Source organism: Mya arenaria, chromosome 11 (genome assembly GCF_026914265.1).
Source record: "Mya arenaria isolate MELC-2E11 chromosome 11, ASM2691426v1".
Lineage (NCBI taxonomy): Eukaryota > Metazoa > Mollusca > Bivalvia > Myida > Myidae > Mya > Mya arenaria.
Window position 1 is genome coordinate 2,086,135 of NC_069132.1, and position 105,604 is coordinate 2,191,738.

Below are 105,604 nucleotides of genomic sequence, written 5' to 3' on the forward strand. Positions count from 1 at the left end.
TGGCTTGTATTTTAACAACTAAGTACAAATATTAACCATGAGAAGACGACGTGTTGCACACAAGACCAATGTCTATAGGTCAAAGATCAACGTCACACTCCATGGTTATTGGTCAAAAATCCTTGAACTTTGGCTTTTCTGGGCAATATCTTAGCCATGCATAGGGAGATTTCAAGATCACAAGTTTTTACCTTTGAAGACAGTGTCATTTGCAAAAACCATGTCTGTATGTCAAATTTGTATTTTGGATTATACAGGCTGTAACAAGGCCATGCATTGGAGATTTCAATAATACAAAGCACAAGTGTTCAACTTGAAAGACATCACATACAAGTCGCAGGTCTGTCTGTAGGTCAGTCACACTCATGAGAAGATGGTGTGTTGAGTGTCATACTTATGTCTAGGTCAAAGGTCACACTCTAGGTACATTTGGTCAAAATCCCTTGTATTTAAGCTTGTCTGGCCTGTTACTTACCAATGCATTGGAATTTTCATAACAACTTGGCCCTCATTTTCAACACAACAAGACCGTGTTTCGCCTGCATGACCCATGGCTTGTTTGAAATCACTATAATGCAGTGATCAATTTTCCAACAGTTCCATTCAGAACTGTCTATGATTGTGACATTGACAGTCTTGTCTAATTTGAATGTTAGTATATAAACTTGCACCATATCAGTGTTAACCACATAGTGCAGGTTCTAGTGATATACATTCAACGTAGCTAGATTGTAGAGCATGCTCCAACAATATATCTTCAAGGCCACTCGGGTCACTTCATTCAATAATAGTTGTCTCCTTCATTTATCGGGAGACATATTGTTTTGCCTTGTCCGTCCGTCACACTTTGTTTCTGCTCAATAATTATGGAACGCTTGGACCCAGGAACTCCATACTTGGCATACAGGTTGGTCATGACCCCTATTGATTTTGAGATCAGAATGACAAAGATCAAGGTCGCAGAGACCTTCAGGTGAAAAATGATATGTTGCCAGTGACCTTAAAGCTGAAAAAATGGTTTACGTTCAATAACTATGGAATGCTTGCACCAAAGAACCTCAAGATGGTCATGATTAGTAAATGACCCCTATTGATTATGAGATCACTGATCTCATGCAGTAGATGTTCACTATTGAAGGCCAAACTTCAAGGTCACTGTTGGTTTATCTCTGGTCCAAAGTTCACATTTCATGACCATCATTGATTATTTCTCAGCAATGACCACACAATGGGGGAGACACGCGCTTTTACATTAAAGCATCTCTGATACCGGGTCACCTAAGGAACATTTCTTGGAAATGACATATCATAGTCATTTGTTCAACTATCACCAATTTCACCAAATATGGTCAGAATGTGTATGGGCATAAAACCTTGAATGAGTTGGACAACTAGTTAAATCGCTAACAAAAAATAGAGCCCAATAAAAGTTTTACTCAGGTGAGCGGTATAGGTATATAGTGTACAGAGATTACCAGTAGTTTGTTTCCATGAAATCTTTAACAGCTTGGTGGATTTTTATGAAATTTTGTAGGAATGACAAGTATCAAGCCTTTTTGGCATTAGCATCATCTTCTCCGCATTTTTTTCATAGAGTTATGACTCCCAAGTTCTTGTCTTCACGTAATCGCCAGAACATGATCGCATGGATTTCTTTTTGCACACTGACTGAACATTATAAGATGTGCAACATATAAACAGTTTTCCTTTCAAATTGAAGTTAAATCCCTAGTTAAGTAGAAATATTGATCATTGACAGTAGGTGACGAGGTCAATATGTCAAAATATGTGATGGGCTCCCAACAGTCTGCACAGTCATACAATTTGTGGAATTCTACTTTGTTCTAAAGAAGGGGACTTTGGCTGCATCAGCTTAATCTAGTGCAGACAATAACTACAGTAGTTAATACTGTTTCCAAATAAATGTTTCACAAATCAGATTCACATTTCAACGTTCACCAATGACAATATTATTTTAAACCACACGAGCTAGAGCCTCAAGTTTAACAAATTAAACATGGTACAAGTTACCCCTGAATATCTTGAATTATAGCTAGAGCGTTGTTTGTCACTGGATACTCACACACCCATATAAGCCTGACATTGATGCTCCCGAGACGTACCATTGCCCACACACAATCATGCATTTGGGCGAAGTTAATGCTTCAATTAAATGCTTCATAACCTTGAAACTCTTAATCTTTTTACTAACAGAAATAAGGTATTGTCTTATCATGAATATTGGGAGAGTTTGTGGGCCTTATAATCAGGTCAGGCTCAATCACGTGATAAATATATTTGTTTTATAAAATGCGACCAAAATTGACAATCCTTTTCAATAATTTTTGGAGCAATATCATCCACACGAGATGATCAACTGTGCAGTACTACTATGAACTTGCCCCCTTATAATTTGGAATACAATGTTTCTGGGGTTGTATTAATTATTAGTAAAGCATCTTAGTTAATACTTTTTACTTGGGTAGTGTAAATTTCGTAATTTTTGACAACTATTTTGAATACCTTCATCTTTTTCAGATGTATTCATATACATATATTGTTTAGACCATTTTTTTCACTTATTTTTATAATTGGGATGAACAAGCATGGTGAGTTTTCTTAAAATTCAACTTACGAAAAGGGAATTTTCCATCAAGTTGAAAATTGTAACCAAGATTCTTAATGCATACTGCCCCTAATCACTGTGTACGTAATAATGGAGTCGCTCCTGTAACACAATAGTTTGCCCATTTATTTTTCATCTTTCTTCCGACAGAGGCACATGGAGTTAAGCGTGCAAGTGTTGTTAATATATTTCTAGAGAAAGATGAACTGAATATATCTTCATGTTTTGCCCCACTGCCCAGATACCATTTTATATGTGCTGTTGTCCTTAAAATGTTTTAATCCTACAGGTAGCTTCTTCAGAGGGCAAATCAATTCCTGCTTGGCCCAGGTTTACAACCAATTAGAAAAACTCCTAATGACAGGCAGATGTGCATGTGATTTCAATTGGAAAACCCTCCTTATGATTTCCCAATGGTAAAAAACGTTGAAGATATTTCTGCTTATTATTTCAACAAATCATTAAAATAGTTGACTCAACATGTGGCTATGCAACTCAACCAGGTATTCAATTTGGGCAATCCAAGTTACCATGAAAAATCAGACAGACAAGGGCAGCTCTATATATCTTGAGCTTTATCAGCAAATAGAATACCATTGAATACAAATAGGAACAATTCTGTTGAAGGTTGTTGAATAAAATATTCAAGTGTTATTTACGAAAATGTAAAACAAAATGTATTGTTTTAATGGCTTTGTTCAGGGGACAGGCAAGCTACTCCTGGTGAACACTTGTGCAAGGTTAAAGCCAGGCCAAGACAAATATAAGGAATTTGATTGACAACCTTAAAAGTGTGACCTACTTAATTTGGTCTTGCACATTACACACCGGCTTTTCTTGGTCAACATTTGCGGCCAGAAATTTTATTATCCCAAAATCCATGACCAAGCTAGACCTGACAAGTAAAAAACAAACTATTAACCTGGAGCTTGTACAACACACCAGCATCTTTGTGGAAATTCATTTTAAAATCCTCCAATTCTTGGAGACAAACCATAATACAACAAATCTTGACCAATGACCTTAACCTGTTATCCACTGATATGGGTCTTGAACCAGTCACGTTAGATACTTGTAGCAAAACATTTAAACCAAGCTTTCACTTGAGCTATCACTGAAGGTGATTATACCCCAGAACGCCGCCCCGATATGAAATTGCAGTCAACTATTTGGAAAGCCAACCTATAAATGACAACTTTATTTTATGGACTATCGTCAGTTATTCATTTTTTGATCATGCTTTTAAAGGTTAGAAAAAAGGGTTTAAACAATATCAGTGATGCTAATACTAAGATGTTAATACTGATATATTTGATGTTCTAAAGCACAGAATATACGATTGCCTATGACCATCTATAAATGAGTTAAGTTACTTTTTTTTATACCAGTAGTTTAAAAGCATGAAGAGGGATGGTTTATATAAACATATTTAGAAAGGAAAACACAAAATGTTATAGATGGGGTTATTTTTGTTTTGTACAATTTCGGATTGTTATCGTTAAAATTAGAAAATAACGCTTTTATAATTGTTGTGCATTGCACAAGTTTACATGGCAATCAATAAATGTTATATAATTTCCAGTTATGCTGAGGGACAAAATTTTGATTGAAGAGAAACAAACAAAAGAGCACTAAAAATGTATGTGAAATATAAACAAACCTCTTTTGCCTGAACTTTTATGTATTCATCAACTTGGTTCTTCCATGAACTTTATTTAAACTGTTATCACTGATGGCCTTTTTTATGAAGTAACAAAGGGCAATCACTCTGATTAGCTAAAATGTAGTTGTGGTTCCTGTACACTGCACTTCCTCTCATTATGATTTATCATTGTATGAAGTTTTATGAAATTCCATCTAGTAGTTTTCAAGTTATTGTCCGGACAAAAGTTTGACAAAAAAAAAACACAGAAAAAGGCAAAAACTCTGTAATTTGGTAAAATAGTGTAATGATTTATGTACACTGCACTCCTTCACATTGTGCTGTACCATTGTATAAAGTTTTATTACATTCCATCCAGTAGTTTTCAAGTTATGCTCCGGACAAGAAAAAAGTAACAAAGGGCAATAACTCTGTAATTGGCTTAAATAGAATTGTGGTTCCTGTACACTGCACTTCCTCTCATTATGATCTATCACTGTATGAAGTTTTATTAAATTCCATCCAATAGTTTTCAAGTTATGCTCCGGATAAGAAAAAGTAACAAAGGGCAGTAAATCTGTAATTAGCTGAAATAGAATTGCAGTTCCTGTACACTGCGTCCTCTCATTATGATCTATCACTGTATGAAGCTTTATTAAATTCCATCCAATAGTTTTCAAGTTCTGCTCGGGACAAGAAAAAAGTACTAAAGGCCATAACTCTGTAATTAGCTAAAATAGAGTTATGGTTCTTGTGCACTGCACCTCCTCTTATTGTGCTTTACCATTGTATGAAGTTTCAATAAATTCCATCTAGTAGTTTGCAAGTTAATGTCTGGAAAAAAAAATTGACAGCAAAAAAATAAAGGGCAATAACTCAGTAATTAGCTAAAGTAGAGTTATGGTTCTTGAACACTGCACTCCCTCTCATTGTGCTTTACCATTGTATGAAGTTCCAATGAATTCCATCCAGTACTATTCAAGTTATACTCCGGACAAAAAAAAAGTAACAAAGGGCAATAACTCTGTAATAAGCAAGAATCGAGTTATGGTTATTGTACACTGCACTTCCTCTCATTATGCTCTGCCATTGTATGAAGTTTAATCCAATTCCATCCAGTAGTTTTTAAGTTATGCTCCAGACAAGGTAAATTGCAACGGACCGACCACAGGGTGACTTCAATATACCCCCTTCAAACTTCGTTTGTCGGGGGTATAAAAATCCTTTATTCATGGCCAAGTTACAGCCAGGACAAGCCATATTGCACTTTAATCCTCTGACCTAGACCTCGAACGCAATATAATCATCTTGGGTAATCCCCCTATGTATGCCAAGTTACAGCCCAGACCAAATTTCAGTAGGCAGTCTTCCTGGTGAACATTTGTGCCAAGCTATTTCAAAATCCCCCCATGCATGTCCAAGTTGCAGGTAGGACACGCATTGCAGACGCCTTCCTGCCCTTCAATGACATACTCAGACCTCTTAATAACCTGTTTTAAGGAAGAAAATATTAAAACAACATTAAATAACATTGTTTTATCAGTGTTGATCAGCAGCCGATTGCATAAAACTGGATCATAATTTGGTGAAGTCCATGTTGGCAAAGAATGTAATTGATGCGTATATATTTATCCAACAATTACTCTTTAACAAATGAAATCATTTGAATGTATAAAATGGCCAATAGATAAACTGTGGAAAACAAAACCAAGTTTCTACAAGTGGTCACTGCTCTCTCTACAATACCAGTAAATATGTTTGGTCTGATAATGATCAACCTGGGCAAGTTTCAATCCTAAGGCAAGCCTGTCTACAAAATAGACTTGATGATTATATCAACACAAAGGGATCTCATGAATACCAGTCAAAACTAGAACTCCGCGAGTCGGATGTATCGCCTGACGAATTATTTACTGTCGACATTATAGCTGTTAGATTGGCATTTTATTCATTTATAGACAATGATGTTGCCATTTAACTTTAAAGTGTAGGTGGCATTTGAACCCTCAATCAGATATACCTACGGAATAAGTTTCAGGTTGAAACCTATAGTTTACGAGATATGCCACGGACAAAACCTAAGCAAGAAAATTAACAAAGGGCAATAACTCTAAAAATATGGCAGCAAGAGTAACGGTTCTTGTGCACTGCACTTGCCCTCTATGAGATCTATCTAGCTATGAAGTTTCAAGTTGATACCTCTTGTATTCTTTAAGATATGCCCCGGACAAAACTTTAAGCATGAAAATTAACAAAGGGCAATAACTTTAAAACTAAGAAAGCAAGAGTTACTGTTATTGTGCACTGCACTTGCCCTCAATGAGATCTATCTAGCTATGAAGTTTCAAGTTGATACCTCTTATATTCTTCAAGATATGCCCCGGACAAAACTTTAAGCATGAAAATTAACAAAGGGCAATAACTTTAAAACTAAGAAAGCAAGAGTTACTGTTATTGTGCACTGCACTTGCCCTCAATGAGATATATCTAGCTATGAAGTTTCAAGTTGATACCTCTTATATTCTTCAAGATATGCCCCGGACAAATCTTTAAGCATGAAAATTAACAAAGGGCAATAACTTTAAAACTAAGAAAGCAAGAGTTACTGTTATTGTGCACTTCACTTGCCCTCAATGAGATCTGTCTAGCTATGAAGTTTCAAGTTGATACCTCTTATATTCTTCAAGATATGCCCCGGACAAAACTTTAAGCATGAAAATTAACAAAGGGCAATAATTTTAAAACTAAGAAAGCAAGAGTAACAGTTCTTGTGCACTGCACTTGCCCTCAATTAGATCTATGTACATATGAAGTTTCAAGTTGATACCACTAATAGTTTAGGAGATATACCCCGGACAAGCGAAAATGGGACGCGGACGCCGCCGCCGACAAAAGTAACCCCTATATGTCGTCTTTTCAGGCGACACAAAAACCAGCAAAGAAAACCAAAACAATGCAGATCGGGGTTTTTTCTTTTTATTTCTGGCACCAATCACAATCATCAAAGCACACTTAGATGTTCGTTTAAGTTACCCATTAATAACTTATACATAACATTACACAGTGTTCATTATCCAAAATGTATGAAATCACTTGTAGACCTTTCCCTGGTTAAATTTCAGTCCTTTTAAGTCTTCAAAGTCTCCCTCCCATGCGAAGTGCTCTTGTACCATAGTCTTTGTCTTTGGATCATCAGCGTTCAGCTTGGTCCAGGTGTAGGACTCGAAGTCTATCTGCCAGTCAGGAGACAGCTGCAATACAGAGCTCTTGATTAAACACAAGGTAAGGAAAATTTATAAACAAGATAATAAAATCTGTTTTTATTACCAAACTTAAAAGGTACAGACCACCGGTCAGTGTTGCCTTTTATTGCAATTTTAAAGTCAACAGGCACTTAGGTGTGCATTATGCCACATTAACTGCCAGCAAGTCATCCAAGCACATTCAAATGAAGATTAATATCGCTAAATTGTCAGCTTATGATGTCAAAATAGAAAACTAGAGCAGTTCTCTGTTATGTAACCACCAAAAGCTATTTATTCTTCCTCTAGTTCTTACATGAAGGTCTACAGACAGACAAACATGCCTTTGCAAGAGGTTTATTCATCTTCACTCAAGTTAGATTTCATTTATTTTCTCATTTTTCTCTGCTCAATGATGTTTTAACATCAATTTGGCATGGTCTTAGCTAAAGGCGTCACCAATTGTAATACCTATATGGCCTTTTCAGGTGAGAAAAATCCTGGCCTTGTGATATAATTCTGTGCAATACATACATACATTTGGTTCTCAGTCACAAAACCAAGCAGCCAAGATGTTTATAAATCTCTAAATGTTGTAGTGCTTAAAATGCTCAATATCTCAAAGGCAAAAACCTAGTTACTAGGTGTAAACCAATATAATATTGCACAAGATTTCAAACCACTTTAAAAGCAACTATTAGCTGCATGTTATGCTTTCAAACCATGGAACCAGACTTACCTCAAATGCAAGGTCATGTCCTCTCCAGAACCACACTCCACTGATCTGGTTCTTGTCGTCCTCACCAAGAATGCACATGCTTCCAAAGGAAAACTTGCGCATCTTCTCAATTCGCTGAATGAAACCTGCAAAAAAAATGTTTCTATTAAAGTCAGACGGAGGGTAGTTAATCTAATGTATAAGGAGTGTTGCCTTTATCTAACTTCCAACAGCTGAAGAAACCCCCAATGGCAGGAAATTTAGCCAAAAAACCAGAACAGCAATTTTTTTTATTTAAAAACACTGAATCTAACACGGAATCTTACTTATACGTAGGGATGCAAAACGAATGGCAAAACTGATATTCCAATACTCTGTTATTCTTTCCAACGAATATTCATTTACCAAAATACATCTTTAAGAAGTTGTAGTCAACTATTATTATTATTCACTAAAGTAATAGCCGAGGAATTTTAACCCTACTTTGTCGTAGCCAGTACACGCACAGAGGACCCTGATTTTCAATAAATGAGCCTCTGAAATTCCAAATTTTTAGAAAGAAAAAAAAGGAAAACATTATGAACAAACAAAAAAAATCGCGCCAATGGAAGGTCTTTCCGTAGGACGAGTAGCCTTGTTTTGGGATTTACTTCTGCTTAATATAAATATGGAAAAGCCATTATTTGCGATCACATTGGTGTGAAGGCTGATTCCTTAAATCCTTAACTTGCAGACATAGCGAAAATGATTGAAATTTTGATGTCACCTGTCTATTAGCCAAATATTGGAAACATTACAATGGACTTTCTATAGTACCGGTAACCTGACGTTTTGTCGCTAGATGTCATATGACTCGTGTTTAGTGTTTTGTCATCACATTCACACTGTATACACAACAACAGAGTTGTGGGCAAAATTAGTATCATTCTATTTATTCAACAACAAAAATCAAATATTCGAATACCTATTTTGACATTCGAATACCAAACGTTTGATCGAATATTCGTTTGCATCTATACTTATAAGATATAAGTAAGGCACAACAACCACAAGCTTTTGATGAAACGAGAGAATGTCTCACCTCCCACGAGATTACAGGTCATGAAGATCTTCTTCAGTTCTTCGGGGTATTTGTATACACAGTGCCAGATGGACATGTTCTCCTTGTCAAATTTCTCCCAGAAGTATGGCAGGGCCACTGTCAAGGTGTCATTGTTGGAGTAGCTACGCTTGAATGCATCAAAGTCAAAAGACCTGAAAATGAGTTCAATTATGTTTTCACCAGAGTATAACAAATGGTAATGCAAATACTAAATATCATAGATAGGTAACATCGCTAAAAAAATAGGGTTGGTATTAAGAACGAAAATAAGTCAAACATAACAAAATGAAACATAAAATGGATCTATACAGACCCATTTTACAGTACAAATTTTAAACAGATCGTTCTCATTTGGAAAATGTTTTATTTTCAGATTAGTTCCGTGTTACCATTTGTATGCATTGTGAGAAGAATCAGGAATTAGGCCTAAAAAAAATAATTGTTTGGTTAGGGTTACACCCTTTTTAAAAATAGGAAGGGTAGGTAGGCTTTTTTTTTTTAATAGGCTTTATATAAGTGTCATTTTCATCATTGGATAATGGTGTTAAAGTTATCTTCTGTATAAGCATTTAAGGTTTTCAACTACAAAGTGAAAAGCAATTAAAATAAATACATATTTTTATTTTTTATTTTTTTTTCAAACTGACTATAAAAATGGTAGGGTCGGCGCCTATTCTGTAGGTAGGGTCGGGTTACCCGAACCAAATGTATATTTTTTTAGGCCTTAGAGCCATCAGTGGTGTAATATGAAAACATGCAGTTGACAATTATGCAACAATGACAGGAATTACTGAAAAACATGTTCTTTTCTTTCATTGAAAAAGTTCCCAATTGTATGCAAGTGATTTAACTTGCATCAAAATATTTCTTAAGTGGACTGTTAATATTAACCATTTTTTGTCAACAGTATTTACGCTAATGATTACGCAAGATGTTTCAGCCATCATTCTCTAAACAATGACATTGAGACATGTGAAAACGGTGATTGGAGTAAAGACATCAACAGGAGTGCTAACACAGCCATTTGTGCTCTTAAAAAATAATCTTAATTATAACTCTCTCACATTCTTTATCTTCTCTGTCTACTATTTACTAAGGCAAATGTGGAATTTACAATTTTATACAAAATCAAGCATTTTTTTCCCCAATCAAAAATGCCCAGGACTGTTTCCCAAAAGGGTGGAAAAACACACACACACTGAAACATATTTCTTTGATGACTTCATCTCATTACACATATTAAAAAAACCTGAACAGTATGTCTTTTATTCCTTTTATGGGTCTATACTGTATACATGCACGTTCAGCCTTACGTTTTCGGTGAATTGATCCATGGGTCTTTTTCATCCCTCCTTGGTGCATCATCTTCATCCTCTTCAACCTCCTTCTGTTCACATACATGTAGGCAAGTTTTTACATTTATAGTTTCAGTATTTTACTTGGGGCTTTCTTTTTATAAAAATTCGGAGTTTGAGTGTGTGATAGAATTGACATAACAATAAATTGAAGCGGAAATTTAATCATTTATGCCATTTCTTTGTTTGCCACAAAAAAGCCTCTTACTTTAATAAAAATCCGCCAAATGCAACCAATTTTCGACCTTTGACCATTTTGTCAATAATAGCAAGATTTGTTAAAGAACATCATGCATCTATAAACATATTATATGACGAACTCAAAACAAAAGAATTGTTTGATGGTCTTTAAGCCTTTAATTATTTTAAAGCAGAAGTTTGCACATGCTTGACTCAATGAGAGCAGACGGGTGCTTCAAGAAAAGGACAGGTACCCTTCCATAAATCTTAAGCTGAAAACCCTATTCACCTTCTTTTTCTCCTGCTTTGGCTGTTCTTTCTTCGGCTTTGGCTGTTCTTTCTTTGCCTCCTTTTTCTTGTCACCACCGTGCAGTTCTGAATACTTCTTTCCTATTATAACATGAACATATCACATTGATTTAAAAAGAAACTCACACAAAACACACTGTTCGACAAGTAAACTCCTGAAACTCCACTTCATCAAAAGATCATAATATATATGTATACATTTAGAGATTTTAATAGCTTTTACTCCACTACACAAGAGCTTTAAAGGGCACAATATAGGTTACACTTGATTGATGCCCAAAAATTGCTTAATTTTAATGCATCGTTATTTATATCAACTCACTGGACTTAAATGATAAACAAGAGCTGTCACAGTATGTGACGAATGCCCCCGAATGTGACATTGACCTATGAACAGGGTCAGTACATAAAAGTTGATCTTGCCTTAATGCGTCAAATACATATGGCAAGTTATTTTAAATTGCCTCTGAACATAAAAAAATACCACCCATATTTGACAACCTACACTCTTATGACCTTTTATTCAGCATTCCATGGTGAATAAACACTAAGTGTATCTTTCACCTTAGAGGTAGGGACATGGGTTTTGCATGCGACACATCGTCTTGGTATATCGAACACATGTGGCAAGTTATTTTAAAATCTGTCCATACAAGAGAAAGTTACAGCCCGGACATGACAACCTATACTCTATGTCCTTATATGCAGCATTCCATTGTAAATAAACACTAAGTGTGACCTTGAACTTAGAGGTAGGGACACGGGTCTTGCACGCGACACATCGTCTTGGTATGTGGAACAAATGTGACAAGTTATTTTAAAATCTGTCCATACAAGGGAAAGTAACAGCCCGGACACCTGTTATTGAGTACCATTGTATTAAGTCTCAATGCAATATCTCAAGTAGTTGCTGAGATATTAACCTATGTGTGCTTACACGCAAAACCTTAACCAGAATTTTTAAGTCGAATAATAAAGGGCAATTATTTGCATTTAATGCAAACTAGAGTTATCTAACTTGGTTAATTAAGTAGGTTGGATGGTTGAGTACCATTGTATCAAGTCTCAATGCAATACCTCAAGTAGTTGCTGAGATATAAAGCTATGTGTGCTTGCACGTAAAACCTTAACCAGAATTTCTAAGTCAAATAATAAAAGGCAATTATTTGCATTAAATGCAAACAAGAGTTACCTAACTTGGCTAATTAAGTAGGTCGGATGGTTGAGTACCATTGTATCAAGTCTCAATGCAATACCTCAAGTAGTTGCTGAGATATTAACCTAAGTGTGCTTGCACGCAAAACCTTAACCAGAATTTCTAAGTCGAATAATAAAGGCCTATTATTTGCAATAAATTCAAACTAGAGTTATCTAACTTGGTTAATTAAGTAGGTTGGATGGTTGAGTACCATTGTATCAAGTCTCAATGCAATACCTCAAGTAGTTGCTGAGATATTCACCTACGGTACATGTGCTTGCATGCAAAAACTTAACCAAGGTGTGATGCCAACGCCGACGCTTGGGTGAGTAGTATAGCTCTCCATATTCTTCGAATAGTCAAGCTAAAAATATAACCGTAAATGACTGGTTATAACACACACTTTTTTCCGTCAGAGTTGGATGTAAAAAAATGCCTGCATCTTAAAACCAGTAACAAGCTTTTAAACTTTTTTGCTGAGGACGATTTTAGACCGAGCATTTGTTTAGATTTATGTAGAAGAAATGTTACTCGCGTCATATCAATCGAGTTTATACGGGTTAAAACAGCAGTTGAAGATCGGGATACGGTATATCGTAAGACGTTTTAATTTAAAAAAAATTATTGTATGATTAAAATTATTAAATATGGTTTTAAAAATAACCATTGCCATTTTCACCGTTTTTTTTCCCCGTCACTGTCAACAAACATGGTGGTCGAATGCGGCAGACGATTTTGACATTTTTTCTTTGCGTCCTATAACCCAAAACATAGATTAAAAGTTTTTTCCTCTGTTTTTTCACGGATTTTTTTTGCCTGCGTCTTATAACTAGTGATGGGCAATCGGTTGAATTTTACCATCGATAATCGGTTACAATCGGAGACCATCAACCGATTAGACATCGGCTATAATCGGATATTATAGAGCAGTGGTTGCTAGTGATATACTTGAAGGTAATGGGTATCACTTCGTCTATGTAAGCTGAATTGAATATATAAACCAAACAATAGAACTTACATATTCATTTTTCAGGAAACTAACAAACATAAAACATATTTTTTTTTATATTTTTAAGTTAAAAAGAAAAAAACATTAAACTGAAATGTATACATCAGAAATTTCAAAGTCACCAGTACGAATCTACCAGTAAATGTTTGTTTAGAAATATTGTCTGGTCAATGAGATATGGGTTCATTCTACATCTCTTCTTGCTCATCACCTGTGATCTAGTTACTGTATACCTATTTTGCGTAAGCCTTTTTGCATTTTTAGGCAACAATACGCCTTGCTTATGTCAAAGTTTTCTTTGGTTGGAGGTCCTGGTTTGATTTTTCTAAATGCAAAAAAGAGCCAGACTTTAGATTTTGCTTTCCCACCCGGATAATTGTACAGCATATCGTCATTGTCGTCTGCCATTCTTACGAATTGTACCCAAAGAAAAATGAGCGGAAATGTCGGCAAGATAAAAAAAAAATCGTAAATGAATACTGAGTAGCCTCCCTTGATAAATTTGTATGATGTTCCGCGATAATCGATTATGATAATTTACAATCGATTATCGCCGATTTTGAAGCTTTCCGATCAATTTTCGATTATAATCGATCATCGGCCCATCACTACTTATAACCCCTATCGTCTTATAACCAGTCATTTACGGTAGGGATATTTTGGCAGTGTTTTAACTGATATTTGTGGCCATGTAGCTATGGATAACAATGAATTAAATTAAACTAGAAATGTGTCCATAGGACACGGATGCCCCCACTTCGATTTTTTGTCACAGAAAATAAGCCATAATGATTATTCAGGATAATCTCAAGTCTTTTTTTGCAAATAAAGGGCCGTAACTCCTAAATGACAAAAGCGATTTCCATGGCTATCGAACTTGATCAAGATATTATGGTCACAATCATGTATGTAAAGTTTGGTGAGGATTGGACACATACTTTTCAAGAATTAGATTGGAAACATATATTTTTGAAGTATTTTTGGCAAAAAAGGGCCGTAACTCCTAAATGACTAAAGCGATTTCCATGACTATCGAACTTGATCAAGATATTATGGTCACAAACATGTGTTTAAAGTTTGGTGAGGATTGGACAAACAGTTTTCAAGAATTAGATCGGAAACAATCTTCGGGACGTACGTACGTACAGACAAGGGCAACCCTATATGCCGCCACTTTGTGGGGGCATAAAAATAATAATAATCTTTTAATCAACCTGTTTAATGCTTTTTAAAACCCAATTTAGGGCTACAACAATGTATCAAAAACAGGTTAAGTACACCATAGTAGAAATAGAATGAAATTCATTAACTGGAGGTACCTTAACCATATTGCAATAGTATAAAATGAATACTAGACAGATTTTACCGTCAAACAGAGCCATCTTTTCACAGAGTTTGAAATCTCCGATGACCTTCTTAAACTGAGGCTGGTTGATGAGTGTTGTGAACCATCTGTTGACATTTGCGTATGTACCTCGGAAGCTAGGGTCCAACACCTGAAACACAGCACATACAAGAAGTCATGTCAGTGATGTCAAGGTCAAAGAAACCATAATGACTTAGGTTATAAACTAACTCTTTCCTTCTGAGAAAGAAGGTATGTTTTAGACTTTTGACAATATCTTTGTTGTTTAAAGTAATCAGACATGTTAAGCTTTTCGTGCAAATGACACCGACTGCTATGTGACAGCACTGCCATCCACATCCATTTAAAACTTGGATAATAATTGAACAATCTTCCATTTGAGGTTGTAATTATATAAAATTTCTTTTATATGTCTAGCAATATTAAATATACATTTTGGTAAAATGTGGACGTAAAACTTGAGGGTCACATGGTTCTGTTATTCTCAGAAAACACCTTGAGGACAAGCAGAATCGAAAGTTTATGATACAACTGCTGGGCATCGTAATAAAGAACAAACCAGAAATCTGTCCTACTAAATGTATCAATGCACATTACTCTACCTCCAGTTGTTACAGGTTAGCCTATTGATAAGGCCAACCTGCCTTTGCTAGAGGAAGGCCTCAAGCCCTGAAACAGCTACCGCAAGGATGGGATTGACCTGGCAGCTGAAGGGCTGAAACCATTTTGGTGTTGAGTTTGTGGGGCGCATTAGAGCCAATTGGGGTCAAAGCGGGTGGAGCACCATACCGCAGAAGCAAAACTGGATTTAAGAAGCCCATTTGAGGGCTCTCTTGACTTCAAATTTGAAGGAAACTGGAGTGTCAACACTAACAACAAAAAAGAAACAACCAAAAGCAACCAGATAAAAAAATTTAATCAGAAAACAACACTAAACTCCTGTCCATGGAGCCATATGTGCCATTTATTATTGGTAATGAACATCAACCTTTTTCAAGATAACAACTCAAACACTTTCTATCAATATATCAAAACATACAAAATTTATGGAAGCGCACATCAAATTCACTCAGTATAAAATAATTATATTTTCGATGACTGACTTACATATTGGTATGCGAGGAGGAGGTCACAGGCGACAGTGATGTCAGCCTGGCTGACTCGTTCACCGACAAGGAAGGTGCGGGGGGCCAGGTAGGAGTTCAAAACGCACAGAGCCTTCTGGATCTGTTCCTTTGCCTTCTCTGTGTCCTGAAACCATTCAATATTTATCATCATTGTAGTAAAATTTATGATGACAACAACTCCGTTACTGATCTTGATCAACGAAAGATATGAAAAAATTCAGGCCTTGACAAACCTTTTTAGAAACTAACTTTTTCTAAAGACTTGGAAGTTGTTCTGTATACTGTGTATTAATTTGTGGAAACCAGACCAAAGTCTCTTTTGGCAGAATCGAGTTTTGGACCATTGATATACAGTTAAATACTTATCATTCCAAACACTTTTCAATTCCAAACAAAAAACTTTCAACAGTGATTTTTTTTTTCAAAAACAAGGTTTTCCAACCTATGGCTAAATGAGTTAATTTCTTCCAACTTTCTTGTGATGCGACAAAATGATTATCAAACAGGTATCAAGTGACATGCCCATTTCAGAGCTAATTTCTTCAACATAAAGTGCAAATGCCAAGTACAAAGTTATGCCAAATGTTGGGAATGATACACTTGCTAACCACAAAACATGGCACCAGTTGGATTATTCCCATTACTCTTCCTTCACCTCTTACACAGCTGGAAACAGATCCACAACCATGCCTTATAATGAAGGTTAAAAGATCATTTTAATCTGATGCACTAAGATACTGATGCTTCATTAAAAAATCACAATCATTGCTCACTAGAGCATTATTTTTACTGTTTGTTGTATTGCGTAATACCAAGGATAGGCTTCACGATAGTTTTTTCTTTTAAAGACTTGCCCATTCAGGTAGACAACATGGAATTTCAACTTGCCTAAATCTATTTTGACCATTTTTGTTAATAAAAGCTAATTTTTTGTCAAATTTGATTCTCAAAATGAGATGACCAATGGAATAAATGCCTTCTTCCATTTCCAGGCATTAGACTTCTGCAATTTTCGGGTAGGAAGGTCTGGCCCTTTATACCTTCCTTACAACTGTCATTATACCTTACAAACATCACGATTCAACAATATGCCTTTATTGTTTTTACCAGTATCAAAAATAAAGGTTACAAGTTATTTATAAAACACAATATAATTGACTGGTTATGCTTGTAGAAACAAAACATGTTGTTTACACAAGAAATCTGACATCAGTTCTAAACCAGTCAATATTGCATACAACTTCATTATGTTTGTTTACCATTTCACCAATAAGCTATTGATCAGAAAATGTATTTTCAATATACATTTCCAATCTTGTTCATTTTTTCGACCAGTATTTTTAATTGCCCAATCAGGCAGACAGGTTATAATTCTTATTTGTCTAGCAGTATTTTTAATTTCTTCAACATACAGTGCATATGATTATCAAACAGGTATCAAGTGACATGCCCATTTCAGAGTTAATTTCTTCAACATCAGTGCAAATGCCAAGTACAAAGTTATGCCAAATGTTGGGAATGATACACTTGCTAACCACAAAACATGGCACCAGTTGGATTATTCCCATTACTCTTCCTTCACCTCTTACACAGCTGGGAACAGATCCACAACCATGCCTTATAATGAAGGTTAAAAGATCATTCTAATCAGATGCATGTCGTTACAGATGCTTCATTCAAAAACCACAAGCAACGCTCTCTTTTCTTACCTGTTTGTTGTACTGTGTAATACCAAGGCACGGAAACACCCATGTGCATGACGCTGGAATTATCTCATTGTCGCCAAAGTTGATCCACTGTTGGACTAACGCGGCATCAGTCCTTGATTTTCCTTGAAGCTGCTCATTGCCAACTAAAACAAAATAATGTGTTGACATTAATCAGATATTTAAATTGATAAAAACATGCAGTCATCAAAATATAAGTTTATAGTTCATAGTGATCATATTGGTTTATTGAAGACAAATTTCAATAGGCGGTCTAAGCTGATGTGAATCGTTTTGAGTTTATCAAAAGCAAGAACTTCAACTCAAATGGCCATGAGTACTTGCCTCTGATTGGGCTAAAACAAATGAAACCTACACAACTTGCAGGCTGTACATCTAAAATTGCCAAATCTGTCCTAATTAACCAAAGGCCGAACTTAATAGCTTGTTTGGCTGTATGTAATATATCTCAATCTGCAATCCAAATGATTTTTTAGCCCTTCCAGCAGTCAAAATAAAATAACCGCCAGGAATTTCATAAGGCATGACGGAAGGGGAGGGTTTTGGAGGGGTGTCCCCTCCCTACATCGATTTTTTTATATTTTCATATCCAAAATGGTGCAATTTCCTGCATTTTTAACAAGTTTACAGTTATGTTCCTATGATTTAGAATTACCAAATCAAGTCCGATTAACATTAAAAATATTTGTGAAAAGGTTTAATGGTTTCTCTTCATTAATTATTGGTATTTCTCAAGTATTCCGACAAAACAATATCGACGATATCAACTGACTCATGTTTCGTTTAGTGCGGGTATTATTTATATTGACACCATTGACGTCACAGCAAAATGTGTCAAGCAAGCTGCATGCTGGAACACAAAAGAGCCCGGAGCAAAGCGACTGCTCATGGGTGTATTCGTATTTAAAGCTGCAACAGCTAATATATTAAAGTCCGGTCGGCTAAATAATAACTTAAAGGGAATGTAATGTGTATTTTCAGATTTATTCATCTTTTTTCTAAATAAATTAAAAGAACAATAAAATAATTAAAGTTTAATAATAAGCAACACAAAATATAACTTTACACTAAACTAAAGACGGGAACGTGACTTAAATACATACGACATAGCATAACCCTTGTTTATAATAACACAGATATCTTTACACGGTTCTCAATTACAATTTAATAATTTAATAATTGGTTAACAAACGCACTCGGGATTAAGAAACAAAATAAAACAACACATGATTTATGTTACCGAAATCAATTAACACTTATTGTTTACTTTGCGTTCATAGATGATTATAGGGATGAAGGTCGCAATAACGACAGTGGTGTTTTTCACACATTCCCATTTTGATAAAGAATAGGAGGAGTTTGGTTAATTGCACTGTTGAACCTCACCGACACACCTTCATGCCGTCGTCGATCCTGAATGACCGATACAAATGCCGTAATAGTCCCGACACGCCTTCTGGCTGTCAGTCAACTGTGTATTGTCAAAACTGATGATTGTTTTGATAAGGATTGTCGCTACGCGGATTAAAGCATGTCGGCATAATTAACGTGTGTCGGTAATTAGCCTTGCCAGCGGAAGGCACGTCGGGCTGACAAGCCATAAAGGGCTGGCGGAAACCCTGACCGCTTTACATTTTGAAAGTTCAGCGGAATAATATTTTCGAAGACTGCTCCCCATATGTCAATTGAATTCAATCTGAATTATGTGTTTAGAATATATAAAAACAACCGCAAACGTACCCACCCCTCAAAATGTGTTGGGCAAAGCCAAAGAAATTCTTCTATAATTGTGGCCCAAAAAAATGTTTTTCAAAGAGAAAGGTTTAAAATTTAACAAAACTTTTTTGGTAACTAAAACTTGACATGTTCAAATTGATGGTGATATAGCTATGATGACTCCATCTTCCATAAAAAGTTGGTACACCAATATAACTTCTATTCCATGGGCTGGGGGAAAGGGAATCAGAATATTGGATAGCTGGTATTAATCTCCACCTTAACTTGTTCGCTCTTCAATTTCCTTGAAAATTGTTGTTGTTGATCGACAATGTTTTGTTCAATTTTACCTTTTTTTCATTAAAAAAAATATCCCAATCTGGCTAATAATATAGACTGATTTACAGAGCTACAGATAACTTTTTTACTTAAATTATACTTTACACCCTTATGCAATCTTGTAAAGTGTATGGTAAACCCATGGGCCATTCATTAAAGTGAAATGGCGATTTGTAAAAGTGTACTGGTACATTATATTACAAAATTGAATGACTTATTTTATTTAATGAACTTTTATAGTACATAATTATATAAGAACTTACACAAAATTGAAATGGTCCTGATTAATTTAAACATCTTTATTACTTTCTTGGCTTATAGCCTTCTGCAAGTCTATTAGGATAGTAAATCGATTTAAACAAACCGATACAACATTTAGTCAAAACAGCTAGCTAGAATGGTATAAAATGCTCAGAAAAACGTTAAACTATTTATTATTTTTAATCTTAACGGTACGAACAACTGTTTGTTTTTATGTCATAATGGCCAAGTTTTAAAGTGTATTTACGCCCATTACGACCCTTATCTGTAGCTCTGGATTTAGCAGTGTACAATCTGCCAAGAAAATCTTATTAAATGAAAAATATTGGAAACGTTATTATACTATGAAGTATTAAAATATAACAAACCATATTGAGCAATTGCGTTTGACTCAAAGATGCAGTCTCCATTGCTTGATTGAAATGCTGGAACCTGTTGGATTGGTAAAAAAACACATTGTATACATTTGGAATTTTCCAAATTAACTTTTCACAAATATACGTGATCAGTTAGTATTTATCTGTATTACATCGGGCCAGGGGAGTTTCTTAAGCTGAGAGCAACGCACAATCCCACATAGCCCTCCTTTGAATCAAAACAGAGGCGGTCTCTGAGGTAACATTCCGTTGCATATAATTGAAACTACTCATAAGAAAGCTTAGAAGTTTTCAGATATGAACAGGAAAACTTGATCCAAACTAGTAGTAACTGTCTTCTTAAGCCTAAACTAGGAGTCTAGAGGATTCCTTACAAAATCTACAGTAGGAGTCTTGAACTCTTTTGTTTTCAAACCGGGCAATGACAACGAATCTTTATTCAACACGCCCCAGCTTAATCTTTCTACTCTTTTAAGTTCTTGTAGCCAACTAGCTACTTAGCACTATTTTGAAATCGAAAGTGTAAAATGAATGATGTTACTAAATGATGCAAGTTTGAGAAATGTCAATACTAATATCATGTTTGAACTGTCAAAAGTATAACCAAGAATGTTTGAATTATTTTACCTTTCCCATAGGGAATTTCTTTAGAAATGCAGCATCCTTGTTTGTTTCTCCAAGCTTGAAGCTGGTGTCAACTGTCACTTTAGCACCACTGTATTCAGAAGCAATTAGAGCCTTGAAGGCTCTAAAATTGCCTGGGTATGTGTACAGCGTCTGCAAATTCATTAAATAGAAGCCTCGTCATAAAAAAGATTGTATACATTATTAAATAACTTGAAACAAAACAAAGATTATTGTTTACAGACAAGGATATTGACCGATGTATTATAATATCCACGTATACTCACTCCAGTCGCCATTGTACCGGCTCAAAAAGGAAGTTCACTTTACTTCCTCACATGCGCAATATAAACAATTTTGACAGAAGAACCCGGATGTTTCTGCAGTAACTGGAGTAATTTCAGCATCTAATTTTCGTGTCAAAAATGGTAATTTCGATGTCTCTTCGTGTTTTTAATGACTTACTTCAAATATTAATTGAAATTTATTTCCGACTAACACAAAATATTTCCAAAACATTACTCACTTGAGATAAATATAGACTAACGCGTATTTGTTTTCATTTTTATATGCTGTAAACAAGTGGATGGGGAAATAATTTACTACAAATTGTGGAATTTATTATGACAGTTGTTAAACTCTGCTTCGAATTTAAAATTATTGCTGCTCTTGGCATGCTGTCAATTGATCAGTTAAAGTCTAATTGCTACCAACATTTTTTTATAATTAGAAACTTTTCAATTGTCAACATTATCAGCTTGATGCTAACTCATTTGATGAGTGAGTGATTTTTTAAACTGATTCATCAGTCTTAGAATTTTTGCCATGGATATTTAAGACACACTGATATTGGTTTTACTTATTAAGATATTTTATTAAAAGTCAGCAGATTGAAAGAAACTGTTAAACTTCAATTTTCACTGATTAAGTTCATTAACAGTTCCCCATTCTTGACATGAATATTTGATCATGACCAGTGTCACTCTCACAGTGACATTAATTTACTTATGATATACTTTCAATGAAAGTCAGTGGAATGAAAGAAATTGTTCAACAGTAGGACTAGAATTGTGCCTGAAATAATTTATAAAAAATGGAATTATTTTGTTGAAAGTACCATCATAGCGAAATCAGCATTGTGATTAATAAAATGTTAAAATAAATAATTATTTTATTAATATAAGTTTATTTCTTAATGATACCAAGCACTAAGACAATGGCATGATGATGATACTATATTTATATCCGATAAATAATTAAATCTACATGGTGTTTAGTTTAACACCGAATTAAAAATGAAAAAAATTGTTTTGCAGCTAAATTCTATGACATGTCACAGTAATGAATTGTCTGTCTGTCTGTCTTTCTGAAGTCATTTTTAAATAAAACTTATGTCAGAAAATAGCTCAATGAGCTTATGTTTTTTGTTAACACATACCCAACTTTAGAAGTAGTAGCATGTTTGTTACTTAAGGATTTTAGATGGTACAACCAAAACTTATTGAGAAACTTGCACATCTACCAGATTTTACTGTGTATCGGAAGCTAGCATAGAAAGGTTGCAGGCAAAAAATACATGCAAAATCCAGATAAAAAACATTAAAATCTTAAACCATAGATAGGACGCAGTAAAAAAGTTTCAAAATTGGTAGCCACCATATTTGTTTTGACAAATTTTATTGAATTGTAAAAATGGTAAAGGATATTAGACAGTACAGCACGCGTACATAAATGATAAAATAACAATAGCACAAGTGGTATAAAGCACATTTATAGTTATTTGCACTAAATATTGCATAAATAATAAACAACAAGTTCATTCTTTCATCCCAATGTCGCTCTCCTCCAAGCCCCCAAATATTTGTTGTTGTGGCGAAGTATAAAAGCAAAAGCAGTTTATTGTACATAGATGTTCTCAACATCTCAAACCTACAGCCAAGTATTACAAACACCTTCACAGCAGTTTGTACTATTGGCATGTTACTATACAGGGTTTCACCAGGCCTTAATGACTTGTCGAGCCCGAGGTGCCTTCCTGTGGCAAGACTAATTACCGACACATGTTAATTACACTGACATGCCTCAATGGCAGTAGCGAAGAGCCTTATCAAAATAGTATTAATAAAAATAATATTGACAATAAACAGCTAAGGCTTTCGTAATAGTTGACCGATAGCAAGAAGGCGTGTCGGCTGTTTAATCGTGTGCATAGCTGCTTTTGTAATGGTTGGCTGATTGCCAAAAGGCGTGCCGGGAATATTTTGCTTGACGCAGCATCCAATTGTGTTTTCGGCTCTCCTCAACTCCTCCTATAATTTTCAATCAATTATATTATTGGCCATCAATTTCAAATTAAACAATGATGTGTTACTGGATGAGGGCACTCCATTTGTGATTTAGCACGAAAATTACACTATGCACACAGCGTTGCATCGTTCTACAAAATTTCGTCAAGTTGAAATTTGTAGAATAGAAGCAAATCTAAACTATTTCACAGTATTTCATGTAGAAGCAGAAAATAGCATAGTCATTTACAGACTGAGAAATATTTACGAATGTCAAAAAAGTTATTTAGAAATTATCGTCATTTTCTTGTTTGTTCACATTGGATTTGACCCGTGGTGACCCATGTAAGATCCCCATTAAAGTCACATGATTCCTCAATCTGACATTGCAATTGAGTATCAGAAATCAACACTGCCAATTTATATTGAAGATTCAACTGAAAGTTTACATGATAAACAAATCATTCCGTCTAAGAATTTCAACATGTCTAAACACAGACTCTTCATGCGTCCTATGAGTTTGGTGATCTCATCATTTTTCAAGCAAATACATGCGCGGATGCAGGTGACGTCAGCTGGTGTTTAAATGAAGCTTGCAATATTGTCGCTGTAATTTATTTGAATATGGAGATCTTATTTCCTATTTGGTAGTCTCCTATCTGAATGCATTCATGAGTGGTGACCCATGTGAGAACCCCCGCTTCTTCGAAGGGGGGGGGGCATAACTTGTTATAAATGGAATTTGGTTGTTATCAAGCTGAATCACTGCTGTTTTTAACAAGCTTAACAATTCCAGTTCAGATTTATCATCAGACTCCATGTTTGAATTGTTTCAGACAGACTTGAGTGTCTGGCGACTTAAGTAGGTGTTTGTGCATTATACTTTTTATGTTCTATTTTCAGGGAAATGAAAATTCTCTTCCGATGGAATTATGTTCCAATTGTAAGTAATTTGTTTCTTTTACCCAAGGGTTCTAAAGGTTGAGATTAATCCTGAAATCAGTATAAGTTAAACTGTTTGATCTACTGTAAAGTTGTAAAGATTATTTTTTGCACTGACATGTGCATCAAAAACAGTAGAAAGTACCTTGAATTAATGAAAAATATTTTGGAAACAATTTTAAAAGTGGTCTAAGCCGCTTGGACCTGCGTTTGGCATCACTTCCTCATAATCCAAAAGCCCCCTAGCTATTGACAATAATCAGCTGTTTGAACCCACATTTGCCGGATTACGAATAAATAATTCTTCTTTTTTAAGTTTCTTTGCATATACAAAAACTCAAAGTTCTCCATTACCAAGCTCCAATAAACTGTATCATTGGCATTATTAGATGCTTACTGCTTTGGCATAGGTCTCTGCTGGACTACTGACTTACAAATGTAAAGTGTCCAATGTTCAGAAATAATGTCAAAGAGAAAACAGAAAAAGATTCCAGCAATTGACAAGAACACTTATACATGTATTTCCAAAATAGCACTTAATTGTTACTGTCGTCCTTGACATGAACTAGGAGTAGGACAGACAGCCATCATTAAAGATATAGGAGTCTAGGACACCTTTCAGTGTTCAACCCAGTAAGGGGCCCTTGACAGTTTTAAAAATGTTCCTAGTAAACTTTTCATGTCAGAATGGTATCGTTAGTAACATATACTCATATAAGTTAGAAAATTTATTGGTTTGGCTTCTAGGAAAGGGAGTTGGCACCATATTTTTTATTAATGCATATCTGTTTCTGTTTGTAGTTGATGCCGACGAAATAAAGCGATTAGGAAAAAGGTTTCGGAAATTAGATCTGGACAATTCTGGAGCATTGAGTGTTGAAGAGTTTATGTCTCTGCCAGAGTTACAACAAAATCCACTAGTGCAAAGAGTAATAGATATATTTGATACTGATGGAAATGGTGAAGTGGATTTTAAAGGTGAGCTTGTGTTTCTTTGTAATGTATATATTTCAGAGTTTACGAATTAAATCATTTTGGCCATTTAAAGGGGCTAGACACCTGATGATACTATAGTGTATTATCAGCCTCATACTATTTCGTATGGACAAATTCTAGGCTTTTCTTGTGGAAATAATGTATTTGCGGATTTGGAACAATCTGGTGACTAGCCCCTTTAATAAGTAGACTATATATAAGACTATAAGTAGACAATATGGAAGTAATCTACTTTTTTTCAGAAAAGTTCAACTCATCCTGTGGGAAAATGTAAAGGGATTTTATATTTCCACAAAAACAATTTATTTACATTTAACCTTATGGAAATATTCCAAAAGGCACAATGCTAATGAGTTTAATAACGAAAACAATTAAGGTATTGTCATAGCGCAGTTGTCTTTGTCGCCGGCATCGTCTTCAACCATGTCTCAAAAGCTGTTCAAGATTTTGCCAGAGACAATACATACATTTATAGCTATGTCCATAACTCTTGTTTGTATTATTTAAAAAAAATATCCCCCTTATTTGGTTCTAAAAAACAACAACAGGAGCTGAACATTGATGGCACTTTCTTTTATTTTTTTAAAGAATAGGCATGATTATTTATCATGATAATCTGGAAGGAAATTTTAATATTTAATGTAGTGTACAGTCACCAAAATGAACATCTAGACTGATTTTCACCATTCCATACTGATACTTTGTATTAAACTATGCCATCAATTTGGCAATAGCTTGAGGTGGAAAGCAATGTTAAAATGTAAGTGAGATTTCCATTGGTATACAATGACACATTGGCTTGACAATTTTTATGTATCATGCATATACTCACCATTATTGTGTAGCAAGTGCCATCAGTCAGACAAATATCTTGTTTTTTTCCTCCAGATACCCTGAATGACAGATGTTGATGAATGTTTGAAGGCTTGTTCATATGTCATATTGTTAATGTTATATCATATAATTAATTGTAATTTAAATGAAGATGTATTTTATTTTTGCACATTTATTTTATTGATCTTAATTTATATCTAACAGGCAAAAATGATACATGATGACATATTTACTTCCTGTATAAACTTTTTTTGATATGGCATTTATGTCAATATAAACATACATGTACTGTACTATACTTTTGGCACAGGCTAACAACTAGATAAACAACTTGGTGAAATTTATAAAAGCAAAATCATTTTATTTTCTATGTTAATCTTGTCCTAAGATGCTCTTCAAACTGTTTAATCGGGCATTGAGTTCTGGTTTGTGTCATGTCTTGAGTCCTAGTTTGTGTCTTGCCTTGAGTCCTGGTTTGTGTCATGCCTGGAGTCTCGGTTTGTGTCATGCATTGAGTCCCGGTTTGTGTCATGCCTTGAGTCCCGGTTTGTGTCATGCATTGAGTCCTAGTTTGTGTCATGCCTTGAGTCTCTGTTTGTGTCATGCCTTGAGTCCTAGTTTGTGTCATGCCTTGAGTGTTAGTTTGTGTCTTGCCTTGAGTCCCGGTTTGTGTCATGCATTGAGTCCTGGTTTGTGTCATGCATTGAGTCCTGGTTTGTGTAAGGCATCGAGTTCCCGGTTTGTGTCATGCATTGAGTCCCGGTTTGTGTCATGCCTTGAGTCCCGGTTTGTGTCATGCATTGAGTCCTAGTTTGTGTCATGCCTTGAGTCCTGGTTTGTGTCATGCCTGGAGTCTCGGTTTGTGTCATGCATCGAGTTCCCGGTTTGTGTAAGGCATCGAGTTCCCGGTTTGTGTCATGCATTGAGTCCTAGTTTGTGTCATGTCTTGAGTCCTGGTTTGTGTCATGCCTTTAGTCCTAGTTTCTGTCTTGCCTTGAGTCTCGGTTTGTGTCATGCCTGGGGTCTCGGTTTGTGTCATGCATTGAGTCCCAGTTTGTGTCATGCCTTGAGTCCTGATTTATGTCATGCCTTGAGTCCTAGTTTGTGTCTTGCCTTGAATCCTGGTTTGTGTCATGCCTGGAGTCTCGGTTTGTGTCATGCCTTGAGTCCTAGTTTGTGTCATGCCTTGAGTCCTAGTTTGTGTCATGCCTTGAGTCCTGGTTTGTTTCATGCCTGGAGTCCCGGTTTGTGTCATGCATTGAGTCCTGGTTTGTGTCATGCATTGAGTCCTAGTTTGTGTCATGCATTGAGTTCCAGTTTGTGTCATGCCTTGAGTCCTGGTTTGTGTCATGCATTGAGTTCCAGTTTGTGTCATGCCTTGAGTCCTGGTTTGTGTCATGCCTTGAGTCCTGGTTTGTGTCATGCCTTGAGTCCTGGTTTGTGTCATGCCTTGAGTCCTAGTTTGTGTCATGCCTTGAGTACTAGTTTGTGTCATGCCTTGAGTCCTGGTTTGTGTCATGCCTTGAGTCCTGGTTTGTGTCATGCCTTGAGTCCTGGTTTGTGTCAGGCATGAGTCCTGGTTTGTGTCAGGCATTGAGTCCCGGTTTGTGTCAGGCATTGAGTCCTGGTTTGTGTCATGCCTTGAGTCCTGGTTTGTGTCATGCCTTGAGTCCCGGTTTGTGTCATGCATTGAGTCCTGGTTTGTGTCATGCCTTGAGTCCCGGTTTGTCTCATGCCTTGCGTCCTGGTTTGTGTCATGCCTTGAGTCCCGGTTTATGTCAGGCATTGAGTCCTGGTTTGTGTCAGGCATTGAATTTACATCATTGTTAATATTATATCATATCATTAATTGTATTTAACTCAAAAATGTATTTTATTTTTGCATATTTATTAAACACCTACTTCTCAACAATTCTGCATGACATCTGTGTGAAAATTAAAACATTAAGAAATGCATCCTTCAGTCTGATAAATGTGTGTTTATTTTTCAAATTTTCACAGATGAGATAAATATTTTCACAAATCTATTTTACATGTTATATGTCAGTAAGTTAAGGTAGTGCACATATCTTTGGTTGGTTTATAACAATTTTGCCTTCATAATCTCAGGAACATTCCCAAGTTAACTGTCCACCTTTTAACCATAATTTCTTTGGTAGCAATCATTCTTCATCAATATTTAATTACTTTATTGTCAAGATTGCAAACAGCTTTCATGTTGTGGGAGTAAATTGCTTGTGTGCCCTATCTATTATTCATATTTAATGCTCAGCTGAAAGGCAGTTCTCTGTTGCCTTCTGAAAATTTGCTTTAGGGACTTGCATTGCACACACCATTAATCAAACTTTTCTGGGGAAAAAAATGAAATGCATACCATATTTGTTCAGCACAAGCCCTGTACTGTTAAAATGCTTTTTGTGGTTGCTCAAATTCTGTTAGTTTGTTTAAACAGTCGGACGTGCTTAATTTTTAAGGCTTAACACTTTAATATTAAACTTTTAGCTCGTTCATTCAAAGTCTGATTTTCGAAGACTGTTTTTGTGTAAACTAAGTTTTGTGGGCTTTGACATTGTGCTTTTTATATAATATTTGTCAGTGGTTTGTCATTCAATATATTTGAGACCTGCTAATCATGTGGTCTAACCTACAGTTTGTTGCAGCAAATAAGATGCTTGTAGCAGTTAGATGGTGAGTGAAACTGTCAGGAAAAGTGATAAACTTTCTAGGTTATGTCAATGGGGAGTTTGAGAAAATCAATTTTATCCCTGCAGTAAAAGATCATAATGGTTTTTGCCATATGCATCATAAAACCAGGATGCCAGGCCTAATAATTAGCTGCATCTGGTGAATTGTTTTTATCATGTATGGGTGCATTACATAAGATATGACATTACTGCTAGGTAAGCATGAATGCATCTATTTCTCACTCTCAAATAGTGAAAATGAATACTTAACATGCCTCCCAACAATTCTCCTTAAATATTTTCTTTTGTATCCAAACTAACCAGGGATAAGAAACATGTCCTTGTTAAAGCTTAGTTTTACTCTCTTTTTTATCTGTCACAGATTTTCATGAAGCATGAAACTAGCACGGCCAGCTGCGCACAACTGTATTTTATGAAAAGAATATTCTGCTTGAGATAAACTTTATCTAATCAGTTGCATTGCAAACTATTTCTAAGGATACAGTCTTCGCTGTTTAGCTTATTGCATTGTGATTAGAATATTTTTTTGAAGACTTTAAGGTATGGTACATGTACTGAATACGGTTTAAATTGTATTCTTGGAACATGTTATATAACTGTATGATTAAAATAATTTTTCAAGTATGTTACAGTGTTCGAGATCTAAGACTTCTCTATCAGAAGTTTTCTCATGTCAGGAATGTGACAAATTCTAGAAGCCGCTTTTATGGGCATTGCATCTATTGTGTGGCAATGTAAATCACTCTATATTGATTGTGAAACAATTGAGACACATACTGAACTGCACCAGTTAGTTTATGGGCCTGGTAATTCAATTGTCATCACAAGTCAGATCAATACAATGCCATCATATTCTCCATTGGAATCTGATCCTGAAAAATTAATAACACGTAATATTGAGAAGGACAAAGCAATTGTGAGCCGGCTAGATTTTTTCTTGCTGTAATTACCATGTGATTGTGCAGAGCAATATGTTTATTAAGGTAATACTGGTTTGGATTGCAAGTTGATGGCATGATGTTGATGTTTCACTTGGTCAACAACTGTTTAAACCGCTTCAGTCAAGTCTTTCACTTTAAATGTTACAATGAATAGTTAATTATTCTGTTGTACTAAACATTGTCTGTACCTTCACCCTCACATTGTGAAAATGCTTTGCCAGGATGATGAAACTTACATTGTCTCTTAGTTTGGCTGTTTGTTGAGCAATCAATAGAGCAATAGGTGAAGTTGAAAATGTAAAAATGTTTACTGTGACTGAAGCCAGGAGCAGGTGTTGTCATCATGTTATATATATATTTTTACCATTCTTGTACAGCTGAATGCATAAATGTTTTCTTTCAGATATGAACAAGATTAGAACCCTGATTTCTTGTACTAATGTTGGTTCTGCAGAATAGCGGAAGTTGGCACAAACAATAGGAATAAAAATAAACAAACATGTGAAGCATAATAAAAGTCAAAGAACTCCAAAAGCATACATGTAGATGAATGAGAAAGAGACGATTGTGAAACATTTGTGTATTTCAGAATTCATAGAAGGCGTGTCTCAGTTTAGTGTGAGAGGTGACAAAGAGAGTAAACTGCGGTGTAAGTATCCCCAAACTTCTGAACCATGTTTGCTACTTCCTATAACCGTTGTTCAGTCATGATGCCTTCTTTTTTGCAGAGTTCATAGACGGTGTTTCGCAATTTAGTGTTAAGTGTAACAAAGAGTCAAAACTTAGGTGTAAGTATGACCCACAGAGCGTGCGCTACAGAGTTTGTTTCAAATTTTGTCAGTAGTCACTTGATACTTGGCATAGAGCAGTGTTATGGGGAACATTAAAATAATTCACACAGTGGGCATAACTTTTTTCATGCAAATTGTTAGTCATACAAGTCAAAAACGTTGTTTGTTTTAAATTAACTTTTTCTGAAATGATTTGCAAAATATAATAATACCGGTAAACTTATTATACAGATAAAAACATTTACATGGTGTTTAAGGATTGGGGTTGGGGTTGGAGGTGTTGTGGGAGGGGGGTTAGGTGGCAGTTAGAGCTGTGTTCCGGATGTCCTGCCAAGTGCCATAATAAGACAAATGCTGAAACAAGATGATGTATCTTTTTTTTACTCAGGACTAGCCTTACAGTGTAGCATGCATTTGATTTATACATTCTGTATGAATTGCTCCTCTATCAAATCAACTTTTACTTTCAAGATGAAAGGCCAAAATGGATGTACATTTGTTGGTGTACAGTGATTGATCTTTTAACATTTCATGTTCAAATTAGCTTACAAAGTAGGATAATATACATGCTTTTATGCGTGATACCAGAACTCTATATTTTATTAGTTTAATTACTAAGTCGATATTTGTTCATAAAAGTTGAAGTATTTGTAAATGACTTTGACTGCTTTCCTTCAGATAAATTTTTACAGCTCTTCAGTTTGCCATCTAGTGACATTGTTAATATGACTATATCTTATTTATTACTGGTAATTTACCTTTTTTTAGTAATTACTTTTTGCAATTTAAATAGAGATGCAATTCATACATTGGAGCACATTATATCATTTTGAACATTTTATCTAAACATTGTAGATTTACTTATCTTTCATGACACATAATCTTTATTTCATTCTAATACAAAAAAAAACAACATGTTATCTACTGACAAACATGTGTAATAGGACTCAATGTATGTTGTAAAAACTTTACAAACATGCTGTCACTGTTCATTTTTCATGTTGTCATTTTGTGACATTTTTTCGAGTGTCGGAAGTGACTGTGATACACACGGTCTATGTTGAACTTTGTCCTTCGTCCAATCACCTTAACTACCTACATGTAGCTTCCAATAACATACTTTTGAGACTTGTCTACCCTGTAGCTCCTAACTGTGCTAGCAAAAAATTGACCAGGGTCAGTATTCATAAAACATCATTTCTTAGCATAGTCGATTTCCTAAGATTGTTATAGTCAAATTTCAAGTAGAAGAGTTTGTTAACATAAAAGTATTTATTCTACAGTATACTGCAGTAGTACATACAATTAATGAAAATAAAGTATTTAAGATATTATTAAATCCTTATATCATATGACTTTAGATGATTTATGAATACTGGCTTAGGGCTGCTGCTTGAAATTTCCCTACTCTCTAATAATAAACCTCCTGTTTCTTCTATCAGATTTAATAATTAAATCTCCTGTTGCTACTGTAAGATTTTCAGCATCTTTATTTATTTATAGCTCTTTCAAATATATAAATGCACACATTTAAAATAATAATAATATTAAAATGTGCATGAATTATGTGAAGAGCTTAAGCATTTCAGGTAATTGATATCAGTCACTAAAGCTAAGGTTCATATATGTTTCTTCCATTTTCATTTTTAAAAAAACAACAACAAATAATAATACATTAAAAAATTGGCACTGAAACTCATGTCATAATTCTTGTTATTGGAACAATCTGGTAGTGTGCAGCTAGACAAGCAACTAGATCATAACTGTGGAGTCATTTGTCATAGATAGGGAAAACAACATCTTAGTGCAGACAGAATAACAAGAATGCTTGCAAATTTTCTCTCCTCCCATCATTCTGTAAATAACAATTCTGTGTTTGAGTCATTTTATTTCTTGCATCTTGCTAACAGAGAGAAGTGTATGTTTATCAGATTTGCATGATAGAATAAATACTGTATGATGGGTGCTGACATGTCCCCCAACTCTGCTAGGTCTGATAACATGATGGAATAAATACTGTATGATGGGTGCTGACATGTCCCCCAACTCTGCTAGGCTTGATAACATGAGTGTTCTACCAGAGCTAACAAATCTTGTAAACTTTCTACATTCTACCATCTTAATCTTTTATGGCACAATTTTGCCTGGAAAAAGAAATCTGTCTTAATTTTTTTGTCTGATTTCATTATCTCATCTATTTTTGGTAGAACAAAGTGGAGGTATTGACATGGCTTTGGCTTTCATGTTCATCGGCCATAAGCTGCAGAATCTTTAATTTTGACCATAACTTAAAGGTGTTCAAGATATATCAATGAAACTTGGTACAAATGCTGCCAGAATTTTTTGTTCAAATGAATGTAATGCAACTGGCAAATAACAATAAAAAAAAGTTGGTGTTTGCTCCAAGCCTACCTTCTCTCATATAGTTACCACTAGTTTTATTATTATTAGAAAATGGTAAGCGACAATAATTTTATTGTGCTGTACATTTTGCAATTTGTTTTCTGAATAGTGTTCATTGGGTTACAGATTCAATTTTGGTCATTTAAACACCCAAACATTATAACTTCTGTTCAAAACAATGTACAGCGTTCCAGGCAACATGCATGTGAATGAAAAATAAATATAAAAAAAACCACCATTTTTATGATGTATTATTCTTAGAGACCAAGACAAATGTCACAGTTATAAATCTACCATTCTATTTTTTTTGCTGTCTTTTTTTTGCTGTCTTTATATTGACTGCAAAGTTCTGTAAAGTGTGTGCTATGTTTTCCCATGTGTAGCCTTTCTCTCTGTTCTGAATTAACTCTTTAATGTTAATCTTTAAAAGCCTGTGTTTTCACTTTGTTAATTTAGAATAATATATTTCATTCGGTAGTTGTGTGCTGTCACGATTTTGTTAAGAGATTTTTTTTAGTCTTTTTAACTTTTCATTATCTATTGTATGCTTTCAATACCAAATAACAGACTAACAGTAACACAACTAATTAAAATAAGATTAGCTCGATACCATTGTTCTTGGTTAATGTTTTAATAACAATTGTGAAACACTAGAACTGGATCATTATATGTAGTACCAACATTCTCAAAGATTAATCCTTTTATATTTTATGTCAAGTGGCAGACTTCAGTCTTTTCTTATTTCTGATCATCACTTTGTAATATAAGAGCGTAGGATTTTCAATAAAGCAGAGAAAATATTGGCTGACTGATATGAAGCAATCTTACGTCAAGAGTGTTTCCCAGGGGGTGGGGAATGTGAGAACTAGCGCCAGCCTCATTGATTTCTGAGGTTTACCAGCCTTGTTTGGACAGTCGGAGACAAACTGAGGGAGAATCAATGCTTCCAGTACTCCCTGGGGGACCTGCCATTGTTTTATTGCTGGAGTTTGGGATGTTGCAAAACCAATTAATTTCTGAACACTCGACAACTCTTCGGCCTGCAAATCTTTCATATAATATTAAAGGTGCACACTACTGGTTGACACATTTAAAAAAAAAAAATTGATGCATTTTTGTGTTTAATTAATTTGACTTAAATGATCAAAGCTTAAACATGCATTTGATTTAGGTATAGTTGAAAATATTTTAGCGATGTTTTGGCAATTTAACTGAGGAATTAGGGCTGCTTTTTTGTGTTTATCAGTAACGTCAGTCAGTTCATGAGTTAAAAGAGAAAAATAAATAAAAATATTTTGTATCAACCTATATAGTGCACCTTTAAGGGAATATCAATAGTTAAAGCTTGTTTGAACTCTCTACGATTTTTATTAGAAAACTGAAATTCTGCTGAATGCTATTCTCTACTATTCTATTATCCAGCAGTATGCTTCAAGACAAAGGCTTCTTGATAAAAATGCCCTCAAAATGAAATCAATAAAGAGAAGTTTAACATGTATTGTTAAGGAAATCAGGGGAACATACATTTACTGTTCTGTTTTCTCTTGTTTTAATGTTTTGTTTTTAAATTTCTCAACCTTTCAGTTGCATTTAAAATCTACGACATGGACAAGGATGGTTACATATCTAACGGGGAACTGTACCAGGTGTTAAAAATGATGGTGGGCAATAACCTCAAGGATCATCAACTCCAACAGATTGTCGACAAGACCATCATACATGCAGATGCCGATGGAGATGGAAAAATCTCGTTTGAAGAATTCTGCTCTGTAAGTTAGATGAGTATTTATCAAATGTTTATATCAAGATGCACCTTGTTGAAGTTGAGAAAATGTTATTATAGTTTGAATAAGATGCAACAAAATGATATTTTGAAACTGTAATTGTTGAAAAAGATTAGCCATATCAATAAAATCAACTAAACTTTCCTCAAGAAACATGTTTAACTCAACTATTCAAAGAATAAGGAGGATTACATAACTTCCATATTAAAAATCTTTTGGCAACTTAAGAATTTAACTCCGATCTCATATAGAAAAACAGTTGTTACTAAATTTCTTTAGTCAGAGTTGATATATTGCAATCAGACTTGGTATATAGGATGAGTTTATGGAGACCTTTCACAGAATTGTGTTGGGGGCCTGTAGGGTCAAGGTCAAGGTCACTGTTACTAAAACAGATAACTGTTTGGTATTGAATAACTTTAGTTAGGGTTGATATATCGTGACCAAACTTGGTATGCATAAAAAGTTTATGGAGGACTTCGATGGGATTACATTTGTGCCCCTAGGATCCAGGTCAAGGTCACTGTTACTAGAAATAGAAAAAACGAGAAACTGAATCTCATAACTAAGTTCTTCTGTCAATCATTGAAAACCTGGTTTCATCGCATTGTGGCTTGTTTACTTTTTCAGTTGACATTTTTTAATTGCTTTTGACAGGCACATATTACATCATTATTGTATTCCTTTCTAAGACAATATGGTGTATCGTCGAGCGTGCCGTCCTACAACAGCTATTTTTAAAATAGCCATAACTGACTTTTAAGTTGAGCATCAATTTTTTAAAATGTTGATGTTTCACACACTTTTGCTTCTAGGGTTTTCAATATCTCAACTGATGATATATACATGTATATGTCTGTATCTCTAGCTATGCATTTATTGTACAGTAAACAAAATTTTTGTTAAATACAATGCTATTGTTTATTTCAGGTGGTAGGCAGTATGGACGTCCATAAAAAGATGGTGGTAGATGTATAGTGGCATTAGGTTCTAACAAATTCCATGTGACAGTCGATTAACATTTATTTTAAATCTATTTCTTGATGCCGTTTTGTTTCCATGACAACTCTCCACAGCTTTAATTAGATTTTTTATGACCTCAATCATCATGACATCAATGACATCACTTCCTGTTGAGATGGTATGACATGATGAGGCTACATGTGATAGCAAATACTTAATGAAAGCTGTTCCTCGTTATTTTAGGGTAAAACTTTGTTCAGTTTACTAGTCTATGAATGCTTCTGTAGGTTGGTATCTGTGAGGGTAGGTCAAGCTGGTTTTATGGATTAACAAACACCATAACAAATTGCATGTATATAATTATCAAGACATTGTTTATACATTTTCAGACTGTACCACTAGGATTACATTTATAGATGTTTTTTATGTTTTTATTTGTATGATTTAAATTTGCTAGTTTATTGCTTTTGACCTCAAAGAAAACAAGTAGAAATTAAAAGATATTGTTATTTCAAGTTTAGTGATATTGAGAATATGTAAGATTTTTGCCTATTTTTTCGTCAGTCCTGTTTTACTTAAATCGATTTAGATAATATTCATACCTCCCTGAAAAAGAATTAATTTTAATAAAAATTGATTGAGAATTTTTCAGGCCTAGTTCATCAGCAGGTCAATTAAAGGTCATACCTTAAATGCTACTCATCAATTATTAGTTATTGTTATGGACACAAATTGTATATTTTCTTATATTTGGTATTAGATTAGCTGCAATACTTGTATGCTACCATGAACATTGTCATTTCAGAAGATACATAAATTATATAATGCTCAATGCACTTCTGTAATCATCTTGGTATATATGAGAATGGAAATGTTGTCTCTAAACTGGCATCAAAACTCGTAAATGATGGGAGAAAAAAATGCAATTATTAATGAGTGTTTAAGAAACTATTTGGCTGACTTTTTCAAAAATTTTGTTTAAGAAATACTTTTTTTCATACTTTTTCATGGTAAAAATCTTAACACGAAAGCTTTTTCCTTTAAGAGATCGTTTTCATTGTAAATGATCATACAATCGTGCATTAAAGTTAGTTTTTTTATCATTTATTTTTGTAAGTTTAAGAAAATCCAGTCACTTTTGATGATTCCATAATCATTTGCATGAAATCAATCAACCAATTTATACAGTTAATTCTAATGAAGCATGTCAGATGTTACAAATCTGTGTAGAGAATTGATTAACTAATCTCAATGATCCTTTCTATCGAATTAAGTTTATACAGAAGATATCAAATAATTGTACGTTCTTTGAAAATTGAATTGTGCTATTGTTAACAATAACCTACTCAACATGTTAGACGTTATTTTGTGCTTATACGTGAAATAATGTGTTGCTTATAACTTTGTGACTCTTAAATGTCAACTTTTCATTTATGTTTCATTCTCCATTACAAAGTTTATAACTGGAATGTTTACCGTTTATCCCATATGTTCATTGTTTATTATTTTACAGAGTTATGTCTATAAGGCTGAAAAAGGCATAGAAATCTGTGTTCTTCGTGTAAACTTGTATGGCTTTTTTGTACTCACACCTTATGCTGTTTTTAACTTCATCTGTTCGGATTTCAAGTGCCCATTCATTGTTTCCTATGTAGTTGTAATTCTTAATATTCAACACAAACCTACACAAGAATCGATCAAACAAAATCTGCAAACAAAAACTCATTGTGATCCAGATTACGACATATAGTACTAAGTAGTGGCACTCTATTAAACTCTGTATAAAGCAGACTTGATGTAGAAGAGGTAAATGCAATCTTGTTGAGAAATTCAAGGCTTCAGCGTCACACCTGCCTGTACTAATACTCTCAGCTGTAGTTTTCCCTGTGCCCGTGTCCCTATGTGAGGAGTAAGTAATATTTGTAGATCGGGTCATATTTTAGACTCAAAACTTATTAAGAAATTTCAAACCTAATATAGCAATTACAAACTGTATCTATATTTCCAGGGAAGATAGAAAGTATGGTATGTTATTGTAAATACAGTGTTTGAAAATCTACCTCAATAGTGCACACAAATTGTACAATAGAATGAAAAAAAATACAACAAATCTGAAGAAATACTGTCATAATTAGTTTATTTGAAGTCAAGTTCATCAAAATGCAACTTGAGCTCCTGCTGTTAGTATTTGAAGTAAAAGAACTATGTTATGTTGATCCCTGCCTCTGGTTATAAGCATTTCTACTGTAAGTTATTCAAGGCTTTGTTGACCCTTAAGTTAAACAAGTAAATGTTCTGTTGTTTTTTTGTAAGCTGCAGCATTTCTAGCAGTACTATGTAGTGTTGATTAATATTTGCTGGATTGTAATACAAATTATACAATTAATCAGACAACTCTTTTTTCCAAGGTTTTTTAAGGCAATATAAATTCTAAATCATTTTTAAATTATCATGTAAAAGCTTAGACTTAAGACCTGTTTTTTACATTAATTTTATTATATAGATTAGATGTTTTCATATATCAATGTTTATTCATTCCATCGTAGGTTTTCTATATTTGAACAATATTAATGTTGTTTTGATGTCGCTTCTTATTGTATTCTTAAACAACAATACTGTACCCTGCTGTTCTTTAACTACTTTTAGAACAATACTGTACCCTGCTGTTCTTTAACTACTTTTACAACAATACTGTACCCTGCCGTTCTTTAACTACTTTTACAACAATACTGTACCCTGCTGTTCTTTAACTTCTTTTACAACAATACTGTACCCTGCCGTTCTTTAACTACTTTCACAACAATACTGTACCCTGCCGTTCTTTATCTACTTTTACAACAATACTGTGCCCTGCTGTTCTTGAACTACTTTAACAACAATACTGTGCCCTGCTGTTCTTGAACTACTTTAACAACAATGCTTTACCCTGGCGTTCTTGAACTACTTTAACAATGCTGTACCCTGCCGTTCTTGAACAACTTTAACATTAATGCTTTACCCTGCCGTTCTTGAACAACTTTAACAACCATGCTTTACCCTGCCGCTCTTGAACTACTTTAACAACAATACTGTACCCTGCCATTCTTGAATTAAGCAGCTATTTGAACAAATATATATTGCTTCTTAACTGAACATTTTTTTGTTGTTTTGTTTTTTATCCAGTGCACATAGAACAAGATGTTTTTGAAGATCTGATGCCAACTGTAGGTACATGTGATTGTATATAACTGTCTTTGTCAAATGGTTGCCTGTTGACATGTCAAAGATATATTATGTTAGATCAGCTACATTTTGGTTTTACTCTTTAATTTGATTAAGTGAAACATGCATCTGAATTCATGTCAAAAGGATACCTTTGAATTCATCAATCCTCCTGAAATGTTAGGATTTTAATTCCCATTGTTCTCCTGATAAAGATCTGACCGAATGTACCTTTCAAGGTGAAACATCATACTTATCTGTAGTGCAAGTGGTGTAATATCTACCAGTTATTTCTGTGTTGACTTGCATTATGTTTTTTGTGCTGATTTCCTTTCATCAATAACAAACACTTCTGTTACGGCAGTTTTTCTCCAAATGTGTCTAATAAGAAATCTAACGCAAGCCAAGATGCAAGTTCTGCTGTTAGCATTGTTTCGATTTGTTATGTTTTCATGTTTATGTTGAACAAATATGTATATAGTGTCTCTGTGTATTTTGACATTATGTAATTTATTCTCATACTTCACTGTTAAGGGTTTTCGTAAAGTTTTGTGAATATAGATATAAAAAATCTTCTATTGATATTGTAATACTTACACTTTTGAAATTGTAAATTATGTCCAAATATCTTCTTTTTGTTTTTTCCCAATATAATAAAATCTTTTATAAAAATCTTTTTGGTGAATTTATTATCCCTGAATTGTCTCCCTTTTATGTTCGATTTTAAGCTTGACTTTTCGAAGAATAAGGAGAACTGTACTACTCACCCTGGCGTCAGCATCGACGTCACACCTTGGTTAAGGTTTTGCATGTTAGCACACATAGGATAATATCTCAGGAACCACTTGATGTATGCATTGAGACTTTATACAATGGTATTCAACCACCCAACCTACTTGAATAACCAAATTAGATAACTGTATTTTGCGAATAATTGCCCTTTCTTATTAGACTCCGAAATTCTGGTTAAAATTTTGCATATAACCACATTTATGTTAAAATCTCAGCACATCACGTATTGCTTTGAAATCTAATCTATTAAACTTTTCAATCCTTACACTGAAAAGCGGCGGAATAGTCGAGCTTGCTGTCTCTGTGACAGCTCTTGTTTTGTTTTATTGTTTACTTTAATTAGGTTCTGAAATTAACTGATCTGTAAGATGTCATCCATTATTAGCTCACCTGAGCACGAAGTGCTCAAGGTGAACTATTGTGATTGCCCTGTGTCCGTCATCGTCCGTCGTCAACAATTTGACTGTTAACACTTTAGAGGTCACAATTTGGGCACAATCTTAATGAAACTTGGTCAGAATGTTACCCTCAATAAAATCTTGGATGAGTTCGATATTGGGTCATCTGGGGTTAAAAACTAGGTCACCAGGTCAAATTAAAGGAAAAGCTTGTTAACACTATAGAGGTCACATTTATGACTGTATCTTCAGGAAACTTGGTCAGAATGTTAATATTAATAATCTTTAGGTCAAGTTCGAATCTGGGTCATGTGCGGTCAAAAACTAGGTCACCATGTCAAATTGAAGGAAAAGCTTGTTAACACCCTAGAGGTCACATTTATGACTGTATCTTCATGAAAGTTGGTCAGAATGTTTATATTAATAATCTTTAAGTTAAAATATGGGTCATGTACGGTCAAAAACTAGGTCACCCTGTCAAATCATAGGAAAAGCTTGTTAGCACTCGAGAAGTCGCATTTATGACTGTATGTTCATGAAACTAAGACAGAATGTAAATATTGATGAGCTCTAGGCCAAGTTCGAATCTTGGTCATGTGTGGTCAAAAACTAGGTCACCAGGTCAAATTTAAGGAAAAGCTTGTTACCAATCTAGAGGTCACATTTATAAATGTTTCTTCATGAAAGTTGGTCAGAATGTTTATATTAATAATCTCTAAGTCAAGTTTAAATCTGGGTCATGTGCGGTCAAAAACTAGGTCATTAGGTCAAATCATAGGAAAAGCTTGTTATCACTCTAGATGTCACATTTATGACTGTATGTTCATGAAACTAAGTCAGAACGTTTATATTGATAAGCTCTAGGCCAAGTTCGAATCTGGGTCATTTCGGTCAAAAACTAGGTCACCATGTCAAATTTAAGGAAAAGCTTGTTAACACCCGAGAGGTCACATTTATAACTGTATCTTCATGAAACTTAGAATGTTTATATTGATTAGCTCTAGGTCAAGTTCGAATTTTGGTCATGTGCGGTCAAAAACTAGGTCACCAGGTCAAATAATAGGCATGTTAACACTCTAGAGGCCACATATATGACCATATGTTTATGGAACTTTACAATTTTCATGTTTATACTCCAACCATAACAAGAATAGAAAATAAAAATGTACAAACAAAGACAAGTACGCATCCTTTCTAAGGTAGCAGACCACCAGGCTGACATTTTAAATTCTCTAAAACTGTAATACCCTCAACTATAATATTTAACATGTAGCATTGAAAACTAGTCATAAATTTGTTTTAATTAAGTCCCCTCTCATTGCACTTTCCATTGCCCTGAAAAACACTTATTCCCTCCCCCTGTCACAATTGCCCTAGCCCTGAACTCTTATTTCACACTTGAATTGGATCAGGTGAGCGATACAGGGCCGTCAGGGCCCTCTTGTTTTTCAGTTGAATTTGGCCTGGACTGTTATTTGTCCTGCTTGGAGAAATTTTTGAAATTAACATAATTAAATCTTCATTTTGTCGGTACAAAAGGCATTGCCATATGTGAAATACTCTGGTCTCCATATGAAAGGTTACACAAGATCTGTATCTGTGTGCAGCTTGGAGGTATCTCAAAATCATCGTAAAAAAGTATAATATTGTGTCTGCGTGGGTAGGTACCATGCATCTTAAGAAGGAGTTGAATGAGCCCTCATGCACATGTTTGTCCTGAGCAGTCAAAGGCTGTAAACATTTCTCTTTATTTAAACCAGAGCAGCCAGTTGTTCTATCATTAAACACCATGTAGCACTTTCAGCATGCTAACAATTCACCTTGGACTTGACAGGGGGATACATTACCATTTCTAGCACAAAATCAGCAACTGGTAAATAATGATTTCTTTTATTAAAACAATACACACATGATTGGCAGTAAGTATAATGGTGCAATATTATAAACATGATTAAACACTTGACTCAAACACTGAGACAAAAAAATAATTGGCCTTGTATTGGTAATCACAGTAAATTAGGTATGTGCATCCATTCATGATTGGTACAGCAAAACAACAAATATTCAAGTAGCTTGGTCAAACTTTTTGTATTGGTCCTCAAACACTTGGTATTGGTCCTCAACCATTTCATGAGAAGAACAAGAGCTGTCACAGTATGTGACGAATGCCCCCGAATGTGACATTGACCTACGAACAAGGTCAGTACATGAAAAGTTGATCTTGCCTTTACGTGTCAAATACATATGGCAAGTTATTTTAAATTGCCTCTGAACATAAAAAAATACCACCCATACTTGACAACCTACACTGTTATGTCCTTATATTCAGAATTCCCTTGTGAATAAACACTGTATCTTTCACCTTAGAGGAAGGTACATGGGTCTTGCACAAGACACGTCGTCTTCGTATGTGGAACACATGTAGCAAGTGATTTTAAAATCTGTCCATACAAGAGAAAGTTACAGCCCGGACACGACAACCTATACTCTATGTCCTTATATGCAGCACTCCATTGTGAATAAACACTAAGTGTGACCTTGACCTTTGAGGTAGGGACACAGGTCTTGCACGCGACACGTCGTCTTGGTATGTGGAACACATGTGGCAAGTTATTTTAAAATCTGTCCATACAAGGGAAAGTTAAAGCCCGGACACGACAACCTATACTCTATGTCCTTATCTGCAGCACTCCATTGTGAATAAACACTAAGTGTGACCTTGACTTTAGACGTAGGGACACGGGTCTTGCACGCGACACGTCGTCTTGGTATGTGGAACACATGTGGCAAGTTATTTCAAAATCTGTCCATACAAGGGAAAGTTACAGCCCGGACACGACAACCTATACTCTATGTCCTTATATGCAGCACTCCATTGTGAATGAACACTAAGTGTGACCTTGACCTTTGAGGTAGGGACACGGGTCTTGCACGTGACACGTCGTCTTGGTATGTGGAACACATGTGGCAAGTTATTTTAAAATCTGTCCATACAAGAGAAAGTTACAGCCCGGACACGACAACCTATACTCTATGTCCTTATATGCAGCACTCCATTGTGAATAAACACTAAGTGTGACCTTGACCTTTGAGGTAGGGACACGGGTCTTGCACGCGACACGTCGTCTTGGTATGTGGAACACATGTGGCAAGTTATTTCAAAATCTGTCCATACAAGGGAAAGTCAAAGCCCGGACACGACAACCTATACTCTATGTCCTTATATGCAGCACTCCATTGTGAATAAACACTAAGTGTGACCTTGATCTTAGAGGAAGGGACATGGGTCTTGCACAAGACACGTCGTCTTCGTATGTGGAACACATGTAGCAAGTGATTTTAAAATTTGTCGATACAAGAGAAAGTTACAGCCCGGACACGACAACCTATACTCTATATCCTTATATGCAGCACTCCATTGTGAATAAACACTAAGTGTGACCTTGACCTTTGAGGTAGGGACACGAGTCTTGCACGCCACACGTCGTCTTGGTATGTGGAACACATGTGGCAAGTTATTTTAAAATCTGTCCATACAAGGTAAAGTTACAAAGCCGGCCGGCCGGACGGACGGACGGACGGACGGACGGTGTGATTTTAATATGCCCACCTTCAGGGGCATAAAAAGAATAATGTTACTTCCATAAAAACATATGCATTTGGGGCATACAAAAAAAACCCACAAATATTTTACAAAAATTAAGAATAAATGCATGGCATAGTAGTCAACAGTTATAATAATATGTTGAAAATATTTTTTTGCTTATTAAAAATACCCGACATTATACAATGATTATTCTAATTATTCCGATAAGAATGTCATTGATGGCTGCTAAATCTGAACTTTTATTCTATTTTCAAACTTTTGTTGATCCCAAAATAATCATGTACAAAATAAGTTGGTTAACTGCGCTGAAAAAATTTAATAGCACGTCTGATATAGCAATCAATAATTGGCCCAATCATATCAAAGTCATACATGTGTAAATAATTAGGATTTGTGGTGACATACATTATAACACTTGGTACATTTAACAAATTATAGTTAACAATTACATCAATTAATTTAAATTGGATTTCTGATTTAAGTCTGAATTTCACTATAACCTCTTTAAAAGAGTTCTGCATATAATTGAAATGGTATGATCAAAAGTATCTTAAAAAGGCAAACAATTCCATACATGTCATATCACACAGCCCTCTATTCCCCCGTGGGAGGTAAATATGCCCCAAAATATAATAAAAATTGTGTGTGAAGACTAGATTGCTTTGAATTTACTCAATACTGTGTTTAAATTTTAGTTAATTGATAGTCAAAATTTCCCCTGGTTTTCGTATCAAGCCCCCCCCCCCCCCCCCCCCCACACACACACACTGATTAAAAAATATAAAAACTCTGAGCACCATTTTAAATAGATAGAATACAAATAAACATATTCTGAACAGTAATGTATAATACTTGGCCAAAAAATTATACAAATACCGGTAGCATTAATTTTCTTTGACATTTAAACCAGTATTAAATTAAAAACAGATTTTGAGCAACTTCAATCATATATGATAATTCAAAACATTACTGGTAATGAATACATCATAGCAATTATTAACACAGATAGACATGACAAAAAAAGAATTATTTCTAAATAATAAAATAGATACCTGTGCCAGTGATCAGTCCATGTTAATCTAACTTTAAATTGTCATTGAAATAACTGAAATGATTACAATTATGCTTATTTCCTCTCCAGATGTTATCACAACTGAGCACCTATATTTGATAGAGGAGACCAGCAGAAGAGATGTTATCCCCCCCACCTCCGGTCTGGAAAACCTCTGTACACACGAGTACTGGTGCCAGGCAGATATCAAACTCCTCTTCTGACCAGCATGATACTGGTCGGTTTTCCTCCAATGGAATTTTACTTGCCTCTTCTACTCTTGCAGTTGTTGAAAATGATTCATCCATCAGCAGTTTGGCCTTTTCCATATCAATATAATTGGAGCCACAGACGTGCCTGTTTGCAGTGAGCGAAGCTTTCGCTGCGGCCGCCATTGTGTTTTTCCAGTCCGATCCTTTCTGGGTTAGAATGGCCTGGTAGGCTAGAGTGTGTAAATGCAGTCTTGTCAGTTTCCGTTTTCCATCTTTTTCTTCGGTGTTCTTTAGAAGATTAAAAACTACCCTCATCTGATCAAGAACGCTAGCGATTCTTGGCTTTGAATCAGAGACTAAGGCTATTTTACCACTGGTTAAAATGCTGACCAAATTAGGAAGTTCCTGTTCATTCATGCCAAGGGAATCAGAATAATAGACAACATTGTCAACAATTTCCCTCATCAGGGTTTCATCACTGAAAGAAGCCAATTCAAAGTGGGTTTTTGTGGAACGGTCCGTTTTGACAAGCATTTCACGTAACTTCTCGATTCTCTCTTTCCTAACACCTGGAATAACAATGAAATGAGTGAATCAAATACACTTTGAATCGTATGAATTACAAATAAAAATCATCGCTTAATGAACAAGAGATGTTTGTCAAACATAATGCCCCCACGGAGTGCCATGTTGTCAAGATTATTTGGACAATTGAATGAAATATGCATGGACCTCCATGTCAAGTTTGAGGGCCATGGGTGCAGGCAGTGTCAAGTTATCACACAGACAACCTCCTGCATTAAAGGTCACTGTGACCTTGACCTTTCACCCGATGATACCTTAAATTAAAAGGGGTCATCTACAGGTCAGGTCCAAAACCCTAGTCAAGTTTGAGGGCCATGTGTGCAGGCATTGTCGAGTTATCACTCAAACAACATTTTCGCATTCAAGGTCACTGACATTGACCTTTGACCCGATGACTCCTAAAATCAATAGGGGTCATCTACTGGTCAGGCCCAGACTTCATGTCAAGTTTGATGACCATAAGTCCATAAATTGTGGCTTCAAGGTCACTGTGACCTGATGACCCCCAAAATAAATAGGGGTCATCTACTGGTCCGGCCCAACCTCCAAGTCAAGTTTGAGGGCCATGGGTGCAAGCATTGTCGAATTATCACTCGGACAACCTTTTATCATTCAAGATCAATGTGACCTTGACCTTTAGCCCGATGACCCCCAAAATCAATAGGGGTCATCTACTGGTCGGGCCGAACCTTCAAGTGAGGGCCATGGGTTCAGGCATTGTCGAGTTATCAATCAGACAAGTATTTATCATTCAAGGTCAATGTGACCTTGATCTTTGGTCTGATGACCCCCAAAATCAATAGGGGGTCATCTACTGGTCAGACCCAACCTCCAAGTCAAGATTGAGGGACATAGGTGCAGGAATTGTCAAATTACCAATCGGACCTTTTATCATTCAAGGTCACTGTGACCTTGACCTTTGACCCAATGACCCCTAAAATCAATAGGGGTCATCTACTGGTCAGGCCCAGCCTCCATGTCAAGTTTGATGACCATAGCTCTAGGCATTGTTGATTAATCACTCGGACAAGCTTTAAAATCCTTTCACCATTTTAAGACCTTTGACCCGATGGCCCCTAGAATCAATAGGGGTCATCTACTGGTCAGGCCCTATCTTCATGTGAAGTTTGATGACCATACGTCCAGGAATTGTTGAGTTATCACTCGGACAAGCTTTGGTCTACCGACGGACCGACCGATTGACCGACATGTGCAAAGCAATATACCCCTCTTCTTTGAAGGGGGGCATAAAAAGTAACAGTTTTAAAGTGTTTTAAGTAACACACTTCTTTTTCTTAAATTGGACCTTTAAAACAGATTTTCTTATCCCAGAATAAACCAATACTGGAAAGGGAATTCCTTACCTTGTTTGAAGGGGAAGTTGTCCATCATCTGCAGACCACCCACCACCAGCACTGAGGGGTCGAAGGCCGGCAACACGGCCTCCAGGTCCTCGAGAGTATCCAAGAAGGGGTTGCTCTTGTCACTATGGATTATGAACCTGAAAGTATTGCGCCGCAAAATGTAATATTATGTATATTAAGGTTTGATGGTTTCCAAAAAATGTACCGTAATATATCATTTCTTTCTTTCCATTTTATTGTTACCAGAAGCTGGATGATTAAAGATTCAAATTTGATGTAATAAAAACCCAAACTTGCTCATCTTAAGAATATTATATTAAACTAATGTTAGTGGGGTTTTTTAACTATAAAGGCATTAATACTTTTTGCTGCAACCTCTTCATCAATTTAAAAATAATAAAATAAGATCCACCATCCTACCTGTTTGCCCTTGAGGCAGTGTAGTTTCCCCATCGACTACCAGCTGCATACTCAAACAGAATGTGGAGCTCATCTTCCTGCAGAGGCTTTCCAAGCACTGGAAATATTTTTTTGTATTTAACTTAAACGGCTTCCATTAAGAATTTGGAGCTGAAAGTATGAACTTCTATACCATCTGATAGACAGTTATTCACTGAAATGTGGAAGTCTAAGTCTCTTGAATACAAAATGTTCTACAATTTGTTCAACTATTTTTCAACTATTGTGTTAAAAATGAAATAATTTGCTAGCCAACTATAACATGCCAACTTAACAGATTTATGTTATAATAATTCATCTTACTGCAAGACTGATTGAAAATGTGACCATAAAAATAATATTGAAACCAGGTTTTGCTATTTTGAATTTCCAAGCCTTTGAAGTTTTCTCCAAAATTATAGACCAAGGATTGAAATAAAAGCCCATTTCTAGGGATTAATATACCGGTACTTCCAAACATCACTTCACCGAAGCCATGTGTAAGCCAGATGAAAATTTCATCACCAAATCCACAAACCAATAAAAATTATATCCCAAGGAAAAGATTGGCAAACTAGGCATTTTATTTTGTCATGTAAGTGTATACATTTAATGGTTAAAAAATAAACTATAATAGCGTGATAGTGATTTCTAAACAAAAGACATGTTATTGTTTATGTTAAGTTCACTTGATTTTAATTGCAGTGCACTTAGTGATGGTAATTAAGTATTTGTCTAATTTTTTTTCTGACAGCCATTTCCTTATACCATATATATTATACTGTGTATAAGACACACTTATTTACCCCAAAATTTGTAAAAATAATTGTCTGCGTCATATACCATTAGGTTTTGAAATGTTCAATCTCATTTTACCCCTTTCTATGTGAATGTAAAATTATCAAGGTACTAATACTAACCTTTTATGGTATCTGGCATAAGTTTCAAAGCTTCTTGAGTGAACCTTGCAGCCAGGAGGATTTCTGCCCCCTCCATCGCCAATCTGGTAGCCATGGCCGGAGCATTTCCACCTAAGGCTGTCCTTGCCCCTGGTACAGACCTCGCAACTTTTGCAATCTCAGAAAAGAGGGTTGCATTTTCAACATATCGCCTGAAGATGACAAGGAAATAATATATTTCTAACATGTCACACATATATTTCAACAGCTTTGCAGACCTTTTTCTTGGCACGCACAATTGCACCAATAATGCAAAAAAACGCTTGGGAATGAAAATTCTAGGAGCTACAAATAAATGCTACTTCTGCATGACTTTCCCATTCAGAATGGGTCTTATCAACAGGTTGCTTAGAAAAACACTTGCAAGTCACTGTTCAAGTGTTGGGCTAGATTAGATGGGGTGTTTACTTACAAAAATACCGTAGAGGTCCTGAGTTTATTCCACAATCTGTATATATACTTACTGTAATGGTGTCAGAGACCTTAGCTGAAGGTACCTCAGTCACCAGGTGGTAATGGAACCTTTTCTTGCTACTGTGTACACACACTATTTATTGCATAATATTATCTTGTATGTACATTTATTCAATACTTACTCCCCGGCAGCACCTTGCTTGAAGAAATAGGTGAATATCTTGGTAAAATCAGTCTCAGAGAGAATGTCAGTCACGTGTTCTGGATCAGATGGGACTGTGTAGTTAAGACCTTGAAGTAGGTCCTGTGCATCAACAAATATATCTTCACACCCACCAAATCCTAAAGCAATACGGGTGTTTCTATCCACACCAACTTTTCTCTCGGCCCTCAAAAGTCCATGCAAAACTTGGTGTATTTTTTCCTTCTGAAGGGTGTCAGATTTTTTCTTGTAAATGAATGCACATAACAGAATAATTGTCGACAAAATAACAATACTTTTTGTATTTAAAGACAACATCTTGTCAGTTAATAAAACTATTTCATTAAATAGAACGTGTTTTGTTTTGTTTACGTCCTCACATCAGGATCAACAAAGCGCTTTCATCCTTAAGACAAAACGTCCCAAATAGCAAAATTTACATTCGCCGAACACCGTCAATGTGTACACACCGGTCTCAAAAATAGTCAGTAAGACCGGTGTGTACACAATGCGAACACCGTACCATACGCACGGGTGCCGAGTCAAAAAAGCCATTGGGTACAAGAAAAGACCGGTCCAAAAGGAGCATGCATACAATGAAATAAATCGTATCAATAAAACTTTTAAAAGGTTGTTTTATTGCATTTGTACTAAGATCAATACAACCTTGTCGATGGATTGATAAACATATCTTAATTAGTTTATATATTTTCAGAGACAGTAAATAAAGTGTAAACTTCAACTATATTACTTTTGCTATTTTTAACGAGTACGAAAATTTTAAATGTATTTTGACAATATTTTCTTCTTATAGATTCTTTCAAGCGCTCTTTATGTCCTCGATGGTGGGCAAATTAGAATCGCACCGTCCGTCCGTATTTTTGGATAAATTGTCCCACATGTTCGAAACATTAATGCAAGACCCACGGCCCTACCGTAAATTCTAAGGTCACACTTCAATTAATATGGTATTCTGCAAATATACACATAGATGGAGCATCTGTTTCATGGCTGTAACTTTGTCATGCACAGCAGTGGGGATTTTACAATAACATTGACACACGTGTTCGATACATAAAGGCGATGTGTTGCATGCAAGACCCACGACCCTACTTCAACGATTAAGGTCAAAATCGGAGTTTAATTATTATGGAATGCTGCATATTTGCACATATATATAGTATAAGTAGTCGTGTCTGGGCACTTTTTCATGCACGGACATATTTCAAAACTACTTTGCACATGTGTTCAGAACATAAAGAAAACGTGTCGGATGCAAGATGCACGTCCCAACCTCTTAATAAAAATACTGCATCACACCTCTACTCTTAATTGACGTTAACCATCAAGGGGGTCGGCATAAGCTCGTACATGTAGTTTATAATAGCCCTTACTTATATATGCATATTTTGGCAAAATCCATTAAACTAGATTGCACTTTCGGGGCATTTGTTGCTTAGTATGACAGCTCTTGTTTTATGAAATGTACATTTATGTTTATCACCCGGTACAATAAAGTACACATTTTCAAACTGGGCCCAGTTTTGGATACTGGACCTTTCCTGTACTATGACTTCTTGATTCTGAATGCCCGATAACCACATAATATTTAGTAATCATCTGAAAGGGTTTGATACGTAGAAAACGAATATGTAAATTTAATACTGGTGAAAAATACAAACAAAGCCGGCCATTTTCGTTCCTGCATGACCAGCAAATCTGACTAAAGTATTCGATCTTGCTGCGTATTGAGGATATAATTTTTTATTTTATGTGCTTTTCAATAAATGCATGGTGCAAACCGCGTTTTTACATTGACAAAAACAAACAAACAGTATCTTATTATGAAATAGATGTTCATAATTATGAAGATGTGCTTTCACCTAAAGCTTAACCCAATAATTTGAACTGGCGGTATGATCCAATCCCTGATGATGGGAAGAAGGAGTTCCTGCATGTAGATCTATGCTGACTGTGGTCGTATTTTGTACATCATATGCTCCGTTATTATGTGCTTATAGTTCTGTTGTTGGTGTGGCAAAGTGCTTCTGTCGATTATGATGATAAATCATGAACAGCATCGAAACACTTGATAGGCATATGCGCGCCTAAAGTGAACCACAGGATCTTGGTGATTCAACATGGAGGTGTCAATCAGTGAATGTGCTGTGTACAAATCTAGCTGCTAAATTGCCGCTGAACTTGCTCATGTCTGTGCGTTCAGATCACCTTTACGGTCCCACACAAGCGAGGTGCATAACGAAAAGGGCAGGACCATGGATGAGTATATGGCGCTTATGATTGACTTTGTACATTCTTTCAAATTGCGGCGGATGAATCCTAGGGTTATGTCGGCAACGACAGTATTGTTATAATGCTTTCCAACTAAATATTTATTCCCTATTGCTGTATGAATATCTTAGATTATTTTAATACATTATATAATTATATTAAATAGTGAAAAAACCAAAACGACGTTGCTTGGAAGCTTTGATTAAAATTTGCAAATAATTGTAACAATAATTTTACATTAACAAACATTTTAGCTCGTCTGTTTTTCAAAAATGTTTTTAGATATTGCATGACAGAAGCCTTGTTAAACGGGAAATGGACACATACTTTTCCATGGATACAATATTTTTGTACGAAGCAATCAAGCATACTTTTCATAAATTAAAAATGTTTTTGTATCCACAATGACATTACTTAACAGTATACCTATCATTTTTCCGATGCGATTCCATATAGTACCTTTTACACTTAGCCGTTTTGACTTTTTTCTTATATAAAATCTAAGCTTTTCTCGACACAGAGCTGAAACGGAAGTAGTGGAGTTTGCGGGTAACTTAATTTTTCTGAACGGTAAGCTTATTGTGGTTATGCTAATATCATTAACAACGACAACAGATGCGTTAACGTTTTCTCATTTAAGTATATAAGAATATGAAACGGACGAAAGAACTGTCCAAATCTACATTGTAAACCCGGGGGGGGGGGGTTGTTTTCATGTCGCTGTCATATTTTTTTCTGGCACATACACTGTTTGGTCTTCATTTACTCCGGCTACCAGCTGACTGTGAACCTTACCTTGATATAGTTCATTTGTACCTGATGTGCGCTGAACAAAACAGGGAATAAAATGGTCCATCGGTTGATGCACGGGTAAACAGTAGTCTAAAATAATAGACGTGTTATACGGGATTATTCCAATCCCTAACGTCTAAACGGGAATGTGCAAAAAACGGGGGTGTTTTAAAAATATTGAAATTGTTTTAAGTGAAGTATTTTATGGTTGAAATTGATCATAAAGAGTTATATTCATATTTTACCATGTAAGTGAAATGTTATTTTGCACTAAACAAGCATTTAGTGCATTAAAACAAGTAGTTTACCTTTCCAATAAAACGAAAGCTGACTGACACAGACAACAATTATGCGAAGGGGAACATCTCGATACAATCGTAATAGCTCGGCCTCCTCCGACAAAGCTTCGAGATAGACCTCGTTATACAATCGTAACAACTCGCCATGGCCGAAATGTTCCGAGCGATTTAAAACTGTGCCCTAAAGCCTTGCAGGTGCCCTTCATGTATATATCGTTATGTTTTGACAGAATGAAATGAAAAAAAGCCGTCAAACTCATAATTATAAGTTGGATATTTATTTTTTTGTGTACGGAACTAATATAAAATAACATTATCTGGTAATATTTCTTGTTTTTATGATATTTTATACGCGCTATATGCTTTAACCCGGAATCCTGATCGGAACAACCACCCACTTTTGAGACTAAACAATTTGTACGTGAAGGATTTGCCATATCAAAAATCTAAAAAAAATCCGTCAACGTACAATTATTTGGACTACCATGTAAGTGAAATGTTATTTTGCACTAAACAAGTATTTAATGCATTAAAACAAGTTGTTTACCTTTCCAATAAGACGAAAGTTGACTGACACAGATAACAATTATGTGGAGGGGAACAACTCGATACAATCGTAATAACTCGGCCTCCTCCGACAAAGCTTCGAGATAGACCTCGTTATACAATCGTAACAACTCGGCCATGGCCGAAATGTTCCGAGCGATCTAAAACTGTGCCCTGAAGCATTGCAGGTGCCCTTCATGTATATATCGTTATGTTTTGACAGAATGAAATGAAGAAAAGCCGCCAAACTCATAATTATAAGTTGGATAAAAAAAATTGTGTACGGAACTAATATAAAATAACATTTTCTGGTAATATTTCTTGTTTTTATGATATTTTATAGTTGATTGTTGTTGAAAATAATTTGTTTTAAATATGTTTTTATAAATAAAGACTCACTATTTACAATGTTAGTAACTGATTTATTATTACAACAATCATGACATCACAAGTTCCATTGATGCTCCTTCACGTATTGCATTTAATGCATCTGAAAGAACCTTGAAGTCATCTTCACATGAGGTAGAAATGATGTAATTACACGGTAGCACAACCCCACCCCCTTCTTCATGTTGAGCTGGCCAGGGTGGGTAGCTAGGTACAGGTGCACCTGTGACCTCTGAGGACACTTTGCCACCTCTGTCTATGAAGTTTCTGAAGTAGGGTGTCAACGATCTGGGAGCATGACCAACTGGCAAACCAGCCACATCCTCTAGCTTTAAATGTCTTTTGTCATCAGTTGTCATTCCCAGTTCATCCTTTGAAAAGAAATCCAACTCAGGAACCCACACTAAGCAGGCACATACATCCTTAATATTTGTGTACTCCGGTTGAACATTAAGGAGACAAGATGGTGTAGTCATTGGAGGTCTTATTTCAAAGGCATGATATCCCTTGATGACTGAGTGCTTCAAAGTCATTTGATACAAAGTGTAACACCATCATGTTGCTTGGAAGAAAGTTCACCTATATCATCTTGCTTTTGAAAAGAAATAAAAAAAAATCGAAAACAGCTAGGTTGCATGTAATAAATTCGTGTACCTGTAATATACCAGGATGAAAAATTCCATTGACAAGAAAAAATAAATCTTGTTCCGTTCCGTTCCATAGAATATCATTATTCTATGGGATATTTATACTTTGCGGAACGAAACGGAACAACTGTTTGCAGTCCCGAAGATTTTAATATCCATTTAGAAGTGGGTTTTCAGATGGTTCAGTTCGAAAAAGCCCTTGATCGACTGTTCGCTAGGCAGTTTCAATATATCATTATTATTATTTAATATATTTACATATTAGTAAAAAAATGCTGTGCCCCGTGTGGTGCCTCAATGTTTGTTCCGTTCCGTTTCGTTCCGTTCCGCAAAGTATAAATAGCCCTTGAGAAGCCTTTGTCCAACCAACACCAAATTTTATTAGAATGTGTATTGGCGTAATATTTTGGACAAGTTGGATTACCAGTCATATTGCTCGAATCATTCAAGAGTTATTGCCCTTAGATCATAGAAATCACCTAAATTTGGTCTTGTTCGATCAATAACTTTTGAAGCTTTTGTCTGATCAACACCAAATTTAGACTTATGTTAAAGGGCCGAATATCTCTGTCAGATTTAATAACAAGCCACATCATCTGAGTCACCCAAGAGTTATAACCAATTATCACCAAACTTGGTGTCCTAAAAATAGGACAGGTATATTTTGCCACAGTTAGCAATCTTGTTGTTGAATGTTTTCTGTGTATAGGACGCTAGCATAGATAGGACACGGCAGATATCGCGAAAACCGTCGGTCCAACGGACCTGACTGGTAAATTTTTACTTGACCGACTAAATTTGTAATGGTCAATCTGACCGACATTTTTTACAGCCAGATGTAAAAACTAATGAAAATTTAATCTTTATCAATTATCAAACACCAGTTAAAAGTTAGAATAATTTATTTTGTTTAACAGACAATCACGTTTTTATCAATGACATTGTCAAATAACCATTTGTTAACAAATCCGATGTCGTTTTCCGGTAGTATAGATGTCGGAATGCATACCACATTAAGTCAAACACCATGCAGCATTTGCCTCCCTTTACAATACATTACCAAATAATGTTTACTCCTGTGTATATATCGCCCAATGTTTTGAAACACTTTAATGATAAACTTTTTTCATGAACATTGGAATGTTTTAAATGATGGTTCCAAATGTTCCAAAAAATAATCTTATCCTTTGGAACATGTTATTCGATTACATAACCGGTATCAGTACGGTCCGAAAAATACAAATGCCAACAAATCAACCATTCAGAATTTTCATTACGATTAAGTGCGAGTGTCAAAAAATGGCTTTTATAAGTTTTTATATGAACTGTCTAGTTGATAGCAGAAGAAATTAAGCTGGTTTAATAATATTTTGTCAAACTGTTATTTGTGTTCAAGTTTAACTTGTTAATATTTTAATATGTTTTTATTTGTTGTAAATGTAAAATTAGCAGCAAAGGCTTTGAAAAAGCAAGTTTTCAAACAAAAATTGTCGGACCGGCAAATTTTCTTTCGAATGACCGAGACTTTTTCTGAACTTAGGCAATGTCTGACACAGGCAAAGAAATATGTGAAAAATCACTCTCCGTCAAGTGAATTGTAAAAGCAACAGCTCTTTATTGTACATAAATGTTCTCAACATGTTAACACATTGGAGCTAGGTATTACAAACATGTGGTATAATGCATAAGACAGAGGAAGTTTTTCACACCCTCACTAAAGGACAGTGAACAATTGTGCTAGTTCACAAGACACAGGTTTTTTTATTAGTTTTATACAAAATCACACTACGTAAAATCACCTGGGCCAAATATCTTGTGATTCAACACCAAATATTATTTTGAACTTTGATATTAATACAATCTAAAAAAGAATCAACAGTTATATAAGTCTGCATTAATAATTCTCAAAATTAGCTAAACAGTTTGTAAACCAGCAATCTCTTTATCTAAGTTTTAGAGTCAAGCTTTTTAATGCAGGTAGTGATGTGAGTTTAGGTCATCCTGGAGTCTGAAGAAATGATCACGGCCTGTGACACCCAGGACTTTGTTCCATTTGGCCGAGAATATGTCCACCAGCATCCTGGGAAATTCCAGATACAGGTATATACACATGTATATGTCAGACTTTCAATTTAGTTGAACATGATTGTCTGTAGTTTTGTCATGATTTTGGCGTCTTTGTTATCATTGTAGGTGTACAGCAGTGATAATACGCATTCCTGTATTATGATTTCATTTTTTCGGACAAATTTAATTTTCTTTAATGATTAACGATTTGCTTAATTTATATAAAGGTACGAAGACATGATATTGTTTGGATAACTTTTAACTTATTTTGTTCATAAAATATACATTTTGCAAATATTTCAAATCATACATGTAACTAATCTACACTCCGACTACAGTTATTTATTCAAAACAGTTTTATTCGCAAATATCGGTAGTAAATATTAAATAAAAGTTAATTGATTATATTGAACATCCTGTTGTTATGTTTCTGCTAGGTCCAGAATGTTGCACACAGTGAGCCTGGGCTGCCTCTGCTGAAGTCTTTCAGGGACATCTCCATACAGGATAATGGAAAGGCATGAACAATTTTCCTGAGGAGAGGGGCAGTTCGGGGGGAGGAGGACGGGATATATCTATCTGCCGTGACAAACATGAAGCACTTGGAAGCAACCAATATAAACACTATTGCTTTCATAATTTTGATAAAATAATCTGTAAACTTTGTTCGATGAATTCATTTACTCACTGTCAAAAATGATTATTTTAAAATATTCTGCATTTTAAAGTCTACTTAGATATTCTCACAATTCAGAAGGAGCAGTGGACATTCAATGCGTCAAGAGGTGGTGAGAGCAGTAAAGGCTGTGATGAGGAGTTATACGTGAACGGGCACACAGTGGTCTGGAGCCGCGGGGGACAAGATGGCTGCCGGACTGTGGTCAAGACTTTCACCATGGACACACCTGTCATACAGGTTAGTACAGGCCTGTGTTGTCATTTTAATAGTGCATTGGTTATGTTGGTAGAAGTTCTAGTATGTTTTAGTTTGTCTGTTTGAAAGAAGATGAGAACACTTGTTTTGCCCTGGTGTCATTAGAGGTAGCTTAATTGGCTATTATTATATAAAACAGACAATAAAGATAATTGCATGAAATTTGTTAAACATTTTACCACAAACAAAAGGTAAAAGAGCAGCAGAGCCCATAGCTATGAGTTTGAGAATTGCGAATAATTCATAATTTTATGTTCCTTTACCAACTGAGAAAATGGAGGAATTTTGGCATCTGATTACAATGCTCTTGCTTCTTTCTAAGATATTGTAAAGGTTTTTAAGCAAATTTGAATCAATGTGCTATTGAATGATTTTAGAACAAAAAAAACACATCATTTTTTACAGGCACTCTGGTGTAGATTTGTAGTTCCAGAAAGTTCCATTTCAGATGAGATCTATACAACTCTTGACACTAAAGGTAAGCATACTTTGCACAGGTCAGTAGGGTTTGTTGATTGGATGGACCATGTCTTGTTAGCACAAGAACTGGAGAATAGTTTGACATAGGACTCTGACACGGCAGTGGTAGGTTGCCCTTCATCATTAGACAGCCACTATTGTTTTGGGGGTCAATAGTCATAGTCACAGCTCACAGTATTATGGAAACTCAAGGTTATGGTGACTTTAATTTTTAAAAAACTAAAAAACTGGTTTTTGCATATTTTATGCAAGACACATGATCCTTCAGAATTATTTGACATTCTACTATTTGACATCTCTTGTTATATTCTTTTTTATGCCCCCGAAGGTAGGCATAAAAATCGCAACGTCCGTCCTTCCGTCCGTCCGTGTGTCCGGCTCAATAACTCAGGTCCGGGCTGTAACTTTCACTTGTATGGACAGATTTTAAAATAACTTGCCACATGTGTTCCACATACCAAGACGACGTGTCGCGTGCAAGACCCGTGCCCCTACCTCAAAGGTCAAGGTCACACTTGGGTCTTTATTCACAATGGAGTGCTGCATATAGGACATAGAGTATAGGTTGTCGTGTCCGGGCTGTAACTTTCCCTTGTATGGACAGATTTTAAAATAACTTGCCACATGTGTTCCACATACCAAGATGACATGTCGCGTGCAAGACCTGTGTCCCTACCTCTAAGGTCAAGGTCACACTTAGGTGTTTATTCACAACGGAGTGCTGCATATAAGGACATAGAGTATAAGTTATCATGTCCGGGCTGTAACTTTCCCTTGTATGGACAGATTTTAAAATAACTTGCCACATGTGTTCCACATACCAAGACGATGTATCGCATGACAGACCCGTGTCCCTATCTCTAAGGTCAGGGTCACACTTGGGTGTTTATTCACAATGGAATGCTGCATATATAAGGACATAACAGTGTCGGTTGTCAAGTATGGGTGGTATTTTTTATGTTTAGAGGCAATTTAAAATAACTTGCCATATGTATTTGACATGTAAAGGCAAGATCAACTTTTCATGTACTGACCTTGTTCATAGGTCAATGTCACAATCGGGGGCATTCGTCACATACTGTGACAGCTCTTGTTTGTTGCTATAATTTGAGTAGTATTTACTACTTATTTATAAAAAAGAAATGAGATATATTAAACCCCAATGAACAAAGTTTTGGTGGCTTGGTATATAGGAATGAACTTCTCAGTCGGCCAGCTGGTTGGTCACTCATGAAAGAGTTCATGAAATGAATAATGATTATTACACATGTATATTTAATACATATAATGCAAGTGAAGTTTAACTTTGGTTACAAACCATTAATTTTTGACGGAGTTGACCCTTTTTAGTTTATAATTTGCCATAAAATATGGTGTGTGTACAATAAATTCTGAAAGGGTTGAAGGATTTAAAGAATATTTGGTACACATTTTAAACATCACAAATTACAGGTCTTGTTCAAAATTAGTTAAATTTTTGGCAGAGTTATGGTCCGTTTTTAACTAACAATTTGCCTAAAATACTGTGTCCTGACGATAACTTATGAAATGTTAACACCATAAAAGACAAGTCAATCTTGACCTTGTTTTCAAAATACCAATTTTTGAGGGAGTTACTGCCCCTTTTCATCTTCACATTTGCCAAAAAATATTGTGTCTGATCAATAACTTGTTTACAAATTTTGCTTTACATGTTTAATACCATAAGATTCTGTTTGTTGATTTTGCTAAGTTATGTCCCTGTTTCAATTTGCTAAAAAAGGTATTCAGACGATAACTTATGACAGGATTGGCTCAATTTTTTTAATTTGAAGCAATTTTCAGCTGAAAGAATTGGACAGTTCTTGAAAACATTTTAACAATAAGAAACTTTATCAGCATATTTAAAAAGGTAATTATTCACTTTAAGCTTGACAGTCTGTTAGAAAGTTTTGAGCAACTGTACCTGTGCAAATTGCTGTTAATGTATCTTAATGCCCTGTTTGTATCCCCCTGAGAACATTCAGCCTAATGATAGTGTGAAGGTCACTTTTAATGGAGAAAGGAGTGACTACCATCACCCCTCTAGTTTTGTATGTTACTGCCCTGTTTGTTTCCCCTCAGGGAAGGTTCAACCTGGCGTGTGTGTGGTGGAGTCTGGCTGTGTTAGCTGCTTCATGGAAGGAGGCAGTGACTACCTCGCTGCACTGCCTTTCCAGGTATGAAGGGGTGCTTTGATATTGTCAACACCTGTCAAGTCTTTAAACTGGAGGATGGTTACATGTTGGACTAGGATTTTGCCATCCTCTCATCCTAAACATACATAACAAGAAACACATCAATGGGATCAACAATGTGCAGCAAGACATCACATCATTTTATTAAAAATAAACCGAAGGATACTGAGTTAACTAAGTGTATTTACAGTGCTATTAAATATGTGTTAAATAAACTTTGCTATGTTACGAATGCATGCTTGTGCAGTCATTTTGTTTTACATACATTCTGTTGTGTTTGTAGAAAATATAATAACAAATTATTTGTCATTAATTAAACAATAATTCAACATACCGTACATGTATACTGAAACATGGTTACTTGTAGCCAACATAGCAATCTTCACAACTAAATATCTAGCGTCACCAATAATTCGCGAAAGTTGTCATTTTCTAATGATTGTAAATGAGTAAGATCTGAATTATTGTTCAACCAAACTTTTAATCTGGGTCCAGACGACTTCGGATTAACAGAGTTAAAATGTATTCATTTTGAAGAGATATTCTATTGCTTCTCGCTGCCATTGCCTTTTCTTGAATATTCGAGAGGTTGTACGGTGTTCTGTACATTACAGGTTGCCCATGTGTGGGGAATTAAGAATGGCCTGCTGTTTGAACGAACTGTCTCACCCTCTGAGTTCAACACCTCAAAGACGTAGGACATTTCATATTTGCACTGTCCCAAACGTGTTGAATATTATCTTGAGTCTCTTATAACGGAACAAACCTATGCTCACTATTTGTGTTATGGTGTATTTGCAGTTTAATCTGGCTGAGTTAAATATGATATTTGCACCTGTTGCACTTTAAAATGTTTCAGAATTGTAGATTTTATGCCCCCGAAGGTGGGCATATCAAAATCGCACCGTCTGTCCGTCGGTCCGTCCGTCCGTGTGTCCGGCTCAATAACTCGTGTCCGGGCTGTAACTTTCCCTTGTATGGACAGATTTAAAAATAACTTGCCACATGTGTTTGGCATACCAAGACGACGTGTTGCGTGCAAAACCCGTGTCCCTACCTCGTAGGTCAAGGTCACACTTAGTGTTTATTCACAATGAAATGCTGCATATAAGGACATAGAGTATAGGTTGTTGTGTCGGGGCTGTAATTTCCCTTGTATGGACAGATTTTAAAATAACTTGCCACATGTGTTCCACATACCAAGACGACGTGTCCCGTGCAAGAACCGTGTCCCTACCTCTTAGGTCAAGGTCACACTTTGGTGTTTATTAACAATGAAATGCTGCATATAATGACATAGAGTATAGATTGTCGTGTCTGGGCTGTAACTTTCCCTTGTATGGACAGATTTTAAAATAACTTGCCACATGTGTTCCACATACCAAGATGACATGTCGCGTGCAAGACCCGTGTCCCTATTTCTTAGGTCAAGGTCACTTTTAGTGTTTATTCACAATGGAATGCTGCATATAAGGACATGGAGTATAGGTTGTCGTGTCCGGGATGTAACTTTCCCTTGTATGGACAGATTATAAAATAACTTGCCACATGTGTTTGACATACCAAGACGACGTGTCGGTGCAAGACCCGTGTCCCTACCTCTTAGGTCAAGGTCACCCTTAGTGTTTATTCACAATGGAATGCTGCATATAAGGACATAGAGTATAGGTTGTCTTGTCCGGGCTGTAATTTTCCCTTGTATGGACAGAATTTAAAATAACTTGCCACATGTGTTTGACATACCAAGACGACGTGTCACGTGCAAGACCCATGTCCCTACCTCTAAGGTAAAAGATACACTGAGTGTTTATTCACAATGGAATGCTGAATATAAGGACATAAGAATGTAGGTTGTCAAATATGGGTGGTATTTTTTCAAGTTCAGAGGCAATTTAAAATAACTTGCCATATGTATTTGTTTGATCTTTAACTTTTCATGTACTGACCTTGTTCATAGGTCAATGTCACATTCGGGGGCATTCGTCACAGCTCTTGTTTTCTTAATCCTTGGGGCTGGTCAGGGCAGTTCCAAAATTCCAATTTTGTCTAGATATGACCAAAAAAGCTTAAAAAAGAGAAAGAATGTTTAATAGTAGTGATAAGTCTGTTTATTACCTCAACATCTCTTTCATTTAAAAACAGTTTGGGGTTTGAAGGTGTAATATCCTTATGAATGAACCATGCTCATTACTGTAGTCTGCTATTTATATCTATATTGCATGCTGGGATAACACGGTACTTCCGTGATATTAGATCTTCAATATGGCTGTCGAAATAAACGTAGTTTCAATCAATGTGATTCTTATAATATCTAGCCCTTAGACATAACAGAAGGTACTGAATAGCCTGGATATCGTGGCAAAACAGTATTATAAAATGCAATCTGTGATAGTATAAATGTATAAACCTACAGAACAGAACTGAAGATACATTATTTAAGCTCATAGGTTTTTTAGTACCATATAAGCAAATCAATACCAAAACATCTAACAAGTGTGTATATGATGTGTTGGAGTTGTCCCGTAACAAATATATTTTTCAGAGAAAAAGTTTCAAAAACAGCTGTAATATATCTTGTTGAAATTGAATCACTCGCATCTTAATAACAACAGGTTTAAAGCTGCACTCTCACAGATTGAACATTTTGACAACTTTTTTATTTTTAAATGATGTCTTATACAGTCCTCTTTAACCGTTAGTAACAGTTTAAGCCATAAAACATTAATTTTCGAACAGAAATATTAAAATTTAAGATCTGATTTTTTTGTCAGCAATCTTATATAATTGGTTTGTAGATATTTACGCCAAAAATTGCTCTTTCCAAGATAAAAAACAAAACAGTTGTAAAATGGTATAGCTGTGAGTGTGCAGCTTTAAATGTGTCCTAAAATATATTTGCAGTGATGCTCCCAATCAGACGACAGTGTTCAGTATGCTTCACCCCCTAGATGAAGTGGCACCTGTCATCATCAAAACTGGAGGTAGGTCATGTAGAAATGGCAGCAAAAATACAGATGAAGCTCTGATGTAGATGAAAACATAAAAATAGTGATGATGATGATGATGATGATGATGATGATGATGATGATGATGATGATGATGATGATGATGATGATAAAGACGATGATGGGGGTCAACAGTGATGGAAATCATTGCACTGATGTATTGCTAATTGTTATAAAATGCTCTGCCCTGAATGGCAATCCAAACCATATAATTGAAAGGAAATTGGCCTTTAGTTAAAGCAAAAACAAATTGCACATAGCCAACAAATATCCTTTTGTGTGTTAAAATAGGGGATAAAAATATATAATTATGACCTTCAAATAGATATAAGGCTATATAGGAGTTGAATATGTCATTAACACTATCTTGTGCTGCATATATCAAAAAAATTATTGCGCCTTCTGCCCTACGCTCGTGAAACTTCATAGGAATGTTGGTCAGAAGCATGGGATATTATGCACCTGTCATTTCTTTCACCTTTCACTTGATATTTTCACAACTGACATTCAACCATTCCTTTGTCGGGATCTGTAAAAGCTGAACCTTTAGTTTATTAAAATAATTTCATAAACTGTCATAGCCTGATCGGTAAAAATGTTTGCTGTAGAATAACACTAAAGGAATACAAATATCACCTACACCACTGTGTAATTGATGTTTTAAGGGACTGTGGGTGTGACCAAGACATCATACCTCACAGATAACACCCGGCATATTGTGTTCACAAGTGAGGACCCATCACTCATATTCACCTACGACACCATGACGGGAGTACACTCTGCCTGGAAAGTCCGCAAAGCAAGGCAGGAGGTGAAATAGTATTAAATTTATTATAAAGATATATCATTCATAGTTGGTCATGCATGTTATTATACTAGTCACCCATCATTTCATACATGTCCAGTTGATTTAATCATTCTTCAGGTTGATGTATATTTATTTGTTACTATACTTACAAATGTACATGCAGATTGATTAAACAATATTTGGTAATAAAAAGCAAGGCTCTTTTTTCCTTAATTGGTTTTAAATAGTATTTAATATCAGATTTTGCCTTAAAGCAATTAATTTATGGATACTTTGCTTACAAACTCTAAACATACCCATCAGGAGTGTGAAGCTGTGTCCAACACCTGGGACCATAACAACAGCCACATGTTCACCCCCGGTCAGAACTTCAACCAGTCGAGCAGCAACCTGTCCCGTCTCTATGGCAGCATGTCTGGGGTGGCCTCACCCATGGTGTCCCCGATGAGGAACTACTCCGGACGCATAAACACGCCTCACCTCATGTCTCATTCACAGAGCCCACTGACCATCAGCCAGCCAGGCATTGACAGGTTAGAGCTGGGGAATAATTTTTAAAGCTAGTTTTACAAAAGAAAATTGTAGTAACAAGATTAAATATTCTCAATTTTTTTTATCTGACATGGGTACAGGTACTTATAATTTTTCATTCTCCATCAAGTCAGTTTAATGATACATTATTTTACACTTTTGTGATGACTTCAACAATTAACAAGCTGATACTTAAGTTCATGTGTACTTTTAACATAAATCTTATCGCATGATTTTGTGACAGGAGATCCCAGAGCCCTGCCAACTTTGGAGACACTTCTTTGCACCGCCTTCACACACCCTCACCCCAGGTCATTTCTCAGAGGTCAGCGGGGTCATTTTACCGCTCCCCTGCCAATATGTCCATCCTCAATGAGGGAACCACAACAGAGTGGATGGAGCCAATCACACCAGAGATCTGTCTGGAACATATCTGGACTGAAAATGCTCCTGCCATACGTGATGGATCACTAGGAAAGTCTTCAAAGGCATTTTTCACGAGAGATCTATGTGGCCAGCAGTATATTTGCTACTTGATTTCTTATCGTCAGCAGTTACGATGTGTAAAGTTTGATGACAGCAATGATTTAAGAACATTTGTGTTTGGAACTGTGAACATTATACCTTGCAAGGATGCTGTGCCAGTGGAGAGTAAAGACTTACTGATAATACTAGACACAAGTGGGGTACTGTTTGTTTACAGTGGAATAACAAAAATAAACAGATTGCATGTACCTGTCTTGCCACTTGGGAACATCTCAATAAGCATGTTACGCCAGAATACTCCCCTACATAGCCCTGTCAGAGGCGGTGTGTTCACTTCTAGTCGACCCCCTAGTGCCATGGAAACTCGATTTGATGAGGACTTCCAGCTAAACCAGATCTCCCCAGTCCCTACAGAACTGGAAGAAGAATCCTCACACTTTGAGGAGTTTCCTTTAGGCTGTGGTTTTATTCACTCTCTCAGGGACAATATTCAGGATAGGTTCACCATTGAGCTGACTAACGGCCACATGTTTCGATGCACCATACCAGATATGAACAGCTCTTCTGGTGTCAGCCTCTGTATTCGAGGCCTTAAACACATGCTGCCCAGAGACCTCGCCATACAGATGATGGGTCGCTGGTACACGGCCAGGAACTCCCCTGGGGCTGTGGGGACACAGAGTGAGTGGGACATGTTTAGAAAGTGTCTACTGGGCATGATGGGATATGACACTGGAAAACTGGCTATTATAAGCAAGGTATAACATGTATATTTCTGCATCAATGATTAAATTTAAAATTAAATATAACTAAACAATTTATATACATAGTGCATGAACACCATTGGCTCCAAGTCCATTGTTGGAAGAGATAGATTGTTTCTTCAAAATAATAATACATGAAAAAACAAGCATGCATTTCTGAATGCCTTTTCATGCTAACATTGACATCTGCTATGTAACTTACTTTACTTAACTAAACTTTGATATTCAATTTCATTAAAATTATTTACATACATGAATACATATAAACAAATGAATTGAAATGTTTCAGGGTGATATAGACTCAGAATCACTATCCCCAGTGTCTGCCAAGCGGGCACGCACCTCCGACCACGGCACAGATGAGGTATGTGTTTTAGTGTAATTTTGTTTAGAAATATACATGAATACTGAAATCAATCAAATTGCGATGCAAGAAAGCTAAAGAAACGTCCCAGATTAAACTATGGTAAGTTTATTGCCTTATATATTAAAAAGGGATGCAAACAAATGGCAACCTTGATATTCGAATATAAGTACTAATATTATTTGCTAAACTAATAGCCGGGGTAATTTTATCCCGTAATTTGTTGTAGCCAGTACGCACGGCGGACCCTGATTTTTCCCAAATGAGTTTTAGAAAATCTCCATTTTCAGGAAGAAAAACCAATTCATTATAAACAACAAACAACAATATCGAATAATTTCAATTCCGCTGCCTTTTTATTTGTAAACGATGTGAAATTAGATGGATTCCTAGTCAAATAGAGTTTTGCGCCACTGGAGAGTCTTTCCGTAGAACGTGCAACCTCGTTCCGTGGTTGATCTCTAAATTGACTAAATATGAAAAACCCAAACCAACTCGGGAACTAGTAAAATAATAAAAGGAAAATATATGTGGATATGAGTCATATAGTGTACAACAATAGAGGAAATATATCCTAAAACGCTTTCTTCACATTTACATTTTAAAGCACGAACATTGTATTGAAGCATGGAAAACAGTTTAAAGCACATATATGTTACAACAGAATTGTAGCGCATGGCATTCAAATCAATACCGCGATTTGAGCTACGTTGCATAGCTTAATTTGCAGCCAAGACAACACACTGGTGCACACTGGTGTTAAAGCCGATTCCTAGCCAGATATTGTGAAAGTAGGGGGACTTTTTATAGTACCCGACGATAAGTCCCTAAATGACATATGACACGTGTTTATTGTCATTACATTCACACCTCTAGCATAAGGGGCAAATCGTTACAAAAACAAGACAAACAAACTTCATAAACAACAACAGTGTTGAAGGCAAAAGTTTTTTTATTCTCTTTATTGAACTTTTTTTTCGAATAATCGAATACCGATTTTGACATTTGAATACCAAACGTTTGATCAAATATTCGAATATTCATTTGCATCCCTAATATTAAACTATAAAACAGTGTATGATTGAAACGTTGACAAGATATTATGCACATGAATGTTATGTTGTCTTTAGTCTTAAGCCTATATAATATTGAATTCAATAACAACATTAGAATTACAACCCTCATTGCTGTACAGGACTGGGAGTATGTGCTTGGATCAGAGCACCACAATATGGTCTCCAGCTCTCTGGTCAGCTGTCTGGGGCTGTCAGAGTGCCAGCCTGTACCTAATGCCAGTCCCCCACCCCAGCAGACGACAATCAACACAGCAGCCATACTGTTCACGTACATCCCAGCATGCTTCACTGCCCTCCATCTTGTATATGAAGTGAGTGTTAGAGAGTTCATGATACCTACAATTTTGATAATTATATTTTTTATCATTGTTTTGTATGCGGCATTTATTGAAAGAATATAGGTACATTAAAAATATGCAATTTAGTATTGTGTTTTGGTGTAGACAAATTAGTAAATCAAGGGCTCAACTTGCCTTTTGCTGTCCTTTATTAAGTACTTAATCCTCTCGGCCTAAACCTACACCTCTCACAAAAAGCTTTTGTATAATATATGGTAGACTTTGTTTAAGAATTAAGATTATGAACATTTTCCACCTAAGGAAATGAAGTTGAACACCCTTTTGCTGGAAGACCTGGGGCACCTGTCAGTGTTGCTATGGCAACTGGCGAGTGACCTACACTGTCACCTATACACAGATTACTACCTTAGGGACTTCCCCAAACTTACACTACAGCCCGAACACCCCAGCCAGGTTAAGGAAGGTAGGACAACGGCATTATGTTCATTTTATGTGCATTACTTTTAAATTAAAAGTGGTTCCACCTGCATCATTCTGTACCATTGATTTTTAATTTTTGGGTAAAGTTTTTATTTTAAAATAGTTTTCTATGTAGGAGAGAAAATGTTATGTTGGCCAGATCGGGTTGTAAATGAACATGTATTTGTTACCTTGAGGATACCTGTTGATTGAATGTTCAACATAGCAACATTATTCTATTTCTCTCTGGTAACAGAGCACCTGCAGAAGCTTCAGTACCCTTCTGTGTTCAGCAGCGAGGTTCCATCCGTGTTCTGCTGGATACTCAAGTCTATGGAGGGGCAGGCCCCACCCCCTGTCCTCTACATACCCAATGTCTGTGTCAATCTGCAGAATGTTGTCTCGGTAAGTTAGATAGATAGTACAAGTATCCAGGAATCACACTTGAATCAGAAACATCTGATAAAAAAACGAACAAATTTTAGAAAAAGTGTGAGTACAATCTAGTCTGCTGAATGTTAAATAATTGAATTGTTGAAAACTTTGAGGATCCCTTTGCCAGTTAAGGGACTGCCTAATGAGAAAAGTACAATCTCTTTATTCTGTCTGTCAAATTAATGATTTAGATTTATAGTTGCAAATGCAAAGTTGGAATAACGCCTCTATAATTGCATTTTTTCTAAAAACAGTATTCCGCAATTATGCTAGTTGTACCATTTAAAAATGAAATGTTATTTTTTTTGTTAAATGTTGCACTGATATTTATTAAACAATGTAAATGTAATTTTGTTGACATGTTTTCAGTTGTATGCTCTCCTACTGAACAAGCATATGGGGACAGAACAGGCCATAAAGAAATGTCTACGTAAAGTGCCATCTTCAGGTGAGTCAAGGTCACATTGGAATAAGGAAATTCATCTTCTATTTTATGGAAAAAGTTATTACCAGTAGTATTATTCTTCTTTAAAAAACTTTTTATTGTTTATAACCGGAAACATGTTGTTGTTTTTATAGAAAATAGAGGTATTCTTTTAAAAAGGCTTAAATAAATGTTTACTAAATAAGTTTTCTTTGTGTAGTTTTAGCTGAAGGTAAGCTATGTATCCCCTCATTATTCTTTGGCTTTGCACCCTCTTGCCATCCATAGGAGGCAGCCATTCTCATTTGTCTATTTTCATTCCCTCAAACCACTACTTTTCTTCAGTTTAAGCTTGTTTTGATGTTATGGGTGTCATTGTTATCGCAAATTTTGTGCAAAATCTTTAATGTTGGCCACAATTTGAAATCTGTTAAATCTTTCATATAAGATGAACATATACACATGTTCACTTTTACGCATTATTCACATGTGAAGCAAGTCGCATACCTCTGGCGAAAGTAATTGTCATATTATATTCCTTGATAGTCTTGAAATATAGAAGAGAGTTGGTCTCAGCTTGAAGTGCTCATGTCTTATGTAGTTCATGTAACAATTATGTAGCATGACATTCAAGTGTTTCAGGCTTTGAATGGGTAGTTTGGAAAGCATGCACAGTTTATAGTCCTGAACTGGGGATGGCCATTCTCATTCTCATTCAGCTGTTGTCATTCTTCATTTCCCCAGATATATTATAAGCTTGATTATCTCATTATTGTATCATGTTGTAGCATTATGGATATATGGGAAAACAATTCTTAACTATTAGAGTGTATAACAGAGAGATGGCAAATGCAAGTACCTTTATATACAGAATAATATGGAATTTGTACCATGAATAATGTATGTGGTATTTGTAATTTTTGCATGCTAATTGTTTCAGCATCAGTTTAAGTGTCCTTGTGCACGAATTTCCAATATGTAGTGACTGATTTCATTGATATGTCATTTACAAAAAAGTGGAGCAAAACATAAAACCATAATAATACAACAGACCTAAATTATGTCTGATTATACCACAAAAAAGCCAAAGTTAATTTTTCAATGTTCAGCTCTTTTCTTTACTGTGTATCTTATTGAAAAACATTCAAGAGCTCATTTTCAACACCCTACCTGTCTGTGGCTTGGTACTATAAAGTACACGTAGAAGCCTTCGTTCTTCTGGTCTATTTACATTTTGCTACATGCACATACATGGCCACTATGCTTCCTAGAACACCCAAGTGTAGAAGCATTATAATCGCAAAACCTTATTAATAATGGTAAATATCTTAATCTATCATGGCTTTGGATGCTCACTTACAAATGGAGAAGCTTCATAAAAATACAATTATATTTATATATTTTGTGTTGTTGATATCATGAATAAAAACATGTTTCTTTATTTACAACACGCTTGTATTTAAAACAAGTTGTTGTGTAAAAAAACATTGTGCATTGATTGTGCATTGTTTGTTAGTTAAACTAAGAGCTATACTGTATTACATTTCAAATGTCCGAGCTTTTTCAGTCTAAATGCGTGAATTAAGGCCTAGATTAGTAATTTTGGAAAATTTAGCCAATTTACGTCAAAAATGGACTTTTTTAGCCCTTAAAGTCATACATTGGGAATCTTTAGCTCATAAATGTCATACATTGGAAATTCAATATTAAATTATAATATAATAGATAATTTAACAGACAAATGTAAAAACAGAAATGTAGAAACAAACGCAACTGAAACATTGACACTATGATTTTTTTTATAGTTTTATTTCTTAGGTTTCTGATTTTCCTTTTCCAGTATCTGCCATATCCATGCCTTTCTTCACTTGATTTTTGGGAAACAGAAGTATGAAAATAAGTAAAAAGAATTCTTCAATCTAATTAGAAAGTAACTGAATTTTTGCCTTTGATAAAGAAGGTGAAATAGCCCTGTACATTCATCAAAATTTACATGTTTATTTACACATCCTATAACTTCATGGAGTTAATATAATTCTAATGCCTATTTCTAGGTCATCGAGCACCGACATGTGACATCTCCATGTCTCAGAGCTTCCATCGCTCCAGCCCCACCCAGAACTACCTGGAAAGACTCGTCCTTTATATGACACAGATCGGTAAGTTCTCTGTATGACCCAGATTAAACAGTCCTCTATACGACACAGATCAGTACGTTTTCTGTATGACTCCGATTTGTTAGTCCTGTATAAGACACAGATCGGTAAGTTCTCTGTATGACTCAGATTTGTCAGTCCTCTACATGACACAGTTTTTAGCTCGACTATTCAAAGAATAAGGAGAGCTATACTACTCACCCAAGCGTCAGCGTCACACCTTGGTTAAGGTTTTGTGTGCAAGCACACATAGGTTAATATCTCAGCAACTACTTAAGGTATTGCATTGAGACTTGATACAATGGTACTCAACCATCCAAACTACTTAATTAACCAAGTTAGATAACTCTAGTTTGCATTAAATACAACTGATTGGCTTTTATCATTTGACTTAGAAATTCTGGTTAAGGTTTTGCATGTAACCACATCTAAGTCAATATCTCAGCAAATATATCATGTATTGCATTAAAACTTTACACACAGGCTCCCAACCATTTTACCTTCTTATTTAATCAAGTAAGATAAATCTATCTTTCATATTATATAATTTTTGCCCCTTTATTATGTGACTTAGAAATTCTGGATAAGGTCTTGCACGGTAGCACACATAGGATTATATCTCAGCAACTACTTGATGTATTGCATTGAGACTTTATACAATGGTATTCAACCACCCAACCTAATTGAATAACCAAGTTAGATAACTGTATTTTGCAATTAATGGCCCTTTATTATTAGACTTAAAATTTCTGGTTAAAACTTTGCATGTAACCACATTATGTTAATATCTCAGCACATCATGTATTGCATTGAAATCAAATCTAACAGTGATCCATGCATGTTTCGCCAAAACTTTTCAATCCTTACACTGAAAACCGGCGGAATAGTCGAGCGCACTGTCTTTGTGACAGCTCTTGTTTTCAAGTCGGCTGAAAAAAGTTCTGTAGATATTCAACATTTTTTTTCATGCAAAAAAGAGATTACTATTTGCCTTGATGCATTACTAGTATTGATATATATTTTTTTTTTTAAAAAGACCATTTATAACCCTTCATATTCATATGCTAGTGTGGTGGGTCTCTCATCTCATCTCATTTTTTTCCTAGGTTTGACAGAGAAGGAGCTTATGTACCTGCCAGTAGGGATATCCCTTCCCCTGAGGGAGGCTGTGTTCCGATGTCGATGCAACCCTCCCTCTGATTGGCCAGAGGAGGCATACACTCTCATTGGTAATGTATGAGATTAACTTCAAGGAATAGTTAATATTAATTGTTGCAAGTATGGTAAACTTTTCTCATGGATGTGCAACTTCAGTAGAATCTTGCCTCATCAGTATATATCATATATTATATAATGCGTGATGTTGTGGATGATATGAACTCTCTAATTCTCAGGACGAGAAGACATTAGCAAGCTGCTGTCCCTGCATACTCGTGAGCAAGTGGCCCCACCCCCAGGAATCTTCAAACGAAAGCCCCACCCTCCAGTCAACCCACAGGTACCAGGGACCAAGGAGGAAGATGATGGGATGGAACACCTCGATGATGAGGTCTGTTTAATAATAAAAATAATTATTTTCACTTCTGTTTTCCCTCTTGGCTTATTCATGGTAATACAGAAGTTAAATTTTCCCATTTCAGTTTATAGTACTTTAGCTATAAGCTGGTGTGTTTTGGTCATGGTTTTTGCCATAGCCTTGGTGTCATGGTTACTGTTGTCATGAAACATAATTAACATTGGCCATGATATGAAAAGCATTAAAGCAATTGAAAGGAAACATGGTACACAGGTTGTTAATGACACTACACACACTTGAAGCAAAGCCAAGAGTTGGTTTGGATCATTGCTAACGTATGCCCCTTGTTCAGCTGGAAAAAAACAAAACAGACTAGCATTTGGGATCATTCAGCAGCCGTCTTGTTTCTTTATTGGTACTTGTATCTCTGTTAGATTGGTTGGTATGGAAGAAAAATAAAATTCCCATCTTTATTAGTTATGTAGAAAAAAAGAGGCATTGTATTTTCATTCGTTTATCTTTTCACGGTTGGCGGTCCAAACCCTAAACAGTACACAAATCCATACACCTGTTTAAATGCGCATTTGTTTAAGGTGATCAATAATTTTATGATCTAGATGAATTCAGACACTAGTGCTAGCAACATCGTCCAAATTTCGTCTTGTTTTGTTGAGTGTTTTGTGTGCGCATCTTTGAGACTTCTCAGTTATGTTAACCTTCATTTAAGTAAATTCACTTAACATTTTGGAAAGGCATGTTTTGAAAAATATAAACAAAATATATTTTGGTAGCTAAGGGGTAAATGAAGCATAATAATAAATCATAAATTTATGTACATGTATTTTTAGAAGTTGGTTGACTTTTGGAGGTTTTCAACCATCAAGTTATTGTCAGATGTTTTTTTTCCACTTTTAATAAGTCCAAATTAAAAACACTACATCCTTTTCGTCAAAATTAAGCAAAACGTTTTTAGAATGGTGTATTATTTTAGAAAACAACAACACCATTTAGTGTTCATAATTGTGCCCTCCATAGCATAAATTGAAGGGCGATTTACTCTCCATAAAATTAACGATTTTCGACTTAATATAAAATGAAATTAAAATGAATTGTGAACCAAGCAAATGTTGACACTTTGACAAAGATGCTCCATACGAACATTTATTCAATTATAACAAAAACTCTCTGAGATAGTTGAGTTCGGATTTGGGCTTTCAAGAAGCCACTTTTAAAAAAGAACCTTTTTCTTGCATTACTATATATTTTCATTTTTCTTTAGGTTTAACTTTAATGTGCTAGTTTGGCAAAGATATCATTCTTAAGAGTTAAGTAGGTTTTAAATCCATATTTAAGTTTACAACACATGTTATCCCTTTTCCATTGTCTAGTACCTAAGACTGCGGTACAGCGAGGACCTGCGGGTCCAGGAGGCACGGCGTCTCATGCAGTCGTCCCGGCCAGTCGTAATTGCCCTCACCCAGAAACCGGAGATTAGTGACCATGACTTCATCGAGGAGCAAGAGCGACATCTATACTCTATCTGTACACGCACCATGGCCCTACCGACCGGCAGGTAAGCATTGGAGGGGATGCAGGGGTGGGGGGGGGGGGGTATTTGTGAGAAAAGTTGCATTGCATTATCACTTATAGATTTCTGGCATACCCTGATGATACATCTGATGTAAAATAATTTGCTTTTTCATCATTAACTGATTTACATAATTATGATCTCTCCTTGTATAAGATTATTTTTATGAATTCTTAGTAAATTAGATTAATGTTTCACAGTGTGCCTTGATCAAAGACACTTGCACTGAGCTTGTGGTTTTGTGTTCCGGGGGAAATCGGAGTACCAGGAGGAAACCCACTTGTCGGCTTGGTGACCAACTCACATGCGCCCAGGACGGAAATTGAGCCCATGTCGCTTAAATGAGAAACATGTGCGATAACCGCTGCACTAACTGAACAACCTAGTCACTTAAGAAGGCGCTTTGTGAAATAAGCAAGCTTCAGCAGATGACAGTTACACCAATGTGCTTTGTTTTTTTCTTAGTAAGCCAGTAATCATTGAACATTATCTTAAACATATTTTTGTGTTTAGGGGCATGTTCACCCTGAGGACGTACTACCCGGTCCCCACGGAGACCCTGCCGATCCCCAAACTTTGCCTCACTGGAAAGGCACCACCCAGGTGAGCAGCACTGATGGCTTTTTATTTTTAATCGAGACATTAATAAGGTTGTAAGTGTTGAATTTTTAAGAGTTATTTCTGAAACAGAAGTACCTAGGGGCAGTTAAATCAGGCTAGTCGATCGCTTTTATTACTTCATAATACTGAATTGACAAGTACTGTCTCTAAGGTTTTTGTTTTACAAAAAATTATGTTGTTAAATCTAAAATTATCAGATGCAAAGTAAAAAAAATCAACACAGTAATCACAATAATTAAAACATTTGTATACTCTCTTTTTCAAGAAACACAACAGTGGACCTGTCCCATATAGATGTGGTAGCGAACATGACGTCCTGGCCACTCTTCCACAATGGGGTTGCGGCTGGGCTCAGGATTGCTGACTTCTCTCAGCTTGACTCGTCATGGATCATGTTTAACCGGCCCCAGACCAACGATCTGACTAATGAGTATGCAGGGTTCCTGATGGCCCTGGGGCTGAACAAACACCTTGTTAAAATGCATATCCTGAATAAACACGACTACCTGAGCAAGGTATGAGTTCAGGGAATACAAATGCATGATAAAGTTTGGTATCATATGGTAGATTCTCCTAGAATCGTAAATAAAATGGGTGAAGATCCTAAAGAGCTATTACCAAAAGAAACTTACTCCAACCAATTTCACTGAACAGAAGTTTGAGAATTTAACTCATATTCACTGTATGTTTCTGTGATGATTTGTTTTCAAACTTTTTAATCAAACCATTTTTGCAGGGCCATGAAATGACAACCATTGGATTGCTACTAGGAATATCTGCTGCTATGTAAGTGATTTCTTTCTCCTAGATTTTTAGCTTGACTGGTTGATGTTTCAAAAATAATAGATATAGTGATACCGGTGGCTTTCTATGTGACCAACAACAGCCGCATTAAAAAACTTAACCCTAGGCTATAGCTAAGCTTATTAATCATAATTGTGTGTTTTGTAGCATCAGCAGAATATAAATGCATTTAAAGGAAAACTGGGGTGTAAATATTATGGAATGACTATTTCAGGAGAAGTTCCATGGACCTGGCAACATACAAGATCCTGAGTATTCACCTGCCTGCAATGTTGCCCCCAACGTCCACCGAACTGAATGTGGCCCATAATGTCCAGGTGGCAGCTATATTGGGCGTTGGCCTCCTATTTCAGGGCACAGGTCACCGGCACACTGCTGATATATTACTTGCAGAGATAGGTGAGTATCGGATATTATTATCCCTAAAGTCCCAAGTCCTAAAGTCCTGAAACTTGATAGGGTGGTTGATATTACCTGTAGATTCCTATTGTAAACTCCTTTTTTAGGTCAAGGTCACCAGATTGAACACAGTCTTAGTCATCTTTCCAAACACACATTTTATGACATTTTCATGGGGGGATATAGATTTGCCCTTGTCCATCCATGCATCCTTTTGTTCGTAAGTGTTATGCAAAACTCAAAACACCAAAACTTTTTCACCCACAGTTAAAAATCTTGATGGAATGTTTTTAGCTCCACTGGCCGAAGGCCATGGAGCTTATGTCGTCACAGATTGTCCGTCGTGAGTGCGTGCGTGCGTGCGTGCGTAAACTTTTACTTTAAACGACATCTCCTCTAAAACTGATAAGCGGATTTTGACAAAACTTCACAGGAATGTTCCTTTGGTGGTCCTTTACCAAAATTGCTCAAATGGTTCCGGTCCATTGCACAATATGGCCGCCAGAGCTAAAAATAGCAAAATCTTTAAACGACATCTCCTCTGAAACGGTTCGGCAGATTTTGATGAAACTTGACAGAAATGTTCCTTGGATGGTCCTTTATCAAATTTGCTTCAATGGTTTCGGTCCACTGCACAAGATGGCCCCCAGAGGTAAAAATAGAAAAACCTTTAAACGACTTCTCCTCAGAAACCGATGATCGTATTGCAATGAAACTTGACAGAAATGTTACTTGGGTAGTCCTTAACCAAAATAGCCCAAACAGTTCTGGTCTGCTGCACAACATGGGCACCAGAGCTATTAAAGTAAAAAAATTTTTTAAATAACTTCTCCTCAAAAATTGATGATTGTATTTCTATGAAACTTGACGAAAATGTTCGTTAGGTGGTCTTTGCTTGAACCTTTTGGCCAGTGGAGCACAGGCACTGATGTGCCTCTTGTTTAGGTAATGAAGTTTTGCACCTGGGGGTTCGTTTTGGCCTTTAAATTAGCATAAATTGGCATTCCTTGATTTGTTTTGCTCAAAACTCCAAAACTATATTACCTAGAGTCATGAAACATAGGGGAATGGAGTGATGAAGTTATACACCAGGGTTTCGTTTCCCGCTGCCCATAGTAAAGCCAGTGTTATGGCCCTCGAAATAGCAAAACAATGGCATTTGAGGATTTCTTGACTTGTGTTGCTCAAAACCCCAAAACTATATATAACAGTCATGAAACCTTAGAAGAATGTTAATGGTGTGATGAAGTATTGCACCTGACGTTTCTTTTCTGCTGCACATAATTATTATATAAAGAGTAATGGCTTTTGAGTAAGCAAAGGCAAAAACTTGTGTCGCATGTTACTTAAAAATTATTAGTCATATACTCATGAGATCTCTCAGGAAGCTATTTGATGTTGTTAAATTATAGAATTAAAAAATTTGATGCGCATTTTATTTTATGGAGTATGGAAAAATAATGGCCCTTGCTTTTGTGACAAACTTGGCATATGGGGGCATCCATGTACTATGGACCCATTTCTAGTTTTATCCTTTTTTACTATAACTAACAGCCCAAAAAAGGAAAACCCTTGTTAACACTCTTAGAGGAAACATTTTAAGCCAAAATGTCCTGGAAATTTGTCAGAAAGGTTGTTTCGTTGATTTCTAGTTCAAGTTCGAATATGGGTCATCTGGGGTAAAAAACTAGGTCACAAAGCTCGATTATGGAAAAACCTTGTTAACACTCTAAAGATAACATTTTCAGCCCAAATATCCTGGAAATTAGTCAGAAAGGTTGTTTGGTTGATTTCAAGCTCAAGTTTGAATATGGGTCATCTGGGGTCAAAAACTAGATCGCATAAACCTTGTCAACTCTCTAGAGGTTCCATTTTAAGCCCAAATATTCTGGAAAATTGTTAGAATGGTTGTTTTTTCCATAGGTTTATTTGTTAGGAAATATTATATCTCTTTATTTTCTAGAAGAGTTTCATTTTCACCCAATGATGAATTAAATAATCAGACTTTTGCATTGCACTACGTGTAGACCATTGTAATTTACAATCTTATCTTTTGCATGGTTAGTGAATATACCTTATATAAACAGGACTGTAACATGTTGTGTTGGATGGAAATTGAGACATTGATACTGTAGGCTCTTCATATAGTAGTTCTATCAAATCCTCATAGTTTATAGTAGCTATCAGGGATGCAAACAAATGGCAAAATTGACATTTGAATATTCGGTAATTCTTTCGATCGAATATTCGATTACCGAAATACGTATTTTAGAAGATGTAGTAAACTACTATTATTTTTCGTTAAAGTAATAGCCAGGGCATTTTAACCCTACTTTGTCATTGCCAGTATGCGCGGCGGACCCTGATTTTCCCCAACTGAGCCTTTGAAATTCTCCATTTTCAAGAAGAAAAAAGCAATACATTAGAAGCAGACAAACAAGGAATAATTCAATTCCACTGCTTTTTATAAACAATGTAAAATTAGATTGATTCCTAGTCAAACAGTGTTTTGCGCCAATGGAGGGTCTTTCCATAGGATGATAATTAGGGGCCAATCGTTGTAAAAACAAGACAAACAAACTTTATAAACAACATCAGTGATGAAGGCAAAATGTGTTTTATTATCTTTATTGAGCTTTTTTTCTAATATTCGAAAACCGATTTTGACATTCGAATACCAAATGTTTGATCAAATATTCAAATATTTGTTTGCATCCCTAGTAGTTATATATATTTTATTGGATGGTGCGCTGTCCATCATTCCTGTGTCTTGCTTGTGAAAATCAAATTATGCCTCTGGGGTCAAAACTCGCTATGCCATGAGGTTTTCTTTCAAAAATCTTCTTGTCTGACACTGCTAGGCCAAGACCTTTAATTATTTGTTACGAGCATCATAAAGTGGTCCTCTACCAAGGACCATGTGTTGAGTTTTGAAAACAAATATCAATATTGTCCTCCAAAGACATTGACTGACTTTTTGACCTACTTTTTTTTTTTAAGGTGCAGCAATAACATTTTGACCATGTGTACAGTTTTGAAAACAAATATCAATGCTGTGCTTGGATTACCTTTATTGTAACTTTTTGACCTTTCTTATTTTTAAAGCTACAGTTTTGAAATTTGGATCATATGTACAGCTTTGAGAACAAATATCAAGCTATATTAATTTTATCCTATGTTCAATATATGTCATAAATTATAGCCTTGGTTTACATTGATTACCATTACAGGCCGCCCCCCAGGCCCAGAGATGGAGAATTGCACAGACAGGGAGTCATACTCCTTAGCAGCAGGGCTCGCCCTGGGGCTCGTCATGTTTGGTAAGGGTCAAGAAACAATGGGAACTTCGGACCTGAGCATGGCGGACACCTTGTACCACTTCATGGTGGGTGGGCACAAGCGCCCCCTGGCAGGCCCTGCTCAGGAGAGGTACCGCACCCCCAGCTACCAGATACAGGAGGGCAACATGGTGAACGTTGATGTCACCTCTCCGGGGGCCACCCTTGCATTGGGCATGCTCTACTTTAACACCAAAAACAGGTATTGCTGAAATCAATGTTGATATTGCTGCACAGTGTAGGGAATCTGACTTGTTTATTTATGAAGAGCAATCTTGTGTTAATTTTGTATATAAACCTGCAACAGCATCTTACCATGTCAGTTTTTCAAAAGTGAAGAAAACTTATCTCATGTCGTTATATTCCAGCGCTGTTTCAGAGTGGCTGAAAGTACCGAACACCCAGTTTATGTTGGACCAGGTGAGACCTGACTTCCTCCTCCTGCGAACACTAGCACGTGGGCTGGTCATGTGGGACACTGTCCTCCCAACCATGGACTTCCTCAAGGACGCCATTCCTCAAATACTTGTCGATTTTGCTTTCCAAAAAAACAAGACACAGGAAGACGAAAATAGCATTGACTATGAGACAATGAGTCATGCGTATTGCAATGTTGTTGCTGGTGTCAGTTTGGTGATTGGTTTAAAGTTTGCAGGATCAGCCAATCAAAAGGCATTTGAGACTCTTCAGGAGTGTATGGATAGGTCTCTGAAAGTGATCTCAACCCCACACTTGATTGAACAAGCCGGGAAGACGACAGTGGAGAACTGTATGATGACTATATTGGTTTCCATGGCAATGGTTATGGCGGGAACAGGTAGTCTTGAGGTGATGAGGATGTGTCGTATGTTTAGAGGTCGAGTGGGACCCCCGTACAACCAGTATGTAACATATGGTTCTCACATGGCCATCAGCATGGCAATGGGACTACTTTTTCTAGGTGGTGGAAAGTACACCCTAAGTACAAAAGAGGAATCTATAGCAGTTATGTTGTGTGCATTCTTCCCGAAGTTTCCAACCCATAGTAATGACAATCGATACCATTTGCAGGCTTTCAGACATCTGTATGTGCTTGCTTCAGAGTTACGGACAATGTTACCAAGGGATGTGGACACTGGATATCCTTGTTATATTCCGGTGGAAATAAAATTTAAGGACACTGAATACTACAAGAATGTTTCCTATAAGACCTCAGCTCCATGCACATTGCCAGATCTGGACCTTTTGGAGGAAATTAAAATACTTGGGCCACGGTATTGGCCAATTGTGTTTAACTGTTACAAGAACTGGGACAGTTTGAAGTCCTTATTGCGACACAATGGGACACTGTACGTGAAACAGAGGGCAGGGCACCTTTCATATGTTGAGGATCCTAATGGTTATCGCAGCATGCTAGCCAAGTCCCTCACTGCTGACCACTCCGCGCAGACCTGTGTCAAGGTTTGTATGGAAGGTCCAAATAAATATTTTTGTCTGGCATTGTCAAGATATTTGAATTTTGCTAATATTTAAATAAGGAGGTTGAGTTCATAATAATTGCAAGTTTAATTTTAAATTCAAATCAAACTGTTTAGATTTAATTTTTATCATTCAATGAAAGAAAAACATTTTTAAAGTTATACTATTTTTGACAAATACCAACCAGGCAGTAAACAAATTAGCTGTATTGTACAGCTGTGACATAATTGTATTATAATGCCAGTCTGTACGAAAGTTTGTCGGACCTCGGCTCCCGCCGGTAATAAATGGCAATTACAATCACAGCTATATTGTAGGCCCGCTTGACCGGCAACAATTTTTGGGGCAAAATGATTTAATAAATATGTGTCAAACGTGTATTTTCTTAATTTTATTAACTAACCTATGTTTACTTTATCAAACCAACTTAATCAGGGCGTTTATCGACCCAAGCTCCCCGGGTTTTGACGCATTCAAAATCGTAAATGACCCGAAAATGAAGCATCATAAATTTGTAATATTAATCATTTGCAAGACATGATCAAAATGTCTTTTTATCAATTAAAGTCAAGAGCAATTAACACCTCCAATGACAACTGATTATCGATCGGTTTCCATGTTAATTAGCAGCACTCAAACTCAATGACATGATAACTCCGCCCATTATGCAAATTAACGGATACCTTCTGCTTTTTCACTTAGTACGATGGTTTAAAAAACAACAATGCTAAAATATGTTTTGTATTAGTTTTTTAAACCATGTCTATATCAGTTTAAAAAATGTATATATGTATTAGTTTTTAATAGATAATCATGTACCTTGCAATGCCATCATACGACAGATGAAAACTATAATTAAGAAGTAAGACCATGTATTTAGAAAAACACGGACAATGACACTTGAAGATCTGATTTTGACTCTTGAAAATCGGATTTTAAGAGTCATTGACCATTGGGTTCAGACCCTGTTGAAAGCCCTGACTTTCACAAAAATGTACATAAAATGTTTGGTCCTGCAAAAACTGGTCCGGTCCTGCAATGTAGACTGTATTGCAGGACCTCGTCTCCTGCAATGTGATGACTTTCGTACAGACTGTAATGCTTTGGCGGGTATTCAAACAAATGTTTTGCAGATGACTCAACTTTCTTTAACAATGATAGTAGACAATTGTTTGAAACTTTTGTAAAGACACTTGTATTATGATTGTTCAGACCTTGACATTAATAAATCTACATGTATATTATAAAACTTAAGTGTGGGAACATTAAAAAATACAAACGCACATTTTTATCAAAAGAATTATATGGCCTTCTGTCAGCGCAACTACATTAGAAATAACTAATAACAGACAATTAAACATACAAAAGAGCATACGAAACAAAATTAAAGAATTCAGAATAGTCGGAAAATAGTGACAACACAGAAAGCTCACACTTGGGGACAAAGTTAGTCATTAAAATGTTTGCAAAACTCCCAAAACTAATATACCCTCTTGCTGTACTTCCTAATCGAAGTAAACAAACTATTGATATTAACATAAAAAAGCACTGTTTTTGAGCAACAATAAACTAGATAAGATTAAAAGAAAAATATTTTTTTAAAACTAAGAATATTAAATTAGAAGATATTATATAGAACATTTTATGAGCTTACAATTGGTATGGATAAAACAAAATTTAGACCCATCTAATAATTGGATTGGAAAGTATTTTAATATGCATGTTGTTTTTTAAAAAGTATGGAAATCAGGCCTGATGGGAATGATCTTTTTTTTTAATTAAAGTTTAAAACTTAGACCAACATGATAAAAAACGAATAACACATGTGCTCCTAAAAAAATTCTTAAATGATATATTGATGTCAGGGATGACTGATCAAAAAAAATGTTTCTATACGCACAACGGTCATATAGAATAACAAATTACTAAAGCAAAATTGTCTCACCTCATAATATAAGAAATAGTATCAGAAAGGTGTAAAGTTTATTTAACACATTTACAATTAAAGAACCAATACCTGCTTCAGATTTGACAAACTTAGAATTCTGTATGACATTAATGAACAAGATTTCCTAACATAGCTAACACTTGTTAGTTCTATACCAGCCTCATTAAAAATGTATCTTAGTTAAAAAACTGTCAACCAAACACCACCAGAAAAATTAACTGATTAACTACTAAAATCTAAACTACAATAAATAGGGTAGAAAATCCGTTCGGGGACAACAAGCTTGGGAGATTGAGAATGTTTGTGCGTGTGCGCCAGGATACTTGTGTTTGTGTGTGGATTTTCAAAAATAAAAAATATAGAATTGTTATGATGCCTTATTTAGATTTGAATATATTTTTAGTTTGAACTCCATGGGGTCATCCTATGATTTTTAATTAACGATCAAACAACAAAATATCATAGATCAAGAAATCTAGTTTAATATTTAGTGAGTATTACAATTTAAATTGAAAGTTTTACTTGTTAAAACATATACACATTACCTAAACTGACCAGAAAAGCTTTTATTTTCAAAATAGAGGGTGTAACTTATCAGATATATAAATTCAAAAAAGCGATTGTTCGATACATGCATTGATAAGATGGGCCCCTTTGTCAAAAATAAAAGAGGAAAAAAAGGTATTTCAGGCATCATCATTGTTTTTTCCTATGTTTACAGCCAGATGTAATCAAGGCGTTCACATCAGATCCGAAGATCCTCGCCCTGACAAACTTCTTCTTCAAGGGCCAGGGCCAAGGGGTATGTAGTCTTTGAAGATGATCTTAAAAACATGTAGAAGTTTAAACAATTGTTTTTGTTTTATTCTTCTTTGTTGTTTTTTTAACAGATGCATTTTTTTTAGATGTTATAGAGAAATACCACAAAAAAAGTAGACTTGTCTCTTCCTAGACTAATGTTATTTTCTGACTGGGTAAAATCCACAAACCCCTCAATACCTGCAGGGTACAGGTTGAAGTTTTTCACAATTCCGTTACAAATCATATTGTATCACATTACGCATAATGCTTATGGGGTTGTATTCTATATTTTTCCCAGCACAAAAAAATATCTCAACATTTGGAAGAATACCACAGTTCAGAGTAGCCGTAGGTCTCTTCCTTATAACACCAAGGCTAAGAAATGCACATGAAAAACACTAATAAATTGTATAATTTTTTAAATTGCAAGCTATTACATGTATTATGATGAACTATTTACCTTACACAACAGGGAAGTGAGCTGCTACAGGTGCTGTCTGATGTCCTGTATGAATGTGTGACCATGGAGAAACCAGAGGCTGTCCCTACACACATACATCTTGACCAGGTTTCATTTTAAGCCAATTCATTTTGAAGTTTGATTCACTTCCTCATGTATAAGCTGGTTTAAATTATGCTTGAGTGGATTCTTGCATTGAAACCAACACTTATGTTGACTTTGAGAGGCCATGAGGTCTGAAGGCCCTGGTCTCGAACCCACAATCTCCTGGACAGACAGGGAACAGACACATACAACTACACCACCTGTATAAATCTTTAGCAATGTATGTAACTGTCATACAGTATGTACAGGAAATGGGGACTTCGATCATTCAAATTATTAAATGTTGCATACCGCATAGTGGATGTTTATTGTTATACTATGAACAGGAATCAACAGTAAATGCATTACACAGGTTTATTTCCAGATCAGCCGGAGAGCCGAATGTCAGTCCTCGTCGCTGGGAATCAGCCAGCTGAAGCTTATTTACGCCTACTACAATTTGGAGCACTCTACCACTCTGCAGGGAACCAACTCACTCTTTCACACCACCACTGAGGAAGAGTTCCAGGGAAAACAACTCCTGAAACCAGACTTCATTCTGGCTGTCACTAGCAAGCTGAAAAAAGTTTTTCAGAACTGGTTGCAAGGTATGATAATGTACAGAGAATTTATCCTAGTGGTTTTATGTCATATTCATGATCAAAAGGACGTTCCTCCGGGGTATTTTCAAATTTGAAAATGTTTAACAGTAAGTATATTGGAAGGACATTTTTATAAATATAAAAAGGTTTTATTCTATTGATTTTTTTGTCTAATTCCTTTGCAAACTGTTAATGAAAAAGGATTTAAATGTTTTAATATCATGTGTACGGTATATCTGATATAACAGTATGTTATAATGTTTTTTTTCAACACAAACTATTGGCATTTTAGTTTTATTTTAACAAAGACCCTTTGGTCAAATGATGGTACATGCATCATATCAGTATGATTATTGTAATACTACTGTTTGCAAAACATGCTTGTCAATGAAAAAAGTACAATCGCAATGCCAATTTGCACCACTGAGGCATTCAGTCTGTACCACCTCAACGGCTGCTTTGGTCAGTCAGTTTCAACATTTCTCTTGCATTTCTTTTATGTGTGGAATTGATTGACTGGCCATACATCTTGCACTTAATTCAAAATTCACTTGAGTGGTTTTGGGCGGAGCAAAAGATTCAATACTTCAAAAGCATGAAATGCTAAATTGATTTGCTAACAGTAGTATTATATCTGCATTACAAGTATTGTTCAAATAATGTAAATTGTAAAATATATGGGGTTAAAATTGCTTTACATCGTTTAAGGTTAATTTGATAACAGATTTATTGTACATGACTTAAAGATGTATCTCTTGCAGTTTTACTTGAAAAACAGCATAATTTTGTTTTACTGTCTTTAGTATTGAATTATTATTATAATAACATTGCAAGGTCCAAAAGATTGCAAACTAACAGATCTCTTAGGCTAAAGATGTCTTTAGTGATAAGAAATTCTTATTGAAAAATCCATATATTCAATTTGTTTTTGTACACAATGATAGGATGGTCCTATATTCCCTTTCTTCTTTGGGCAGGTAATGAGGGGTGCCTGTTGCGCTATCTAAAGGGGGAGAGTGTACAGGGAATGGACACTGGTCATCTAGCGGCCCTCTTGCTGTGGTATGACCTTCCCCACCCAGGGCACCTCAGCAACATCAACATAGATGGTAAGTAGAGGTTTGAATATGCTGTGCTCTGTTTTCTGACTGTTAAATCGCACAGGAGGTAGTGCATTATTTGCATCAGGTTGTGTATACATGTATGTCTAGTGTGTCTGGCAATGTATCATTTAATGGTCAATGAAACAGTAAAAACCTTTGTCTTTCAACTTTCAACACTTCTTAAGAACCTTGATCAAGAACTGTTCAAGAATACTTGTGCATGTTTCAGGCCGTCCGAGTTTGCCAGCGCTTCATGCAGCCCTACCCCAGCTTCATGCCAGCATGCTCATGGTGCTGCTCACTGCCTGGAACAGCCACTCCTGACACCAGAAATACGGGGGAGGGAAATTTGGAGCGCTGCCATAAGGGAACCATTCTAGTGTCATTTGAACTCACAGTCATGTGGGACATTTGAACAAAGTTATCTCAATGGACATTTGATGGATATGCTGACACTGTACATTAAAAGTGAAGAAATTGTAAAGATATTAAAATAAGTAATATTCTATTCAGCTGACATTATACATTTATAGAATCATGAATCTCTGTTTTGTATTGAAATAAATGTGAACAAAGTGTCTTTGTTTATTCTACATGTATATTTGATTATATATTAGGGAGTTGCGACCATCCCTCACATTCCAAAAATTGTTTACAGCTTCAAAAGTATTGTGATGGTCAGCATGGGTATGTTGGTAGGCATGGGCTGTTGTGCACCTGCATATCACATATTACTCAGGCTTACAAGAGTTATGGTCCTTGACTTAGTGAAAAACGGTTGTAAAAATCTTGTTGCATGTAGCACCAAAAGCATTTCACCTAAACACATAAAACTCACTGTTTCAGGAGTAATGGCCCTCAATATTTCTAAGTTTGACATAATTCATTCCGTCCACCCTCTAACACGGCATTTTAAAGATGTTTAAGAGCTTAATATACAGTCAGATAGATAGATTTATTAACTAGAGTTATGCACTTTATTTTTTTTTAAATGACCAAATTCTCTTGTCAACCATTCAACTTGAGCATTTGTGTTCAAATCTTTTTTACACTTATCCAACTAATTCTTTTCTGCACAAGGTTGCAATGTTCCAGGTCAGAATATCTTGAACAAAAATTGCCCAACTTCCCTTTATCCTCGCGCTTAATCAAGCATTTCTTATCTTTGGCAAATAGGGTGACAATGGTACTTGGGATAATATCTCGAGGGTTTTTACTAAACAACCAGGTCCCATTTTTTATTCCAGAGTTCTACGGTAGTCTGTCCGAACCTTACAAAATGTCATGTATATATACAACCTCATCATGCTCTTCATACGGGTTTTACAGTCCTTTTTGGTTTCAGAAAATATAAACAAATCCTCATTGAATCCTCCCTTATTATTCCCTATCGAATCTTAATTTAATAGCAATGTTCACCACCCATTTAACATATATTTCGGCTTGCCTGGGCTGGAGATTGGCCATGAAGGTACCTTGGGATTATATATGGGGTCGGTATGATCAAGGTTCCTGCTAAAAAAAAATGGAAAATGGCTTCCAATCAATAAACTGAGTTAAGAATGGTGTATATATATATATATATATATATATATATATATATATATATATATATATATATATATATATATATACTGATAAAATTTGGTGTGTAGCAAGCTATGTTGTGACATAAAGCTTGGAATTGTATTTGATATCAATGGGGTCAAACTTTACCCTCAGGTTAAGCACTGTTAAAGTCCTAAATATAAAAATATGGCCTTCCAAGTTCATACAATGATGCACAACAAAATACATGTACGTTAACAGTATGAATCTGACCGGTAAAGAAGTGGAATAACATTATTTGTTACATCAAACTGCTTTTGTTTTCCCCATGATTTAAAAAAACAAACACTTCTTGTAGAGTGAGTGCCTTGTATAGTATTTCCATTATTGCAGCACTATGTGACTGTATGTCACAGAAATGGTGTGAAAGGGAATGGTGAAATGTTGGGGCAAGAAGTATATTATGTGGTAACGACTTTTAATTTACAGAAAAACAATTAATTTCAATATTATATATCTTTGTCTTTTTTTTAATTGCACAGAGCATGTAAGCTGAAACGAAAATTAAAACAATATCTCCAAAAAACAATGTTGAAATTGCAAACCACTCTCAAACCAGCGACTTGTTAGGTGATTTGGAGTCTCTTCACAGGACGTTTTAGACGACTGCTCTGAAATATCAAAGAAAAGATTCTGACCAGGTATCACTTAATGTTGAACAAGAGGGCCAAGATGGCCCTATATCGCTCACCGGATTGGACAGTTATTGACCAGACAACATACTAGACGCCACACGCCCAAACACTCGCCTGTATAAAAACAATAACTCTAACAATATTTGGATTTATATTCCTTGTCACAAAAGAGCAAAATGTTAATGTGAAGAAGTTCATGATATTTGAAGTTGATATCTTCAATGACTGATAAGTAATAAAAGAAATAAAAATAGAAAAGAAAAAAAGCTTGCCCGTATAAAAACAATAACTCTTACAATATTTAAGTTGTTAATGTGAAGAAGTTCATGAATTTTGAAGTTGATATCTTCGATGATTGTAAAACAATAAAATAATTTACAAAAAAAAAAATCATATAGACATATTGCCTATTAAAAAGAACATTACTGTGATATTATTTTGAAATAGGGTCAATGGTTTCTGAAGAGAAGATTTTTAAAATTGTCCCAGTGGTTCAGGAGGAGATGTTGTTTGAAGAAAAATTTTGATGACGGACGGAAGACGAACAATAATCAAATCACAATAGCTCACGCTGAGTACTTTTTGCTCAGGTGAGCTTAAAAATCATGCAGTCTGGAGTGTTATATTTCAGGGACAATCTATGTACAGTACAATATTCATCCACACATATGCCAAGTTACAAAATACTGAGTTTCATGATCATCATTGGATGACTCAATCTCTTTTGTTGATATCTAAAAGTAAAATTTGGGACAAATTATTACAATAATTTAAGCAAACAAAAATGCGCTACATTTGTAAGTAAAAGAAGGTACTTTTCTTGTCCCACACTCTGCAACTTCTGTAACCTTTCTCCGTCTCCTCTGTCTTTGTTCCCTAGTCATAGGTTTAGTTCTTCTACATCGCTGTCTGATCACTGGCGCTAACTCCTTATACGCTCCATTTAAGTTCTGAAAAGATCTTGATAAATTGGTTGTTTCAAATATTTTTTATGTAATACAAAGACATTTTTGGTGGCCAAAAAAAACAAAAATTTGGTAAGTAGATGCCAGCACATGTCTGCTTAGGGCCTCTGCAATTATTAAAGTTTATCAATGGGCATTGCTACACTGCTTGTGCATCATGGGAAACCTGTTCCAAATTTAATGTGTATATCTTAAATGGTTTCTTAGATGTTTGTAAATTTATTTGCACGACTGACAAAAGACAATACAAATGCTGCACAAATTTATTCTTCCAATTAAAATATGTTCAAGTGAGAGTAAAACAAATATAATATGACACAGTGTCCTCATTTATTGCTTATGTTTACAATATATCTTTTGAGATATAGTCTCAAACCTTTCCTGAAAATAAAATGACTGTGATTCTCTTTAATAAGCTTCAAAGCATCTGAATAAAAAAATCTCAATTCTAGAATCATTACCTGCATTTCTGTCACAGACAAGCTTGCATATGCTGCATAGGTTTTTGTTTCAGGTACATAACTATCCAGTTTACGATCTTTGACAACCATATGACCATTATCTTTTTTGCAAATTTTTAAATTCTCCGACGCTGAGTACTCCTCTGAATCTGTTTCAACAGGACATGAAATAAAGGCATTTTTAAAGTATACTAATACCTTCAGGTGAACATTTCAAACATATGGTAAAATTCTATAGTAAAGAATTAGTTCATTGTATTTTTTTACCTAGCATCAAAGTAGTCAGTTAAATGCAGTATCTGACTCCGGATAACAGATACATTTACTATGTTCATATGGCCAGAAATGCTAAACAAAACTGTTTCTAAGCATACTATTAAAACAAAACTAACCAACTATCTTAGTACTATTGACATGATTGTGCTCTCTACAAATGCTATGGCATTTTTATGCAACTTTAAAGTGTTTAAAGCGTTCAACATAATTATCATACCTATAAGTTGCAAAATATCTAGGAATTCATTTTTGGATTCCCTTCTAACATTCTCTAGAGCATTTAAGAGCAAGGGTGTGGTTATAGGCAGGTTGTTGATTCCTCCTCTGAAATGATAACAGTTTCACCAAAGTACATGCCCTGTGAAGGGAACCTTAACCCTCATGTTTTGTTTAGTCAAAATAGGCATAGCTTGACAATTATTAAAACCAGAGTTATGGAATGTCTATATATATTTTTAGTTCTGTTGGTCAAAAGCTATACACAGCCTATATTACCCTGTTTTATATAGTACCTGACCAAAATTAAATATTGACTTGACTTGCAATTGTTTTCATAGATCTTTGTAAAACAATTTAAAGAAACACTGATTATAAGGTATATTGATTGTATTGTTTATGCACCATGAAACAAAAAGGCAAAATACATTCTTGGTGTTGAAGCTCTTCGACTTCCATGTTGAGCAGGTGTAGCAGCTATATCCTTTCCTGGAACTTCAGGATAGAAATTCTGCATGCAAACCGGTGTTGTGATATCAAAATTCAAATCTGCAATCCAGTTTACAGCTGGGATTGTAAGAGTCTAAATGGTGACTTAGTCTGAGCATGTCCTGCATTGTTTAATCCGGGTGTTAAAACTAAAATTTTAGATGGTGATGGACATGTTCCTTTGAGACAGTCAGTAGTATCTCCTATTAGACCTGCGCCATAATCAAGTTTTGTCCCTTGACTGTTGTCACTACATTGATCCTAAAAATATGAATTGTAATGAAGATATTGGAATCACTATAATTAATTCTATATAAAAAACATTTCAGAAAGCCCAGACTTTCAGGACACATATAAGCTCTATCAAATGAAAGCAGTATCATAGCTAGAACCAAATTTAAACCAATGCAGCCTATGGGGTCTGGGGAATGCTTTTATATAAACACTAGGTCTATTTTACATATATATGTTATAAAAGCTTATAAATTAGGAAGTTCCTTTTCCATATTTATAATTTATATAGACAGTGACCGAACTGAAATTGAATATAGCTCAACTCTAGCCACGAAGAGCAACATCCATAAGCCCACGATTCTCACAGAACAGAGACATTCTAACAGAATGCCAGAACCAGAGTTGCAGCCATGAAAACTCCTGATCGATATGTGAGAACATTCTATATCAACCATGTTTGTTAGCAATGAAGCCTGCTCAATTGTTATGTTATAATCATGTTATAATCAAAAACGAAAAGAAAATACCGATAATTTATATTGCAATCTCCAACTCTACAAGGATAGACTACCATGGATCATTTTATGAATTTATAAGTATAGTTATGTATTGACTTTTCAGACGTCAAGATTTAATATACTGTATAAGAATGCTTTTATGTTTTTTTGTGTTTTTTTTTGTATATGTACATCTACAGGCTTGGAAGGCGATGTAAAATGACAGCTGAAAGCAAGCTCTCATGGCCTTTTAGTATTTCATATAATAGTACTGCCATTGAAAACCATCCACATAAAACAATTTCAGATCAATAAAAGATCATGAAAACAATTAGCCGTAACAATGGAAACTTTTTTATCATTGAGCCATGTGCCAAAACCAACAAGAGCAGTCACAGACTGCCATATCCACTTATACTTATTTATCCATGAACTTTGCCTAACGACAAAAGATAACATTCAAAATTAACAAAGGTCAATAACTTAAAATATACTGCACCCAGATATATGGTTTCTCTTCACTGAACTTCTCGTAAATGAGATATATCTGTAAATGAAGTTTGAAGTCAATACCTCAAAGACTTTTCAAGTTTAAAGTTTCAAAAGAAATAGTGGTATCCATAGTAATGGTGTGTATGCTCTGCACTTCACCTCAGTGATATACATGCATGTATATGTATATGAAATTTGTAGTTAATACTTCAAGATGTTTTGAGTTATGGTCCTGACAAGAAATAAGTATGAAAACTATTTAAGGACAACAAGTAAAAGAATACTGCATCCAGAGTTTTAGTTCCTCTGCACTGGACATCTCCTCAATGAGATCTATTTGGGGGTTATGTTTCTTATGTACTACACCTCTTCTCAGTGAGATCTATCTGTACTGTATATGAAGTTTAAGGTCAATACCTCAAAGATTTTTTAAGTTAAGCTTCAGACAAAAAAAGAAGTATGTTAATTTAAAAAAGTGCAATGTATACCATAATTATTTTATCTGTATATGAAGTTTGGTGTCAACACCTCAAAGGGTTTTTAAGTTGTACTCCCGACTTGCATCCGAAAGTTTTAACATTTTAGTACAAAAAGGTGCTTTTTGGGCGTGTTTTTTCTCCTATATCAAAATAAAATAGGGGGGGGGGGGGGTGCGTGCGCCGGGTATGCCCACCACACACTCCCCAGGATACTCTAGTGCTAGTCATTCCTAAATGCCGTCCCGGCTACTCTAGTGCTAGTCATTCATAAATGGACCGTGCATTCTAGAAAACAATGATCTTTGTCATTGTGATAATTGTATAAATAAATGTTTGAAGTTTACCCCAATGATGTCTTCCAAAGTATCTAAACTTATAAGTGGTAGAACACTACTGCTAAAATGCTGACATGCCATTTCTATCATATTTTTCATGTAGTCAAGTTTTTCGTCTGATACGGTAAATGGAGTGTCGTTTAATAAGGGAGAAAACTTCCACGTTTTGAAAAAGCCAATAAAAATGGATGTAACAAAATGTGTGCCCAATCAAAATCTTTGTTTCATTTTAGTTGGATTGTTAGCTACTTTCACTTTGAAAGCAAAACACGGAGGTATGTGCCGCTCTTGTGTGAAAGAAGAATATCCTGATAGGGTAAACCATAAATTTTAAATGTATTTGTAACTTTATATTAAAGATAACCTTATTTCAGAATAATTTTCATGTTTAGTATCAGATTCAGAAAGTTTCCGTCATAACATTGATAATTTAATTGTCCACGGATTTTCTTTTGGCTGGTTTGCAATTTTATATTATATTATAAATATTATACACTAGTTTACTTTAATCAACCAGAGATTTAACCAGTTGTATACAATTAGTTGAAATTAAAAATTATTTTAGCTTTCTATGATTCCAAAATATGTATATACAAATGGGGTCAAATTCTAGTTTAACAGTAGTATTGTTACAAGTTCTTGAACGTTTTATAAAACGTCCTAATTTTGTATTTTCTGTTATATGATATCTACTATTACATTTAGACACCATTAATCTGAACACAGTTAAGCTGAAATTATTGCTATTTCGAGTTTATTTTTTGGGCCCAATTTTATTCTTTCTTAAAATTTTCATAAATAATCCAGAATCGCTAATTTGAAATGATCGCTATTTCGAAGACAAATATTACGATTTGCTACTTCCCACCTATTAATCAATCATTATTTCGAACTCCGTCATCTCATAGTTTTCACACCATAGCAAGCTGCATCTGTTTGAGGTAATAATGAAACACATTAAGCGCTTGTTTAAAAAAATGACATCGAGGAAGCATATGTAACAAACATCAATGGCAGATAGTGAGCAATTTATTATGAATGGTGTGGTTTGTAAATAATGGCTGGTTTACACAGTCTGAATATCTGCCTCGCCCGTAGTTAATTATAAATTTACACACCCACATCTGTGTCTATCTCAACCACTAGCGAACAATCCGGAGAAGGGCCCAGTTCCCAACAAATAAGGATACAAGCGACACAAATCCAAACTTACCAAGACAACAAAGTATAGCAAAACATCACATCATTCTTTAAAATAATATATACAAAACAATACTGAGTTAACAAAGTAAATTTTCAGTGCTACATGTAATTAAACATGTTTTATATAAACTGTGTATGTAACAAAAATATTTTGCTTCACCAATATTTCGAGAACGCTATCATTTTCTAATCACTTTCTAATAATTATTTATCCGAAAAAGCATTAATCCAAAGCTTTTATCTGGGTCCTGACAACTTCGGATCAAGTATTTAAATGTAATAGTAAATTTCAAGCTTGCCATTCAATAATATTGTTTAGCAAAATATATGGCTCCTTTAAAATCATGTTCTTTCTTGATTATAAAAAAAAGATATTAAATCACAGAAACTTAAATGCCAACCACTGACATCTAGGAGTTGGATTACTGGTCCCAGCTGTTATATAAACCAGTCTATGGTCAAACTCAAGGACTTTTTAGGATAAGAGACTAACACATTTTTTTCTTTTCAAATTATTAGTGTCAATGTCACTTTCGCATATCATACATAATAGCAACATGCAGCAAGTTCGGTTTTACCTAGCACATTGACTCTTTACATGTAGGTACATTCTGCATGTCAAATATTGCTTTGGTCATGATAAATGTTGTCTCCAACATTCTTATTATAACTTCTTCAGTTTCTAAGCTCCACACTGAGTCAAAAACATGTGTATGGTACTGCAGTCATTTAGTCCATATTGTATGTGGATGGATTTTTTTACGATTTTTAGAAGAATCCTGTATGAACGTCTATTATTTTAGACTATGCAGTCCTCGCAGAAAATTGTCATATGTCAGAGATGAGGTAAAATGTGGTACACGTGTATCATCATTATATATATTCATAAGCTCCTTTGAATACTTACAGGAGTCAGTATGCCTAGAAAGTGGATCATATATGATGAATTATGCAGGCTGTAGCCAGTGTGGGGAAAGCTCTGCTATTGTTATGGTGAACAAGCAAACGACAGAAGATGAGGATGGTCAGGAAGTAATCACATATCAACGTAATTATCAAGTTTATCTATTGACAGTTTTATAAATAAAGATCAAATAGAGCTTAATATTATACCTTACATAATGTGTTTCTTCTTTGTATATATAAAGTCGCTAGGTTTGTATATCACTGTATTTTGATAAAAATCTAATTTGATGACGTCACCTGTCCATATACTATGGACTGCTGACGTCATACAACTGGTATGTTGTTTTCACAACGGCAAAGGTTTGTCCACATTATAAGAGCTTTAAAAATATTGAATGGTAATTTAAAATGTTCGGTATAATATAAGAAATATTTACATACCACTTTGGGCCATATGGCATTATAAGGACCGGCCAGTCAGCCCCCGAAGGTGAATGGACCTCGGCTAACGCCACGGTCCATATACGCTTTCGGTGGCTGCCTCAGGCGCGTAGCCAGGCATACTCCCATACTCCCGGGAGTACTTCGATTTTGAAAAATGAAAATTCTAAATGGCCTAAACCCGGTGTAAAACTTGAACCCTAAGGGGGTACAGGCGAATTTGAAACCAATCCAGCTCGGCATTATAAAAGTTCAATGTTAAATGTCATACATATCGGTAGTAACTGTACATAGTATCCTTTACTACGATGTTCCAAGCACACTTTAAACATGAAATCTTAAACACGGTAAACAACTTAGCTTTACTTTTACGTATTATAACTATGATCAATCATAGTTACCTCCCATCTTTATTACGTAAAGTCAAGTTTTAAACAGCGCGAATTTTAAACAAACAAAAATGGCGTCTCCGACAACCTTTTGCCCACAAAAAAAAGCAGATCATTTCTTAGCAATAATGAAGGGTGAAAAAAGACATACTATGTAGCATGTCATCCCAATACAATGTGGTCGTTGAAAAGAACAGAAAGATCCTTGTTAGTATAACAGAAGCGATAGTGTTCTGTGGGAAACAGAACATTGCCTTGAGGGGGCATGAAGGCGATAAGGGAAATTTTCAGGCCCTATCGAGCTTTCAGGCCAAGCAGGATCCCATATTAAAAGATCATCTAGAACACGGAGATCAAAGATCTATGTACCTTAGCCCCGATATACAAAATGAGCTTATTTCCATTTGTGGAAAACAAATCGCAGACAGTATCGTGTCAAATTGCAACAGCGCACCCTGCTTCGGGTTTATGGCTGATGAGGCAACTGATGCCAGCACTATGGAACAGATGGCCATGTGCCTTAGATACTTTGACGGAGCTGATTTACGCGAAGATTTTTTGGGGTTCGCTGAGTGCAAATCAACTACAAGCCAATGCCTTCTTAGCAGATCTTGAACTGGCGGGTGTTGACGTAAACAAAATGCGTGGCCAGGGATATGATGGCGCTGCCAATATGTCCGGTATCCGAAGAGGCGTACAGGCAAGGATCCAACAGCGTATTCCTGGGGCTGTGTACATCCACTGCAAAGCCCACTGCCTCAACCTGGCTATTATCCACTCATCAAAAGAAAGGTATGCAAGGAACATGATGGCTACCGTACAACAAATAGCGTTTGCTTTTAACTACTCCGCTAAACGCCTCCTACGCTTCCAGGAAAACCTTGACAATGATGAAGTTGCCCGTGTCGAGATGGATAAGCGCACTAAACTGCAATCTCTGTGCGAAACCCGCTGGGTAGCTAGGGCGGATGCTTTGCACACTTTCCTATGCTCATTTGGGTAATCTTGAGTAAACATACTTAAATTATACAATGCCTAAATGCTCTAAATCAATATTCTTCAAAGTGTTTATTGTATTTTTTCCTAATTATGTGATATTTCTTAGTCTGTTATCTTATCACTTTTTTATTTAAAGTAATGTACGTCTGAATAGAAGGCTTTCGATGTTTATATTGTTCGCTCACAAACCATTCTTGATTTAATTGTGTCATGAATTTCCAGAGTTGTTGCAAGTTCCTTGGACGAACTCGCTAGCGACTATGGTGACAGCAAAGCCGCGGGATACAGTCGCTCTATCAGAACTTCGAGTTCATCACTACCCTAGTGGCTGTCGAACATGCGTTGTCAGGTCTCGTACACCTGTCAAAACTCTTCCAGAAGAAGACGTGTGATTTACTGGAGGCAACAGAAGAAGCACGTGTTGTTGTCGCTATGTAAGAGGTTTGTTATTTAATTCATTTTCCTAACGGCTAGTTGTGGGATGAATTCATTTCGTTATGACAGAAAAGTTATAGAATAGTGTTAATCACGCCTCGGTTAACCGACAAAATCATATGTAAGTCAATATTTACCAGTGTACTTGATCTTACTTTGGGTCGGACTCTAGTTATACTTTTCATCGGCGTAAATGTCCATGTATATTTTTTTCCTAGACCCGTCACTCATTAACAGTGCACTAATTTCATAGCGTGTATATATGTTTACAGAAACAATTCATACTTGTGTGTGTACATATGAATTGAACATATTTGCAGTCATATGTTATTAAATGTTTTTCCCATCTTTTGACTTACAAAAAGAAAGATGGACGTTGCCGTGCACTTTACTAATGCGTTGTTTAATGTTGCGTCACTGTCAAATATCATTTCAGTCTGAACGCAACGATCCAACAGTATGGGACAACCTGAACGAAAAAGCTATGTCACTAGCAAGAGACATTGGGGTGGAGCTGTCCATTCCTCGATGCCCGGGGCGACAGGCAAACAGGCCTAACGCACCAGCGGCAGCACCCATAGAATACTGGAAGGTCCACATGTTCCTTTTTTCATTGACCACCTAGTTGTTGAGTTAACAACCCGCGTGCTTAAACCGCATGGGAGATTTACTGCACAATATCTTCTGCCGACGAAATCATCCTTTTTTGATGAAATAAAATATGTCATATCAATGAAAATACTTGGAATTGCGTAATGTTATACATGTATAGTTAAATAACACATCAATTATATTATTGTTCCGTAAAAAACAAAGTGTGTGTACCAAAACGTTAAGTTCTGTGCATATCTATATTTTTCTATAAAGCAATTGCTTATTTTATTGTTTAATTATAAAAAAGTGGGTCATGTTTGTTTTGTTATAGGCTACCGAACTGACACCTGCCAGGGCCGCAGAGATTTTTGCAGAGTGTGGTCCAGACCACAACATCCCCAGCTGAGTATCCAGACCTGGAAACATCTTTGCAAGTGGCCACTGAGGCATCATATCCAAACATAAAACTTTGCATGATGGTGTTGATGTGCATGCCCGTTTCCACAGCTACGGCAGAGCGGTCCTTCTCCACGATGAGGAGAGTCAAGACGTACCTCCGCAACACGATGACCACCAAGAGGCTTTCAGGGCTTGGGCTTCTTAACATTTATCAAGAGCGAGATATCAACGCTGAGCACGTAGTGGATGTTTTTGCACGTAGAAAAGACCGTTGGCTGGCGTTAGTGTTCAAAGTTTAAACGTGTGTTGTTGTGTAAAACTGTTTCAGAATGGGAAAAAAATCCATAAGTTAAACTATGTATACATTTGTGTATTATTTGCTTGTGATGTTTTCCATGTTTAAATCAAACTATATGTGATATTTGTCCTTAATGCAACTTGTTCATCTGTATATCCTATATATTCAGAGGGAGGCATCTCCACCAAGTATAAATATGTTTTGAATATTTATTGCTCGATCTTGCAGTTTTCCTTTTTTGCTTCAGTTATTATTAACTTAAAACTTGCATTTCAAGTTACCAGATATGCGTCAAATGCCACCAAATCGCATGAGTAAACAAAAAAAAATCAGGGGGAGGACCCCCGAACCCCCCGGTAAAAATAGGAGTACTTCAAATCAGGTTCCAGCTACGCCCCTGGGCTGCCTGGCCTGTCCTTATAATGATATATGACCCTCAGTGATATGTAATATTTTTTTAATTAAAGTCTGTAAAGATCATCAAGTTGGCTTTATCATGAAGGTCCTTGATGTGGTTACTGGTAGTTATTTCTGTTTAAACTTGTTATACTTCAAATATTTAACTAATAAACAGTGTATTATGTGAAATAAGACAACAACTTTAGATTAGAATTGCAATGTCCAATTAAACAAAATTTTGCACAACAAAGTTTTGGATACTAGAATGTGTACTAGAACAAGGAATCAGGGGCGTCGTCTGTCCATCCTTCTGTCAGATTTTAAAATGATTTGGCAGAGGTGACCACGATAGCATGGGGACATTTTGTCCACAAGACCTTTGCCCCTACCTTCAAGGTCATGGTCATAGCAACCTGCTGAACTCTGTATTTTAATCATTACTGATAATAGGTTGTGTCCAATCCATATCTTTCTCATTCATGTTTTCAGATTTTTAAATTATTTAGGTCAAGGTCACATCAACCTTCTGAACGAAGTATGTTTTACTATATAAGCCTTACTGATAATAGTTTGTGTCCGGTCCAAACCTTTGTTATATTATGTCAGATTTTGAATTATTTGACAGAAGTGACCATCATAGTATGACTATGAGGACGTGTAAGGCACAAGACACATGTCCCTACTTTTATGGTCAAAGTCACAACATCCTTCTAAACTTAGTATGTTTTGCTATATAATCTTCCTCATGTTTCAACATTATTGACATTTTTGTGGCACGTTTACCTTCCGTGAAACTCAATCCACATGATTTCTTTAATTGTTCTATCCAGCCAGTTCCAACAGTTATGCCTGCAGGGGTATTAATCAGTTTCTGTGATATCTCTAGTTTAAATTTTGTCACATTTGAATGTTATTAATTCAACCATGCAATTCTAGAGGTGGTCAGTTTTGTTGAGTTAAAGTTTAAGTTTATTGAATACAGATGCATGTGTAATGTTCATGGAATCATGTAGTCCTGAGCCCGGAAATTAATCATTTCTGTTTTAGTGAATTTAGAGTATTTGATTTTCGCTTTATCGCTATGACTTCTTTATGATGATTTCGTGTATTTAATACTAATGTTATAGTTTTAGTATTAAAATCTAAATTTAGCTAGTAAATGATTAATTAATACCAATATGTTGTATTCTTAATAGTTTTTTACTTTTTCGTAAGTTTGATAAACTTGACACCCCTACTCTGTAACATAAGTTATATATAATGGTTTCACCCATAGGATTTGTTAAAATGGGCCATTCCATTTTGGTCACGTGATGTTAGGGTATATAAGAAGCGAAAGGCATAGAAATAGCCGATGTATTATAAGACCAAAGTAATAAAATCAAATCCAATAGTCAGAGCTGTGGGACCACTCTAGGTGTCATTCATTGAAGGGCCCGCAGCATTTTGGGATCAAAATTACTCGAATACTCAACCAAACGGGTGGGAATAAAACTCCTCCTTTGGCCTCAAAAATATGTTTCAGTCACACTAGGGGATGTGACGGGCTCAAACCATAATGCAGCCATAGTGTGCAGGCAAACCTTTATAACCCCAACAATAACAACATTCAGTAGGGTAGAGCTGTGGGACCACTCTAGATGTCATTCATGGCCAGTTTCGCGGCACTTAGGATACACTTTGTACTGTTTAGGGCGGGTTCTGAACTATTGGAGGCTAGGAGAATTAAAGTGAAGCATTGCACTACAGCTTCTAGTTTCCACGTTCGGATATCCGTGGGGTTTCTTATTGGCCTCTTAGTAAGCCTGGATCATTGCAATACAGACGGAACAGGGTCAATGGTTTGATTCCCCATAAAAGCTATACACTTAGGACTGCAGGTTTTGCTGATATATTGTGATTGGTTTATAAGCGTTTTGTACGCTGGTCCAGTTTGAAGTTATTTCATAGTTGTTGTAGTGTTTCTGTTTGTGCGTTCTTGGTTTTGGAATAATTGAACATTGATTCTTGAGCCATAATAATTATTTTCAATCATTTGGTTTTGTAAGCAATCATTGTTTATCACTTGTATATATTACTAATTTCATACTTAATTTTTGGGACAATGCAGTCCGGGAATAGGTTTATAGTTTAATTTAAGGTAGCGTGTCCGAGCTAGCTGGGGAAGAAACGTTACACATGTACACATTTTATTTTGTATTTCCTATTTTTTGGAGATTTCACCTCACTCTTTGTAGTGGTTTCAAATTTTAGACTGTAACTGATTGTTGACAAAGTTGACATTTTCCTTTTACATGTATTTTGCTTTATACAAACTAATTTTTTTTTTAACTATTCCAGATATCTGCCAGTCCTGTTCTCATGTGATAGCCAACCACGAGCATGTGTTTCATGTGGAAGATGACTACCAGGTACAAAATAATATATTTTGTACGAAAAAACAACAACAAAGGCATTGCAGTCAATTCCAACCTTGTCAGGTTTATTTTCCTGAATAACAAATGTGTACTTACTCAGTGTTTTTTGCCCTTTTGGAGGTCAAAATTTTGCCCTATTGACAAGGGTAAAAATAATCTTTTTCAGGAGGACAATTTGTCCTCCTGAAAAAGATTATTTTTACCCTTCCCAGGTAAAAAAATCCTTGAAAAAGGCAAAGCATTGACCTCATAACATTTAGCAATCGTAGCAATATAATACCATTCATGAATAATGCCATAGGTTTGTTGAATACAAGGTTTGAAAACAATTTAAACATTATATGAATCATATTAGTATTTTCTCGATTTTTGCCAAATGGCTGTTTTTTCCCCTATCAAAGGGCCCCGCTACCATTCCCTTAAGAGTGGAGAAAAATCACTGTGTAATACTACACAGGCATGCCATAATTAATGTATTTTTATTTTTACGTAAATGTTTTGATAGTTATGGCTAACATAAAAACAATTATATGGCAACGAAGATGACAGGAGGGCAATATTTGGAATACCTTTGAAAAAACAGACAGGCTTAAAACATTTGTCATGTCTTTAAGGAGGTAGTTGAATTCAAAATGTGTGAAGAAATATTTCCTAAAGATTCTTGTTTAAATAGTGATTTAATCTATGTACTTTCTGCATTAAAATAGGGATGCGTTTTATAAAAGATACAAAAATAATCCTCCTTGATAAGATTATTCAATCACAAATTAAAAAGTCATGCCTTTACTATAGCTTATAATAAAGTGTTTGTTTCAGGTCTATGGGATGTACTGCCTATTATGTGGACAGGCCGATGACCAAAGAAGTATACTGCCATGTGACCCCAATGGGCCGAGAAAAGATTCATCAGACTTTGACTGATCTTAACAGACAGTGTTAACATGGCAGCCTCCCTGAATTGTCAAATTCATAATATCTGTGGACCAAAATAAGATTTTAGTGTGAAAAATGTGGTTTATTGATAGTTTTTGGCCAAATGCTCAAAATAACACAGAACAGATCTTGGAATTTAATGATAGCCACAGGGTTCTGTAATCCACTTCAGGAATATCATGGCATGTGAACATGTTGACTTCTAACAAGACATTGATATTTACCGTAATATTTTACTAGAAAATAATAATGAAAATAAAATAATGCATTGTTATTTTTAACTATTCGAAGAATAAGGAGGGCTATATATATACACACACACACACACACACACACACACACACACACACCCGGCGTCTGCATCCGGTTCAAGTTTTGGGGCATGTTGGGATTTTCACTAACAACTCCAGTACCCTTCATTCAATTCACTTAATCCTTCACTCAGTTGAAACTTCGGTTCAAGTTTTAGGGCAGGTTGGGATATTTATAATTAACTTCTATACCCTTTGTTCAATTGACTTAATACTTCACACAGTTGTTCAGGACCATCACACAATGAGGTTACATAACAAAACTCCATGTTATCCTTAATACAAGTTATATCCCCTAATTGATTTAGGAACTTAGGTTTAAGTTTTAGAGCAGGTTAAAGTTTTAGAGCAGGTTCAAGTTTTAGGGCAAGTTAATCAATTAATAAAAAAACTTCTATACCCTTCACTCAATTGACTTAATACTTTGCACAATTATTGACAACCATCTTACAACAAGGTAACAGGACTCCATTTTAACCCTAAATACAAATTATAGCCCTTGATTGATTTTTTTTTCATTTTCTTTTTATTTCATTTGACAGGCACATTTCTATATTTTTAACCAGGTTTTCACAAAGGGAAAACTAGTTATAAAAATGACTTGCGTCATTATTCGTGCCACTTGGTGGGAGGGCAGCATCAAAGTCCCTTGTGTATCGAATAATTTTAGCTAGGTTTGACATATAGTGACCAAACTTGGTATATAGAAAGAGTTTATGGGGACCTTTCATAGGATTGCCTTTGAGGCCTCTAGGATCAAGGTCAAGGTCAAAGTTAGTTTTAATAGAAAAATGTTTGGTATTGAATAACTTAAGTTAGGGTCGACATATTGCGACCAATCTTGGTATATATGAAGAGTTCATAGAGACCTTTCATGAGATTGTGTTTTTGTCCTGAGAGTTATGGTCAAGGTCACTGTTGCTAAAAATAGAAAAATGGTTAGCACTGAATAACTTAAGTAAGGGTTGAACATAGTGTGACCAAACTTGGTATATACAACGAGTTTATGGAGACCTTTGATTGCTTTGCCTTTTGGCCCCCTAGATTTAAGGTCACTGTTACTAAAAATATATTACTGTTTGATACTGAATAACTTTAATTATGGTTGACATACTGTGACCAAACTTGATATGTAGGAAGAGTTTATGGAAGACTTCCATGGGATTGTGTTTGGGCCCCTAAGATCAAGGTCATTATTACAAAAAAAGAAGAAAGCAGTTGAACCTGGATCTCTTCTGCCAATCATTAAAAAACACATTCCTTTGTCAACTTCTTTAATAATTTGTTGTATCAACTTTCTACTCCTTAAAACCTCATGTCACTTGTCCTGTGTTAGAAGAATAGGAGCCAATGCAAGGAGTTAAATGGTCCCAATAAGATTTCAGAGTTACCTTGAAGAAAGTCTTAGACTGGGGTTCTCTATTTATTTTGGGAAAAGAACCCTTTTCTAACTTTGGAAAAATTACGGCCTTCTGCATCAATTTTAAAAAAACACACTAAAATTTGTTATAATTAAGAAAAACAATGTTTTTGCAAGTAAAATACCTGTCAACATCCACATTTCACCATGGTAAAAAAAAAAAATTCTTGTTGTCCCAAGCTGTAAGGCATACTAGTATTGGCTTGCATACACATTTTGAATGTGGCATCTACCAAAAGTTGTAACCATCAGAGTTAAAAACCATGCAACATCCTTTCATAACCATAATGTACAAATCATATTCATTGCATACCTTCAGTTCATGGCCCAAAATTAGATAGTTCACCATATGTGAGCGATTGGCATAACTGTTTTGTCTACTCGCATGATATCAAATTATTTTTTTGTACTAGTGTCAAAATAACGAATGCCTGCCAGCAAGGGTGCTCAGATAAGCATGTACATGTGTATGAAAATACTGCTTTTTGGGCTTTCTATTTGCAATTTTTAAAATATCTCTTTAAAATACCACAGAAATTGAGCAGATTTTTCAAATACAAACACTACACAGAAAGAACAAATCGTTATATAAATCTATAAATATATTTGTTTAAATTCATTTTGCATATGAAAATCACTCATTTTTCTTTATTTAATATCATATTATATTATGATAGATAAATTATGTATAAGTAATCTTATAATATTATACAATTTATGAATAAATACAATGTGTAGAAACACCTCAGTAATGATAAAATTCATGAGGTACATCTTTGCAATTTAAATCTTCATTATGCCTTCCTCATCATTTTAAAACCTTTAATTGTGATTGGTGACTGATACCAGATGTGTTCAGTATCGCTCAAGGCAATTCCTGATCCTAGGTCTGGGGTTCTCAAAATTGAGGCTGATGTTGATTGCTGCATCACACTTGTCTGGGACAAGATTGAACTGGCTGAACTGGACTTCTTCATCCGCTTGTGAATATTTGACGGTGAAGCACAATATTCAAAGTTTTCACTTTCCTTAGTTGTGTCCTTTGGTGTATTGTTACAAGAGCTGAAGTCAGACTCTGTGTTGAAGACGGAATCAGACTCTATGCTCCCATCAACACAAACATAGTCTGCTGTGATGGATTCCTCACTTGACTCAGACCTGCTGTCTGTGGGGAATAAGTTTGTACCTGTCCAGGAAATATCATTTGTTGAAATGTTAAATGGTTCAAAACCAGACAGCTCAATGATGGAAAAGTCTTTAGACAGATCGTGACTCCCTTGTCCAACATCGTTGGTCAATTGAAACTCAAATTTGCTCCCTCTCACTGGTATTTTGTAAGCTGGCTTTGGAAGAAACCAAGAAAGGTTTGAATGCCGGGGTCCGTACAGAAGAACAGAAATACTTGACACTGAAATCTGTTTCACTCTACCAAGCGGATCTTGCATTATAAGTTGTCTAAAGAGTGTTCTTAGACAAACTTTCCCTGGTAAATTTTCTGCCTCAGGGTTTAATGGTGGAAGCTCCACTACATACACTTCCTTTGGGCTTACAGTAGTAGCACCAATTGTGAACATAACTCGCTTGATTTCAGGACATATCTCAAAGGCTTCTATTATGTTTTTCATTGACTCTTCTATCTTTGGCACAAGGTTAGCTGCTTTTTTTGTTTGACTGCTTTGCTTCTTTGGGTTACTACTCTGTAACATCTGAAAAAAAAAAAAATTACATTGCCCAACCCAGTTCTCCACCACGTTCAGAACACCTCAGCCATTTTCCATTGAAAACAACCTCAGATATGCCTTTACATCAGTTGAAATGGTTCATAAAAAATTTCAATAATAGTATCAAGTAACTGTAGTATTGTAACGTGTATTTAGAAGTAAAGTAATTAAGTTTAACTGCTAAATTTAAATGAATTTTTTTTACTATTTTTGATACGGCAATTGTTTTGTACCAAAAGTGGTTAGTTATTAAGATCGGGATTCCGGGTTAAAGCATATTGCATCCATAAAATATCATAAAAACACAAAATATTACCAGATAATGTTATTTCATATTAGTTCTGTACAAAAAAAAATTAATATTCAACGAATAATTATGAGTTTGATTGGTTTTCTTCATTTCATTCTGTCAAAACATAACGATACATACATGAAGGGCACCTGCAAGCATACAGTTCACAGTTTTGCAACAATCGGAACACTTCCGCCATGGCCGAGTTACCATTATATTTACTAGGTCTATCCCGAAGCTTGTCGGAGGTGGCTGAGTTATTACGATTGGGTTAAGGAGTTGACGAGTTGTTCCGCTTAGCATAATTGTTGTTTGTGTCAGTCAAGTTTCGTTTTATTGGAAAGGTAATTTAATGCTTGTTTTGTGCTTAGCTTAGCACTTACATGGTAAAATATGAATATAAACCTTTATTATCCATTTCAAATATAAAATTCTTCACTTAATACAATTTCAATATTTTTCAAACCCACCCAGTTTTTGCACAAACCCATTTAGAGGTTAGGGATTGGAAGAATCCCGTATAACACGTCTATTATTTTAGACTACTTAAAGTGTTATTTAAATCTAAAGATTTCTGACATTGTAAACCGTCCATAAACATCTGAAGTTCTTTTCAATGGAAAATGGCTGAGGTGTTCTGAATGTTCTTTACCAGTGATGCATGTTCACTGTTAGTCCAAATAATTGTACATTGACGGATTTTTTTAGATTTTTGATATGGCAAATCCTTCACGTACAAATTGTTTAGTATCAAAAGTGGGTAGTTGTTCCGATCAGGATTCCGGG

At 35.6% G+C, this 105,604-nt stretch overlaps 6 protein-coding genes across 10 annotated transcripts in view; 3 read left to right on the top strand and 3 right to left on the bottom strand.

The window, feature by feature from the left end:
* Positions 1–7,228: 7,228 nt before the first annotated feature.
* Positions 7,229–21,285, bottom strand: LOC128207189 (elongation factor 1-gamma-like). The gene is made up of 11 exons (XM_052909977.1): positions 21,206–21,285; positions 20,922–21,071; positions 20,286–20,349; positions 17,584–17,726; positions 15,855–15,998; positions 14,748–14,877; positions 11,155–11,255; positions 10,644–10,717; positions 9,310–9,482; positions 8,250–8,374; positions 7,229–7,519 (listed from the first exon to the last, which is right to left on the bottom strand). Exons 1-11 carry the CDS (start codon positions 21,215–21,217, stop codon positions 7,358–7,360), a joined length of 1,278 nt encoding a protein of 425 aa, XP_052765937.1. The 5' UTR covers positions 21,218–21,285; the 3' UTR covers positions 7,229–7,357.
* LOC128207190 (calcineurin subunit B type 1) lies at positions 21,278–39,437 on the top strand. 2 transcript variants are annotated; one of them, XM_052909978.1, is made up of 6 exons: positions 21,278–21,346; positions 24,107–24,146; positions 24,947–25,123; positions 30,211–30,270; positions 34,400–34,584; positions 35,530–39,437. In XM_052909978.1, exons 1-6 carry the CDS (start codon positions 21,344–21,346, stop codon positions 35,575–35,577), a joined length of 513 nt encoding a protein of 170 aa, XP_052765938.1. In that variant the 5' UTR covers positions 21,278–21,343; the 3' UTR covers positions 35,578–39,437. The 2 variants fall into 2 exon arrangements, with proteins under 2 accessions (XP_052765938.1, XP_052765939.1); XM_052909979.1 differs by lacking the exon at positions 30,211–30,270 and adding an exon at positions 30,350–30,409.
* Positions 39,438–44,305: 4,868 nt separating this feature from the next.
* Positions 44,306–49,166, bottom strand: LOC128209972 (ADP-dependent glucokinase-like). The gene is made up of 5 exons (XM_052914253.1): positions 48,766–49,166; positions 48,131–48,321; positions 47,193–47,289; positions 46,773–46,909; positions 44,306–45,392 (listed from the first exon to the last, which is right to left on the bottom strand). The coding sequence occupies exons 1-5, from the start codon at positions 49,101–49,103 to the stop codon at positions 44,722–44,724; spliced, it is 1,434 nt and encodes a 477-aa protein (XP_052770213.1). The 5' UTR covers positions 49,104–49,166; the 3' UTR covers positions 44,306–44,721.
* A 2,416-nt stretch (positions 49,167–51,582) lies between these two features.
* LOC128208848 (anaphase-promoting complex subunit 1-like) lies at positions 51,583–85,550 on the top strand. Of its 3 annotated transcripts, none has more exons than XM_052912487.1 (32): positions 51,583–51,647; positions 55,726–55,848; positions 56,253–56,333; positions 56,570–56,731; positions 57,155–57,227; positions 59,333–59,427; positions 60,060–60,139; positions 62,347–62,426; positions 63,116–63,261; positions 63,562–63,791; positions 64,034–65,033; positions 65,329–65,403; positions 66,599–66,790; positions 67,079–67,241; positions 67,494–67,642; positions 68,042–68,120; positions 68,317–68,328; positions 70,151–70,255; positions 71,359–71,481; positions 71,647–71,801; positions 73,157–73,341; positions 73,870–73,959; positions 74,243–74,492; positions 74,714–74,763; positions 74,996–75,180; positions 78,411–78,720; positions 78,887–79,958; positions 82,646–82,726; positions 83,198–83,293; positions 83,655–83,877; positions 84,849–84,980; positions 85,204–85,550. In XM_052912487.1, the coding sequence occupies exons 2-32, from the start codon at positions 55,765–55,767 to the stop codon at positions 85,296–85,298; spliced, it is 5,853 nt and encodes a 1,950-aa protein (XP_052768447.1). In that variant the 5' UTR covers positions 51,583–51,647; positions 55,726–55,764; the 3' UTR covers positions 85,299–85,550. The 3 variants fall into 3 exon arrangements, with proteins under 3 accessions (XP_052768447.1, XP_052768449.1, XP_052768448.1); XM_052912488.1 differs by having other exon boundaries at positions 51,612–51,647; positions 55,730–55,848; XM_052912489.1 differs by lacking the exon at positions 68,317–68,328.
* Positions 85,551–91,911: 6,361 nt separating this feature from the next.
* Positions 91,912–101,338, top strand: LOC128209874 (protein Churchill-like). 2 transcript variants are annotated; one of them, XM_052914129.1, is made up of 4 exons: positions 91,912–91,977; positions 93,774–93,912; positions 100,065–100,135; positions 100,958–101,338. In XM_052914129.1, the coding sequence occupies exons 1-4, from the start codon at positions 91,939–91,941 to the stop codon at positions 101,060–101,062; spliced, it is 354 nt and encodes a 117-aa protein (XP_052770089.1). In that variant the 5' UTR covers positions 91,912–91,938; the 3' UTR covers positions 101,063–101,338. The 2 variants fall into 2 exon arrangements, with proteins under 2 accessions (XP_052770089.1, XP_052770090.1); XM_052914130.1 differs by having other exon boundaries at positions 91,949–91,997.
* A 1,123-nt stretch (positions 101,339–102,461) lies between these two features.
* Positions 102,462–105,604, bottom strand: part of LOC128209872 (MAD2L1-binding protein-like) — a 5,246-nt gene continuing 2,103 nt past the window's right edge. The window contains exon 2 of the mRNA XM_052914128.1: positions 102,462–104,511. Coding sequence (XP_052770088.1) covers positions 103,600–104,511 — 912 coding nt within the window. The 3' untranslated portion in view covers positions 102,462–103,599. The remainder of the gene's footprint in view (positions 104,512–105,604) is intronic.

What these genes read in the sequence shown, in the direction of transcription:
- LOC128207189 (XM_052909977.1), bottom strand. An exon ending in AGAAATTCCCTATGGGAAAG is followed by an intron (nt 20,350 to 20,921) that starts GTAAAATAATTC and finishes CCAATCCAACAG; the next exon opens with GTTCCAGCATTTCAATCAAG. An exon ending in TTACACAGTACAACAAACAG is followed by an intron (nt 15,999 to 17,583) that starts GTAAGAAAAGAG and finishes GAATGGTTTCAG; the next exon opens with GACACAGAGAAGGCAAAGGA.
- LOC128209972 (XM_052914253.1), bottom strand. Translation starts at nt 49,103, where the DNA reads ATGTTGTCTTTAAATACAAAAAGTATTGTTATTTTGTCGACAATTATT. An exon ending in AAGCAAGGTGCTGCCGGGGA is followed by an intron (nt 48,322 to 48,765) that starts GTAAGTATTGAA and finishes TGTCATCTTCAG; the next exon opens with GCGATATGTTGAAAATGCAA. An exon ending in TATGCCAGATACCATAAAAG is followed by an intron (nt 47,290 to 48,130) that starts GTTAGTATTAGT and finishes AAATATTTCCAG; the next exon opens with TGCTTGGAAAGCCTCTGCAG.
- LOC128207190 (XM_052909978.1), top strand. An exon ending in GATGGAATTATGTTCCAATT is followed by an intron (nt 24,147 to 24,946) that starts GTAAGTAATTTG and finishes TTCTGTTTGTAG; the next exon opens with TTGATGCCGACGAAATAAAG. An exon ending in CAAAGAGAGTAAACTGCGGT is followed by an intron (nt 30,271 to 34,399) that starts GTAAGTATCCCC and finishes TCAACCTTTCAG; the next exon opens with TTGCATTTAAAATCTACGAC.
- LOC128209874 (XM_052914129.1), top strand. Translation starts at nt 91,939, where the DNA reads ATGTGCCGCTCTTGTGTGAAAGAAGAATATCCTGATAGG. An exon ending in AAGAAGAATATCCTGATAGG is followed by an intron (nt 91,978 to 93,773) that starts GTAAACCATAAA and finishes GAATACTTACAG; the next exon opens with GAGTCAGTATGCCTAGAAAG. An exon ending in ATGTGGAAGATGACTACCAG is followed by an intron (nt 100,136 to 100,957) that starts GTACAAAATAAT and finishes TGTTTGTTTCAG; the next exon opens with GTCTATGGGATGTACTGCCT.
- LOC128208848 (XM_052912487.1), top strand. Translation starts at nt 55,765, where the DNA reads ATGATCACGGCCTGTGACACCCAGGACTTTGTTCCATTTGGCCGAGAA. An exon ending in CCGACCACGGCACAGATGAG is followed by an intron (nt 65,404 to 66,598) that starts GTATGTGTTTTA and finishes ATTGCTGTACAG; the next exon opens with GACTGGGAGTATGTGCTTGG. An exon ending in ATCTGCAGAATGTTGTCTCG is followed by an intron (nt 67,643 to 68,041) that starts GTAAGTTAGATA and finishes ACATGTTTTCAG; the next exon opens with TTGTATGCTCTCCTACTGAA.